Source organism: Halictus rubicundus, unplaced genomic scaffold (genome assembly GCF_050948215.1).
Source record: "Halictus rubicundus isolate RS-2024b unplaced genomic scaffold, iyHalRubi1_principal scaffold0044, whole genome shotgun sequence".
In the NCBI taxonomy this organism is placed as follows: Eukaryota; Metazoa; Arthropoda; class Insecta; order Hymenoptera; family Halictidae; genus Halictus; species Halictus rubicundus.
In genome coordinates, this window is record NW_027488585.1 from 1,156,462 (window position 1) to 1,300,640 (window position 144,179).

Sequence of the window (144,179 nt, forward strand, 5' to 3'; positions counted from 1 at the left end):
GGATAGGACAGAGGATAGCATAGGATAGAGGATAGGATAGGATAGAGGATAGGATGGGATAGAGGATAGAATAGGATAGAGGATAGGATAGGATAGAAGATAGGATAGGATAGAGGGTAGGATAGGATAGAGGATAGGATGGGATAGAGGATAGAATAGGATAGAGGATAGGATAGGATAGAAGATAGGATAGGGGGTTTGATAGGATAGAGGATAGGATAGGATAGAAGATAGGATAGGATAGAGGATAGGATAGGACAGAGGATAGGATAGGATAGAGGATAGGATAGGGGATTTGATAGGAAAGGATAGAGGATAGGATAGGATAGAGGATAGGATAGGATAGAAGATAGGATAGGGGGTTTGATAGGATAGAGGATAGGATAGGATAGAAGATAGGATCGGATAGAGGATAGGATAGGGGATTTGATAGGACAGAGGATAGGATAGGATAGAAGATAGGATAGGATAGAGGATAGGATAGGATAGAGGATGGGGGACCGAGGGGATATGGGCTTAGTAGTGGTGACTCGGATCCACTACTAGGTATGCCACAGTGGTGGCGGTCATATCCCTAAAATCCTCTACGCTCCACCTCCTCGTGGTGGTCCCTGGGAACACACATAGTTGTGTGTTGCTAACGGAGCGAGGGGTATTCCTCGGGAAGTAGTCCTAATGATGCGTGAGGCGATGCCGGCGGGATCTTCGGATCCTGGCAGGGCGTCCCTTGCCGGTAAGGCTCACACGGAGGGATGAAAAACCGCGGAATGGGTCCTGCGATAACGACCGGGGAGGTCGCCGCAGGGCCCTTGCCGTAAACCGGTGGTCATGTTTTACCGGAACGGTGGTCTTGCCTTAATCGGCCGGGCCGCGAGGATGATAACCTCTATAAAAATCCCTAATGCCCTAAGCTTAGGTGCGCGGTGAGAGGGTACGCCCTGGCTACAGGGCGCGGCTGGTGGGGTACATCAGCCACTAGCGCACCATCTCTGGATACCTGGCGAACTCCAGTTGAAATTAGCCTTACCCGGGCAAGGAGGCTCTGCCCGGGCGGACGTGTTTTTTCCTGCCAATCTCGTGGGACCAGATATGGAATCGTATAATAAAAACCTTGATGTTGTGGGGGAGGCTGCCGATACGGCAGCAGCTGCGGCGGGGGAAGAGACGGCAGCGGTCACTGACGGGGAGGGGATGGCAACGATTACTGCCGGGGAGGACGCGGTCGTGGTCATCGCGGACGAGGACTCGGATGGGGATGAAACAATCATCTCCATCTCGAGCTCCGTCGGCTCGATCGTGACGCGCGGGGGCGCGGAGAAGCGGGGCGCGACATCTGGGGTCTCTGACCCCAAGCGTGCCCGGTTAGAGGGGGGGCAGCACACCCGCGGCGGGTCGGTGTCGCGGACGGACCCCGGGGAGGGCTCGTCGGGGACGCCCACCATGGATCTGGCCCTCGGCGGCCGCGCCGAGAGGAGTCAGACGAGGAGGGTGGATGACCTCATCGAGCTGGGTGGGAGGATGCCGACAGCGCAGCTAGTAGGGGAGGTGGAGGAGGCGATGTTGAGGGTGGAGAGAGTCTCCACCGTCTCAAAGGGCCTCAAGGGGGACCTGGCTAAAGACTTGCGGGATTGTTCTGCAGTCGCCAGGGCCCACTGCACCACCTTGATGCAGCGGTGCTTTACCGGGATGGCGTGGCAGGGGAGCCAGGAGGTGGCCCGCCTCCGCGAGCAGAACGCGGCCCTCGCGAAGGAGGCGGGTGACCTCCGGGCGAGGCTCCGGTCAATGGAGGCCGGGCGGCGGGCGAACACCGACAGCGGTCGCCGGGCGGGACATGCGCCAATAGGGGAAGCGCCCCCCGCTTCCTCGACAGCGGGGGTCCGTACGCGGGGGATGGAGGCGATGGGATCGTCGGGGGAGGGAGCGGGAGTTTTGGACTCCGAAGCCCTGCTTCTCCGGGTTGGCGCGCTGATAACGGCCAGGAACCGGGAGCTAGAGGCCCGGATGGAGGAGCGGTTCCGGACGATTCTGGCCGGGTTGGCCCCGGCCCTCCGGGCGGAGGGTAAGTCGGCGCGCGAGGCGACGCCGGTGGCTTCTCTGCCGGCGACGTCTGTCACCAAGGGGACTGGACCGGTGGTCGTGTCCAACGTGAGGGTGGTGCCCCCCGTTATCATTCCGCCACCGGTCGTCCCGGCCTCGTGGATGGAGGTGACGAGCAAGGCGGCGAAGAGGGCCAAGAAGAAGATGGCCGCGGAGGAGGCTGCGGCGAGAGCAGCCGCGGCCGAGGCAGCTGCCGCCGCTTCACGGCTGCAGGCTGCGAGGGAGCCGAGGGCGGCGGGCGGCGCACGAGTGCAGGGCGGCGCGAGCGCGGCGAAGCCCGCCGCCGGGAGGGACGGTGGCCTGGGACGCACCCCCAGAACAGGAGCAGTGGCCATCACCATCCCCGAGAGCTGCAAGCTCACTTATTCGGAGGTGATGGCCAGGGCAAAAGAGAGGGTGGACCTCAAGGCTATCGGGATCGAGTCGGGGGTGCTTCCCAGGCGGTCGAAAACCGGCGGGATCCTCCTGGAGGTCAGGGGCACGGGGTGCCAGGAGAAGGCACGGGCCCTCTCCGGGAGGATCGCCGAGGCGCTTGGGGGGACCGGGGTTAAGGTCTCCCAGGCGGTCAAGCGCGGCGAGGTGCGCGTGGCGGGCCTGGACGACTCGGTGTCGCCCGGGGACGTAGCGGCGGCGCTGGCGGCGGCGGGGGGGTGTTCCGCGGCGGAGTTCCGGGTCGGCGAGATCCGCAGACCCGCCTCGGAGCAGGCGCTGGGCTCCTGTTGGGCCCAGGGCCCCCTCGCGGCCGTCAAGAAAGTGTTAGCGGGAGGCCGGCTGCTGGTCGGCTGGTCCTCGGCCCGCGTCGAGGCGCTGAGGGAGCGGCCCCTCCAATGCTTCCGTTGTTTGGAGACGGGGCACACGCGGGCGACATGCAAGAGCGCGGTCGACAGAGGCGCGATGTGCTACCGCTGCGGGGAGGCGGAGCATCGGGCTTCGGCCTGTAAGGCCGCCCCCAGGTGTCCGCTCTGCGCGGACCTGGGGAGACCATCGGGCCATAGATTCGGGGCCAAAGCGTGTGCCCCGGCTCCCAAGAGGGGCCGCGCGGCGACGAAAGAGAAGGGCGCGTCTGGGGCTGCATCCGCGCAGCGGCCGCAGACGGCGCCGGGGGCCCGGACCTCCCAGGGAGGGGACTCTGCAGAGCCCATGTTAGAGTAGGTACTTTTAATCCTACTCCGGTTCTGCAGGCGAACCTCAACCACTCGCGCGCGGCACAGGACCTGTTTGTCCAAGCCGTGCGCGAGTGGGGGGCTGGGCTGGCAGTTGCGGCGGAGCCGTACGCAATCCCCGAACACCCCTTCTGGGTGGGGGACGAGATCGGCTCCGTAGTAATAGTGGCGGGAAGCCGCCCCGGGTCCCCGTCGGTCTCCCTTCTGGAGCGGGGCGAGGGATTCGTGGCGGTGCAATGGGGGGACATCGCGGTTGTCGGGATCTACATCTCGCCGAGCTGTGGCCTCGATCAATTTCGGGGGTTCCTGGGCGGGCTGAACAGCTGCATCGCGCGGTGCAGCGCCCGCCCGGTTCTCGTTTTGGGAGACTTCAATGCCCACGCGGTATCGTGGGGGAGTCCCAGGACGACCACTAGGGGTAGCGAGGTGTTAACCTGGGCGGCCGGCCTGGATCTTCGGTTGATTAACCGGGGATCCACGCCGACGTGCGTGCGTCCGCAGGGGGTCTCGATTGTCGACCTGACATGGGGGACTCCCTCGGCCGTGCGCCGGGTGTCGGGATGGAGGGTGGCCGAGGAGATAGAGATTGCGTCAGACCATACGCCCATCGTCATGGACGTGTGGCCCACCCTCCACGCGCGGGATTCCCGGCCGGGCCGGGGCGACCGACGGCCGCGATGGGCCTTGAAGCGGCTGGACGCGGACGCGTTCGGGGCCGCGGTAGCCGCGGCGACATGGACGGGGCCGGCCCTGTCCGAGCTGGCGCCTGCGCAAGGGGCGAGGCGGCTGCGGGAGGTAATGACGGCGGTGTGCGACACCGCCATGCCCCGCAGCCGGTTCGCCCCCAGGAGGGCGGCGTACTGGTGGTCCGCCGGCATTGCGGAGCTCCGGCGTGCCTGCAATGCCGCGCGGCGTCGGTACGGCCGAGCGCGTAGGAGGCGCGACGACGAGGAGGCGACGGCGAGGCTCGGCGGGGAGTACCGAGCCGCGCTCGGGGTTCTCCGCAGGGCTATCGCGCGGGCCAAGGCCGACGCGTGGTCGGAGCTCGTCGGCACGGTGGACTCCGATCCATGGGGGCGCCCGTACAAGCTTGTCATGAACAAGCTGCGCGCGTGGGCGCCTCCGGTGACGGAGTCGATGGACCCCCACCTGCTCGAGGGAGTGGTGGCGTCCCTCTTCCCGCGAGAGGGGTGACAACTGCGCCGCTCCCATTGGGAACAGGAGCCTCTCTCCTGGTCCGCAGAGTGGGAGGTGTCGGCCGGCGAGCTGGGTGAGGCGATGGCCAGGGCGCGGCGGGTGGGCCGCAAGGCCCCGGGCCCGGACGGGGTGCCGGGCCGCGCGTTGGTCTTGGCCCTGGAGGGGGGACTCGCCGCCGAACTCCGGCAGCTGTATAACGGCTGTCTGAGGGAGGGGGTGTTCCCCACGGAGTGGAAGTCGGGCAGGTTGGTCCTCCTTCCGAAGGGGGGCAAGTCCCGGGACTCGCCCTCAGGGTACCGGCCAATTTGTCTGCTGGACGAGGCGGGGAAGTTGTTCGAGCGCGTACTCGTTGGACGCCTCGTCCGGCACCTGTCGGCGGGAGGGGTCCCCGATCTGAGCGGGGTTCAATTCGGCTTCCGGGAGGGTCTCTCCACCGTCGACGCTATTCGGCGGGTGAGGGCTCTCTCGGAGGCCTGTACGAGGGGGGGCGGTGTTGCGTTGGCGATATCCTTGGATATCGCTAACGCGTTCAACACCGTCCCCTGGGATCGGATAATGGAGGCCCTGGTCTTCCACCGGGTGCCTCTGTATCTCAGAAGGGTGATCGGGAGCTATCTCTCCGACAGGGGTATAGAGTATCCCGGCCGGTACGGGATGGTGCGCAGGGGCGTCGTGCGCGGGGTTCCGCAGGGCTCGGTGTTGGGCCCGTTGCTGTGGAATCTTGCGTACGATCGCGTCCTGCGGGAGGAGATGCCTCCCGGGGTCAGCCTGACGTGTTACGCCGACGACACGCTGGTATTGGCCACCGGGAGGTATGCGAAGGAGGCCATCTGCCTGGCGGAGCGCGGCGCGTGGCGCGCGGTGCGCGCGATCCGGTCGCTGGGCCTAGAGGTGTCCGTCGAGAAAACCAGGGCCATGTGGTTTCTCCGCTCGGCCCGGTTGGCGGCGCCTCCCCAGTGCTGGATCTGCGTGGGGGAGGGGATGGTCAAGGTCGGGTCCCAGATGCGGTACCTGGGACTCGAGCTTGACGGCCGGTGGCGTTTTGACCGCCACATTGAGTCGCTGGCGCCCCGGGCCGAGAGGGCGACCGCTGCGCTCGGTCGCCTTCTCCCGAATCTCGGGGGACCCTGTGGACGGGTGCGTCGTCTGTTCGCGGTGGTGGTGCGAGTTTTGGTCCTGTACGGAGCCCCTGTATGGGCGCACGATGTCTTGGCTAGGGGGCGCAGTGGCGGCACACGGTCGCTGCTGCGTCGCATCGAGCGCAGGCTGGCCATATGCATCGTGCGGGGGTACCGCACCATTTCATACGCGACGGCGATGGTGATGTCGGGGCTGATCCCCCTCGAGCTGGAGGCCCGCGTGTTGGCGGATGTGCATACGCACTCCAGGGAACTCCGGCTCCGGGGGGTGGCCCCGGATCAGGCGCGGCTCATGGTGGATGAGCTCAGGCGACATGCTCGGCGGCACGCAGCCCGGGAGTGGCGCGATAGCCTTCCCGGGACGAGGGAGGGCGAGAGGCGGGCCGTTCGGGCCATCCTCCCGGTGTTCGATCAATGGAACAGGGGATGGATGGGGCATAGGGTCTCCTACCGTGTGACGCAGGTGATGACCGGGCACGGGTGCTTCGGCGACTACCTGTGTCGCATCGGGAGGGAGACCGAGGAGGCGTGTCACCACTGCGGCGAGCCGCGGGACACGGCGCAACACACTCTGGAGGAGTGTCCGGCATGGGGGGGAGAGCGCCGTGCCCTGCGGCGCGCGGTGGGCCACGACCTCTCGCTCCCGGCTGTCGTCGCTGCGGCAGCCGGTGGCGAGGAGGCGTGGAGGGGGTTCGCTTCCTTCTGCGAGCGGGTTATGCTGCGGAAGGAGGCTGCGGAACGGGATCGGGAGCGTAGTCACGATCCCGGCCGAAGGGGGGGGAGGCGGCGCAGGGTACGCCCCGGGGGCGTACCCCCGTTGCGACGCCTCTGACGCGAGCGGGGACGCCCTTGATGATCTCGAGGCGGGGGATCGGATATCCCCTTACACTCGGTCACCAACGGCGTCCCCGGAGGCCGCCGGGCACCTCGGGCGGGGGCCCGGATGCTCATCGGGCGGCCTAACAGGGGGGGAAGGCGCCACGTCGTCCGTTGCGTGGTGCCTTCGGATAGAGTAGGTACGGGAGGGGGCCGCGTCCCCCCCCCCCTGGGTGGTATGCTAAGGCGGGGGCACACCGGATTGACATGCGCGCGCAGAGCACGGGTGCCCCCAGGAGTCTAGGGACGGACGGGGAGGAGTTAGTGGGTATACTCGGCGTTGCACCAACCAGCCGAGGAGTCCCACATAACCCGGACCACCCCCCCCCGGGGGGGATTCGGGTATCCGTAACGAGATTACCTCCTCGGAAAAAAAAAAAAAAAAAAAAAATAGGATAGGATAGAGGATAGGATAGGATAGAGGATAGGATAGGATACAGGATAGGATAGGATAGAGCATAGGGTAGGATAGAGGATAGGATGGGATAGAGGATAGAATAGGATAGAGGATAGGATAGGATAGAAGATAGGATAGGGGGTTTGATAGGATAGAGGATAGGATAGGATAGAAGATAGGATGGGGACCGAGGGGATATGGGCTTAGTAGTGGTGACTCGGATCCACTACTAGGTATGCCACAGTGGTGGCGGTCATATCCCTAAAATCCTCTACGCTCCACCTCCTCGTGGTGGTCCCTGGGAACACACATAGTTGTGTGTTGCTAACGGAGCGAGGGGTATTCCGCGGAAAGTAGTCCCAATGATGTATGAGGCGATGCCGGCGGGATCTTCGGATCCTGGCAGGGCCTCCCTTGCCGGTAAGGCTCACACGGAGGGATAAAAAACCGCGGAATGGGTCCTGCGATAACGACCGGGGAGGTCGCCGCAGGGCCCTTGCCGTAAACCGGTGGTCATGTTTTACCGGAACGGTGGTCTTGCCTTAATCGGCCGGGCCGCGAGGATGATAACCTCTATAAAAATCCCTAATGCCCTAAGCTTAGGTGCGCGGTGAGAGGGTACGCCCTGGCTACAGGGCGCGGCTGGTGGGGTACATCAGCCACTAGCGCACCATCTCTGGATACCTGGCGAACTCCAGTTGAAATTAGCCTTACCCGGGCAAGGAGGCTCTGCCCGGGCGGACGTGTTTTTTCCTGCCAATCTCGTGGGACCAGATATGGAATCGTATAATAAAAACCTTGATGTTGTGGGGGAGGCTGCCGATACGGCAGCAGCTGCGGCGGGGGAAGAGACGGCAGCGGTCACTGACGGGGAGGGGATGGCAACGATTACTGCCGGGGAGGACGCGGTCGTGGTCATCGCGGACGAGGACTCGGATGGGGATGAAACAATCATCTCCATCTCGAGCTCCGTCGGCTCGATCGTGACGCGCGGGGGCGCGGAGAAGCGGGGCGCGACATCTGGGGTCTCTGACCCCAAGCGTGCCCGGTTAGAGGGGGGGCAGCACACCCGCGGCGGGTCGGTGTCGCGGACGGACCCCGGGGAGGGCTCGTCGGGGACGCCCACCATGGATCTGGCCCTCGGCGGCCGCGCCGAGAGGAGTCAGACGAGGAGGGTGGATGACCTCATCGAGCTGGGTGGGAGGATGCCGACAGCGCAGCTAGTAGGGGAGGTGGAGGAGGCGATGTTGAGGGTGGAGAGAGTCTCCACCGTCTCAAAGGGCCTCAAGGGGGACCTGGCTAAAGACTTGCGGGATTGTTCTGCAGTCGCCAGGGCCCACTGCACCACCTTGATGCAGCGGTGCTTTACCGGGATGGCGTGGCAGGGTAGCCAGGAGGTGGCCCGCCTCCGCGAGCAGAACGCGGCCCTCGCGAAGGAGGCGGGTGACCTCCGGGCGAGGCTCCGGTCAATGGAGGCCGGGCGGCGGGCGAACACCGACAGCGGTCGCCGGGCGGGACATGCGCCAATAGGGGAAGCGCCCCCCGCCTCCTCGACAGCGGGGGTCCGTACGCGGGGGATGGAGGCGATGGGACCGTCGGGGGAGGGAGCGGGAGTTTTGGACTCCGAAGCCCTGCTTCTCCGGGTCGGCGCGCTGATAACGGCCAGGAACCGGGAGCTAGAGGCCCGGATGGAGGAGCGGTTCCGGACGATTCTGGCCGGGTTGGCCCCGGCCCTCCGGGCGGAGGGTAAATCGGCGCGCGAGGCGACGCCGGTGGCTTCTCTGCCGGCGACGTCTGTCACCAAGGGGACTGGACCGGTGGTCGTGTCCAACGTGAGGGTGGTGCCCCCCGTTATCATTCCGCCACCGGTCGTCCCGGCCTCGTGGATGGAGGTGACGAGCAAGGCGGCGAAGAGGGCCAAGAAGAAGATGGCCGCGGAGGAGGCTGCGGCGAGAGCAGCCGCGGCCGAGGCAGCTGCCGCCGCTTCACGGCTGCAGGCTGCGAGGGAGCCGAGGGCGGCGGGCGGCGCACGAGTGCAGGGCGGCGCGAGCGCGGCGAAGCCCGCCGCCGGGAGGGACGGTGGCCTGGGACGCACCCCCAGAACGGCAGCAGTGGCCATCACCATCCCCGAGAGCTGCAAGCTCACTTATTCGGAGGTGATGGCCAGGGCAAAAGAGAGGGTGGACCTCAAGGCTATCGGGATCGAGTCGGGGGTGCTTCCCAGGCGGTCGAAAACCGGCGGGATCCTCCTGGAGGTCAGGGGCACGGGGTGCCAGGAGAAGGCACGGGCCCTCTCCGGGAGGATCGCCGAGGCGCTTGGGGGGACCGGGGTTAAGGTCTCCCAGGCGGTCAAGCGCGGCGAGGTGCGCGTGGCGGGCCTGGACGACTCGGTGTCGCCCGGGGACGTAGCGGCGGCGCTGGCGGCGGCGGGGGAGTGTTCCGCGGCGGAGTTCCGGGTCGGCGAGATCCGCAGACCCGCCTCGGAGCAGGCGCTGGGCTCCTGTTGGGCCCAGGGCCCCCTCGCGGCCGTCAAGAAAGTGTTGGCGGGAGGCCGGCTGCTGGTCGGCTGGTCCTCGGCCCGCGTCGAGGCGCTGAGGGAGCGGCCCCTCCAATGCTTCCGTTGTTTGGAGACGGGGCACACGCGGGCGACATGCGAGAGCGCGGTCGACAGAGGCGCGATGTGCTACCGCTGCGGGGCGGCGGAGCACCGGGCTTCGGCCTGTAGGGCCGCCCCCAGGTGTCCGCTCTGCGCGGACCTGGGGAGACCATCGGGCCATAGATTCGGGGCCAAAGCGTGTGCCCCGGCTCCCAAGAGGGGCCGCGCGGCGACGAAAGAGAAGGGCGCGTCTGGGGCTGCATCCGCGCAGCGGCCGCAGACGGCGCCGGGGGCCCGGACCTCCCAGGGAGGGGACTCTGCAGAGCCCATGTTAGAGTAGGTACTTTTAATCCTACTCCGGTTCTGCAGGCGAACCTCAACCACTCGCGCGCGGCACAGGACCTCTTTGTCCAAGCCGTGCGCGAGTGGGGGGCTGGGCTGGCAGTTGCGGCGGAGCCGTACGCAATCCCCGAACACCCCTTCTGGGTGGGGGACGAGATCGGCTCCGTAGTAATAGTGGCGGGAAGCCGCCCCGGGTCCCCGTCGGTCTCCCTTCTGGAGCGGGGCGAGGGATTCGTGGCGGTGCAATGGGGGGACATCGCGGTTGTCGGGATCTACATCTCGCCGAGCTGTGGCCTCGATCAATTTCGGGGGTTCCTGGGCGGGCTGAACAGCTGCATCGCGCGGTGCAGCGCCCGCCCGGTTCTCGTTTTGGGAGACTTCAATGCCCACGCGGTATCGTGGGGGAGTCCCAGGACGACCACTAGGGGTAGCGAGGTGTTAACCTGGGCGGCCGGCCTGGATCTCCGGTTGATTAACCGGGGATCCACGCCGACGTGCGTGCGTCCGCAGGGGGTCTCGATTGTCGACCTGACATGGGGGACTCCCTCGGCCGTGCGCCGGGTGTCGGGATGGGGGGTGGCCGAGGAGATAGAGATTGCGTCAGACCATACGCCCATCGTCATGGACGTGTGGCCCACCCTCCACGCGCGGGATTCCCGGCCGGGCCGGGGGGACCGACGGCCGCGATGGGCCTTGAAGCGGCTGGACGCGGACGCGTTCAGGGCCGCGGTAGCCGCGGCGACATGGACGGGGCCGGCCCTGTCCGAGCTGGCGCCTGCGCAAGGGGCGAGGCGGCTGCGGGAGGTAATGACGGCGGTGTGCGACACCGCCATGCCCCGCAGCCGGTTCGCCCCCAGGAGGGCGGCGTACTGGTGGTCCGCCGGCATTGCGGAGCTCCGGCGTGCCTGCAATGCCGCGCGGCGTCGGTACGGCCGAGCGCGTAGGAGGCGCGACGACGAGGAGGCGACGGCGAGGCTCGGCGGGGAGTACCGAGCCGCGCTCGGGGTTCTCCGCAGGGCTATCGCGCGGGCCAAGGCCGACGCGTGGTCGGAGCTCGTCGGCACGGTGGACTCCGATCCATGGGGGCGCCCGTACAAGCTTGTCATGAACAAGCTGCGCGCGTGGGCGCCTCCGGTGACGGAGTCGATGGACCCCCACCTGCTCGAGGGAGTGGTGGCGTCCCTCTTCCCGCGAGAGGGGGGACAACTGCGCCGCTCCCATTGGGAACAGGAGCCTCTCTCCTGGTCCGCAGAGTGGGAGGTGTCGGCCGGCGAGCTGGGTGAGGCGATGGCCAGGGCGCGGCGGGTGGGCCGCAAGGCCCCGGGCCCGGACGGGGTGCCGGGCCGCGCGTTGGTCTTGGCCCTGGAGGGGGGACTCGCCACCGAACTCCGGCAGCTGTATAACGGCTGTCTGAGGGAGGGGGTGTTCCCCACGGAGTGGAAGTCGGGCAGGTTGGTCCTCCTTCCGAAGGGGGGCAAGTCCCGGGACTCGCCCTCAGGGTACCGGCCAATTTGTCTGCTGGACGAGGCGGGGAAGTTGTTCGAGCGCGTACTCGTTGGACGCCTCGTCCGGCACCTGTCGGCGGGAGGGGTCCCCGATCTGAGCGGGGTTCAATTCGGCTTCCGGGAGGGTCTCTCCACCGTCGACGCTATTCGGCGGGTGAGGGCTCTCTCGGAGGCCTGTACGAGGGGGGGCGGTGTTGCGTTGGCGATATCCTTGGATATCGCTAACGCGTTCAACACCGTCCCCTGGGATCGGATAATGGAGGCCCTGGTCTTCCACCGGGTGCCTCTGTATCTCAGAAGGGTGATTGGGAGCTATCTCTCCGACAGGGGTATAGAGTATCCCGGCCGGTACGGGATGGTGCGCAGGGGCGTCGTGCGCGGGGTTCCGCAGGGCTCGGTGTTGGGCCCGTTGCTGTGGAATCTTGCGTACGATCGCGTCCTGCGGGAGGAGATGCCTCCCGGGGTCAGCCTGACGTGTTACGCCGACGACACGCTGGTATTGGCCACCGGGAGGTATGCGAAGGAGGCCATCTGCCTGGCGGAGCGCGGCGCGTGGCGCGCGGTGCGCGCGATCCGGTCGCTGGGCCTAGAGGTGTCCGTCGAGAAAACCAGGGCCATGTGGTTTCTCCGCTCGGCCCGGTTGGCGGCGCCTCCCCAGTGCTGGATCTGCGTGGGGGAGGGGATGGTCAGGGTCGGGTCCCAGATGCGGTACCTGGGACTCGAGCTTGACGGCCGGTGGCGTTTTGACCGCCACCTTGAGTCGCTGGCGCCCCGGGCGGAGAGGGCGACCGCTGCGCTCGGTCGCCTTCTCCCGAATCTCGGGCGACCCTGTGGACGGGTGCGTCGTCTGTTCGCGGTGGTGGTGCGAGTTTTGGTCCTTTACGGAGCCCCTGTGTGGGCGCGCGATGTCTTGGCTAGGGGGCGCAGTGGCGGCACACGGTCGCTGCTGCGTCGCATCGAGCGCAGGCTGGCCATAGGCATCGTGCGGGGGTACCGCACCATTTCATACGCGACGGCGATGGTGATGTCGGGGCTGATCCCCCTCGAGCTGGAGGCCCGCGTGTTGGCGGATGTGCATACGCACTCCAGGGAACTCCGGCTCCGGGGGGTGGCCCCCGATCAGGCGCGGCTCATGGTGGATGAGCTCAGGCGACATGCTCGGCGGCACGCAGCCCGGGAGTGGCGCGATAGCCTTCCCGGGACGAGGGAGGGCGAGAGGCGGGCCGTTCGGGCCATCCTCCCGGTGTTCGATCAATGGAACAGGGGATGGATGGGGCATAGGGTCTCCTACCGTGTGACGCAGGTGATGAGCGGGCACGGGTGCTTCGGCGACTACCTGTGTCGCATCGGGAGGGAGACCGAGGAGGCGTGTCACCACTGCGGCGAGCCGCGGGACACGGCGCAACACACTCTGGAGGAGTGTCCGGCATGGGGGGGACAGCGCCGTGCCCTGCGGCGCGCGGTGGGCCACGACCTCTCGCTCCCGGCTGTCGTCGCTGCGGCAGCCGGTGGCGAGGAGGCGTGGAGGGGGTTCGCTTCCTTCTGCGAGCGGGTTATGCTGCGGAAGGAGGCTGCGGAACGGGATCGGGAGCGTAATCACGATCCCGGCCGAAGGGGGGGGAGGCGGCGCAGGGTACGCCCCGGGGGCGTACCCCCGTTGCGACGCCTCTGACGCGAGCGGGGACGCCCTTGATGATCTCGAGGCGGGGGATCGGATATCCCCTTACACTCGGTCACCAACGGCGTCCCCGGAGGCCGCCGGGCATCTCGGGCGGGGGCTCGGATGCTCATCGGGCGGCCTAACAGGGGGGGAAGGCGCCACATCGTCCGTTGCGTGGTGCCTTCGGATAGAGTAGGTACGGGAGGGGGCCGCGTCCCCCCCCTGGGTGGTATGCTAAGGCGGGGGCACACCGGATTGACATGCGCGCGCAGAGCACGGGTGCCCCCAGGAGTCTAGGGACGGACGGGGAGGAGTTAGTGGGTATACTCGGCGTTGCACCAACCAGCCGAGGAGTCCCACATAACCCGGACCACCCCCCCCCCCCCCGGGGGGGTTCGGGTATCCGTAACGAGATTACCTCCTCGAAAAAAAAAAAAAAAAAAGGATAGGATAGAGCATATTATAGGATAAAGGACAGGATAGGATAGAGGATAGGATAGGATAGAGGATAGGATAGGATAGAGGATAGGATAGGATAGAGGATAGGATAGGATAGAGGATAGGATAGGATAGAGGATAGGATAGGATAGAAGATAGGATCGGATAGAGGATAGGATAGGGGATTTGATAGGACAGAGGATAGGATAGGATAGAAGATAGGATAGGATAGAGGATAGGATAGGATAGAGGATAGGATAGACGATAGGATAGGATAGAGGATAGGATAGACGATAGGATAGGATAGGACAGAGGATAGGTTAGGATAGGATAGAGGATAGGATAGGATAGAGGATAGGATAGGATAGAGGATAGGATAGGATAGAGGGTAGGATAGGATAGAGGATAGCGTAGGATAGAGGATAGGATAGGATAGAGGATAGGATAGGATAGAGCATATTATAGGATAGAGGATAGGATAGGATAGAGGATAGGATAGGATAGAGGATAGGATAGGATAGAGGATAGGATAGGATAGAGGATAGGATAGGATAGAGGATAGGATAGGATAGAGGATAGGATAGGATAGAGGATAGGATAGGATAGAGGACTGGATAGAGGATAGAATGGGATAGAAGATAGGATAGGATAGAGGATAGGATAGGATAGAGGATAGGATAGGATAGAGGATTGGATAGGATACAGGATAGGATAGAATAGAGAATAGGATATGGGATTTGATAGGATAGAGGATAGGATAGGATAGAAGATAGGATAGGATAGAGGATAGGATAGGATAGAGGATAGGATAGGATAGGGGATTGGATAGGATAGAGGATTGCATAGGATAGAGGATAGGATAGGACAGAGGATAGGATAGGACAGAGGATAGGATAGGATAGAGGATTGGATAGAGGATAGAATAGAGGATAGGATAGGATAGAAGATAGGATACGATAGAGGATAGGATAGGATAGAGGATAGGATAGGATAGAAGATAGGATAGGATAGAGGATAGGATGGGATAGAGGATAGGATAGGATAGAGGATAGGATAGGATAGAGGATAGGATAGGATAGAGGATAGGATAGGATAGAGGATAGGATAGGATAGAGGATAGGATAGGATAGAGGATAGGACAGGATAGAGGATAGGATAGGATAGAGGATAGGATAGGATAGGGGATTGGATAGGATAGAGGATTGCATAGGATAGAGGATAGGATAGGACAGAGGATAGGATAGGACAGAGGATAGCATAGGATAGAGGATAGGATAGGATAGAGGATAGGATAGGATAGAAGATAGGATACGATAGAGGATAGGATAGGATAGAGGATAGGATAGGATAGAAGATAGGATCGGATAGAGGATAGGATAGGGGATTTGATAGGACAGAGGATAGGATAGGATAGAAGATAGGATAGGATAGAGGATAGGATAGGATAGAGGATAGGATAGACGATAGGATAGGATAGAAGATAGGATCGGATAGAGGATAGGATAGGGGATTTGATAGGACAGAGGATAGGATAGGATAGAAGATAGGATAGGATAGAGGATAGGATAGGATAGAGGATAGGATAGACGATAGGATAGGATAGAGGATAGGATAGACGATAGGATAGGATAGGACAGAGGATAGGATAGGATAGGATAGAGGATAGGATAAGATAGAGGATTTGATAGGATAGAGGGTAGGATAGGATAGAGGATAGCGTAGGATAGAGGATAGGATAGGATAGAGGATAGGATAGGATAGAGCATTGGGGGGGAGAGCGCCGTGCCCTGCGGCGCGCGGTGGGCCACGACCTCTCGCTCCCGGCTGTCGTCGCTGCGGCAGCCGGTGGCGAGGAGGCGTGGAGGGGGTTCGCTTCCTTCTGCGAGCGGGTTATGCTGCGGAAGGAGGCTGCGGAACGGGATCGGGAGCGTAATCACGATCCCGGCCGAAGGGGGGGGGGGGGAGGCGGCGCAGGGTACGCCCCGGGGCGTACCCCCGTTGCGACGCCTCTGACGCGAGCGGGGACGCCCTTGATGATCTCGAGGCGGGGGATCGGATATCCCCTTACACTCGGTCACCAACGGCGTCCCCGGAGGCCGCCGGGCATCTCGGGCGGGGGCTCTTATGCTCATCGGGCGGCCTAACAGGGGGGGAAGGCGCCACGTCGTCCGTTGCGTGGTGCCTTCGGATAGAGTAGGTACGGGAGGGGGCCGCGTCCCCCCCTGGGTGGTATGCTAAGGCGGGGGCACACCGGATTGACATGCGCGCGCAGAGCACGGGTGCCCCCAGGAGTCTAGGGACGGACGGGGAGGAGTTAGTGGGTATACTCGGCGTTGCACCAACCAGCCGAGGAGTCCCACATAACCCGGACCACCCCCCCCCCCGGGGGGTTCGGGTATCCGTAACGAGATTACCTCCTCGAAAAAAAAAAAAAAAAAATAGGATAGGATAGAGCATATTATAGGATAAAGGACAGGATAGGATAGAGGATAGGATAGGATAGAGGATAGGATAGGATAGAGGATAGGATAGGATAGAGGATAGGATAGGATAGAGGACAGGATAGGATAGAGGATAGGATAGGATAGAAGATAGGATCGGATAGAGGATAGGATAGGGGATTTGATAGGACAGAGGATAGGATAGGATAGAAGATAGGATAGGATAGAGGATAGGATAGGATAGAGGATAGGATAGACGATAGGATAGGATAGAGGATAGGATAGACGATAGGATAGGATAGGACAGAGGATAGGTTAGGATAGGATAGAGGATAGGATAGGATAGAGGATAGGATAGGATAGAGGATAGGATAGGATAGAGGGTAGGATAGGATAGAGGATAGCGTAGGATAGAGGATAGGATAGGATAGAGGATAGGATAGGATAGAGCATATTATAGGATAGAGGATAGGATAGGATAGAGGATAGGATAGGATAGAGGATAGGATAGGATAGAGGATAGGATAGGATAGAGGATAGGATAGGATAGAGGATAGGATAGGATAGAGGATAGGATAGGATAGAGGATAGGATAGGATAGAGGACTGGATAGAGGATAGAATGGGATAGAAGATAGGATAGGATAGAGGATAGGATAGGATAGAGGATAGGATAGGATAGAGGATTGGATAGGATACAGGATAGGATAGAATAGAGAATAGGATATGGGATTTGATAGGATAGAGGATAGGATAGGATAGAAGATAGGATAGGATAGAGGATAGGATAGGATAGAGGATAGGATAGGATAGGGGATTGGATAGGATAGAGGATTGCATAGGATAGAGGATAGGATAGGACAGAGGATAGGATAGGACAGAGGATAGGATAGGATAGAGGATTGGATAGAGGATAGAATAGAGGATAGGATAGGATAGAAGATAGGATACGATAGAGGATAGGATAGGATAGAGGATAGGATAGGATAGAAGATAGGATAGGATAGAGGATAGGATGGGATAGAGGATAGAATAGGATAGAGGATAGGATAGGATAGAAGATAGGATAGGATAGAGGGTACGATAGGATAGAGGATAGCGTAGGATAGAGGATAGGATAGGATAGAGGATAGGATAGGATAGAGCATATTATAGGATAGAGGATAGGATAGGATAGCGGATAGGATAGGATAGAGGATAGGATAGGATAGAGGACTGGATAGAGGATAGAATAGGATAGGAAGATAGGATAGGATAGAGGATAGGATAGGATAGAGGATAGGATAGGATAGAGGATAGGATAGGATAGGATAGAGGATAGGATAGGATAGAGGATAGGATAGGATAGAGAATAGGATAGGATAGTGGATAGGATAGGATAGAGGATAGGATAGAGGATAGGATAGGATAGAGGATAGGATAGGATAGAGAATAGGATAGGATAGTGGATAGGATAGGATAGAGGATAGGATAGAGGATAGGATAGGATAGAGGATAGGATAGGACAGAGGATAGGATAGGATAGAGGATAGGATAGACGATAGGATAGGATAGAGGATAGAGGATAGGATAGACGATAGGATAGAGGATAGGATAGAGGATAGGATAGGATAGAGGATAGGATAGGATAGAGGATAGGATAGGATAGAGGATAGGATAGGATAGAGGATAGGATAGGATAGAGGATAGGATAGGATAGAGGATAGGATAGGATAGAGGATAGGATAGGATAGAGGATAGGATAGGATAGGGGATAGGATAGACGATAGGATAGGATAGAAGATAGGATAGGATAGAGGATAGGATAGGATAGAGGATAGCGTAGGATAGAGGATAGGATAGGATAGAGGATAGGATAGGATAGAGGACTGGATAGAGGATAGAATAGGATAGAAGATAGGATAGGATAGAGGATAGGATAGGATAGAGGATTGGATAGGATAGAGGATAGGATAGGATAGAGGATTGGATAGAGGATAGGATAGAGGATAGGATAGGATAGAAGATTGGATAGGATAGAGGATAGGATATGATAGAGGATATAATAGGATAGAAGATAGGATAGGATAGAGGATAGGATAGGATAGAGGATTGGATAGGATAGAGGATAGGATAGGATAGAGGATAGGATAGGATAGAGGACTGGATAGAGGATAGAATAGGATAGAAGATAGGATAGGATAGAGGATAGGATAGGATAGAGGATTGGATAGGATAGAGGATAGGATAGGATAGATTATTGGATAGAGGATAGGATAGAGGATAGGATAGGATAGAAGATAGGATAGGATAGAGGATAGGATAGGACAGATGATAGGATAGGACAGAGGATAGGATAGGGGATTTGATAGGATAGAGGATAGGATAGGATAGAAGATAGGATAGGATAGAGGATAGGATAGGATAGAGGATAGGACAGGATAGAGGATAGGATAGGATAGAGGATTGGATAGGATAGAGGATAGGATAGGATAGAGGATTGGATGGAGGATAGGATAGAGGATAGGATAGTATAGAAGATAGGATAGGATAGAGGATACGATAGGATAGAGGATAGGATAGACGATAGGATAGGATAGAGGATAGGATAGGATACAGGATTGGATAGGATAGAGGATTGCATAGGATAGAGGATAGGATAGGACAGAGGATTTGATAGGACAGAGGATAGGATAGGATAGAAGATAGGATAGGATAGAGGATAGGATAGGATAGAGGATAGGATAGACGATAGGATAGGATAGAGGATAGGATAGACGATAGGATAGGATAGGACTGAGGATAGGCTAGGATAGAGGATAGGATAGGGGATTTGATAGGAAAGGATAGAGGATAGGATAGGATAGAGGATAGAATAGGATAGAGGATAGGATAGGACAGAGGATAGGATAGGACAGAGGATAGGATAGGGAATTTGATAGGGTACAGGATAGGATAGGATAGAAGATAGGATAGGATAGAGGATAGGATAGGATAGAGGATAGGACAGGATAGAGGATAGGATAGGATAGAGGATAGGATAGGATAGGGGATTGGATAGGATAGAGGATTGCATAGGATAGAGGATAGGATAGGACAGAGGATAGGATAGGACAGAGGATAGCATAGGATAGAGGATAGGATAGGATAGAGGATAGGATAGGATAGAAGATAGGATACGATAGAGGATAGGATAGGATAGAGGATAGGATAGGATAGAAGATAGGATCGGATAGAGGATAGGATAGGGGATTTGATAGGACAGAGGATAGGATAGGATAGAAGATAGGATAGGATAGAGGATAGGATAGGATAGAGGATAGGATAGACGATAGGATAGGATAGAAGATAGGATCGGATAGAGGATAGGATAGGGGATTTGATAGGACAGAGGATAGGATAGGATAGAAGATAGGATAGGATAGAGGATAGGATAGGATAGAGGATAGGATAGACGATAGGATAGGATAGAGGATAGGATAGACGATAGGATAGGATAGGACAGAGGATAGGATAGGATAGGATAGAGGATAGGATAGGATAGAGGATTTGATAGGATAGAGGGTAGGATAGGATAGAGGATAGCGTAGGATAGAGGATAGGATAGGATAGAGGATAGGATAGGATAGAGCATATTATAGGATAGAGGACAGGATAGGATAGAGGATAGGATAGGATAGAGGATAGGATAGCATAGAGGATAGGATAGGATAGAAGATAGGATCGGATAGAGGATAGGATAGGGGATTTGATAGGACAGAGGATAGGATAGGATAGAGGATAGAATAGGATAGAGGATAGGATAGGACAGAGGATAGGATAGGACAGAGGATAGGATAGGGGATTTGATAGGATAGAGGATAGGATAGGATAGAAGATAGGATAGGATAGAGGATAGGATAGGATAGAGGATAGGACAGGATAGAGGATAGGATAGGATAGAGGATAGCATAGGATAGAGGAGAGGATAGGATAGAGGATAGGATAGGATAGAAGATAGGATACGATAGAGGATAGGATAGGATAGAGGATAGGATAGGATAGAAGATAGGATCGGATAGAGGATAGGATAGGGGATTTGATAGGACAGAGGATAGGATAGGATAGAAGATAGGATAGGATAGAGGATAGGATAGGATAGAGGATAGGATAGACGATAGGATAGGATAGAAGATAGGATCGGATAGAGGATAGGATAGGGGATTTGATAGGACAGAGGATAGGATAGGATAGAAGATAGGATAGGATAGAGGATAGGATAGGATAGAGGATAGGATAGACGATAGGATAGGTTAGAGGATAGGATAGACGATAGGATAGGATAGGACAGAGGATAGGATAGGATAGGATAGAGGATAGGATAGGATAGAGGATTTGATAGGATAGAGGGTAGGATAGGATAGAGGATAGCGTAGGATAGAGGATAGGATAGGATAGAGGATAGGATAGGATAGAGCATATTATAGGATAGAGGACAGGATAGGATAGAGGATAGGATAGGATAGAGGATAGGATAGGATAGAGGATAGGATAGGATAGAGGATAGGATAGGATAGAGGATAGGATAGGATAGAGGATAGGATAGGATAGAAGATAGGATCGGATAGAGGATAGGATAGGGGATTTGATAGGACAGAGGATAGGATAGGATAGAAGATAGGATAGGATAGAGGATAGGATAGGATAGAGGATAGGATAGACGATCGGATAGGATAGAGGATAGGATAGACGATAGGATAGGATAGGACAGAGGATAGGTTAGGATAGGATAGAGGATAGGATAGGATAGAGGATAGGATAGGATAGAGGGTAGGATAGGATAGAGGATAGCGGAGGATAGAGGATAGGATAGGATAGAGGATAGGATAGGATAGAGCATATTATAGGATAGAGGATAGAATAGGATAGAAGATAGGATAGGATAGAGGATAGGATAGGATAGAGGATAGGATAGGATAGAGGATTGGATAGGATACAGGATAGGATAGAATAGAGAATAGGATATGGGATTTGATAGGATAGAGGATAGGATAGGATAGAAGATAGGATAGGATAGAGGATATGATAGGATAGAGGATAGGATAGGATAGGGGATTGGATAGGATAGAGGATTGCATAGGATAGAGGATAGGATAGGACAGAGGATAGGATAGGACAGAGGATAGGATAGGATAGAGGATTGGATAGAGGATAGAATAGAGGATAGGATAGGATAGAAGATAGGATACGATAGAGGATAGGATAGGATAGAGGATAGGATAGGATAGAAGATAGGATAGGATAGAGGGTACGATAGGATAGAGGATAGCGTAGGATAGAGGATAGGATAGGATAGAGGATAGGATAGGATAGAGCATATTATAGGATAGAGGATAGGATAGGATAGAGGATAGGATAGGATAGAGGATAGGATAGGATAGAGGATAGGATAGGATAGAGAATAGGATAGGATAGAGGATAGGATAGGATAGAGGATAGGATAGAGGATAGGATAGGATAGAGGATAGGATAGGACAGAGGATAGGATAGGATAGAGGATATTATAGGATAGAGGATATGATAGGATAGAGGATATTATAGGATAGAGGATATGATAGGATAGAGGATAGGATAGGATAGAGGATTGGATAGGATACAGGCAAGGATAGGATTGAGGAAAGATTATAGGATAGGATAGAGGATTGGATAGGATAGAGGATAGGATAGGATAGAGGATAGGATAGGGGATTTGATAGGATAGAGGATAGGATGGGATAGAAGATGGGATAGGATAGAGGATAGGATAGGATAGAGGATAGGATAGGATAGAGGATAGGATAGGATAGAGGATAGGATAGACGATAGGATAGAGGATAGGATAGAGGATAGGATAGAGGATAGGATAGGATAGAGGATAGGATAGGATAGGATAGAAGATAGGATAGGATAGAGGATATGATAGGATAGAGGATATGATAGGATAGAGGATAGGATAGGATAGAGGATATTATAGGATAGAGGATATGATAGGATAGAGGATATTATAGGATAGAGGATATGATAGGATAGAGGATAGGATAGGATAGAGGATAGGATAGGATAGAGGATAGGATATAATGGTGGATTGGATAGAGGACAGGATAGGATAGAGGATTGGATGGACGATAGGATAGGATAGAGGATAGGATAGGATAGAGGATAGGATAGGATAGAGGACAGGATAGGATAGAGGATTGGATAGACGATAGGATAGGATAGAGGATAGTATAGGATAGAGGATAGCGTAGGATAGAGGATAGGATAGGATAGAGGATAGGATAGGATATAGCATATTATAGGATAGAGGGCCGGGTAGGATAGAGGATAGGATAGGACAGAGGATAGCATAGGATAGAGGATAGGATAGGATAGAGGATAGGATAGGACAGAGGATAGGATAGGATAGAGGATAGGATAGGGGATTTTACAGGAAAGGGTAGAGGATAGGATAGGATAGAGGATAGGATAGGATAGAGGATAGGATAGGACAGAGGATAGGATAGGATAGAGGATAGGATAGGATAGAGGATAGGATAGGATAGAAGATAGGATAGGATAGAGGATAGGATAGGATAGAAGATAGGATAGGATAGAGGATAGGATAGGATAGAGGATAGGATACGATAGAGGATAGGATAGGATAGAGCATTAGATAGGACAGAGGATAGGATAGGATAGAGGATAGGATAGGGGATTTGATAGGATAGAGGATAGGAAAGGATAGAGGATAGGATAGGATAGAGGATAGGATAGGATAGAGGATAGGATAGGATAGAGGATAGGATAGGGGATTTGATAGGAAAGGATAGAGGATAGGATAGGATAGAGGATAGGATAGGATAGAGGATAGGATAGGATAGAGGATAGGATAGGATAGAGGATAGGATACGATAGAGGATAGGACAGGATAGAGGATTGGATAGAGGATAGGACAGAGGACAGGATAGGATAGAAGATAGGATAGGATAGAGGATAGGATAGGATAGAGGATAGGATAGGATAGAGGATAGGATAGGATAGAGGATAGGATAGGATAGAGGATAGGATAGACGATAGGATAGAGGATAGGATAGAGGATAGGATAGGATAGAGGATTGGATCGGATAGGATAGAGGATAGGATAGGATAGAGGATAGGATAGGATAGAGGATAGGATTGGATAGAGGATAGGATAGGATAGAGGATAGGATATGACAGAGGATAGAATAGGGGATTTGATAGGATAGAGGATAGGATAGGATAGAAGATAGGATAGGATAGAGGATATGATAGGATAAAGGATAGGATATAATGGTGGATTGGATAGAGGATAGGATAGAGGATATTATAGGATAGAGGATATGATAGGATAGAGGATATTATAGGATAGAGGATATGATAGGATAGAGGATAGGATAGGATAGAAGATAGGATAGGATAGAGGATAGGATAGGATAGAGGATTGGATAGAGGATAGGATAGAGGATAGGATAGGATAGAAGATAGGATAGAGCATATTATAGGATATAGGATAGGACAGGATAGAGGATAGGATAGGACAGAGGATAGCATAGGATAGAGGATAGGATAGGGTAGAGGATAGGATAGGATAGAGGATAGGATAGGACAGAGGATAGGATAGGATAGAGGATAGGATAGACGATAGGATAGGATAGAGGATAGGATAGGACAGAGGATATTATAGGATAGAGGATAGGATAGGGGATTTGATAGGAAAGGATAGAGGATAGGATAGGATAGAGGATAGGATAGGATAGAGGATAGGATAGGATAGAGGATAGGATAGGATAGAGGATAGGATAGGATAGAGGATAGGATAGGATAGAGGATAGGATAGGATAGAGGATAGGATAGGACAGAGGATAGCATAGGATAGAGGATAGGATAGGATAGAGGATAGGATGGGATAGAGGATAGAATAGGATAGAGGATAGGATAGGATAGAAGATAGGATAGGGTAGAGGGTAGGATAGGATAGAGGATAGCGTAGGATAGAGGATAGGATAGGATAGAGGATAGGATAGGATAGAGCATATTATAGGATAGTGGATAGGATAGGATAGAGGATAGGATAGGATAGAGGATAGGATAGGATAGAGGACTGGATAGAGGATAGTATAGGATAGAAGATAGGATAGGATAGAGGATAGTATAGGATAGAGGATTGGATAGGGTAGAGGATAGGATAGGATAGAGGATTGGATAGAGGATAGGATAGAGGATAGGATAGGATAGAAGATAGGATAGCATAGAGGATAGGATAGGATAGAGGATAGGATAGGATAGAAGATAGGATAGGATAGAGGATAGGATATGATAGAGGATAGCGTAGGATAGAGGATAGGATAGGATAGAGGATAGGATAGGATAGAGGATAGGATAGGATAGAGCATATTATAGGATAGAGGATAGGATAGGATAGAGGATAGGATAGGACAGAGGATAGCATAGGATAGAGGATAGGATAGGATAGAGGATAGGATAGGATAGAGGATAGGATAGGATAGAGGATAGGATAGGATAGAGGATTGGATAGGATACAAGCAAGGATAGGATTGAGGAAAGATTATAGGATAGGATAGAGGATTGGATAGGATAGAGGATAGGATAGGATAGAGGATTGGATAGGATACAAGCAAGGATAGGATTGAGGAAAGATTATAGGATAGGATAGAGGATTGGATAGGATAGAGGATAGGATAGGATAGAGGATAGGATAGGGGATTTGATAGGATAGAGGATATGATGGGATAGAAGATGGGATAGGATAGAGGATAGGATAGGATAGAGGATAGGATAGGATAGAGGATAGGATAGGATAGAGGATAGGATAGACGGTAGGATAGAGGATAGGATAGAGGATAGGATAGAGGATAGGATAGGATAGAGGATAGGATAGGATAGGATAGAGGATAGGATAGGATAGAGGATAGGATAGGGTAGAGGATAGGATTGGATAGAGGATAGGATAGGATAGAGGATAGGATATGACAGAGGATAGAATAGGGGATTTGATAGGATAGAGGATAGGATAGGATAGAAGATAGGATAGGATAGAGGATATGATAGGATAGAGGATAGGATATAATGGTGGATTGGATAGAGGATAGGATAGGATAGAGGATATTATAGGATAGAGGATATGATAGGATAGAGGATAGGATAGGATAGAGGATAGGATAGGGGATTTGATAGGATAGAGGATAGGATGGGATAGAAGATAGGATAGGATAGAGGATAGGATAGGATAGAGGATAGGATAGGGGATTTGATAGGATAGAGGATAGGATAGGATAGAAGATAGGATAGGATAGAGGATAGGATAGGTTAGAGGATTGGATAGACGATAGGATAGGATAGAGGATAGTATAGGATAGAGGATAGCGTAGGATAGAGGATAGGATAGGATAGAGGATAGGATAGGATATAGCATATTATAGGATAGAGGGCCGGGTAGGATAGAGGATAGGATAGGACAGAGGATAGCATAGGATAGAGGATAGGATAGGATAGAGGATAGGATAGGACAGAGGATAGGATAGGATAGAGGATAGGATAGGGGATTTTACAGGAAAGGGTAGAGGATAGGATCGGATAGAGGATAGGATAGGATAGAGGATAGGATAGGATAGAGGATAGGATAGGATAGAGGATAGGATAGGATAGAGGATAGGATAGGATACAGGATAGGATAGGATAGAGGATAGGATAGGATAGAGGATTGGATAGAGAATAGGATAGAGGATAGGATAGGATAGAGGATAGGATAGGATAGAAGATAGGATAGGATAGAGGATAGGATAGGATAGAAGATAGGATAGGATAGAGGATAGGATAGGATAGAGGATAGGATACGATAGAGGATAGGATAGGATAGAGGATAGGATACGATAGAGGATAGGATGGGATAGAGGATTAGATAGGACAGAGGATAGGATAGGATAGAGGATAGGATAGGGGATTTGATAGGATAGAGGATAGGAAAGGATAGAGGATAGGATAGGATAGAGGATAGGATAGGATAGAGGATAGGATAGGATAGAGGATAGGATAGGGGATTTGATAGGAAAGGATAGAGGATAGGATAGGATAGAGGATAGGATAGGATAGAGGATAGGATAGGATAGAGGATATTATAGGATAGAGGATATGATAGGATAGAGGATAGGATAGGATAGAGGATAGGATAGGATAGAGGATAGGATATAATGGTGGATTGGATAGAGGACAGGATAGGATAGAGGATTGGATGGACGATAGGATAGGATAGAGGATAGGATAGGATAGAGGATAGGATAGGATAGAGGACAGGATAGGATAGAGGATTGGATAGGATACAGGAAAGTATAGGATTGAGGAAAGATTATAGGATAGGATAGAGGATTGGATAGTATAGAGGATAGGATAGGATAGAGGATAGGATAGGGGATTTGATAGGATAGAGGATAGGATGGGATAGAAGATAGGATAGGATAGAGGATAGGATAGGATAGAGGATAGGATAGGGGATTTGATAGGATAGAGGATAGGATCTGATAGAAGATAGGATAGGATAGAGGATAGGATAGGTTAGAGGATTGGATAGACGATAGGATAGGATAGAGGATAGGATAGGATAGAGGATAGGATAGGATAGAGGACAGGATAGGATAGAGGATTGGATAGGATACAGGAAAGGATAGGATTGAGAATAGATGATAGGATAGGATAGAGGATTGGAGAGGATACAGGATAGGATAGGATAGAGGTTAGGATAGGGGATTTGATAGGATAGAGGATAGGATAGGATAGAAGATAGGATAGGACAGAGGATAGGATAGGATAGAGGATAGGATAGGATAGAGGATAGGATAGAGGATAGGATAGAGGATAGGATAGGATAGAGGATAGGATAGGGTAGAGGATAGGATAGGATAGAGGATATGATAGGATAGAGGATAGGATATGACAGAGGATAGGATAGCGGATTTGATAGGATAGAGGATAGGATAGGATAGAAGATAGGATAGGATAGAGGATAGGATAGGATGGAGGATTCGATAGAGGATAGGATAGGATAGAGGATATTATAGGATAGAGGATATGATAGGATAGAGGATAGGATAGGATAAAGGATTGGATAGGATAGAGGATAGATGATAGGATAGGATAGAGGATAGGATAGGGGATTTGATAGGATAGAGGATAGGATAGGATAGAAGATAGGATAGGATCGAGGATAGGATTGGATAGAGGATAGGATAGGATAGAGGATAGGATATGACAGAGGATAGAATAGGGGATTTGATAGGATAGAGGATAGGATAGGATAGAAGATAGGATAGGATAGAGGATATGATAGGATAGAGGATAGGATATAATGGTGGATTGGATAGAGGATAGGATAGGATAGAGGATATTATAGGATAGAGGATATGATAGGATAGAGGATATTATAGGATAGAGGATATGATAGGATAGAGGATAGGATAGGATAGAGGATATTATAGGATACAGGATATGATAGGATAGAGGATATTATAGGATAGAGGATATGATAGGATAGAGGATAGGATAGCATAGAGGATAGGATAGGATAGAGGATAGGATATAATGGTGGATTGGATAGAGGACAGGATAGGATAGAGGATTGGATGGACGATAGGATAGGATAGAGGATAGGATAGGATAGAGGATAGGATAGGATAGAGGACAAGGTAGGATAGAGGATTGGATAGGATACAGGAAAGGATAGGATTGAGGAAAGATTATAGGATAGGATAGAGGATTGGATAGGATAGAGGATAGGATAGGATAGAGGATAGGATAGGGGATTTGATAGGATAGAGGATAGGATGGGATAGAAGATAGGATAGGATAGAGGATAGGATAGGACAGAGGATAGGATAGGATAGAGGATAGGATAGGGGATTTTACAGGAAAGGGTAGAGGATAGGATCGGATAGAGGATAGGATAGGATAGAGGATAGGATAGGATAGAGGATAGGATAGGATAGAGGATAGGATAGGATAGAGGATAGGATAGGATACAGGATAGGATAGGATAGAGGATAGGATAGGATAGAGGATTGGATAGAGAATAGGATAGAGGATAGGATAGGATAGAGGATAGGATAGGATAGAAGATAGGATAGGATAGAGGATAGGATAGGATAGAAGATAGGATAGGATAGAGGATAGGATAGGATAGAGGATAGGATACGATAGAGGATAGGATAGGATAGAGGATAGGATACGATAGAGGATAGGATGGGATAGAGGATTAGATAGGACAGAGGATAGGATAGGATAGAGGATAGGATAGGGGATTTGATAGGATAGAGGATAGGAAAGGATAGAGGATAGGATAGGATAGAGGATAGGATAGGATAGAGGATAGGATAGGATAGAGGATAGGATAGGGGATTTGATAGGAAAGGATAGAGGATAGGATAGGATAGAGGATAGGATAGGATAGAGGATAGGATAGGATAGAGGATATTATAGGATAGAGGATATGATAGGATAGAGGATAGGATAGGATAGAGGATAGGATAGGATAGAGGATAGGATATAATGGTGGATTGGATAGAGGACAGGATAGGATAGAGGATTGGATGGACGATAGGATAGGATAGAGGATAGGATAGGATAGAGGATAGGATAGGATAGAGGACAGGATAGGATAGAGGATTGGATAGGATACAGGAAAGTATAGGATTGAGGAAAGATTATAGGATAGGATAGAGGATTGGATAGTATAGAGGATAGGATAGGATAGAGGATAGGATAGGGGATTTGATAGGATAGAGGATAGGATGGGATAGAAGATAGGATAGGATAGAGGATAGGATAGGATAGAGGATAGGATAGGGGATTTGATAGGATAGAGGATAGGATCTGATAGAAGATAGGATAGGATAGAGGATAGGATAGGTTAGAGGATTGGATAGACGATAGGATAGGATAGAGGATAGGATAGGATAGAGGATAGGATAGGATAGAGGACAGGATAGGATAGAGGATTGGATAGGATACAGGAAAGGATAGGATTGAGAATAGATGATAGGATAGGATAGAGGATTGGAGAGGATACAGGATAGGATAGGATAGAGGTTAGGATAGGGGATTTGATAGGATAGAGGATAGGATAGGATAGAAGATAGGATAGGACAGAGGATAGGATAGGATAGAGGATAGGATAGGATAGAGGATAGGATAGAGGATAGGATAGAGGATAGGATAGGATAGAGGATAGGATAGGGTAGAGGATAGGATAGGATAGAGGATATGATAGGATAGAGGATAGGATATGACAGAGGATAGGATAGCGGATTTGATAGGATAGAGGATAGGATAGGATAGAAGATAGGATAGGATAGAGGATAGGATAGGATGGAGGATTCGATAGAGGATAGGATAGGATAGAGGATATTATAGGATAGAGGATATGATAGGATAGAGGATAGGATAGGATAAAGGATTGGATAGGATAGAGGATAGATGATAGGATAGGATAGAGGATAGGATAGGGGATTTGATAGGATAGAGGATAGGATAGGATAGAAGATAGGATAGGATCGAGGATAGGATTGGATAGAGGATAGGATAGGATAGAGGATAGGATATGACAGAGGATAGAATAGGGGATTTGATAGGATAGAGGATAGGATAGGATAGAAGATAGGATAGGATAGAGGATATGATAGGATAGAGGATAGGATATAATGGTGGATTGGATAGAGGATAGGATAGGATAGAGGATATTATAGGATAGAGGATATGATAGGATAGAGGATATTATAGGATAGAGGATATGATAGGATAGAGGATAGGATAGGATAGAGGATATTATAGGATACAGGATATGATAGGATAGAGGATATTATAGGATAGAGGATATGATAGGATAGAGGATAGGATAGCATAGAGGATAGGATAGGATAGAGGATAGGATATAATGGTGGATTGGATAGAGGACAGGATAGGATAGAGGATTGGATGGACGATAGGATAGGATAGAGGATAGGATAGGATAGAGGATAGGATAGGATAGAGGACAAGGTAGGATAGAGGATTGGATAGGATACAGGAAAGGATAGGATTGAGGAAAGATTATAGGATAGGATAGAGGATTGGATAGGATAGAGGATAGGATAGGATAGAGGATAGGATAGGGGATTTGATAGGATAGAGGATAGGATGGGATAGAAGATAGGATAGGATAGAGGATAGGATAGGACAGAGGATAGGATAGGATAGAGGATAGGATAGGATAGAGGATAGGATATGGGATTTGATAGGAAAGGATAGAGGATAGGATAGGATAGAGGATAGGATAGAATAGAGGATAGGATAGGATAGAGGATAGGATACGATAGAGGATAGGATAGGATAGAGGATAGGATAGGGGATATGATAGGATAGAGGATAGGATAGGATAGAAGACAGGATAGGATAGAGGATAGGATAGGATAGAGGATAGGATAGGATAGAAGATAGGATAGAGCATATTATAGGATATAGGATAGGATAGGATAGAGGATAGGATAGGACAGAGGATAGCATAGGATAGAGGATATTATAGGATAGAGGATATGATAGGATAGAGGATATTATAGGATAGAGGATATGATAGGATAGAGGATAGGATAGGATAGAGGATATTATAGGATACAGGATATGATAGGATAGAGGATATTATAGGATAGAGGATATGATAGGATAGAGGATAGGATAGGATAGAGGATAGGATAGGATAGAGGATAGGATATAATGGTGGATTGGATAGAGGACAGGATAGGATAGAGGATTGGATGGACGATAGGATAGGATAGAGGATAGGATAGGATAGAGGACAAGGTAGGATAGAGGATTGGATAGGATACAGGAAAGGATAGGATTGAGGAAAGATTATAGGATAGGATAGAGGATTGGATAGGATAGAGGATAGGATAGGATAGAGGATAGGATAGGGGATTTGATAGGATAGAGGATAGGATGGGATAGAAGATAGGATAGGATAGAGGATAGGATAGGACAGAGGATAGGATAGGATAGAGGATAGGATAGGATAGAGGATAGGATATGGGATTTGATAGGAAAGGATAGAGGATAGGATAGGATAGAGGATAGGATAGGATAGAGGATAGGATAGGATAGAGGATAGGATACGATAGAGGATAGGATAGGATAGAGGATAGGATAGGGGATATGATAGGATAGAGGATAGGATAGGATAGAAGATAGGATAGGATAGAGGATAGGATAGGATAGAGGATAGGATAGGATAGAAGATAGGATAGGATAGAGGATATGATAGGATAGAGGATAGGATATAATGGTGGATTGGATAGAGGATAGGATAGGATAGAGGATATTATAGGATAGAGGATATGATAGGATAGAGGATAGGATAGGATAGAGGATAGGATAGGATAGAGGATAGGATATAATGGTGGATTGGATAGAGGACAGGATAGGATAGAGGATTGGATGGACGATAGGATAGGATAGAGGATAGGATAGGATAGAGGATAGGATAGGATAGAGGACAGGATAGGATAGAGGATTGGATAGGATACAGGAAAGGATAGGATTGAGGAAAGATTATAGGATAGGATAGAGGATTGGATAGGATAGAGGATAGGATAGGATAGAGGATAGGATAGGGGATTTGATAGGATAGAGGATAGGATGGGATAGAAGATAGGATAGGATAGAGGATAGGATAGGATAGAGGATAGGATAGGGGATTTGATAGGATAGAGGATAGGATAGGATAGAAGATAGGATAGGATAGAGGATAGGATAGGTTAGAGGATTGGATAGACGATAGGATAGGATAGAGGATAGTATAGGATAGAGGATAGCGTAGGATAGAGGATAGGATAGGATAGAGGATAGGATAGGATATAGCATATTATAGGATAGAGGGCCGGGTAGGATAGAGGATAGGATAGGACAGAGGATAGCATAGGATAGAGGATAGGATAGGATAGAGGATAGGATAGGACAGAGGATAGGATAGGATAGAGGATAGGATAGGGGATTTTACAGGAAAGGGTAGAGGATAGGATAGGATAGAGGATAGGATAGGATAGAGGATAGGATAGGATAGAGGATAGGATAGGATAGAGGATAGGATAGGATACAGGATAGGATAGGATAGAAGATAGGATAGAGCATATTATAGGATATAGGATAGGATAGGATAGAGGATAGGATAGGACAGAGGATAGCATAGGATAGAGGATAGGATAGGGTAGAGGATAGGATAGGATAGAGGATAGGATAGGACAGAGGATAGGATAGGATAGAGGATAGGATAGACGATAGGATAGGATAGAGGATAGGATAGGACAGAGGATATTATAGGATAGAGGATAGGATAGGGGATTTGATAGGAAAGGATAGAGGATAGGATAGGATAGAGGATAGGATAGGATAGAGGATAGGATAGGATAGAGGATAGGATAGGATAGAGGATAGGATAGAGGATAGGATAGGATAGAGGATAGGATAGGATAGAGGATAGGATAGGATAGAGGATAGGATAGGACAGAGGATAGCATAGGATAGAGGACTGGATAGAGGATAGAATAGGATAGAAGATAGGATAGGATAGAGGATAGGATAGGATAGAGGATTGGATAGGGTAGAGGATAGGATAGGATAGAGGATTGGATAGAGGATAGGATAGAGGATAGGATAGGATAGAAGATAGGATAGCATAGAGGATAGGATAGGATAGAGGATAGGATAGGATAGAAGATAGGATAGGATAGAGGATAGGATATGATAGAGGATAGGATAGAGGATAGGATAGAGGATAGGATAGGATAGAGGATAGGACAGGATAGAGGATAGCGTAGGATAGAGGATAGGATAGGATAGAGGATAGGATAGGATAGAGCATATTATAGGATAGAGGATAGGATAGGATAGAGGATAGGATAGGATAGAGGATAGGATAGGACAGAGGATAGCATAGGATAGAGGATAGGATAGGATAGAGGATAGGATAGGATAGAAGATAGGATACGATAGAGGATAGGATAGGATAGAGGATAGGATAGGATAGAGGATAGGATAGGATAGAGGATTGGATAGGATACAGGCAAGGATAGGATTGAGGAAAGATTATAGGATAGGATAGAGGATTGGATAGGATAGAGGATAGGATAGGATAGAGGATAGGATAGGGGATTTGATAGGATAGAGGATAGGATGGGATAGAAGATGGGATAGGATAGAGGATAGGATAGGATAGAGGATAGGATAGGATAGAGGATAGGATAGGATAGAGGATAGGATAGACGATAGGATAGAGGATAGGATAGAGGATAGGATAGAGGATAGGATAGGATAGAGGATAGGATAGGATAGGATAGAGGATAGGATAGGATAGAGGATAGGATAGGATAGAGGATAGGATTGGATAGAGGATAGGAAACGATAGAGGATAGGATATAACAGAGGATAGAATAGGGGATTTGATAGGATAGAGGATAGGATAGGATAGAAGATAGGATAGGATAGAGGATATGATAGGATAGAGGATAGGATATAATGGTGGATTGGATAGAGGATAGGATAGGATAGAGGATATTATAGGATAGAGGATATGATAGGATAGAGGATATTATAGGATAGAGGATATGATAGGATAGAGGATAGGATAGGATAGAGGATATTATAGGATAGAGGATATGATAGGATAGAGGATATTATAGGATAGAGGATATGATAGGATAGAGGATAGGATAGGATAGAGGATAGGATAGGATAGAGGATAGGATATAATGGTGGATTGGATAGAGGACAGGATAGGATAGAGGATTGGATGGACGATAGGATAGGATAGGGGATTTGATAGGATAGAGGATAGGATGGGATAGAAGATAGGATAGGATAGAGGATAGGATAGGATAGAGGATAGGATAGGGGATTTGATAGGATAGAGGATAGGATAGGATAGAAGATAGGATAGGATAGAGGATAGGATAGGTTAGAGGATTGGATAGACGATAGGATAGGGTAGAGGATAGTATAGGATAGAGGATAGCGTAGGATAGAGGATAGGATAGGATAGAGGATAGGATAGGATATAGCATATTATAGGATAGAGGGCCGGGTAGGATAGAGGATAGGATAGGACAGAGGATAGCATAGGATAGAGGATAGGATAGGATAGAGGATAGGATAGGACAGAGGATAGGATAGGATAGAAGATAGGATAGGATAGAGGATAGGATAGGATAGAAGATAGGATAGGATAGAGGATAGGATAGGATAGAGGATAGGATACGATAGAGGATAGGATAGGATAGAGGATAGGATACGATAGAGGATAGGATGGGATAGAGGATTAGATAGGACAGAGGATAGGATAGGATAGAGGATAGGATAGGGGATTTGATAGGATAGAGGATAGGAAAGGATAGAGGATAGGATAGGATAGAGGATAGGATAGGATAGAGGATAGGATAGGATAGAGGATAGGATAGGGGATTTGATAGGAAAGGATAGAGGATAGGATAGGATAGAGGATAGGATAGGATAGAGGATAGGATAGGGGATTTGATAGGAAAGGATAGAGGATAGGATAGGATAGAGGATAGGATAGGATAGAGGATAGGATAGGATAGAGGATATTATAGGATAGAGGATATGATAGGATAGAGGATAGGATAGGATAGAGGATAGGATAGGATAGAGGATAGGATATAATGGTGGATTGGATAGAGGACAGGATAGGATAGAGGATTGGATGGACGATAGAATAGGATAGAGGATAGGATAGGATAGAGGATAGGATAGGATAGAGGACAGGATAGGATAGAGGATTGGATAGGATACAGGAAAGTATAGGATTGAGGAAAGATTATAGGATAGGATAGAGGATTGGATAGTATAGAGGATAGGATAGGATAGAGGATAGGATAGGGGATTTGATAGGATAGAGGATAGGATGGGATAGAAGATAGGATAGGATAGAGGATAGGATAGGATAGAGGATAGGATAGGGGATTTGATAGGATAGAGGATAGGATCTGATAGAAGATAGGATAGGATAGAGGATAGGATAGGTTAGAGGATTGGATAGACGATAGGATAGGATAGAGGATAGGATAGGATAGAGGATAGGATAGGATAGAGGACAGGATAGGATAGAGGATTGGATAGGATACAGGAAAGGATAGGATTGAGAATAGATGATAGGATAGGATAGAGGATTGGAGAGGATACAGGATAGGATAGGATAGAGGTTAGGATAGGGGATTTGATAGGATAGAGGATAGGATAGGATAGAAGATAGGATAGGACAGAGGATAGGATAGGATAGAGGATAGGATAGGATAGAGGATAGGATAGAGGATAGGATAGAGGATAGGATAGGATAGAGGATAGGATAGGGTAGAGGATAGGATAGGATAGAGGATATGATAGGATAGAGGATAGGATATGACAGAGGATAGGATAGCGGATTTGATAGGATAGAGGATAGGATAGGATAGAAGATAGGATAGGATAGAGGATAGGATAGGATGGAGGATTCGATAGAGGATAGGATAGGATAGAGGATATTATAGGATAGAGGATATGATAGGATAGAGGATAGGATAGGATAAAGGATTGGATAGGATAGAGGATAGATGATAGGATAGGATAGAGGATAGGATAGGGGATTTGATAGGATAGAGGATAGGATAGGATAGAAGATAGGATAGGATCGAGGATAGGATTGGATAGAGGATAGGATAGGATAGAGGATAGGATATGACAGAGGATAGAATAGGGGATTTGATAGGATAGAGGATAGGATAGGATAGAAGATAGGATAGGATAGAGGATATGATAGGATAGAGGATAGGATAGGATAGAGGATATTATAGGATAGAGGATATGATAGGATAGAAGATGGGATAGGATAGAGGATAGGATAGGATAGAGGATAGGATAGGATAGAGGATAGGATAGGATAGAGGATAGGATAGACGGTAGGATAGAGGATAGGATAGAGGATAGGATAGGATAGAGGATAGGATAGGATAGGATAGAGGATAGGATAGGATAGAGGATAGGATAGGATAGAGGATAGGATTGGATAGAGGATAGGATAGGATAGAGGATAGAATATGACAGAGGATAGAATAGGGGATTTGATAGGATAGAGGATAGGATAGGATAGAAGATAGGATAGGATAGAGGATATGATAGGATAGAGGATAGGATATAATGGTGGATTGGATAGAGGATAGGATAGGATAGAGGATATTATAGGATAGAGGATATGATAGGATAGAGGATAGGATAGGATAGAGGATAGGATAGGATAGAGGATAGGATATAATGGTGGATTGGATAGAGGACAGGATAGGATAGAGGATTGGATGGACGATAGGATAGGATAGAGGATAGGATAGGATAGAGGATAGGATAGGATAGAGGACAGGATAGGATAGAGGATTGGATAGGATACAGGAAAGGATAGGATTGAGGAAAGATTATAGGATAGGATAGAGGATTGGATAGGATAGAGGATAGGATAGGATAGAGGATAGGATAGGGGATTTGATAGGATAGAGGATAGGATGGGATAGAAGATAGGATAGGATAGAGGATAGGATAGGATAGAGGATAGGATAGGGGATTTGATAGGATAGAGGATAGGATAGGATAGAAGATAGGATAGGATAGAGGATAGGATAGGTTAGAGGATTGGATAGACGATAGGATAGGATAGAGGATAGTATAGGATAGAGGATAGCGTAGGATAGAGGATAGGATAGGATAGAGGATAGGATAGGATATAGCATATTATAGGATAGAGGGCCGGGTAGGATAGAGGATAGGATAGGACAGAGGATAGCATAGGATAGAGGATTGGATAGAGAATAGGATAGAGGATAGGATAGGATAGAGGATAGGATAGGATAGAAGATAGGATAGGATAGAGGATAGGATAGGATAGAAGATAGGATAGGATAGAGGATAGGATAGGATAGAGGATAGGATACGATAGAGGATAGGATAGGATAGAGGATAGGATACGATAGAGGATAGGATAGGATAGAGGATTAGATAGGACAGAGGATAGGATAGGATAGAGGATAGGATAGGGGATTTGATAGGATAGAGGATAGGAAAGGATAGAGGATAGGATAGGATAGAGGATAGGATAGGATAGAGGATAGGATAGGATAGAGGATAGGATAGGGGATATGATAGGATAGAGGATAGGATAGGATAGAGGATAGGATAGGATAGAGGATAGGATATAATGGTGGATTGGATAGGGGACAGGATAGGATAGAGGATTGGATGGACGATAGGATAGGATAGAGGATAAGATAGGATAGAGGATAGGATAGGATAGAGGACAGGATAGGATAGAGGATTGGATAGGATACAGGAAAGGATAGGATTGAGGAAAGATTATAGGATAGGATAGAGGATTGGATAGGATAGAGGATAGGATAGGATAGAGGATAGGATAGGGGATTTGATAGGATAGAGGATAGGATGGGATAGAAGATAGGATAGGATAGAGGATAGGATAGGATAGAGGATAGGATAGGGGATTTGATAGGATAGAGGATAGGATAGGATAGAAGATAGGATAGGATAGAGGATAGGATAGGTTAGAGGATTGGATAGACGATAGGATAGGATAGAGGATAGTATAGGATAGAGGATAGCGTAGGATAGAGGATAGGATAGGATAGAGGATAGGATAGGATATAGCATATTATAGGATAGAGGGCCGGGTAGGATAGAGGATAGGATAGGACAGAGGATAGCATAGGATAGAGGATAGGATAGGATAGAGGATAGGATAGGACAGAGGATAGGATAGGATAGAGGATAGGATAGGATAGAGGATAGGATAGGATAGAGGATAGGATAGGATAGAGGATAGGATAGGATACAGGATAGGATAGGATAGAGGATAGGATAGGATAGAGGATTGGATAGAGAATAGGATAGAGGATAGGATAGGATAGGGGATAGGATAGGATAGAAGATAGGATAGGATAGAGGATAGGATAGGATAGAGGATAGGATACGATAGAGGATAGGATAGGATAGAGGATAGGATACGATAGAGGATAGGATGGGATAGAGGATTAGATAGGACAGAGGATAGGATAGGATAGAGGATAGGATAGGGGATTTGATAGGATAGAGGATAGGAAAGGATAGAGGATAGGATAGGATAGAGGATAGGATAGGATAGAGGATAGGATAGGATAGAGGATAGGATAGGGGATTTGATAGGAAAGGATAGAGGATAGGATAGGATAGAGGATAGGATAGGATAGAGGATAGGATAGGGGATTTGATAGGAAAGGATAGAGGATAGGATAGGATAGAGGATAGGATAGGATAGAGGATAGGATAGGATAGAGGATATTATAGGATAGAGGATATGATAGGATAGAGGATAGGATAGGATAGAGGATAGGATAGGATAGAGGATAGGATATAATGGTGGATTGGATAGAGGACAGGATAGGATAGAGGATTGGATGGACGATAGAATAGGATAGAGGATAGGATAGGATAGAGGATAGGATAGGATAGAGGACAGGATAGGATAGAGGATTGGATAGGATACAGGAAAGTATAGGATTGAGGAAAGATTATAGGATAGGATAGAGGATTGGATAGTATAGAGGATAGGATAGGATAGAGGATAGGATAGGGGATTTGATAGGATAGAGGATAGGATGGGATAGAAGATAGGATAGGATAGAGGATAGGATAGGATAGAGGATAGGATAGGGGATTTGATAGGATAGAGGATAGGATCTGATAGAAGATAGGATAGGATAGAGGATAGGATAGGTTAGAGGATTGGATAGACGATAGGATAGGATAGAGGATAGGATAGGATAGAGGATAGGATAGGATAGAGGACAGGATAGGATAGAGGATTGGATAGGATACAGGAAAGGATAGGATTGAGAATAGATGATAGGATAGGATAGAGGATTGGAGAGGATACAGGATAGGATAGGATAGAGGTTAGGATAGGGGATTTGATAGGATAGAGGATAGGATAGGATAGAAGATAGGATAGGACAGAGGATAGGATAGGATAGAGGATAGGATAGGATAGAGGATAGGATAGAGGATAGGATAGAGGATAGGATAGGATAGAGGATAGGATAGGGTAGAGGATAGGATAGGATAGAGGATATGATAGGATAGAGGATAGGATATGACAGAGGATAGGATAGCGGATTTGATAGGATAGAGGATAGGATAGGATAGAAGATAGGATAGGATAGAGGATAGGATAGGATGGAGGATTCGATAGAGGATAGGATAGGATAGAGGATATTATAGGATAGAGGATATGATAGGATAGAGGATAGGATAGGATAAAGGATTGGATAGGATAGAGGATAGATGATAGGATAGGATAGAGGATAGGATAGGGGATTTGATAGGATAGAGGATAGGATAGGATAGAAGATAGGATAGGATCGAGGATAGGATTGGATAGAGGATAGGATAGGATAGAGGATAGGATATGACAGAGGATAGAATAGGGGATTTGATAGGATAGAGGATAGGATAGGATAGAAGATAGGATAGGATAGAGGATATGATAGGATAGAGGATAGGATAGGATAGAGGATATTATAGGATAGAGGATATGATAGGATAGAAGATGGGATAGGATAGAGGATAGGATAGGATAGAGGATAGGATAGGATAGAGGATAGGATAGGATAGAGGATAGGATAGACGGTAGGATAGAGGATAGGATAGAGGATAGGATAGGATAGAGGATAGGATAGGATAGGATAGAGGATAGGATAGGATAGAGGATAGGATAGGATAGAGGATAGGATTGGATAGAGGATAGGATAGGATAGAGGATAGAATATGACAGAGGATAGAATAGGGGATTTGATAGGATAGAGGATAGGATAGGATAGAAGATAGGATAGGATAGAGGATATGATAGGATAGAGGATAGGATATAATGGTGGATTGGATAGAGGATAGGATAGGATAGAGGATATTATAGGATAGAGGATATGATAGGATAGAGGATAGGATAGGATAGAGGATAGGATAGGATAGAGGATAGGATATAATGGTGGATTGGATAGAGGACAGGATAGGATAGAGGATTGGATGGACGATAGGATAGGATAGAGGATAGGATAGGATAGAGGATAGGATAGGATAGAGGACAGGATAGGATAGAGGATTGGATAGGATACAGGAAAGGATAGGATTGAGGAAAGATTATAGGATAGGATAGAGGATTGGATAGGATAGAGGATAGGATAGGATAGAGGATAGGATAGGGGATTTGATAGGATAGAGGATAGGATGGGATAGAAGATAGGATAGGATAGAGGATAGGATAGGATAGAGGATAGGATAGGGGATTTGATAGGATAGAGGATAGGATAGGATAGAAGATAGGATAGGATAGAGGATAGGATAGGTTAGAGGATTGGATAGACGATAGGATAGGATAGAGGATAGTATAGGATAGAGGATAGCGTAGGATAGAGGATAGGATAGGATAGAGGATAGGATAGGATATAGCATATTATAGGATAGAGGGCCGGGTAGGATAGAGGATAGGATAGGACAGAGGATAGCATAGGATAGAGGATAGGATAGGATAGAGGATAGGATAGGACAGAGGATAGGATAGGATAGAGGATAGGATAGGATAGAGGATAGGATAGGATAGAGGATAGGATAGGATAGAGGATAGGATAGGATACAGGATAGGATAGGATAGAGGATAGGATAGGATAGAGGATTGGATAGAGAATAGGATAGAGGATAGGATAGGATAGAGGATAGGATAGGATAGAAGATAGGATAGGATAGAGGATAGGATAGGATAGAAGATAGGATAGGATAGAGGATAGGATAGGATAGAGGATAGGATACGATAGAGGATAGGATAGGATAGAGGATAGGATACGATAGAGGATAGGATAGGATAGAGGATTAGATAGGACAGAGGATAGGATAGGATAGAGGATAGGATAGGGGATTTGATAGGATAGAGGATAGGAAAGGATAGAGGATAGGATAGGATAGAGGATAGGATAGGATAGAGGATAGGATAGGATAGAGGATAGGATAGGGGATATGATAGGATAGAGGATAGGATAGGATAGAGGATAGGATAGGATAGAGGATAGGATATAATGGTGGATTGGATAGGGGACAGGATAGGATAGAGGATTGGATGGACGATAGGATAGGATAGAGGATAAGATAGGATAGAGGATAGGATAGGATAGAGGACAGGATAGGATAGAGGATTGGATAGGATACAGGAAAGGATAGGATTGAGGAAAGATTATAGGATAGGATAGAGGATTGGATAGGATAGAGGATAGGATAGGATAGAGGATAGGATAGGGGATTTGATAGGATAGAGGATAGGATGGGATAGAAGATAGGATAGGATAGAGGATAGGATAGGATAGAGGATAGGATAGGGGATTTGATAGGATAGAGGATAGGATAGGATAGAAGATAGGATAGGATAGAGGATAGGATAGGTTAGAGGATTGGATAGACGATAGGATAGGATAGAGGATAGTATAGGATAGAGGATAGCGTAGGATAGAGGATAGGATAGGATAGAGGATAGGATAGGATATAGCATATTATAGGATAGAGGGCCGGGTAGGATAGAGGATAGGATAGGACAGAGGATAGCATAGGATAGAGGATAGGATAGGATAGAGGATAGGATAGGACAGAGGATAGGATAGGATAGAGGATAGGATAGGATAGAGGATAGGATAGGATAGAGGATAGGATAGGATAGAGGATAGGATAGGATACAGGATAGGATAGGATAGAGGATAGGATAGGATAGAGGATTGGATAGAGAATAGGATAGAGGATAGGATAGGATAGAGGATAGGATAGGATAGAAGATAGGATAGGATAGAGGATAGGATAGGATAGAAGATAGGATAGGATAGAGGATAGGATAGGATAGAGGATAGGATACGATAGAGGATAGGATAGGATAGAGGATAGGATACGATAGAGGATAGGATGGGATAGAGGATTAGATAGGACAGAGGATAGGATAGGATAGAGGATAGGATAGGGGATTTGATAGGATAGAGGATAGGAAAGGATAGAGGATAGGATAGGATAGAGGATAGGATAGGATAGAGGATAGGATAGGATAGAGGATAGGATAGGGGATTTGATAGGAAAGGATAGAGGATAGGATAGGATAGAGGATAGGATAGGATAGAGGATAGGATAGGATAGAGGATATTATAGGATAGAGGATATGATAGGATAGAGGATAGGATAGGATAGAGGATAGGATAGGATAGAGGATAGGATATAATGGTGGATTGGATAGAGGACAGGATAGGATAGAGGATTGGATGGACGATAGGATAGGATAGAGGATAGGATAGGATAGAGGATAGGATAGGATAGAGGACAGGATAGGATAGAGGATTGGATAGGATACAGGAAAGTATAGGATTGAGGAAAGATTATAGGATAGGATAGAGGATTGGATAGTATAGAGGATAGGATAGGATAGAGGATAGGATAGGGGATTTGATAGGATAGAGGATAGGATGGGATAGAAGATAGGATAGGATAGAGGATAGGATAGGATAGAGGATAGGATAGGGGATTTGATAGGATAGAGGATAGGATCTGATAGAAGATAGGATAGGATAGAGGATAGGATAGGTTAGAGGATTGGATAGACGATAGGATAGGATAGAGGATTGGATAGGATACAGGAAAGGATAGGATTGAGAATAGATGATAGGATAGGATAGAGGATTGGAGAGGATACAGGATAGGATAGGATAGAGGTTAGGATAGGGGATTTGATAGGATAGAGGATAGGATAGGATAGAAGATAGGATAGGACAGAGGATAGGATAGGATAGAGGATAGGATAGGATAGAGGATAGGATAGAGGATAGGATAGAGGATAGGATAGGATAGAGGATAGGATAGGGTAGAGGATAGGATAGGATAGAGGATATGATAGGATAGAGGATAGGATATGACAGAGGATAGGATAGCGGATTTGATAGGATAGAGGATAGGATAGGATAGAAGATAGGATAGGATAGAGGATAGGATAGGATGGAGGATTCGATAGAGGATAGGATAGGATAGAGGATATTATAGGATAGAGGATATGATAGGATAGAGGATAGGATAGGATAAAGGATTGGATAGGATAGAGGATAGATGATAGGATAGGAAAGAGGATAGGATAGGGGATTTGATAGGATAGAGGATAGGATAGGATAGAAGATAGGATAGGATCGAGGATAGGATTGGATAGAGGATAGGATAGGATAGAGGATAGGATATGACAGAGGATAGAATAGGGGATTTGATAGGATAGAGGATAGGATATGATAGAAGATAGGATAGGATAGAGGATATGATAGGATAGAGGATAGGATAGGATAGAGGATAGGATAGGGGATTTGATAGGATAGAGGATAGGATCTGATAGAAGATAGGATAGGATAGAGGATAGGATAGGTTAGAGGATTGGATAGACGATAGGATAGGATAGAGGATAGGATAGGATAGAGGATAGGATAGGATAGAGGACAGGATAGGATAGAGGATTGGATAGGATACAGGAAAGGATAGGATTGAGAATAGATGATAGGATAGGATAGAGGATTGGAGAGGATACAGGATAGGATAGGATAGAGGTTAGGATAGGGGATTTGATAGGATAGAGGATAGGATAGGATAGAAGATAGGATAGGACAGAGGATAGGATAGGATAGAGGATAGGATAGGATAGAGGATAGGATAGAGGATAGGATAGAGGATAGGATAGGATAGAGGATAGGATAGGGTAGAGGATAGGATAGGATAGAGGATATGATAGGATAGAGGATAGGATATGACAGAGGATAGGATAGCGGATTTGATAGGATAGAGGATAGGATAGGATAGAAGATAGGATAGGATAGAGGATAGGATAGGATGGAGGATTCGATAGAGGATAGGATAGGATAGAGGATATTATAGGATAGAGGATATGATAGGATAGAGGATAGGATAGGATAAAGGATTGGATAGGATAGAGGATAGATGATAGGATAGGATAGAGGATAGGATAGGGGATTTGATAGGATAGAGGATAGGATAGGATAGAAGATAGGATAGGATCGAGGATAGGATTGGATAGAGGATAGGATAGGATAGAGGATAGGATATGACAGAGGATAGAATAGGGGATTTGATAGGATAGAGGATAGGATATGATAGAAGATAGGATAGGATAGAGGATATGATAGGATAGAGGATAGGATAGGATAGAGGATAGGATAGGGGATTTGATAGGATAGAGGATAGGATCTGATAGAAGATAGGATAGGATAGAGGATAGGATAGGTTAGAGGATTGGATAGACGATAGGATAGGATAGAGGATAGGATAGGATAGAGGATAGGATAGGATAGAGGACAGGATAGGATAGAGGATTGGATAGGATACAGGAAAGGATAGGATTGAGAATAGATGATAGGATAGGATAGAGGATTGGAGAGGATACAGGATAGGATAGGATAGAGGTTAGGATAGGGGATTTGATAGGATAGAGGATAGGATAGGATAGAAGATAGGATAGGACAGAGGATAGGATAGGATAGAGGATAGGATAGGATAGAGGATAGGATAGAGGATAGGATAGAGGATAGGATAGGATAGAGGATAGGATAGGGTAGAGGATAGGATAGGATAGAGGATATGATAGGATAGAGGATAGGATATGACAGAGGATAGGATAGCGGATTTGATAGGATAGAGGATAGGATAGGATAGAAGATAGGATAGGATAGAGGATAGGATAGGATGGAGGATTCGATAGAGGATAGGATAGGATAGAGGATATTATAGGATAGAGGATATGATAGGATAGAGGATAGGATAGGATAAAGGATTGGATAGGATAGAGGATAGATGATAGGATAGGATAGAGGATAGGATAGGGGATTTGATAGGATAGAGGATAGGATAGGATAGAAGATAGGATAGGATCGAGGATAGGATTGGATAGAGGATAGGATAGGATAGGGGATAGGATATGACAGAGGATAGAATAGGGGATTTGATAGGATAGAGGATAGGATAGGATAGAAGATAGGATAGGATAGAGGATATGATAGGATAGAGGATAGGATAGGATAGAGGATATTATAGGATAGAGGATATGATAGGATAGAAGATGGGATAGGATAGAGGATAGGATAGGATAGAGGATAGGATAGGATAGAGGATAGGATAGGATAGAGGATAGGATAGACGGTAGGATAGAGGATAGGATAGAGGATAGGATAGGATAGAGGATAGGATAGGATAGGATAGAGGATAGGATAGGATAGAGGATATTATAGGATAGAGGATATGATAGGATAGAAGATGGGATAGGATAGAGGATAGGATAGGATAGAGGATAGGATAGGATAGAGGATAGGATAGGATAGAGGATAGGATAGACGGTAGGATAGAGGATAGGATAGAGGATAGGATAGGATAGAGGATAGGATAGGATAGGATAGAGGATAGGATAGGATAGAGGATAGGATAGGATAGAGGATAGGATTGGATAGAGGATAGGATAGGATAGAGGATAGAATATGACAGAGGATAGAATAGGGGATTTGATAGGATAGAGGATAGGATAGGATAGAAGATAGGATAGGATAGAGGATATGATAGGATAGAGGATAGGATATAATGGTGGATTGGATAGAGGATAGGATAGGATAGAGGATATTATAGTATAGAGGATATGATAGGATAGAGGATAGGATAGGATAGAGGATAGGATAGGATAGAGGATAGGATATAATGGTGGATTGGATAGAGGACAGGATAGGATAGAGGATTGGATGGACGATAGGATAGGATAGAGGATAGGATAGGATAGAGGATAGGATAGGATAGAGGACAGGATAGGATAGAGGATAGGATAGGATAGAGGATAGGATAGGACAGAGGATAGGATAGGATAGAGGATAGGATAGGATAGAGGATAGGATAGGATAGAGGATAGGATAGGATAGAGGATAGGATAGGATACAGGATAGGATAGGATAGAGGATAGGATAGGATAGAGGATTGGATAGAGAATAGGATAGAGGATAGGATAGGATAGAGGATAGGATAGGATAGAAGATAGGATAGGATAGAGGATAGGATAGGATAGAAGATAGGATAGGATAGAGGATAGGATAGGATAGAGGATAGGATACGATAGAGGATAGGATAGGATAGAGGATAGGATACGATAGAGGATAGGATGGGATAGAGGATTAGATAGGACAGAGGATAGGATAGGATAGAGGATAGGATAGGGGATTTGATAGGATAGAGGATAGGAAAGGATAGAGGATAGGATAGGATAGAGGATAGGATAGGATAGAGGATAGGATAGGATAGAGGATAGGATAGGGGATTTGATAGGAAAGGATAGAGGATAGGATAGGATAGAGGATAGGATAGGATAGAGGATAGGATAGGATAGAGGATATTATAGGATAGAGGATATGATAGGATAGAGGATAGGATAGGATAGAGGATAGGATATAATGGTGGATTGGATAGAGGACAGGATAGGATAGAGGATTGGATGGACGATAGGATAGGATAGAGGATAGGATAGGATAGAGGATAGGATAGGATAGAGGACAGGATAGGATAGAGGATTGGATAGGATACAGGAAAGTATAGGATTGAGGAAAGATTATAGGATAGGATAGAGGATTGGATAGTATAGAGGATAGGATAGGATAGAGGATAGGATAGGGGATTTGATAGGATAGAGGATAGGATGGGATAGAAGATAGGATAGGATAGAGGATAGGATAGGATAGAGGATAGGATAGGGGATTTGATAGGATAGAGGATAGGATCTGATAGAAGATAGGATAGGATAGAGGATAGGATAGGTTAGAGGATTGGATAGACGATAGGATAGGATAGAGGATAGGATAGGATAGAGGATAGGATAGGATAGAGGACAGGATAGGATAGAGGATTGGATAGGATACAGGAAAGGATAGGATTGAGAATAGATGATAGGATAGGATAGAGGATTGGAGAGGATACAGGATAGGATAGGATAGAGGTTAGGATAGGGGATTTGATAGGATAGAGGATAGGATAGGATAGAAGATAGGATAGGACAGAGGATAGGATAGGATAGAGGATAGGATAGGATAGAGGATAGGATAGAGGATAGGATAGAGGATAGGATAGGATAGAGGATAGGATAGGGTAGAGGATAGGATAGGATAGAGGATATGATAGGATAGAGGATAGGATATGACAGAGGATAGGATAGCGGATTTGATAGGATAGAGGATAGGATAGGATAGAAGATAGGATAGGATAGAGGATAGGATAGGATGGAGGATTCGATAGAGGATAGGATAGGATAGAGGATATTATAGGATAGAGGATATGATAGGATAGAGGATAGGATAGGATAAAGGATTGGATAGGATAGAGGATAGATGATAGGATAGGATAGAGGATAGGATAGGGGATTTGATAGGATAGAGGATAGGATAGGATAGAAGATAGGATAGGATCGAGGATAGGATTGGATAGAGGATAGGATAGGATAGAGGATAGGATATGACAGAGGATAGAATAGGGGATTTGATAGGATAGAGGATAGGATAGGATAGAAGATAGGATAGGATAGAGGATATGATAGGATAGAGGATAGGATAGGATAGAGGATAGGATAGGGGATTTGATAGGATAGAGGATAGGATCTGATAGAAGATAGGATAGGATAGAGGATAGGATAGGTTAGAGGATTGGATAGACGATAGGATAGGATAGAGGATAGGATAGGATAGAGGATAGGATAGGATAGAGGACAGGATAGGATAGAGGATTGGATAGGATACAGGAAAGGATAGGATTGAGAATAGATGATAGGATAGGATAGAGGATTGGAGAGGATACAGGATAGGATAGGATAGAGGTTAGGATAGGGGATTTGATAGGATAGAGGATAGGATAGGATAGAAGATAGGATAGGACAGAGGATAGGATAGGATAGAGGATAGGATAGGATAGAGGATAGGATAGAGGATAGGATAGAGGATAGGATAGGATAGAGGATAGGATAGGGTAGAGGATAGGATAGGATAGAGGATATGATAGGATAGAGGATAGGATATGACAGAGGATAGGATAGCGGATTTGATAGGATAGAGGATAGGATAGGATAGAAGATAGGATAGGATAGAGGATAGGATAGGATGGAGGATTCGATAGAGGATAGGATAGGATAGAGGATATTATAGGATAGAGGATATGATAGGATAGAGGATAGGATAGGATAAAGGATTGGATAGGATAGAGGATAGATGATAGGATAGGATAGAGGATAGGATAGGGGATTTGATAGGATAGAGGATAGGATAGGATAGAAGATAGGATAGGATCGAGGATAGGATTGGATAGAGGATAGGATAGGATAGGGGATAGGATATGACAGAGGATAGAATAGGGGATTTGATAGGATAGAGGATAGGATAGGATAGAAGATAGGATAGGATAGAGGATATGATAGGATAGAGGATAGGATAGGATAGAGGATATTATAGGATAGAGGATATGATAGGATAGAAGATGGGATAGGATAGAGGATAGGATAGGATAGAGGATAGGATAGGATAGAGGATAGGATAGGATAGAGGATAGGATAGACGGTAGGATAGAGGATAGGATAGAGGATAGGATAGGATAGGATAGAGGATAGGATAGGATAGAGGATAGGATAGGATAGAGGATAGGATTGGATAGAGGATAGGATAGGATAGAGGATAGAATATGACAGAGGATAGAATAGGGGATTTGATAGGATAGAGGATAGGATAGGATAGAAGATAGGATAGGATAGAGGATATGATAGGATAGAGGATAGGATATAATGGTGGATTGGATAGAGGATAGGATAGGATAGAGGATATTATAGGATAGAGGATATGATAGGATAGAGGATAGGATAGGATAGAGGATAGGATAGGATAGAGGATAGGATATAATGGTGGATTGGATAGAGGACAGGATAGGATAGAGGATTGGATGGACGATAGGATAGGATAGAGGATAGGATAGGATAGAGGATAGGATAGGATAGAGGACAGGATAGGATAGAGGATTGGATAGGATACAGGAAAGGATAGGATTGAGGAAAGATTATAGGATAGGATAGAGGATTGGATAGGATAGAGGATAGGATAGGATAGAGGATAGGATAGGGGATTTGATAGGATAGAGGATAGGATGGGATAGAAGATAGGATAGGATAGAGGATAGGATAGGATAGAGGATAGGATAGGGGATTTGATAGGATAGAGGATAGGATAGGATAGAAGATAGGATAGGATAGAGGATAGGATAGGTTAGAGGATTGGATAGACGATAGGATAGGATAGAGGATAGTATAGGATAGAGGATAGCGTAGGATAGAGGATAGGATAGGATAGAGGATAGGATAGGATATAGCATATTATAGGATAGAGGGCCGGGTAGGATAGAGGATAGGATAGGACAGAGGATAGCATAGGATAGAGGATAGGATAGGATAGAGGATAGGATAGGACAGAGGATAGGATAGGATAGGCTATTTTACAGGAAAGGGTAGAGGATAGGATAGGATAGAGGATAGGATAGGATAGAGGATAGGATAGGATAGAGGATAGGATAGGATAGAGGATAGGATAGGATACAGGATAGGATAGGATAGAGGATAGGATAGGATAGAGGATTGGATAGAGAATAGGATAGAGGATAGGATAGGATAGAGGATAGGATAGGATAGAAGATAGGATAGGATAGAGGATAGGATAGGATAGAAGATAGGATAGGATAGAGGATAGGATAGGATAGAGGATAGGATACGATAGAGGATAGGATAGGATAGAGGATAGGATACGATAGAGGATAGGATAGGATAGAGGATTAGATAGGACAGAGGATAGGATAGGATAGAGGATAGGATAGGGGATTTGATAGGATAGAGGATAGGAAAGGATAGAGGATAGGATAGGATAGAGGATAGGATAGGATAGAGGATAGGATAGGATAGAGGATAGGATAGGGGATATGATAGGATAGAGGATAGGATAGGATAGAGGATAGGATAGGATAGAGGATAGGATATAATGGTGGATTGGATAGGGGACAGGATAGGATAGAGGATTGGATGGACGATAGGATAGGATAGAGGATAAGATAGGATAGAGGATAGGATAGGATAGAGGACAGGATAGGATAGAGGATTGGATAGGATACAGGAAAGGATAGGATTGAGGAAAGATTATAGGATAGGATAGAGGATTGGATAGGATAGAGGATAGGATAGGATAGAGGATAGGATAGGGGATTTGATAGGATAGAGGATAGGATGGGATAGAAGATAGGATAGGATAGAGGATAGGATAGGATAGAGGATAGGATAGGGGATTTGATAGGATAGAGGATAGGATAGGATAGAAGATAGGATAGGATAGAGGATAGGATAGGTTAGAGGATTGGATAGACGATAGGATAGGATAGAGGATAGTATAGGATAGAGGATAGCGTAGGATAGAGGATAGGATAGGATAGAGGATAGGATAGGATATAGCATATTATAGGATAGAGGGCCGGGTAGGATAGAGGATAGGATAGGACAGAGGATAGCATAGGATAGAGGATAGGATAGGATAGAGGATAGGATAGGACAGAGGATAGGATAGGATAGAGGATAGGATAGGATAGAGGATAGGATAGGATAGAGGATAGGATAGGATAGAGGATAGGATAGGATACAGGATAGGATAGGATAGAGGATAGGATAGGATAGAGGATTGGATAGAGAATAGGATAGAGGATAGGATAGGATAGAGGATAGGATAGGATAGAAGATAGGATAGGATAGAGGATAGGATAGGATAGAAGATAGGATAGGATAGAGGATAGGATAGGATAGAGGATAGGATACGATAGAGGATAGGATAGGATAGAGGATAGGATACGATAGAGGATAGGATGGGATAGAGGATTAGATAGGACAGAGGATAGGATAGGATAGAGGATAGGATAGGGGATTTGATAGGATAGAGGATAGGAAAGGATAGAGGATAGGATAGGATAGAGGATAGGATAGGATAGAGGATAGGATAGGATAGAGGATAGGATACGATAGAGGATAGGATGGGATAGAGGATTAGATAGGACAGAGGATAGGATAGGATAGAGGATAGGATAGGGGATTTGATAGGATAGAGGATAGGAAAGGATAGAGGATAGGATAGGATAGAGGATAGGATAGGATAGAGGATAGGATAGGATAGAGGATAGGATAGGGGATTTGATAGGAAAGGATAGAGGATAGGATAGGATAGAGGATAGGATAGGATAGAGGATAGGATAGGATAGAGGATATTATAGGATAGAGGATATGATAGGATAGAGGATAGGATAGGATAGAGGATAGGATAGGATAGAGGATAGGATATAATGGTGGATTGGATAGAGGACAGGATAGGATAGAGGATTGGATGGACGATAGGATAGGATAGAGGATAGGATAGGATAGAGGATAGGATAGGATAGAGGACAGGATAGGATAGAGGATTGGATAGGATACAGGAAAGTATAGGATTGAGGAAAGATTATAGGATAGGATAGAGGATTGGATAGTATAGAGGATAGGATAGGATAGAGGATAGGATAGGGGATTTGATAGGATAGAGGATAGGATGGGATAGAAGATAGGATAGGATAGAGGATAGGATAGGATAGAGGATAGGATAGGGGATTTGATAGGATAGAGGATAGGATCTGATAGAAGATAGGATAGGATAGAGGATAGGATAGGTTAGAGGATTGGATAGACGATAGGATAGGATAGAGGATAGGATGCGTGGGGGAGGGGATGGTCAGGGTCGGGTCCCAGATGCGGTACCTGGGACTCGAGCTTGACGGCCGGTGGCGTTTTGACCGCCACCTTGAGTCGCTGGCGCCCCGGGCGGAGAGGGCGACCGCTGCGCTCGGTCGCCTTCTCCCGAATCTCGGGGGACCCTGTGGACGGGTGCGTCGTCTGTTCGCGGTGGTGGTGCGAGTTTTGGTCCTGTACGGAGCCCCTGTATGGGCGCGCGATGTCTTGGCTAGGGGGCGCAGTGGCGGCACACGGTCGCTGCTGCGTCGCATCGAGCGCAGGCTGGCCATAGGCATCGTGCGGGGGTACCGCACCATTTCATACGCGACGGCGATGGTGATGTCGGGGCTGATCCCCCTCGAGCTGGAGGCCCGCGTGTTGGCGGATGTGCATACGCACTCCAGGGAACTCCGGCTCCGGGGGGTGGCCCCGGATCAGGCGCGGCTCATGGTGGATGAGCTCAGGCGACATGCTCGGCGGCACGCAGCCCGGGAGTGGCGCGATAGCCTTCCCGGGACGAGGGAGGGCGAGAGGCGGGCCGTTCGGGCCATCCTCCCGGTGTTCGATCAATGGAACAGGGGATGGATGGGGCATAGGGTCTCCTACCGTGTGACGCAGGTGATGAGCGGGCACGGGTGCTTCGGCGACTACCTGTGTCGCATCGGGAGGGAGACCGAGGAGGCGTGTCACCACTGCGGCGAGCCGCGGGACACGGCGCAACACACTCTGGAGGAGTGTCCGGCATGGGGGGGAGAGCGCCGTGCCCTGCGGCGCGCGGTGGGCCACGACCTCTCGCTCCCGGCTGTCGTCGCTGCGGCAGCCGGTGGCGAGGAGGCGTGGAGGGGGTTCGCTTCCTTCTGCGAGCGGGTTATGCTGCGGAAGGAGGCTGCGGAACGGGATCGGGAGCGTAATCACGATCCCGGCCGAAGGGGGGGGAGGCGGCGCAGGGTACGCCCCGGGGGCGTACCCCCGTTGCGACGCCTCTGACGCGAGCGGGGACGCCCTTGATGATCTCGAGGCGGGGGATCGGATATCCCCTTACACTCGGTCACCAACGGCGTCCCCGGAGGCCGCCGGGCATCTCGAGCGGGGGCTCGGATGCTCATCGGGCGGCCTAACAGGGGGGAAGGCGCCACGTCGTCCGTTGCGTGGTGCCTTCGGATAGAGTAGGTACGGGAGGGGGCCGCGTCCCCCCCTGGGTGGTATGCTAAGGCGGGGGCACACCGGATTGACATGCGCGCGCAGAGCACGGGTGCCCCCAGGAGTCTAGGGACGGACGGGGAGGAGTTAGTGGGTATACTCGGCGTTGCACCAACCAGCCGAGGAGTCCCACATAACCCGGACCCCACCCCCCCCCGGGGGGGTTCGGGTATCCGTAACGAGATTACCTCCTCGGAAAAAAAAAAAAAAAAAAAATAGGATAGAGGATAGGATAGGATAGAGGATAGGATAGGATAGAGGACAGTATAGGATAGAGGATTGGATAGGATACAGGAAAGGATAGGATTGAGAATAGATGATAGGATAGGATAGAGGATTGGAGAGGATACAGGATAGGATAGGATAGAGGTTAGGATAGGGGATTTGATAGGATAGAGGATAGGATAGGATAGAAGATAGGATAGGACAGAGGATAGGATAGGATAGAGGATAGGATAGGATAGAGGATAGGATAGAGGATAGGATAGAGGATAGGATAGGATAGAGGATAGGATAGGGTAGAGGATAGGATAGGATAGAGGATATGATAGGATAGAGGATAGGATATGACAGAGGATAGGATAGCGGATTTGATAGGATAGAGGATAGGATAGGATAGAAGATAGGATAGGATAGAGGATAGGATAGGATGGAGGATTCGATAGAGGATAGGATAGGATAGAGGATATTATAGGATAGAGGATATGATAGGATAGAGGATAGGATAGGATAAAGGATTGGATAGGATAGAGGATAGATGATAGGATAGGATAGAGGATAGGATAGGGGATTTGATAGGATAGAGGATAGGATAGGATAGAAGATAGGATAGGATCGAGGATAGGATTGGATAGAGGATAGGATAGGATAGAGGATAGGATATGACAGAGGATAGAATAGGGGATTTGATAGGATAGAGGATAGGATAGGATAGAAGATAGGATAGGATAGAGGATATGATAGGATAGAGGATAGGATATAATGGTGGATTGGATAGAGGATAGGATAGGATAGAGGATATTATAGGATAGAGGATATGATAGGATAGAGGATATTATAGGATAGAGGATATGATAGGATAGAGGATAGGATAGGATAGAGGATAGGATATGACAGAGGATAGAATAGGGGATTTGATAGGATAGAGGATAGGATAGGATAGAAGATAGGATAGGATAGAGGATATGATAGGATAGAGGATAGGATATAATGGTGGATTGGATAGAGGATAGGATAGGATAGAGGATATTATAGGATAGAGGATATGATAGGATAGAGGATATTATAGGATAGAGGATATGATAGGATAGAGGATAGGATAGGATAGAGGATATTATAGGATACAGGATATGATAGGATAGAGGATATTATAGGATAGAGGATATGATAGGATAGAGGATAGGATAGGATAGAGGATAGGATAGGATAGAGGATAGGATATAATGGTGGATTGGATAGAGGACAGGATAGGATAGAGGATTGGATGGACGATAGGATAGGATAGAGGATAGGATAGGATAGAGGATAGGATAGGATAGAGGACAAGGTAGGATAGAGGATTGGATAGGATACAGGAAAGGATAGGATTGAGGAAAGATTATAGGATAGGATAGAGGATTGGATAGGATAGAGGATAGGATAGGATAGAGGATAGGATAGGGGATTTGATAGGATAGAGGATAGGATGGGATAGAAGATAGGATAGGATAGAGGATAGGATAGGACAGAGGATAGGATAGGATAGAGGATAGGATAGGATAGAGGATAGGATATGGGATTTGATAGGAAAGGATAGAGGATAGGATAGGATAGAGGATAGGATAGGATAGAGGATAGGATAGGATAGAGGATAGGATACGATAGAGGATAGGATAGGATAGAGGATAGGATAGGGGATATGATAGGATAGAGGATAGGATAGGATAGAAGACAGGATAGGATAGAGGATAGGATAGGATAGAGGATAGGATAGGATAGAAGATAGGATAGGATAGAGGATAGGATAGGGGATTTGATAGGATAGAGGATAGGATAGGATAGAAGATAGGAGAGGTTAGGGGATAGGATAGGATAGAGGATAGGATAGGATAGAAGATAGGATAGGATAGAGGATAGGATAGGATAGAGGATTGGATAGAGGATAGGATAGAGGATAGGATAGGATAGAAGATAGGATAGAGCATATTATAGGATATAGGATAGGATAGGATAGAGGATAGGATAGGACAGAGGATAGCATAGGATAGAGGATATTATAGGATAGAGGATATGATAGGATAGAAGATATTATAGGATAGAGGATATGATAGGATAGAGGATAGGATAGGATAGAGGATATTATAGGATACAGGATATGATAGGATAGAGGATATTATAGGATAGAGGATATGATAGGATAGAGGATAGGATAGGATAGAGGATAGGATAGGATAGAGGATAGGATATAATGGTGGATTGGATAGAGGACAGGACAGGATAGAGGATTGGATGGACGATAGGATAGGATAGAGGATAGGATAGGACAGAGGATAGGATAGGATAGAGGATAGGATAGGATAGAGGATAGGATAGAGGATAGGATAGAGGATAGGATAGGATAGAGGATAGGATAGGGTAGAGGATAGGATAGGATAGAGGATATGATAGGATAGAGGATAGGATATGACAGAGGATAGGATAGCGGATTTGATAGGATAGAGGATAGGATAGGATAGAAGATAGGATAGGATAGAGGATAGGATAGGATGGAGGATTCGATAGAGGATAGGATAGGATAGAGGATATTATAGGATAGAGGATATGATAGGATAGAGGATAGGATAGGATAAAGGATTGGATAGGATAGAGGATAGATGATAGGATAGGATAGAGGATAGGATAGGGGATTTGATAGGATAGAGGATAGGATAGGATAGAAGATAGGATAGGATCGAGGATAGGATTGGATAGAGGATAGGATAGGATAGAGGATAGGATATGACAGAGGATAGAATAGGGGATTTGATAGGATAGAGGATAGGATAGGATAGAAGATAGGATAGGATAGAGGATATGATAGGATAGAGGATAGGATATAATGGTGGATTGGATAGAGGATAGGATAGGATAGAGGATATTATAGGATAGAGGATATGATAGGATAGAGGATATTATAGGATAGAGGATATGATAGGATAGAGGATAGGATAGGATAGAGGATATTATAGGATACAGGATATGATAGGATAGAGGATATTATAGGATAGAGGATATGATAGGATAGAGGATAGGATAGGATAGAGGATAGGATAGGATAGAGGATAGGATATAATGGTGGATTGGATAGAGGACAGGATAGGATAGAGGATTGGATGGACGATAGGATAGGATAGAGGATAGGATAGGATAGAGGATAGGATAGGATAGAGGACAAGGTAGGATAGAGGATTGGATAGGATACAGGAAAGGATAGGATTGAGGAAAGATTATAGGATAGGATAGAGGATTGGATAGGATAGAGGATAGGATAGGATAGAGGATAGGATAGGGGATTTGATAGGATAGAGGATAGGATGGGATAGAAGATAGGATAGGATAGAGGATAGGATAGGACAGAGGATAGGATAGGATAGAGGATAGGATAGGATAGAGGATAGGATATGGGATTTGATAGGAAAGGATAGAGGATAGGATAGGATAGAGGATAGGATAGGATAGAGGATAGGATAGGATAGAGGATAGGATACGATAGAGGATAGGATAGGATAGAGGATAGGATAGGGGATATGATAGGATAGAGGATAGGATAGGATAGAAGACAGGAGAGGTTAGGGGATAGGATAGGATAGAGGATAGGATAGGATAGAAGATAGGATAGGATAGAGGATAGGATAGGATAGAGGATTGGATAGAGGATAGGATAGAGGATAGGATAGGATAGAAGATAGGATAGAGCATATTATAGGATATAGGATAGGATAGGATAGAGGATAGGATAGGACAGAGGATAGCATAGGATAGAGGATATTATAGGATAGAGGATATGATAGGATAGAAGATATTATAGGATAGAGGATATGATAGGATAGAGGATAGGATAGGATAGAGGATATTATAGGATACAGGATATGATAGGATAGAGGATATTATAGGATAGAGGATATGATAGGATAGAGGATAGGATAGGATAGAGGATAGGATAGGATAGAGGATAGGATATAATGGTGGATTGGATAGAGGACAGGACAGGATAGAGGATTGGATGGACGATAGGATAGGATAGAGGATAGGATGGGGACCGAGGGGATATGGGCTTAGTAGTGGTGACTCGGATCCACTACTAGGTATGCCACAGTGGTGGCGGTCATATCCCTAAAATCCTCTACGCTCCACCTCCTCGTGGTGGTCCCTGGGAACACACATAGTTGTGTGTTGCTAACGGAGCGAGGGGTATTCCGCGGAAAGTAGTCCCAATGATGTATGAGGCGATGCCGGCGGGATCTTCGGATCCTGGCACGGCCTCCCTTGCCGGTAAGGCTCACACGGAGGGATAAAAAACCGCGGAATGGGTCCTGCGATAACGACCGGGGAGGTCGCCGCAGGGCCCTTGCCGTAAACCGGTGGTCATGTTTTACCGGAACGGTGGTCTTGCCTTAATCGGCCGGGCCGCGAGGATGATAACCTCTATAAAAATCCCTAATGCCCTAAGCTTAGGTGCGCGGTGAGAGGGTACGCCCTGGCTACAGGGCGCGGCTGGTGGGGTACATCAGCCACTAGCGCACCATCTCTGGATACCTGGCGAACTCCAGTTGAAATTAGCCTTACCCGGGCAAGGAGGCTCTGCCCGGGCGGACGTGTTTTTTCCTGCCAATCTCGTGGGACCAGATATGGAATCGTATAATAAAAACCTTGATGTTGTGGGGGAGGCTGCCGATACGGCAGCAGCTGCGGCGGGGGAAGAGACGGCAGCGGTCACTGACGGGGAGGGGATGGCAACGATTACTGCCGGGGAGGACGCGGTCGTGGTCATCGCGGACGAGGACTCGGATGGGGATGAAACAATCATCTCCATCTCGAGCTCCGTCGGCTCGATCGTGACGCGCGGGGGCGCGGAGAAGCGGGGCGCGACATCTGGGGTCTCTGACCCCAAGCGTGCCCGGTTAGAGGGGGGGCAGCACACCCGCGGCGTGTCGGTGTCGCGGACGGACCCCGGGGAGGGCTCGTCGGGGACGCCCACCATGGATCTGGCCCTCGGCGGCCGCGCCGAGAGGAGTCAGACGAGGAGGGTGGATGACCTCATCGAGCTGGGTGGGAGGATGCCGACAGCGCAGCTAGTAGGGGAGGTGGAGGAGGCGATGTTGAGGGTGGAGAGAGTCTCCACCGTCTCAAAGGGCCTCAAGGGGGACCTGGCTAAAGACTTGCGGGATTGTTCTGCAGTCGCCAGGGCCCACTGCACCACCTTGATGCAGCGGTGCTTTACCGGGATGGCGTGGCAGGGGAGCCAGGAGGTGGCCCGCCTCCGCGAGCAGAACGCGGCCCTCGCGAAGGAGGCGGGTGACCTCCGGGCGAGGCTCCGGTCAATGGAGGCCGGGCGGCGGGCGAACACCGACAGCGGTCGCCGGGCGGGACATGCGCCAATAGGGGAAGCGCCCCCCGCCTCCTCGACAGCGGGGGTCCGTACGCGGGGGATGGAGGCGATGGGATCGTCGGGGGAGGGAGCGGGAGTTTTGGACTCCGAAGCCCTGCTTCTCCGGGTTGGCGCGCTGATAACGGCCAGGAACCGGGAGCTAGAGGCCCGGATGGAGGAGCGGTTCCGGACGATTCTGGCCGGGTTGGCCCCGGCCCTCCGGGCGGAGGGTAAGTCGGCGCGCGAGGCGACGCCGGTGGCTTCTCTGCCGGCGACGTCTGTCACCAAGGGGACTGGACCGGTGGTCGTGTCCAACGTGAGGGTGGTGCCCCCCGTTATCATTCCGCCACCGGTCGTCCCGGCCTCGTGGATGGAGGTGACGAGCAAGGCGGCGAAGAGGGCCAAGAAGAAGATGGCCGCGGAGGAGGCTGCGGCGAGAGCAGCCGCGGCCGAGGCAGCTGCCGCCGCTTCACGGCTGCAGGCTGCGAGGGAGCCGAGGGCGGCGGGCGGCGCACGAGTGCAGGGCGGCGCGAGCGCGGCGAAGCCCGCCGCCGGGAGGGACGGTGGCCTGGGACGCACCCCCAGAACGGGAGCAGTGGCCATCACCATCCCCGAGAGCTGCAAGCTCACTTATTCGGAGGTGATGGCCAGGGCAAAAGAGAGGGTGGACCTCAAGGCTATCGGGATCGAGTCGGGGGTGCTTCCCAGGCGGTCGAAAACCGGCGGGATCCTCCTGGAGGTCAGGGGCACGGGGTGCCAGGAGAAGGCACGGGCCCTCTCCGGGAGGATCGCCGAGGCGCTTGGGGGGACCGGGGTTAAGGTCTCCCAGGCGGTCAAGCGCGGCGAGGTGCGCGTGGCGGGCCTGGACGACTCGGTGTCGCCCGGGGACGTAGCGGCGGCGCTGGCGGCGGCGGGGGGGTGTTCCGCGGCGGAGTTCCGGGTCGGCGAGATCCGCAGACCCGCCTCGGAGCAGGCGCTGGGCTCCTGTTGGGCCCAGGGCCCCCTCGCGGCCGTCAAGAAAGTGTTGGCGGGAGGCCGGCTGCTGGTCGGCTGGTCCTCGGCCCGCGTCGAGGCGCTGAGGGAGCGGCCCCTCCAATGCTTCCGTTGTTTGGAGACGGGGCACACGCGGGCGACATGCAAGAGCGCGGTCGACAGAGGCGCGATGTGCTACCGCTGCGGGGCGGCGGAGCACCGGGCTTCGGCCTGTAAGGCCGCCCCCAGGTGTCCGCTCTGCGCGGACCTGGGGAGACCATCGGGCCATAGATTCGGGGCCAAAGCGTGTGCCCCGGCTCCCAAGAGGGGCCGCGCGGCGACGAAAGAGAAGGGCGCGTCTGGGGCTGCATCCGCGCAGCGGCCGCAGACGGCGCCGGGGGCCCGGACCTCCCAGGGAGGGGACTCTGCAGAGCCCATGTTAGAGTAGGTACTTTTAATCCTACTCCGGTTCTGCAGGCGAACCTCAACCACTCGCGCGCGGCACAGGACCTGTTTGTCCAAGCCGTGCGCGAGTGGGGGGCTGGGCTGGCAGTTGCGGCGGAGCCGTACGCAATCCCCGAACACCCCTTCTGGGTGGGGGACGAGATCGGCTCCGTAGTAATAGTGGCGGGAAGCCGCCCCGGGTCCCCGTCGGTCTCCCTTCTGGAGCGGGGCGAGGGATTCGTGGCGGTGCAATGGGGGGACATCGCGGTTGTCGGGATCTACATCTCGCCGAGCTGTGGCCTCGATCAATTTCGGGGGTTCCTGGGCGGGCTGAACAGCTGCATCGCGCGGTGCAGCGCCCGCCCGGTTCTCGTTTTGGGAGACTTCAATGCCCACGCGGTATCGTGGGGGAGTCCCAGGACGACCACTAGGGGTAGCGAGGTGTTAACCTGGGCGGCCGGCCTGGATCTCCGGTTGATTAACCGGGGATCCACGCCGACGTGCGTGCGTCCGCAGGGGGTCTCGATTGTCGACCTGACATGGGGGACTCCCTCGGCCGTGCGCCGGGTGTCGGGATGGAGGGTGGCCGAGGAGATAGAGATTGCGTCAGACCATACGCCCATCGTCATGGACGTGTGGCCCACCCTCCACGCGCGGGATTCCCGGCCGGGCCGGGGGGACCGACGGCCGCGATGGGCCTTGAAGCGGCTGGACGCGGACGCGTTCGGGGCCGCGGTAGCCGCTGCGACATGGACGGGGCCGGCACTGTCCGAGCTGGCGCCTGCGCAAGGGGCGAGGCGGCTGCGGGAGGTAATGACGGCGGTGTGCGACACCGCCATGCCCCGCAGCCGGTTCGCCCCCAGGAGGGCGGCGTACTGGTGGTCCGCCGGCATTGCGGAGCTCCGGCGTGCCTGCAATGCCGCGCGGCGTCGGTACGGCCGAGCGCGTAGGAGGCGCGACGACGAGGAGGCGACGGCGAGGCTCGGCGGGGAGTACCGAGCCGCGCTCGGGGTTCTCCGCAGGGCTATCGCGCGGGCCAAGGCCGACGCGTGGTCGGAGCTCGTCGGCACGGTGGACTCCGATCCATGGGGGCGCCCGTACAAGCTTGTCATGAACAAGCTGCGCGCGTGGGCGCCTCCGGTGACGGAGTCGATGGACCCCCACCTGCTCGAGGGAGTGGTGGCGTCCCTCTTCCCGCGAGAGGGGGGACAACTGCGCCGCTCCCATTGGGAACAGGAGCCTCTCTCCTGGTCCGCAGAGTGGGAGGTGTCGGCCGGCGAGCTGGGTGAGGCGATGGCCAGGGCGCGGCGGGTGGGCCGCAAGGCCCCGGGCCCGGACGGGGTGCCGGGCCGCGCGTTGGTCTTGGCCCTGGAGGGGGGACTCGCCGCCGAACTCCGGCAGCTGTATAACGGCTGTCTGAGGGAGGGGGTGTTCCCCACGGAGTGGAAGTCGGGCAGGTTGGTCCTCCTTCCGAAGGGGGGCAAGTCCCGGGACTCGCCCTCAGGGTACCGGCCAATTTGTCTGCTGGACGAGGCGGGGAAGTTGTTCGAGCGCGTACTCGTTGGACGCCTCGTCCGGCACCTGTCGGCGGGAGGGGTCCCCGATCTGAGCGGGGTTCAATTCGGCTTCCGGGAGGGTCTCTCCACCGTCGACGCTATTCGGCGGGTGAGGGCTCTCTCGGAGGCCTGTACGAGGGGGGGCGGTGTTGCGTTGGCGATATCCTTGGATATCGCTAACGCGTTCAACACCGTCCCCTGGGATCGGATAATGGAGGCCCTGGTCTTCCACCGGGTGCCTCTGTATCTCAGAAGGGTGATTGGGAGCTATCTCTCCGACAGGGGTATAGAGTATCCCGGCCGGTACGGGATGGTGCGCAGGGGCGTCGTGCGCGGGGTTCCGCAGGGCTCGGTGTTGGGCCCGTTGCTGTGGAATCTTGCGTACGATCGCGTCCTGCGGGAGGAGATGCCTCCCGGGGTCAGCCTGACGTGTTACGCCGACGACACGCTGGTATTGGCCACCGGGAGGTATGCGAAGGAGGCCATCTGCCTGGCGGAGCGCGGCGCGTGGCGCGCGGTGCGCGCGATCCGGTCGCTGGGCCTAGAGGTGTCCGTCGAGAAAACCAGGGCCATGTGGTTTCTCCGCTCGGCCCGGTTGGCGGCGCCTCCCCAGTGCTGGATCTGCGTGGGGGAGGGGATGGTCAAGGTCGGGTCCCAGATGCGGTACCTGGGACTCGAGCTTGACGGCCGGTGGCGTTTTGACCGCCACCTTGAGTCGCTGGCGCCCCGGGCGGAGAGGGCGACCGCTGCGCTCGGTCGCCTTCTCCCGAATCTCGGGGGACCCTGTGGACGGGTGCGTCGTCTGTTCGCGGTGGTGGTGCGAGTTTTGGTCCTGTACGGAGCCCCTGTGTGGGCGCGCGATGTCTTGGCTAGGGGGCGCAGTGGCGGCACACGGTCGCTGCTGCGTCGCATCGAGCGCAGGCTGGCGATAGGCATCGTGCGGGGGTACCGCACCATTTCATACGCGACGGCGATGGTGATGTCGGGGCTGATCCCCCTCGAGCTGGAGGCCCGCGTGTTGGCGGATGTGCATACGCACTCCAGGGAACTCCGGCTCCGGGGGGTGGCCCCGGATCAGGCGCGGCTCATGGTGGATGAGCTCAGGCGACATGCTCGGCGGCACGCAGCCCGGGAGTGGCGCGATAGCCTTCCCGGGACGAGGGAGGGCGAGAGGCGGGCCGTTCGGGCCATCCTCCCGGTGTTCGATCAATGGAACAGGGGATGGATGGGGCATAGGGTCTCCTACCGTGTGACGCAGGTGATGAGCGGGCACGGGTGCTTCGGCGACTACCTGTGTCGCATCGGGAGGGAGACCGAGGAGGCGTGTCACCACTGCGGCGAGCCGCGGGACACGGCGCAACACACTCTGGAGGAGTGTCCGGCATGGGGGGGAGAGCGCCGTGCCCTGCGGCGCGCGGTGGGCCACGACCTCTCGCTCCCGGCTGTCGTCGCTGCGGCAGCCGGTGGCGAGGAGGCGTGGAGGGGGTTCGCTTCCTTCTGCGAGCGGGTTATGCTGCGGAAGGAGGCTGCGGAACGGGATCGGGAGCGTAATCACGATCCCGGCCGAAGGGGGGGGAGGCGGCGCAGGGTACGCCCCGGGGGCGTACCCCCGTTGCGACGCCTCTGACGCGAGCGGGGACGCCCTTGATGATCTCGAGGCGGGGGATCGGATATCCCCTTACACTCGGTCACCAACGGCGTCCCCGGAGGCCGCCGGGCATCTCGAGCGGGGGCTCGGATGCTCATCGGGCGGCCTAACAGGGGGGAAGGCGCCACGTCGTCCGTTGCGTGGTGCCTTCGGATAGAGTAGGTACGGGAGGGGGCCGCGTCCCCCCCTGGGTGGTATGCTAAGGCGGGGGCACACCGGATTGACATGCGCGCGCAGAGCACGGGTGCCCCCAGGAGTCTAGGGACGGACGGGGAGGAGTTAGTGGGTATACTCGGCGTTGCACCAACCAGCCGAGGAGTCCCACATAACCCGGACCACCCCCCCCCCCTGGGGGGGTTCGGGTATCCGTAACGAGATTACCTCCTCGGAAAAAAAAAAAAAAAAAAAAATAGGATAGAGGATAGGATAGGATAGAGGATAGGATAGGATAGAGGACAAGGTAGGATAGAGGATTGGATAGGATACAGGAAAGGATAGGATTGAGGAAAGATTATAGGATAGGATAGAGGATTGGATAGGATGGAGGATAGGATAGGATAGAGGATAGGATAGGGGATTTGATAGGATAGAGGATAGGATGGGATAGAAGATAGGATAGGATAGAGGATAGGATAGGACAGAGGATAGGATAGGATAGAGGATAGGATAGGATAGAGGATAGGATATGGGATTTGATAGGAAAGGATAGAGGATAGGATAGGATAGAGGATAGGATAGGATAGAGGATAGGATAGGATAGAGGATAGGATACGATAGAGGATAGGATAGGATAGAGGATAGGATAGGGGATATGATAGGATAGAGGATAGGATAGGATAGAAGATAGGATAGGATAGAGGATAGGATAGGATAGAGGATAGGATAGGATAGAAGATAGGATAGGATAGAGGATAGGATAGGGGATTTGATAGGATAGAGGATAGGATAGGATAGAAGATAGGAGAGGTTAGGGGATAGGATAGGATAGAGGATAGGATAGGATAGAAGATAGGATAGGATAGAGGATAGGATAGGATAGAGGATTGGATAGAGGATAGGATAGAGGATAGGATAGGATAGAAGATAGGATAGAGCATATTATAGGATATAGGATAGGATAGGTTAGAGGATAGGATAGGACAGAGGATAGCATAGGATAGAGGATAGGATAGGGTAGAGGATAGGATAGGATAGAGGATAGGATAGGGGATTTGATAGGAAAGGATAGAGGATAGGATAGGATAGAGGATAGGATAGGATAGAGGATAGGATAGGATAGAAGATAGGATAGGGTAGAGGGTAGGATAGGATAGAGGATAGCGTAGGATAGAGGATAGGATAGGATAGAGGATAGGATAGGATAGAGCATATTATAGGATAGTGGATAGGATAGGATAGAGGATAGGATAGGATAGAGGATAGGATAGGATAGAGGACTGGATAGAGGATAGAATAGGATAGAAGATAGGATAGGATAGAGGATAGGATAGGATAGAGGATTGGATAGGGTAGAGGATAGGATAGGATAGAGGATTGGATAGAGGATAGGATAGAGGATAGGATAGGATAGAAGATAGGATAGCATAGAGGATAGGATAGGATAGAGGATAGGATAGGATAGAAGATAGGATAGGATAGAGGATAGGATATGATAGAGGATTGGATAGAGGATAGGATAGAGGATAGGATAGGATAGAAGATAGGATAGGATAGAGGATAGGATAGGATAGAGGATAGGATAGGATAGAAGATAGGATAGGATAGAGGATAGGATAGGATAGAGGATAGGATAGGGGATTTGATAGGATAGAGGATAGGATAGGATAGAAGATAGGATGGGATAGAGGATAGAATAGGATAGAGGATAGGATAGGATAGAAGATAGGATAGGATAGAGGATAGGACAAGATAGAGGATAGCGTAGGATAGAGGATAGGATAGGATAGAGGATAGGATAGGATAGAGGATAGGATAGGATAGAGGATTGGATAGGATACAGGCAAGGATAGGATTGAGGAAAGATTATAGGATAGGATAGAGGATTGGATAGGATAGAGGATAGGATAGGATAGAGGATAGGATAGGGGATTTGATAGGATAGAGGATAGGATGGGATAGAAGATGGGATAGGATAGAGGATAGGATAGGATAGAGGATAGGATAGGATAGAGGATAGGATAGGATAGAGGATAGGATAGACGGTAGGATAGAGGATAGGATAGAGGATAGGATAGGATAGGATAGAGGATAGGATAGGATAGAGGATAGGATAGGATAGAGGATAGGATTGGATAGAGGATAGGATAGGATAGAGGATAGAATATGACAGAGGATAGAATAGGGGATTTGATAGGATAGAGGATAGGATAGGATAGAAGATAGGATAGGATAGAGGATATGATAGGATAGAGGATAGGATATAATGGTGGATTGGATAGAGGATAGGATAGGATAGAGGATATTATAGGATAGAGGATATGATAGGATAGAGGATAGGATAGGATAGAGGATAGGATAGGATAGAGGATAGGATATAATGGTGGATTGGATAGAGGACAGGATAGGATAGAGGATTGGATGGACGATAGGATAGGATAGAGGATAGGATAGGATAGAGGATAGGATAGGATAGAGGACAGGATAGGATAGAGGATTGGATAGGATACAGGAAAGGATAGGATTGAGGAAAGATTATAGGATAGGATAGAGGATTGGATAGGATAGAGGATAGGATAGGATAGAGGATAGGATAGGGGATTTGATAGGATAGAGGATAGGATGGGATAGAAGATAGGATAGGATAGAGGATAGGATAGGATAGAGGATAGGATAGGGGATTTGATAGGATAGAGGATAGGATAGGATAGAAGATAGGATAGGATAGAGGATAGGATAGGTTAGAGGATTGGATAGACGATAGGATAGGATAGAGGATAGTATAGGATAGAGGATAGCGTAGGATAGAGGATAGGATAGGATAGAGGATAGGATAGGATATAGCATATTATAGGATAGAGGGCCGGGTAGGATAGAGGATAGGATAGGACAGAGGATAGCATAGGATAGAGGATAGGATAGGATAGAGGATAGGATAGGACAGAGGATAGGATAGGATAGAGGATAGGATAGGGGATTTTACAGGAAAGGGTAGAGGATAGGATAGGATAGAGGATAGGATAGGATAGAGGATAGGATAGGATAGAGGATAGGATAGGATAGAGGATAGGATAGGATACAGGATAGGATAGGATAGAGGATAGGATAGGATAGAGGATTGGATAGAGAATAGGATAGAGGATAGGATAGGATAGAGGATAGGATAGGATAGAAGATAGGATAGGATAGAGGATAGGATAGGATAGAAGATAGGATAGGATAGAGGATAGGATAGGATAGAGGATAGGATACGATAGAGGATAGGATAGGATAGAGGATAGGATACGATAGAGGATAGGATAGGATAGAGGATTAGATAGGACAGAGGATAGGATAGGATAGAGGATAGGATAGGGGATTTGATAGGATAGAGGATAGGAAAGGATAGAGGATAGGATAGGATAGAGGATAGGATAGGATAGAGGATAGGATAGGATAGAGGATAGGATAGGGGATATGATAGGATAGAGGATAGGATAGGATAGAAGATAGGATAGGATAGAGGATAGGATAGGATAGAGGATAGGATAGGATAGAAGATGGGATAGGATAGAGGATAGGATAGGGGATTTGATAGGATAGAGGATAGGATAGGATAGAAGATAGGAGAGGTTAGGGGATAGGATAGGATAGAGGATAGGATAGGATAGAAGATAGGATAGGATAGAGGATAGGATAGGATAGAGGATTGGATAGAGGATAGGATAGAGGATAGGATAGGATAGAAGATAGGATAGAGCATATTATAGGATATAGGATAGGATAGGATAGAGGATAGGATAGGACAGAGGATAGCATAGGATAGAGGATAGGATAGGGTAGAGGATAGGATAGGATAGAGGATAGGATAGGACAGAGGATAGGATAGGATAGAGGATAGGATAGGATAGAGGATAGGATAGGGGATTTGATAGGATAGAGGATAGGATAGGATAGAAGATAGGAGAGGTTAGGGGATAGGATAGGATAGAGGATAGGATAGGATAGAGGATAGGATAGGATAGAGGATAGGATAGGATAGAGGATAGGATAGGATAGAGGATAGGATAGGATAGAGGATAGGATAGGATAGAGGATAGGATAGGATAGAGGATAGGATAGGACAGAGGATAGCATAGGATAGAGGACTGGATAGAGGATAGAATAGGATAGAAGATAGGATAGGATAGAGGATAGGATAGGATAGAGGATTGGATAGGGTAGAGGATAGGATAGGATAGAGGATTGGATAGAGGATAGGATAGAGGATAGGATAGGATAGAAGATAGGATAGCATAGAGGATAGGATAGGATAGAGGATAGGATAGGATAGAAGATAGGATAGGATAGAGGATAGGATATGATAGAGGATTGGATAGAGGATAGGATAGAGGATAGGATAGGATAGAAAATAGGATAGGATAGAGGATAGGATAGGATAGAGGATAGGATAGGATAGAAGATAGGATAGGATAGAGGATAGGATAGGATAGAGGATAGGATAGGGGATTTGATAGGATAGAGGATAGGATAGGATAGAAGATAGGATGGGATAGAGGATAGAATAGGATAGAGGATAGGATAGGATAGAAGATAGGATAGGATAGAGGATAGGACAGGATAGAGGATAGCGTAGGATAGAGGATAGGATAGGATAGAGGATAGGATAGGATAGAGCATATTATAGGATAGAGGATAGGATAGGATAGAGGATAGGATAGGATAGAGGATAGGATAGGACAGAGGATAGCATAGGATAGAGGATAGGATAGGATAGAGGATAGGATAGGATAGAAGATAGGATACGATAGAGGATAGGATAGGATAGAGGATAGGATAGGATAGAGGATAGGATAGGATAGAGGATTGGATAGGATACAGGCAAGGATAGGATTGAGGAAAGATTATAGGATAGGATAGAGGATTGGATAGGATAGAGGATAGGATAGGATAGAGGATAGGATAGGGGATTTGATAGGATAGAGGATAGGATGGGATAGAAGATGGGATAGGATAGAGGATAGGATAGGATAGAGGATAGGATAGGATAGAGGATAGGATAGGATAGAGGATAGGATAGACGATAGGATAGAGGATAGGATAGAGGATAGGATAGAGGATAGGATAGGATAGAGGATAGGATATAATGGTGGATTGGATAGAGGACAGGATAGGATAGAGGATTGGATGGACGATAGGATAGGATAGAGGATAGGATAGGATAGAGGATAGGATAGGATAGAGGACAAGGTAGGATAGAGGATTGGATAGGATACAGGAAAGGATAGGATTGAGGAAAGATTATAGGATAGGATAGAGGATTGGATAGGATAGAGGATAGGATAGGATAGAGGATAGGATAGGGGATTTGATAGGATAGAGGATAGGATGGGATAGAAGATAGGATAGGATAGAGGATAGGATAGGACAGAGGATAGGATAGGATAGAGGATAGGATAGGATAGAGGATAGGATATGGGATTTGATAGGAAAGGATAGAGGATAGGATAGGATAGAGGATAGGATAGGATAGAGGATAGGATAGGATAGAGGATAGGATACGATAGAGGATAGGATAGGATAGAGGATAGGATAGGGGATATGATAGGATAGAGGATAGGATAGGATAGAAGACAGGATAGGATAGAGGATAGGATAGGATAGAGGATAGGATAGGATAGAAGATAGGATAGGATAGAGGATAGTATAGGGGATTTGATAGGATAGAGGATAGGATAGGATAGAAGATAGGAGAGGTTAGGGGATAGGATAGGATAGAGGATAGGATAGGATAGAAGATAGGATAGGATAGAGGATAGGATAGGATAGAGGATTGGATAGAGGAAAGGATAGAGGATAGGATAGGATAGAAGATAGGATAGAGCATATTATAGGATATAGGATAGGATAGGATAGAGGATAGGATAGGACAGAGGATAGCATAGGATAGAGGATATTATAGGATAGAGGATATGATAGGATAGAGGATATTATAGGATAGAGGATATGATAGGATAGAGGATAGGATAGGATAGAGGATATTATAGGATACAGGATATGATAGGATAGAGGATATTATAGGATAGAGGATATGATAGGATAGAGGATAGGATAGGATAGAGGATAGGATAGGATAGAGGATAGGATATAATGGTGGATTGGATAGAGGACAGGATAGGATAGAGGATTGGATGGACGATAGGATAGGATAGAGGATAGGATAGGATAGAGGATAGGATAGGATAGAGGACAAGGTAGGATAGAGGATTGGATAGGATACAGGAAAGGATAGGATTGAGGAAAGATTATAGGATAGGATAGAGGATTGGATAGGATAGAGGATAGGATAGGATAGAGGATAGGATAGGGGATTTGATAGGATAGAGGATAGGATGGGATAGAAGATAGGATAGGATAGAGGATAGGATAGGACAGAGGATAGGATAGGATAGAGGATAGGATAGGATAGAGGATAGGATATGGGATTTGATAGGAAAGGATAGAGGATAGGATAGGATAGAGGATAGGATAGGATAGAGGATAGGATAGGATAGAGGATAGGATACGATAGAGGATAGGATAGGATAGAGGATAGGATAGGGGATATGATAGGATAGAGGATAGGATAGGATAGAAGATAGGATAGGATAGAGGATAGGATAGGATAGAGGATAGGATAGGATAGAAGATAGGATAGGATAGAGGATAGGATAGGGGATTTGATAGGATAGAGGATAGGATAGGATAGAAGATAGGAGAGGTTAGGGGATAGGATAGGATAGAGGATAGGATAGGATAGAAGATAGGATAGGATAGAGGATAGGATAGGATAGAGGATTGGATAGAGGATAGGATAGAGGATAGGATAGGATAGAAGATAGGATAGAGCATATTATAGGATATAGGATAGGATAGGATAGAGGATAGGATAGGACAGAGGATAGCATAGGATAGAGGATAGGATAGGGTAGAGGATAGGATAGGATAGAGGATAGGATAGGACAGAGGATAGGATAGGATAGAGGATAGGATAGACGATAGGATAGGATAGAGGATAGGATAGGACAGAGGATATTATAGGATAGAGGATAGGATAGGGGATTTGATAGGAAAGGATAGAGGATAGGATAGGATAGAGGATAGGATAGGATAGAGGATAGGATAGGATAGAGGATAGGATAGGATAGAGGATAGGATAGGATAGAGGATAGGATAGGATAGAGGATAGGATAGGATAGAGGATAGGATAGGATAGAGGATAGGATAGGACAGAGGATAGCATAGGATAGAGGATAGGATAGGATAGAGGATAGGATGGGATAGAGGATAGAATAGGATAGAGGATAGGATAGGATAGAAGATAGGATAGGGTAGAGGGTAGGATAGGATAGAGGATAGCGTAGGATAGAGGATAGGATAGGATAGAGGATAGGATAGGATAGAGCATATTATAGGATAGTGGATAGGATAGGATAGAGGATAGGATAGGATAGAGGATAGGATAGGATAGAGGACTGGATAGAGGATAGAATAGGATAGAAGATAGGATAGGATAGAGGATAGGATAGGATAGAGGATTGGATAGGGTAGAGGATAGGATAGGATAGAGGATTGGATAGAGGATAGGATAGAGGATAGGATAGGATAGAAGATAGGATAGCATAGAGGATAGGATAGGATAGAGGATAGGATAGGATAGAAGATAGGATAGGATAGAGGATAGGATATGATAGAGGATTGGATAGAGGATAGGATAGAGGATAGGATAGGATAGAAGATAGGATAGGATAGAGGATAGGATAGGATAGAGGATAGGATAGGATAGAAGATAGGATAGGATAGAGGATAGGATAGGATAGAGGATAGGATAGGGGATTTGATAGGATAGAGGATAGGATAGGATAGAAGATAGGATGGGATAGAGGATAGAATAGGATAGAGGATAGGATAGGATAGAAGATAGGATAGGATAGAGGATAGGACAGGAGAGAGGATAGCGTAGGATAGAGGATAGGATAGGATAGAGGATAGGATAGGATAGAGGATAGGATAGGATAGAGCATATTATAGGATAGAGGATAGGATAGGATAGAGGATAGGATAGGACAGAGGATAGCATAGGATAGAGGATAGGATAGGATAGAGGATAGGATAGGATAGAAGATAGGATACGATAGAGGATAGGATAGGATAGAGGATAGGATAGGATAGAGGATAGGATAGGATAGAGGATAGGATAGGATAGAGGATTGGATAGGATACAGGCAAGGATAGGATTGAGGAAAGATTATAGGATAGGATAGAGGATTGGATAGGATAGAGGATAGGATAGGGGATTTGATAGGATAGAGGATAGGATGGGATAGAAGATGGGATAGGATAGAGGATAGGATAGGATAGAGGATAGGATAGGATAGAGGATAGGATAGGATAGAGGATAGGATAGACGGTAGGATAGAGGATAGGATAGAGGATAGGATAGGATAGAGGTTAGGATAGGATAGGATAGAGGATAGGATAGGATAGAGGATAGGATAGGATAGAGGATAGGATTGGATAGAGGATAGGATAGGATAGAGGATAGAATATGACAGAGGATAGAATAGGGGATTTGATAGGATAGAGGATAGGATAGGATAGAAGATAGGATAGGATAGAGGATATGATAGGATAGAGGATAGGATATAATGGTGGATTGGATAGAGGATAGGATAGGATAGAGGATATTATAGGATAGAGGATATGATAGGATAGAGGATAGGATAGGATAGAGGATAGGATAGGATAGAGGATAGGATATAATGGTGGATTGGATAGAGGACAGGATAGGATAGAGGATTGGATGGACGATAGGATAGGATAGAGGATAGGATAGGATAGAGGATAGGATAGGATAGAGGACAGGATAGGATAGAGGATTGGATAGGATACAGGAAAGGATAGGATTGAGGAAAGATTATAGGATAGGATAGAGGATTGGATAGGATAGAGGATAGGATAGGATAGAGGATAGGATAGGGGATTTGATAGGATAGAGGATAGGATGGGATAGAAGATAGGATAGGATAGAGGATAGGATAGGATAGAGGATAGGATAGGGGATTTGATAGGATAGAGGATAGGATAGGATAGAGGATAGGATAGGATATAGCATATTATAGGATAGAGGGCCGGGTAGGATAGAGGATAGGATAGGACAGAGGATAGCATAGGATAGAAGATAGGATAGGATAGAGGATAGGATAGGACAGAGGATAGGATAGGATAGAGGATAGGATAGGGGATTTTACAGGAATGGGTAGAGGATAGGATAGGATAGAGGATAGGATAGGATAGAGGATAGGATAGGATAGAGGATAGGATAGGATAGAGGATAGGATAGGATACAGGATAGGATAGGATAGAGGATAGGATAGGATAGAGGATTGGATAGAGAATAGGATAGAGGATAGGATAGGATAGAGGATAGGATAGGATAGAAGATAGGATAGGATAGAGGATAGGATAGGATAGAAGATAGGATAGGATAGAGGATAGGATAGGATAGAGGATAGGATACGATAGAGGATAGGATAGGATAGAGGATAGGATACGATAGAGGATAGGATAGGATAGAGGATTAGATAGGACAGAGGATAGGATAGGATAGAGGATAGGATAGGGGATTTGATAGGATAGAGGATAGGAAAGGATAGAGGATAGGATAGGATAGAGGATAGGATAGGATAGAGGATAGGATAGGATAGAGGATAGGATAGGGGATATGATAGGATAGAGGATAGGATAGGATAGAAGATAGGATAGGATAGAGGATAGGATAGGATAGAGGATAGGATAGGATAGAAGATAGGATAGGATAGAGGATAGGATAGGGGATTTGATAGGATAGAGGATAGGATAGGATAGAAGATAGGAGAGGTTAGGGGATAGGATAGGATAGAGGATAGGATAGGATAGAAGATAGGATAGGATAGAGGATAGGATAGGATAGAGGATTGGATAGAGGATAGGATAGAGGATAGGATAGGATAGAAGATAGGATAGAGCATATTATAGGATATAGGATAGGATAGGATAGAGGATAGGATAGGACAGAGGATAGCATAGGATAGAGGATAGGATAGGGTAGAGGATAGGATAGGATAGAGGATAGGATAGGACAGAGGATAGGATAGGATAGAGGATAGGATAGGATAGAGGATAGGATAGGGGATTTGATAGGATAGAGGATAGGATAGGATAGAAGATAGGAGAGGTTAGGGGATAGGATAGGATAGAGGATAGGATAGGATAGAGGATAGGATAGGATAGAGGATAGGATAGGATAGAGGATAGGATAGGATAGAGGATAGGATAGGATAGAGGATAGGATAGGATAGAGGATAGGATAGGATAGAGGATAGGATAGGACAGAGGATAGCATAGGATAGAGGACTGGATAGAGGATAGAATAGGATAGAAGATAGGATAGGATAGAGGATAGGATAGGATAGAGGATTGGATAGGGTAGAGGATAGGATAGGATAGAGGATTGGATAGAGGATAGGATAGAGGATAGGATAGGATAGAAGATAGGATAGCATAGAGGATAGGATAGGATAGAGGATAGGATAGGATAGAAGATAGGATAGGATAGAGGATAGGATATGATAGAGGATTGGATAGAGGATAGGATAGAGGATAGGATAGGATAGAAGATAGGATAGGATAGAGGATAGGATAGGATAGAGGATAGGATAGGATAGAAGATAGGATAGGATAGAGGATAGGATAGGATAGAGGATAGGATAGGGGATTTGATAGGATAGAGGATAGGATAGGATAGAAGATAGGATGGGATAGAGGATAGAATAGGATAGAGGATAGGATAGGATAGAAGATAGGATAGGATAGAGGATAGGACAGGATAGAGGATAGCGTAGGATAGAGGATAGGATAGGATAGAGGATAGGATAGGATAGAGCATATTATAGGATAGAGGATAGGATAGGATAGAGGATAGGATAGGATAGAGGATAGGATAGGACAGAGGATAGCATAGGATAGAGGATAGGATAGGATAGAGGATAGGATAGGATAGAAGATAGGATACGATAGAGGATAGGATAGGATAGAGGATAGGATAGGATAGAGGATAGGATAGGATAGAGGATTGGATAGGATACAGGCAAGGATAGGATTGAGGAAAGATTATAGGATAGGATAGAGGATTGGATAGGATAGAGGATAGGATAGGATAGAGGATAGGATAGGGGATTTGATAGGATAGAGGATAGGATGGGATAGAAGATGGGATAGGATAGAGGATAGGATAGGATAGAGGATAGGATAGGATAGAGGATAGGATAGGATAGAGGATAGGATAGACGATAGGATAGAGGATAGGATAGAGGATAGGATAGAGGATAGGATAGGATAGAGGATAGGATAGGATAGGATAGAGGATAGGATAGGATAGAGGATAGGATAGGATAGAGGATAGGATTGGATAGAGGATAGGAAACGATAGAGGATAGGATATAACAGAGGATAGAATAGGGGATTTGATAGGATAGAGGATAGGATAGGATAGAAGATAGGATAGGATAGAGGATATGATAGGATAGAGGATAGGATATAATGGTGGATTGGATAGAGGATAGGATAGGATAGAGGATATTATAGGATAGAGGATATGATAGGATAGAGGATATTATAGGATAGAGGATATGATAGGATAGAGGATAGGATAGGATAGAGGATATTATAGGATAGAGGATATGATAGGATAGAGGATATTATAGGATAGAGGATATGATAGGATAGAGGATAGGATAGGATAGAGGATAGGATAGGATAGAGGATAGGATATAATGGTAGATTGGATAGAGGACAGGATAGGATAGAGGATTGGATGGACGATAGGATAGGATAGAGGATAAGATAGGATAGAGGATAGGATAGGATAGAGGACAGGATAGGATAGAGGATTGGATAGGATACAGGAAAGGATAGGATTGAGGAAAGATTATAGGATAGGATAGAGGATTGGATAGGATAGAGGATAGGATAGGATAGAGGATAGGGTAGAGGATAGGATAGGATAGAGGATATGATAGGATAGAGGATAGGATATGACAGAGGATAGGATAGGGGATTTGATAGGATAGAGGATAGGATAGGATAGAAGATAGGATAGGATAGAGGATAGGATAGGATGGCGGATTCGATAGAGGATAGGATAGGATAGAGGATATTATAGGATAGAGGATATGATAGGATAGAGGATAGGATAGGATAAAGGATTGGATAGGATAGAGGATAGATGATAGGATAGGATAGAGGATAGGATAGGGGATTTGATAGGATAGAGGATAGGATAGGATAGAAGATAGGATAGGATCGAGGATACGATAGGATAGAGGATAGGATAGGATAGAGGATAGGATTGGATAGAGGATAGGATAGGATAGAGGATAGGATATGACAGAGGATAGAATAGGGGATTTGATAGGATAGAGGATAGGATAGGATAGAAGATAGGATAGGATAGAGGATATGATAGGATAGAGTATAGGATATAATGGTGGATTGGATAGAGGATAGGATAGGATAGAGGATATTATAGGATAGAGGATATGATAGGATAGAGGATATTATAGGATAGAGGATATGATAGGATAGAGGATAGGATAGGATAGAGGATATTATAGGATACAGGATATGATAGGATAGAGGATATTATAGGATAGAGGATATGATAGGATAGAGGATAGGATAGGATAGAGGATAGGATAGGATAGAGGATAGGATATAATGGTGGATTGGATAGAGGACAGGATAGGATAGAGGATTGGATGGACGATAGGATAGGATAGAGGATAGGATAGGATAGAGGATAGGATAGGATAGAGGACAGGATAGGATAGAGGATTGGATAGGATACAGGAAAGGATAGGATTGAGGAAAGATTATAGGATAGGATAGAGGATTGGATAGGATAGAGGATAGGATAGGATAGAGGATAGGATAGGGGATTTGATAGGATAGAGGATAGGATGGGATAGAAGATAGGATAGGATAGAGGATAGGATAGGATAGAGGATAGGATAGGGGATTTGATAGGATAGAGGATAGGATAGGATAGAAGATAGGATAGGATAGAGGATAGGATAGGTTAGAGGATTGGATAGACGATAGGATAGGATAGAGGATAGGATAGGATAGAGGATAGGATAGGATAGAGGACAGGATAGGATAGAGGATTGGATAGGATACAGGAAAGGATAGGATTGAGGATAGATGATAGGATAGGATAGAAGATAGGATAGGACAGAGGATAGGATAGGATAGAGGATAGGATAGGATAGAGGATAGGATAGAGGATAGGATAGAGGATAGGATAGAGGATAGGATAGAGGATAGGATAGGATAGAGGATAGGATAGGGTAGAGGATAGGATAGGATAGAGGATATGATAGGATAGAGGATAGGATATGACAGAGGATAGGATAGGGGATTTGATAGGATAGAGGATAGGATAGGATAGAAGATAGGATAGGATAGAGGATAGGATAGGATGGAGGATTCGATAGAGGATAGGATAGGATAGAGGATATTATAGGATAGAGGATATGATAGGATAGAGGATAGGATAGGATAAAGGATTGGATAGGATAGAGGATAGATGATAGGATAGAAGATAGGATAGGATCGAGGATACGATAGGATAGAGGATAGGATAGGATAGAATGGAGGATTGGATAGAGGATAGAGGATAGGATAGGACAGAGGATAGGATAGGATAGAGGATAGGATAGGATAGAGGATAGGATAGGATAGAGGATAGGATAGGATAGAGGATGGGATAGAGGATAGTATAGAGGATAGCATAGGATAGAGGACAGGATAGGATAGAGGATAGGATAGGATAGAGGATTGGATAGGATACAGGATAGGATAGGATAGAGGTTAGGATAGGATAGAGGATAGGATGGGATAGAGGATAGAATAGGATAGAGGACAGGATAGGATAGAGGATTGGATAGGATAGAGGAAAGGATAGGATTGAGGAAAGATTATAGGATAGGATAGAGGATTGGATAGGATAGAGGATAGGATAGGATAGAGGATAGGATAGGGGATTTGATAGGATAGAGGATAGGATGGGATAGAAGATAGGATAGGATAGAGGATAGGATAGGATAGAGGATAGGATAGGATAGAGGATAGGATAGGATAGAGGATGGGATAGAGGATAGTATAGAGGATAGCATAGGATAGAGGACAGGATAGGATAGAGGATAGGATAGGATAGAGGATTGGATAGGATACAGGATAGGATAGGATAGAGGACAGGATAGGATAGAGGATAGGATAGGATAGAGGATTGGATAGGATACAGGATAGGATAGGATAGAGGATAGGATAGGATAGAGGATAGGATGGGATAGAGGATAGAATAGGATAGAGGACAGGATAGGATAGAGGATTGGATAGGATACAGGAAAGGATAGGATTGAGGAAAGATTATAGGATAGGATAGAGGATTGGATAGGATAGAGGATAGGATAGGATAGAGGATAGGATAGGGGATTTGATAGGATAGAGGATAGGATGGGATAGAAGATAGGATAGGATAGAGGATAGGATAGGATAGAGGATAGGATAGGATAGAGGATAGGATAGGATAGAGGATGGGATAGAGGATAGTATAGAGGATAGCATAGGATAGAGGACAGGATAGGATAGAGGATAGGATAGGATAGAGGATTGGATAGGATACAGGATAGGATAGGATAGAGGATAGGATAGGATAGAGGATGGGATAGAGGATAGTATAGAGGATAGCATAGGATAGAGGACAGGATAGGATAGAGGATAGGATAGGATAGAGGATAGGATAGGATAGAGGATAGGATAGGATAGAGGACAGGATAGGATAGAGGATTGGATAGGATACAGGAAAGGATAGGATTGAGGAAAGATTATAGGATAGGATAGAGGATTGGATAGGATAGAGGATAGGATAGGATAGAGGATAGGATAGGATGGAGGATTCGATAGAGGATAGGATAGGATAGAGGATATTATAGGATAGAGGATATGATAGGATAGAGGATAGGATAGGATAAAGGATTGGATAGGATAGAGGATAGATGATAGGATAGGATAGAGGATAGGATAGGGGATTTGATAGGATAGAGGATAGGATAGGATAGAAGATAGGATAGGATCGAGGATACGATAGGATAGAGGATAGGATATAATGGTGGATTGGATAGAGGATAGGATAGGATAGAGGATATTATAGGATAGAGGATATGATAGGATAGAGGATATTATAGGATAGAGGATATGATAGGATAGAGGATAGTATAGGATAGAGGATAGGATAGGATAGAGGATAGGATAGGGGTATGATAGGATAGAGGATAGGATAGGATAGAAGATAGGATAGGATAGAGGATAGGATAGGATAGAGGATAGGATAGGATAGAAGATAGGATAGGATAGAGGATAGGATAGGGGATTTGATAGGATAGAGGATAGGATAGGATAGAAGATAGGAGAGGATAGAGGATAGGATAGGATAGAGGATAGGATAGGATAGAAGATAGGATAGGATAGAGGATAGGATAGGATAGAGGACAGGATAGGATAGAGGATTGGATAGGATACAGGAAAGGATAGGATTGAGGATAGATGATAGGATAGGATAGAGGATAGGATAGGACAGAGGATAATATAGGATAGAGGATAGGATAGGGGATTTTATAGGAAAGGATAGAGGATAGGATAGGATAGAGGATAGGATAGGATAGAGGATAGGATAGGATAGAAGATAGGATAGGATAGAGGATAGGATAGGATAGAGGATAGGATAGGATAGAAGATAGGATAGGATAGAGGATAGGATAGGATAGAAGATAGGATAGGATAGAGGATAGGATAGGATAGAGGATAGGATACGATAGAGGATAGGATAGGATAGAGGATTAGATAGGACAGAGGATAGGATAGGATAGAGGATAGGATAGGGGATTTGATAGGATAGAGGATAGGAAAGGATAGAGGATAGGATAGGATAGAGGATAGGATAGGATAGAGGGTAGGATAGGATAGAGGATAGGATAGGGGATTTGATAGGAAAGGATAGAGGATAGGATAGGATAGAGGATAGGATAGGATAGAGGATAGGATACGATAGAGGATAGGACAGGATAGAGGATTGGATAGAGGATAGGACAGAGGACAGGATAGGATAGAGGATAGGATAGGATAGGATAGAGGATAGGATAGGATAGAGGATAGGATAGGATAGAATATAGGATTGGATAGAGGATAGGATCGGATAGAGGATAGGATATGACAGAGGATAGAATAGGGGATTTGATAGGATAGAGGATAGGATAGGATAGAAGATAGGATAGGATAGAGGATAGGATAGAGGATATTATAGGATAGAGGATATGATAGGATAGAGGATATTATAGGATAGAGGATATGGTAGGATAGAGGATAGGATAGGATAGAGGATATTATAGGATAGAGGATATGATAGGATAGAGGATATTATAGGATAGAGGATATGATAGGATAGAGGATAGGATAGGATAGAGGATAGGATAGGATAGAGGATAGGATATAATGGTGGATTGGATAGAGGACAGGATAGGATAGAGGATTGGATGGACGATAGGATAGGATAGAGGATAGGATAGGATAGAGGATAGGATAGGATAGAGGACAGGATAGGATAGAGGATTGGATAGGATACAGGAAAGGATAGGATTGAGGAAAGATTATAGGATAGGATAGAGGATTGGATAGTATAGAGGATAGGATAGGATAGAGGATAGGATAGGGGATTTGATAGGATAGAGGATAGGATGGGATAGAAGATAGGATAGGATAGAGGATAGGATAGGATGGAGGATAGGATAGGGGATTTGATAGGATAGAGGATAGGATAGGATAGAAGATAGGATAGGATAGAGGATAGGATAGGTTAGAGGATTGGATAGACGATAGGATAGGATAGAGGATAGGATAGGATAGAGGATAGGATAGGATAGAGGACAGGAGAGGATAGAGGATTGGATAGGATACAGGAAAGGATAGGATTGAGGATAGATGATAGGATAGGATAGAGGATTGGAGAGGATACAGGATAGGATAGGGGATTTGATAGGATAGAGGATAGGATAGGATAGAAGATAGGATAGGATAGAGGATAGGATAGGATGGAGGATTCGATAGAGGATAGGATAGGATAGAGGATATTATAGGATAGAGGATATGATAGGATAGAGGATAGGATAGGATAAAGGATTGGATAGGATAGAGGATAGATGATAGGATAGGATAGAGGATAGGATAGGGGATTTGATAGGATAGAGGATAGGATAGGATAGAAGATAGGATAGGATCGAGGATACGATAGGATAGAGGATAGGATATAATGGTGGATTGGATAGAGGATAGGATAGGATAGAGGATATTATAGGATAGAGGATATGATAGGATAGAGGATATTATAGGATAGAGGATATGATAGGATAGAGGATAGTATAGGATAGAGGATAGGATAGGATAGAGGATAGGATAGGGGTATGATAGGATAGAGGATAGGATAGGATAGAAGATAGGATAGGATAGAGGATAGGATAGGATAGAGGATAGGATAGGATAGAAGATAGGATAGGATAGAGGATAGGATAGGGGATTTGATAGGATAGAGGATAGGATAGGATAGAAGATAGGAGAGGATAGAGGATAGGATAGGATAGAGGATAGGATAGGATAGAAGATAGGATAGGATAGAGGATAGGATAGGATAGAGGACAGGATAGGATAGAGGATTGGATAGGATACAGGAAAGGATAGGATTGAGGATAGATGATAGGATAGGATAGAGGATAGGATAGGACAGAGGATAATATAGGATAGAGGATAGGATAGGGGATTTTATAGGAAAGGATAGAGGATAGGATAGGATAGAGGATAGGATAGGATAGAGGATAGGATAGGATAGAAGATAGGATAGGATAGAGGATAGGATAGGATAGAGGATAGGATAGGATAGAAGATAGGATAGGATAGGGGATAGGATAGGGGATTTGATAGGATAGAGGATAGGATAGGATAGAAGATAGGAGAGGATAGAGGATAGGATAGGATAGAGGATAGGATAGGATAGAGGACAGGATAGGATAGAGGATTGGATAGGATACAGGAAAGGATAGGATTGAGGATAGATGATAGGATAGGATAGAGGATTGGATAGGATACAGGATAGGATAGGATAGAGGATAGGATATGACAGAGGATAGGATAGGGGATTTGATAGGATAGAGGATAGGATAGGATGGAGGATTGGATAGAGGATAGGATACGATAGAGGATATTATAGGATAGAGGATATGATAGGATAGAGGATAGGATAGGATAAAGGATTGGATAGGATAGAGGATAGATGATAGGATAGGATAGAGGATAGGATAGGGGATTTGATAGGATAGAGGGTAGGATAGGATAGAAGATAGGATAGGATCGAGGATACGATAGGATAGAGGATAGGATAGGATAGAATGGAGGATTGGATAGAGGATAGAGGATAGGATAGGACAGAGGACAGGATAGGATAGAGGATAGGATAGGATAGAGGATTGGATAGGATACAGGATAGGATAGGATAGAGGAGAGGATAGGATAGAGGATAGGATAGGATAGAGGATAGGATGCGATAGAGGATAGAATATGATAGAGGATAGGATAGGATAGAAGATAGGATAGGATAGAGGATAGTATAGGATAGAGGATAGCGTAGGATAGAGGATAGGATAGGATATAGCATATTATAGGATAGAGGGCCGGGTAGGATAGAGGATAGGATAGGACAGAGGATAGCATAGGATAGAGGATAGGATAGGATAGAGGATAGGATAGGGGATTTTATAGGAAAGGATAGAGGATAGGATAGGATAGGATAGAGGATAGGATAGGATAGAAGATAGGATAGGATAGAGGATAGGATAGGGGATTTGATAGGATAGAGGATAGGATAGGATAGAAGATAGGATAGGATAGAGGATAGGATAGGATAGAGGACAGGATAGGATAGAGGATTGGATAGGATACAGGAAAGGATAGGATTGAGGATAGATGATAGGATAGGATAGAGGATTGGATAGGATACAGGATAGGATAGGATACAGGATAGGATATGACAGAGGATAGGATAGGGGATTTGATAGGATAGAGGATAGGATAGGATAGAAGATAGGATAGGATAGAGGATAGGATAGGATGGAGGATTGGATAGAGGATAGGATACGATAGAGGATATTATAGGATAGAGGATATGATAGGATAGAGGATAGGATAGGATAAAGGATTGGATAGGATAGAGGATAGATGATAGGATAGGATAGAGGATAGGATAGGGGATTTGATAGGATAGAGGATAGGGTAGGATAGAAGATAGGATAGGATCGAGGATACGATAGGATAGAGGATAGGATAGGATAGAATGGAGGATTGGATAGAGGATAGAGGATAGGATAGGACAGAGGATAGGATAGGATAGAGGATAGGATAGGATAGAGGATAGGATAGGATAGAGGATAGGATAGGATAGAGGATGGGATAGAGGATAGTATAGAGGATAGCATAGGATAGAGGACAGGATAGGATAGAGGATAGGATAGGATAGAGGATTGGATAGGATACAGGATAGGATAGGATAGAGGATAGGATAGGATAGAGGATAGGATAGGATAGAGGATATGATAGGATAGAGGATAGGATATGACAGAGGATAGGATAGGGGATTTGATAGGATAGAGGATAGGATAGGATAGAAGATAGGATAGGATAGAGGATAGGATAGGATGGAGGATTGGATAGAGGATAGGATAGGATAGAGGATATTATAGGATAGAGGATATGATAGGATAGAGGATAGGATAGGATAAAGGATTGGATAGGATAGAGGATAGATGATAGGATAGGATAGAGGATAGGATAGGGGATTTGATAGGATAGAGGATAGGATAGGATAGAAGATAGGATAGGATCGAGGATACGATAGGATAGAGGATAGGATATAATGGTGGATTGGATAGAGGATAGGATAGGATAGAGGATATTATAGGATAGAGGATATGATAGGATAGAGGATATTATAGGATAGAGGATATGATAGGATAGAGGATAGTATAGGATAGAGGATAGGATAGGATAGAGGATAGGATAGGGGTATGATAGGATAGAGGATAGGATAGGATAGAAGATAGGATAGGATAGAGGATAGGATAGGATAGAGGATAGGATAGGATAGAAGATAGGATAGGATAGAGGATAGGATAGGGGATTTGATAGGATAGAGGATAGGATAGGATAGAAGATAGGAGAGGATAGAGGATAGGATAGGATAGAGGATAGGATAGGATAGAAGATAGGATAGGATAGAGGATAGGATAGGATAGAGGACAGGATAGGATAGAGGATTGGATAGGATACAGGAAAGGATAGGATTGAGGATAGATGATAGGATAGGATAGAGGATAGGATAGGACAGAGGATAATATAGGATAGAGGATAGGATAGGGGATTTTATAGGAAAGGATAGAGGATAGGATAGGATAGAGGATAGGATAGGATAGAGGATAGGATAGGATAGGATAGAGGATAGGATAGGATAGAAGATAGGATAGGATAGAGGATAGGATAGGGGATTTGATAGGATAGAGGATAGGATAGGATAGAAGATAGGATAGGATAGAGGATAGGATAGGATAGAGGACAGGATAGGATAGAGGATTGGATAGGATACAGGAAAGGATAGGATTGAGGATAGATGATAGGATAGGATAGAGGATTGGATAGGATACAGGATAGGATAGGATAGAGGATAGGATATGACAGAGGATAGGATAGGGGATTTGATAGGATAGAGGATAGGATAGGATAGAAGATAGGATAGGATAGAGGATAGGATAGGATGGAGGATTGGATAGAGGATAGGATACGATAGAGGATATTATAGGATAGAGGATATGATAGGATAGAGGATAGGATAGGATAAAGGATTGGATAGGATAGAGGATAGATGATAGGATAGGATAGAGGATAGGATAGGGGATTTGATAGGATAGAGGATAGGATAGGATAGAAGATAGGATAGGATCGAGGATACGATAGGATAGAGGATAGGATAGGATAGAATGGAGGATTGGATAGAGGATAGAGGATAGGATAGGACAGAGGATAGGATAGGATAGAGGATAGGATAGGATAGAGGATAGGATAGGATAGAGGATAGGATAGGATAGAGGATGGGATAGAGGATAGTATAGAGGATAGCATAGGATAGAGGACAGGATAGGATAGAGGATAGGATAGGATAGAGGATTGGATAGGATACAGGATAGGATAGGATAGAGGATAGGATAGGATAGAGGATAGGATAGGATAGAGGATATGATAGGATAGAGGATAGGATATGACAGAGGATAGGATAGGGGATTTGATAGGATAGAGGATAGGATAGGATAGAAGATAGGATAGGATAGAGGATAGGATAGGATGGAGGATTGGATAGAGGATAGGATAGGATAGAGGATATTATAGGATAGAGGATATGATAGGATAGAGGATAGGATAGGATAAAGGATTGGATAGGATAGAGGATAGATGATAGGATAGGATAGAGGATAGGATAGGGGATTTGATAGGATAGAGGATAGGATAGGATAGAAGATAGGATAGGATCGAGGATACGATAGGATAGAGGATAGGATATAATGGTGGATTGGATAGAGGATAGGATAGGATAGAGGATATTATAGGATAGAGGATATGATAGGATAGAGGATATTATAGGATAGAGGATATGATAGGATAGAGGATAGTATAGGATAGAGGATAGGATAGGATAGAGGATAGGATAGGGGTATGATAGGATAGAGGATAGGATAGGATAGAAGATAGGATAGGATAGAGGATAGGATAGGATAGAGGATAGGATAGGATAGAAGATAGGATAGGATAGAGGATAGGATAGGGGATTTGATAGGATAGAGGATAGGATAGGATAGAAGATAGGAGAGGATAGAGGATAGGATAGGATAGAGGATAGGATAGGATAGAAGATAGGATAGGATAGAGGATAGGATAGGATAGAGGACAGGATAGGATAGAGGATTGGATAGGATACAGGAAAGGATAGGATTGAGGATAGATGATAGGATAGGATAGAGGATAGGATAGGACAGAGGATAATATAGGATAGAGGATAGGATAGGGGATTTTATAGGAAAGGATAGAGGATAGGATAGGATAGAGGATAGGATAGGATAGAGGATAGGATAGGATAGAAGATAGGATAGGATAGAGGATAGGATAGGATAGAGGATAGGATAGGATAGAAGATAGGATAGGATAGAGGATAGGATAGGGGATTTGATAGGATAGAGGATAGGATAGGATAGAAGATAGGAGAGGATAGAGGATAGGATAGGATAGAGGATAGGATAGGATAGAGGATAGGATAGGATAGAGGACAGGATAGGATAGAGGATTGGATAGGATACAGGAAAGGATAGGATTGAGGATAGATGATAGGATAGGATAGAGGATTGGATAGGATACAGGATAGGATAGGATAGAGGATAGGATATGACAGAGGATAGGATAGGGGATTTGATAGGATAGAGGATAGGATAGGATAGAAGATAGGATAGGATAGAGGATAGGATAGGATGGAGGATTGGATAGAGGATAGGATACGATAGAGGATATTATAGGATAGAGGATATGATAGGATAGAGGATAGGATACTATAGAGGATAGGATAGGATAGAGGATAGGATAGGATAGAGGATAGGATAGGATAGAGGATAGGATAGGATACATGATAGGATAGGATAGAGGATAGGATAGGATAGAGGATTGGATAGAGGATAGGATAGAGGATAGGATAGGATAGAGGATAGGATAGGATAGAAGATAGGATAGGATAGAGGATTGGATAGAGGATAGGATAGGATAGAAGATAGGATAGGATAGAGGATAGGATAGGATAGAGGATAGGATACGATAGAGGATAGGATAGGATAGAGGATTAGATAGGACAGAGGATAGGATAGGATAGAGGATAGGATGGGGGATTTGATAGGAAAGGATAGAGGATAGGATAGGATAGAGGATAGGATAGGATAGAGGATAGGATAGGATAGAGGATAGGATACGATAGAGGATAGGACAGGATAGAGGATTGGATAGAGGATAGGACAGAGGACAGGATAGGATAGAAGATAGGATAGGATAGAGGATAGGATAGGATAGAGGATAGGATAGGATAGAGGATAGGATAGGGGATATGATAGGATAGAGGATAGGATAGGATAAAAGATAGGATAGGATAGAGGATAGGATAGGATAGAGGATAGGATAGGATAGAAGATAGGATAGGATGGAGGATAGGATAGGGGATATGATAGGATAGAGGATAGGATAGGATAGAAGATAGGAGAGGATAGAGGATAGGATAGGATAGAGGATAGGATAGGATCGAGGATACGATAGGATAGAGGATAGGATAGGATAGAATGGAGGATTGGATAGAGGATAGAGGATAGGATAGGGCAGAGGATAGGATAGGATAGAGGATAGGATAGGATAGAGGATAGGATAGGATAGAGGATAGGATAGGATAGAGGATGGGATAGAGGATAGTATAGAGGATAGCATAGGATAGAGGACAGGATAGGATAGAGGATAGAATAGGATAGAGGATTGGATAGGATACAGGATAGGATAGGATAGAGGATAGGATTGGATAGAGGATAGGATAGGATAGAGGATATGATAGGATAGAGGATAGGATATGACAGAGGATAGGATAGGGGATTTGATAGGATAGAGGATAGGATAGGATAGAAGATAGGATAGGATAGAGGATAGGATAGAAGATAGGATTGGATAGAGGATAGGATAGGATAGAGGATATTATAGGATAGAGGATATGATAGGATAGAGGATAGGATAGGATAAAGGATTGGATAGGATAGAGGATAGGATAGGATAGAGGATAGGATAGGATAGAGGATAGGATAGGATAGAGGATGGGATAGAGGATAGTATAGAGGATAGCATAGGATGGAGGACAGGATAGGATAGAGGATAGGATAGGATAGAGGATTGGATAGGATACAGGATAGGATAGGATAGAGGATAGGATAGGATAGAGGATAGGATGGGATAGAGGATAGAATAGGATAGAGGATAGGATAGGATAGAGGATAGGATAGGATAGATGATATGATAGGATAGAGGATAGGATATGAGAGAGGATAGGATAGGGGATTTGATAGGATAGAGGATAGGATAGGATAGAAGATAGGATAGGATAGAGGATAGGATAGGATGGAGGATTGGATAGAGGATAGGATAGGATAGAGGATGTTATAGGATAGAGGATATGATAGGATAGAGGATAGGATAGGATAAAGGATTGGATAGGATAGAGGATAGATGATAGGATAGGATAGAGGATAGGATAGGGGATTTGATAGGATAGAGGATAGGATAGGATAGAAGATAGGATAGGATCGAGGATACGATAGGATAGAGGATAGGATTCGATAGAATGGAGGATTGGATAGAGGATAGAGGATAGGATAGGACAGAGGATAGGATAGGATAGAGGATAGGATAGGATAGAGGATAGGATAGGATAGAGGATAGGATAGGATAGAGGATGGGATAGAGGATAGTATAGAGGATAGCATAGGATAGAGGACAGGATAGGATAGAGGATAGGATAGGATAGAGGATTGGATAGGATACAGGATAGGATAGGATAGAGGATAGGATAGGATAGAGGATAGGATGGGATAGAGGATAGAATAGGATAGAGGATGGTATAGGATAGAAGATAGGATAGGATAGAGGATAGTATAGGATAGAGGATAGCGTAGGATAGAGGATAGGATAGGATAGAGGATAGGATAGGATATAGCATATTATAGGATAGAGGGCCGGGTAGGATAGAGGATAGGATAGGACAGAGGATAGCATAGGATAGAGGATAGGATAGGATAGAGGATAGGATAGGACAGAGGATAGGATAGGATAGAGGATAGGATAGGGGATTTTATAGGAAAGGGTAGACGATAGGATAGGATAGAGGATAAGATATGATAGAGGATAGGATAGGATAGAGGATAGGATAGGATACAGGATAGGATAGGATAGAGGATAGGATAGGATAGAGGATTGGATAGAGGATAGGATAGAGGATAGGATAGGATAGAGGATAGGATAGGATAGAAGATAGGATAGGATAGAGGATAGGATAGGATAGAAGATAGGATAGGATAGAGGATAGGATAGGATAGAGGATAGGATACGATAGAGGATAGGATAGGATAGAGGATTAGATAGGACAGAGGATAGGATACGATAGAGGATAGGATAGGGGATTTGATAGGATAGAGGATAGGAAAGGATAGAGGATAGGATAGGATAGAGGATAGGATAGGATAGAGGATAGGATAGGATAGAGGATAGGATAGGGGATTTGATAGGAAAGGATAGAGGATAGGATAGGATAGAGGATAGGATAGGATAGAGGATAGGATAGGATAGAGGATAGGATACGATAGAGGATAGGACAGGATAGATGATTGGATAGAGGATAGGACAGAGGACAGGATAGGATAGAAGATAGGATAGGATAGAGGATAGGATAGGATAGAGGATAGGATAGGATAGTGGATAGGATAGGGGATATGATAGGATAGAGGATAGGATAGGATAGAAGATAGGATAGGATAGAGGATAGGATAGGATAGAGGATAGGATAGGATAGAAGATAGGATAGGATAGAGGATAGGATAGAGGATAGGATAGGATAGAAGATAGGATAGGATAGAGGATAGGATAGGATAGAGGATAGGATACGATAGAGGATAGGATAGGATAGAGGATTAGATAGGACAGAGGATAGGATAGGATAGAGGATAGGATAGGGGATTTGATAGGATAGAGGATAGGAAAGGATAGAGGATAGGATAGGATAGAGGATAGGATAGGATAGAGGATAGGATAGGACAGGGGATAGGATAGGATAGAGGATAGGATAGGATAGAGGATAGGATAGGATAGAGGATAGGATAGGATAGAGGATAGGATAGGATAGAGGATAGGATAGGATAGAGGATAGGATAGGATAGAGGATTGGATACGATAGAGGATAGATTATAGGACAGGATACAGGAAAGGATAGGATTGAGAATAGGATTAGATAGAGGATAGAACAGGATAGATGATAGGTTAGGATAGAGGATAGGATAGAGGATAGGATAGGATAGAGAATAGGATAAGATAGAGGATAGGATATGATAGAGGATAGGATAGGATAGAGGATAGGATAGGACAGAACATAGGAAAGGGGATTTGATAGGATAGTGGATAGGATAGGATAGAAGATAGGATAGGATAGAGGATAGGATAGGATAGAGGACAGGATATGATAGAGGATTGGATAGGATAAAGGAAAGGATAGGATTGAGGATAGGTGATAGGATAGGATAGAGGAATGGATAGGATACAGGATAGGATAGGATAGAGGATACGATAGGGGATTTGATAGGATTGAGGATAGGATAGGATATAAGATAGGATAGGATAGGGGATTTGATAGGATAGAGGATAGGATAGGATAGAAGATAGGATAGGATAGAGGATAGGATAGGATAGAGGATTGGATGGACGATAGGATAGGATAGAGGATAGGATAGGATAGAGGATAGGATAGGATAGAGGATAGGATAGGATAGAGGATAGGATAGGATAGAGGATAGGATAGGATAGAGGATAGGATAGGATAGAGGATAGGATATGACAGAGGATAGAATAGGGGATTTGATAGGATAGAGGATAGGATAGGATAGAAGATAGGATAGGATAGAGGATAGGATAGGATAGAGGATAGGATATAATGGTGGATTGGATAGAGGATAGGATAGGATAGAGGATATTATAGGATAGAGGATATGATAGGATAGAGGATATTATAGGATAGAGGATATGATAGGATAGAGGATAGGATAGGATAGAGGATAGGATAGGACAGAGGATAGGTTAGGGGATTTGATAGGATAGAGGATAGGATACGATAGAAGGTAGGATAGGATAGAGGACAGGATAGGATAGAGGATTGGATAGGGGATTTGATAGGATTGAGGATAGGAAAGGATAGAAGATAGGATAGGATAGGGGATTTGATAGGATAGAGGATAGGATAGGATAGAAGATAGGATAGGATAGAGGATAGGATAGGATAGAGGATTGGATGGACGATAGGATAGGATAGAGGATAGGATAGGATAGAGGATAGGATAGGATAGAGGATAGGATAGGATAGAGGACAGGATAGGATAGGATAGAGGATAGGATAGGGGATTTGATAGGATAGAGGATAGGATAGGATAGAAGATAGGATAGGATAGGATAGAGGATAGGATAGCATAGAGGATAGGATAGGATAGAGGATAGGATAGGATAGAGGATAGGATAGGATAGAGGATAGGATAGACGATAGGATAGAGGATAGGATAGAGGATAGGATAGGATAGAGGATAGGATAGGATAGAGGATAGGATAGGATAGAGGATAGGATAGGATAGAGGATAGGATAGGATAGAGGATAGGATAGGATAGAGGATAGGATAGGATACAGGATAGGATAGGATAGAGGATCGGATATGACAGAGGATAGAATAGGGGATTTGATAGGATAGAGGATAGGATAGGATAGAAGATAGGATAGGATAGAGGATAGGATAGGATAGAGGATAGGATATAATGGTGGATTGGATAGAGGATAGGATAGGATAGAGGATATTATAGGATAGAGGATATGATAGGATAGAGGATATTATAGGATAGAGGATATGATAGGATAGAGGATAGGATAGGATAGAGGATAGGATAGGACGGAGGATAGGATAGGGGATTTGATAGGATAGAGGATAGGATACGATAGAAGGTAGGATAGGATAGAGGATAGGATAGGATAGAAGATAGGATAGGATAGGGGATTTGATAGGATAGAGGATAGGACAGGATAGAGGATAGGATAGGATAGAGGATAGGATAGGATAGAGGATAGGATAGGATAGAGGACAGGATAGGATAGGTTAGAGGATAGGATAGGGGATTTGATAGGATAGAGGATAGGATAGGATAGAGGATAGGATAGGATAGAGGACAGGATAGAATAGGTTAGAGTATAGGATAGGGGATTTGATAGGATAGAGGATAGGATAGGATAGAAGATAGGATAGGATAGGATAGAGGATAGGATAGCATAGAGGATAGGATAGGATAGAGGATAGGATAGGATAGAGGATAGGATAGGATAGAGGATAGGATAGACGATAGGATAGAGGATAGGATAGAGGATAGGATAGGATAGAGGATAGGATAGGATAGGATAGAGGATAGGATAGGATAGAGGATAGGATAGGATAGAGGATAGGATAGGATAGAGGATAGGATAGGATAGAGGATAGGATATGACAGAGGATAGAACAGGGGATTTGATAGGATAGAGGATAGGATAGGATAGAAGATAGGATAGGATAGAGGATAGGATAGGATAGAGGATAGGATATAATGGTGGATTGGATAGAGGATAGGATAGGATAGAGGATATTATAGGATAGAGGATATGATAGGATAGAGGATATTATAGGATAGAGGATATGATAGGATAGAGGATAGGATAGGATAGAGGATAGGATAGGACAGAGGATAGGATAGGGGATTTGATAGGATAGAGGATAGGATACGATAGAAGGTAGGATAGGATAGAGGACAGGATAGGATAGAGGATTGGATAGGGGATTTGATAGGATTGAGGATAGGATAGGATAGAAGATAGGATAGGATAGGGGATTTGATAGGATAGAGGATAGGATAGGATAGAAGATAGGATAGGATAGAGGATAGGATAGGATAGAGGATTGGATGGACGATAGGATAGGATAGAGGATAGGATAGGATAGAGGATAGGATAGGATAGAGGATTGGATGGACGATAGGATAGGATAGAGGATAGGATAGGATAGAGGATAGGATAGGATAGAGGATAGGATAGGATAGAGGACAGGATAGGATAGGATAGAGGATAGGATAGGGGATTTGATAGGATAGAGGATAGGATAGGATAGAAGATAGGATAGGATAGGATAGAGGATAGGATAGCATAGAGGATAGGATAGGATAGAGGATAGGATAGGACACAGGATATTATAGGATAGAGGATAGGATAGGGGATTTGATAGGAAAGGATAGAGGATAGGATAGGATAGAGGATAGGATAGGATAGAGGATAGGATAGGATAGAGGCTAGGATAGAGGATAGGATAGGATAGAGGATAGGATAGGATAGAGGATAGGATAGGATAGAGGATAGGATAGGATAGAGGATAGGATAGGACAGAGGATAGCATAGGATAGAGGATAGGATAGGATAGAGGATAGGATGGGTTAGAGGATAGAATAGGATAGAGGATAGGATAGGATAGAAGATAGGATAGGATAGAGGGTAGGATAGGATAGAGGATAGCGTAGGATAGAGGATAGGATAGGATAGAGGATAGGATAGGATAGAGCATATTATAGGATAGAGGATAGGATAGGATAGAGGATAGGATAGGATAGAGGATAGGATAGGATAGAGGACTGGATAGAGGATAGAATAGGATAGAAGATAGGATAGGATAGAGGATAGGATAGGATAGAGGATTGGATAGGATAGAGGATAGGATAGGATAGAGGATTGGATAGAGGATAGGATAGAGGATAGGATAGGATAGAATGGAGGATTGGATAGAGGATAGAGGATAGGATAGGGCAGAGGATAGGATAGGATAGAGGATAGGATAGGATAGAGGATAGGATAGGATAGAGGATAGGATAGGATAGAGGATGGGATAGAGGATAGTATAGAGGATAGCATAGGATAGAGGACAGGATAGGATAGAGGATAGAATAGGATAGAGGATTGGATAGGATACAGGATAGGATAGGATAGAGGATAGGATTGGATAGAGGATAGGATAGGATAGAGGATATGATAGGATAGAGGATAGGATATGACAGAGGATAGGATAGGGGATTTGATAGGATAGAGGATAGGATAGGATAGAAGATAGGATAGGATAGAGGATAGGATAGAAGATAGGATTGGATAGAGGATAGGATAGGATAGAGGATATTATAGGATAGAGGATATGATAGGATAGAGGATAGGATAGGATAAAGGATTGGATAGGATAGAGGATAGATGATAGGATAGGATAGAGGATAGGATAGGGGATTTGATAGGATAGAGGATAGGATAGGATAGAAGATAGGATAGGATGGAGGATACGATAGGATAGAGGATAGGATAGGATAGAATGGAGGATTGGATAGAGGATAGAGGATAGGATAGCACAGAGGATAGGATAGGATAGAGGATAGGATAGGATAGAGGATAGGATAGGATAGAGGATAGGATAGGATAGAGGATGGGATAGAGGATAGTATAGAGGATAGCATAGGATGGAGGACAGGATAGGATAGAGGATAGGATAGGATAGAGGATTGGATAGGATACAGGATAGGATAGGATAGAGGATAGGATAGGATAGAGGATAGGATGGGATAGAGGATAGAATAGGACAGAGGATAGGATAGGATAGAGGATAGGATAGGATAGAGGATAGGATAGGATAGAGGATAGGATAGGATAGAGGATGGGATAGAGGATAGTATAGAGGATAGCATAGGATAGAGGACAGGATAGGATAGAGGATAGGATAGGATAGAGGATTGGATAGGATACAGGATAGGATAGGATAGAGGATAGGATAGGATAGAGGATAGGATGGGATAGAGGATAGAATAGGATAGAGGATGGTATAGGATAGAAGATAGGATAGGATAGAGGATAGTATAGGATAGAGGATAGCGTAGGATAGAGGATAGGATAGGATAGAGGATAGGATAGGATATAGCATATTATAGGATAGAGGGCCGGGTAGGATAGAGGATAGGATAGGACAGAGGATAGCATAGGATAGAGGATAGGATAGGATAGAGGATAGGATAGGACAGAGGATAGGATAGGATAGAGGATAGGATAGGGGATTTTATAGGAAAGGGTAGACGATAGGATAGGATAGAGGATAAGATATGATAGAGGATAGGATAGGATAGAGGATAGGATAGGATACAGGATAGGATAGGATAGAGGATAGGATAGGATAGAGGATTGGATAGAGGATAGGATAGAGGATAGGATAGGATAGAGGATAGGATAGGATAGAAGATAGGATAGGATAGAGGATAGGATAGGATAGAAGATAGGATAGGATAGAGGATAGGATAGGATAGAGGATAGGATACGATAGAGGATAGGATAGGATAGAGGATTAGATAGGACAGAGGATAGGATACGATAGAGGATAGGATAGGGGATTTGATAGGATAGAGGATAGGAAAGGATAGAGGATAGGATAGGATAGAGGATAGGATAGGATAGAGGATAGGATAGGATAGAGGATAGGATAGGGGATTTGATAGGAAAGGATAGAGGATAGGATAGGATAGAGGATAGGATAGGATAGAGGATAGGATACGATAGAGGATAGGACAGGATAGATGATTGGATAGAGGATAGGACAGAGGACAGGATAGGATAGAAGATAGGATAGGATAGAGGATAGGATAGGATAGAGGATAGGATAGGATAGAAGATAGGATAGGATAGAGGATAGGATAGAGGATAGGATAGGATAGAAGATAGGATAGGATAGAGGATAGGATAGGATAGAGGATAGGATACGATAGAGGATAGGATAGGATAGAGGATTAGATAGGACAGAGGATAGGATAGGATAGAGGATAGGATAGGGGATTTGATAGGATAGAGGATAGGAAAGGATAGAGGATAGGATAGGATAGAGGATAGGATAGGATAGAGGATAGGATAGGACAGGGGATAGGATAGGATAGAGGATAGGATAGGATAGAGGATAGGATAGGATAGAGGATAGGATAGGATAGAGGATAGGATAGGATAGAGGATAGGATAGGATAGAGGATAGGATAGGATAGAGGATTGGATACGATAGAGGATAGATTATAGGACAGGATACAGGAAAGGATAGGATTGAGAATAGGATTAGATAGAGGATAGAACAGGATAGATGATAGGTTAGGATAGAGGATAGGATAGAGGATAGGATAGGATAGAGAATAGGATAAGATAGAGGATAGGATATGATAGAGGATAGGATAGGATAGAGGATAGGATAGGACAGAACATAGGAAAGGGGATTTGATAGGATAGTGGATAGGATAGGATAGAAGATAGGATAGGATAGAGGATAGGATAGGATAGAGGACAGGATATGATAGAGGATTGGATAGGATAAAGGAAAGGATAGGATTGAGGATAGGTGATAGGATAGGATAGAGGATTGGATAGGATACAGGAAAGGATAGGATTGAGGATAGATGATAGGATAGGATAGAGGATAGGATAGGACAGAGGATAATATAGGATAGAGGATAGGATAGGGGATTTTATAGGAAAGGATAGAGGATAGGATAGGATAGAGGATAGGATAGGATAGAGGATAGGATAGGATAGAAGATAGGATAGGATAGAGGATAGGATAGGATAGAGGATAGGATAGGATAGAAGATAGGATAGGATAGAGGATAGGATAGGGGATTTGATAGGATAGAGGATAGGATAGGATAGAAGATAGGAGAGGATAGAGGATAGGATAGGATAGAGGATAGGATAGGATAGAGGATAGGATAGGATAGAGGACAGGATAGGATAGAGGATTGGATAGGATACAGGAAAGGATAGGATTGAGGATAGATGATAGGATAGGATAGAGGATTGGATAGGATACAGGATAGGATAGGATAGAGGATAGGATATGACAGAGGATAGGATAGGGGATTTGATAGGATAGAGGATAGGATAGGATAGAAGATAGGATAGGATAGAGGATAGGATAGAAGATAGGATTGGATAGAGGATAGGATAGGATAGAGGATATTATAGGATAGAGGATATGATAGGATAGAGGATAGGATAGGATAAAGGATTGGATAGGATAGAGGATAGATGATAGGATAGGATAGAGGATAGGATAGGGGATTTGATAGGATAGAGGATAGGATAGGATAGAAGATAGGATAGGATGGAGGATACGATAGGATAGAGGATAGGATAGGATAGAATGGAGGATTGGATAGAGGATAGAGGATAGGATAGCACAGAGGATAGGATAGGATAGAGGATAGGATAGGATAGAGGATAGGATAGGATAGAGGATAGGATAGGATAGAGGATGGGATAGAGGATAGTATAGAGGATAGCATAGGATGGAGGACAGGATAGGATAGAGGATAGGATAGGATAGAGGATTGGATAGGATACAGGATAGGATAGGATAGAGGATAGGATAGGATAGAGGATAGGATGGGATAGAGGATAGAATAGGATAGAGGATAGGATAGGATAGAGGATAGGATAGGATAGATGATATGATAGGATAGAGGATAGGATATGAGAGAGGATAGGATAGGGGATTTGATAGGATAGAGGATAGGATAGGATAGAAGATAGGATAGGATAGAGGATAGGATAGGATGGAGGATTGGATAGAGGATAGGATAGGATAGAGGATATTATAGGATAGAGGATATGATAGGATAGAGGATAGGATAGGATAAAGGATTGGATAGGATAGAGGATAGATGATAGGATAGGATAGAGGATAGGATAGGGGATTTGATAGGATAGAGGATAGGATAGGATAGAAGATAGGATAGGATCGAGGATACGATAGGATAGAGGATAGGATTCGATAGAATGGAGGATTGGATAGAGGATAGAGGATAGGATAGGACAGAGGATAGGATAGGATAGAGGATAGGATAGGATAGAGGATAGGATAGGATAGAGGATAGGATAGGATAGAGGATGGGATAGAGGATAGTATAGAGGATAGCATAGGATAGAGGACAGGATAGGATAGAGGATAGGATAGGATAGAGGATTGGATAGGATACAGGATAGGATAGGATAGAGGATAGGATAGGATAGAGGATAGGATGGGATAGAGGATAGAATAGGATAGAGGATGGTATAGGATAGAAGATAGGATAGGATAGAGGATAGTATAGGATAGAGGATAGCGTAGGATAGAGGATAGGATAGGATAGAGGATAGGATAGGATATAGCATATTATAGGATAGAGGGCCGGGTAGGATAGAGGATAGGATAGGACAGAGGATAGCATAGGATAGAGGATAGGATAGGATAGAGGATAGGATAGGACAGAGGATAGGATAGGATAGAGGATAGGATAGGGGATTTTATAGGAAAGGGTAGACGATAGGATAGGATAGAGGATAAGATATGATAGAGGATAGGATAGGATAGAGGATAGGATAGGATACAGGATAGGATAGGATAGAGGATAGGATAGGATAGAGGATTGGATAGAGGATAGGATAGAGGATAGGATAGGATAGAGGATAGGATAGGATAGAAGATAGGATAGGATAGAGGATAGGATAGGATAGAAGATAGGATAGGATAGAGGATAGGATAGGATAGAGGATAGGATACGATAGAGGATAGGATAGGATAGAGGATTAGATAGGACAGAGGATAGGATACGATAGAGGATAGGATAGGGGATTTGATAGGATAGAGGATAGGAAAGGATAGAGGATAGGATAGGATAGAGGATAGGATAGGATAGAGGATAGGATAGGATAGAGGATAGGATAGGGGATTTGATAGGAAAGGATAGAGGATAGGATAGGATAGAGGATAGGATAGGATAGAGGATAGGATACGATAGAGGATAGGACAGGATAGATGATTGGATAGAGGATAGGACAGAGGACAGGATAGGATAGAAGATAGGATAGGATAGAGGATAGGATAGGATAGAGGATAGGATAGGATAGAAGATAGGATAGGATAGAGGATAGGATAGAGGATAGGATAGGATAGAAGATAGGATAGGATAGAGGATAGGATAGGATAGAGGATAGGATACGATAGAGGATAGGATAGGATAGAGGATTAGATAGGACAGAGGATAGGATAGGATAGAGGATAGGATAGGGGATTTGATAGGATAGAGGATAGGAAAGGATAGAGGATAGGATAGGATAGAGGATAGGATAGGATAGAGGATAGGATAGGACAGGGGATAGGATAGGATAGAGGATAGGATAGGATAGAGGATAGGATAGGATAGAGGATAGGATAGGATAGAGGATAGGATAGGATAGAGGATAGGATAGGATAGAGGATAGGATAGGATAGAGGATTGGATACGATAGAGGATAGATTATAGGACAGGATACAGGAAAGGATAGGATTGAGAATAGGATTAGATAGAGGATAGAACAGGATAGATGATAGGTTAGGATAGAGGATAGGATAGAGGATAGGATAGGATAGAGAATAGGATAAGATAGAGGATAGGATATGATAGAGGATAGGATAGGATAGAGGATAGGATAGGACAGAACATAGGAAAGGGGATTTGATAGGATAGTGGATAGGATAGGATAGAAGATAGGATAGGATAGAGGATAGGATAGGATAGAGGACAGGATATGATAGAGGATTGGATAGGATAAAGGAAAGGATAGGATTGAGGATAGGTGATAGGATAGGATAGAGGATTGGATAGGATACAGGAAAGGATAGGATTGAGGATAGATGATAGGATAGGATAGAGGATAGGATAGGACAGAGGATAATATAGGATAGAGGATAGGATAGGGGATTTTATAGGAAAGGATAGAGGATAGGATAGGATAGAGGATAGGATAGGATAGAGGATAGGATAGGATAGAAGATAGGATAGGATAGAGGATAGGATAGGATAGAGGATAGGATAGGATAGAAGATAGGATAGGATAGAGGATAGGATAGGGGATTTGATAGGATAGAGGATAGGATAGGATAGAAGATAGGAGAGGATAGAGGATAGGATAGGATAGAGGATAGGATAGGATAGAGGATAGGATAGGATAGAGGACAGGATAGGATAGAGGATTGGATAGGATACAGGAAAGGATAGGATTGAGGATAGATGATAGGATAGGATAGAGGATTGGATAGGATACAGGATAGGATAGGATAGAGGATAGGATATGACAGAGGATAGGATAGGGGATTTGATAGGATAGAGGATAGGATAGGATAGAAGATAGGATAGGATAGAGGATAGGATAGGATGGAGGATTGGATAGAGGATAGGATACGATAGAGGATATTATAGGATAGAGGATATGATAGGATAGAGGATAGGATACTATAGAGGATAGGATAGGATAGAGGATAGGATAGGATAGAGGATAGGATAGGATAGAGGATAGGATAGGATACATGATAGGATAGGATAGAGGATAGGATAGGATAGAGGATTGGATAGAGGATAGGATAGAGGATAGGATAGGATAGAGGATAGGATAGGATAGAAGATAGGATAGGATAGAGGATTGGATAGAGGATAGGATAGGATAGAAGATAGGATAGGATAGAGGATAGGATAGGATAGAGGATAGGATACGATAGAGGATAGGATAGGATAGAGGATTAGATAGGACAGAGGATAGGATAGGATAGAGGATAGGATGGGGGATTTGATAGGAAAGGATAGAGGATAGGATAGGATAGAGGATAGGATAGGATAGAGGATAGGATAGGATAGAGGATAGGATACGATAGAGGATAGGACAGGATAGAGGATTGGATAGAGGATAGGACAGAGGACAGGATAGGATAGAAGATAGGATAGGATAGAGGATAGGATAGGATAGAGGATAGGATAGGATAGAGGATAGGATAGGGGATATGATAGGATAGAGGATAGGATAGGATAAAAGATAGGATAGGATAGAGGATAGGATAGGATAGAGGATAGGATAGGATAGAAGATAGGATAGGATGGAGGATAGGATAGGGGATATGATAGGATAGAGGATAGGATAGGATAGAAGATAGGAGAGGATAGAGGATAGGATAGGATAGAGGATAGGATAGGATCGAGGATACGATAGGATAGAGGATAGGATAGGATAGAATGGAGGATTGGATAGAGGATAGAGGATATTATAGGGCAGAGGATAGGATAGGATAGAGGATAGGATAGGATAGAGGATAGGATAGGATAGAGGATAGGATAGGATAGAGGATGGGATAGAGGATAGTATAGAGGATAGCATAGGATAGAGGACAGGATAGGATAGAGGATAGAATAGGATAGAGGATTGGATAGGATACAGGATAGGATAGGATAGAGGATAGGATTGGATAGAGGATAGGATAGGATAGAGGATATGATAGGATAGAGGATAGGATATGACAGAGGATAGGATAGGGGATTTGATAGGATAGAGGATAGGATAGGATAGAAGATAGGATAGGATAGAGGATAGGATAGAAGATAGGATTGGATAGAGGATAGGATAGGATAGAGGATATTATAGGATAGAGGATATGATAGGATAGAGGATAGGATAGGATAAAGGATTGGATAGGATAGAGGATAGGATAGGATAGAGGATAGGATAGGATAGAGGATGGGATAGAGGATAGTATAGAGGATAGCATAGGATGGAGGACAGGATAGGATAGAGGATAGGATAGGATAGAGGATTGGATAGGATACAGGATAGGATAGGATAGAGGATAGGATAGGATAGAGGATAGGATGGGATAGAGGATAGAATAGGATAGAGGATAGGATAGGATAGAGGATAGGATAGGATAGATGATATGATAGGATAGAGGATAGGATATGAGAGAGGATAGGATAGGGGATTTGATAGGATAGAGGATAGGATAGGATAGAAGATAGGATAGGATAGAGGATAGGATAGGATGGAGGATTGGATAGAGGATAGGATAGGATAGAGGATATTATAGGATAGAGGATATGATAGGATAGAGGATAGGATAGGATAAAGGATTGGATAGGATAGAGGATAGATGATAGGATAGGATAGAGGATAGGATAGGGGATTTGATAGGATAGAGGATAGGATAGGATAGAAGATAGGATAGGATCGAGGATACGATAGGATAGAGGATAGGATTCGATAGAATGGAGGATTGGATAGAGGATAGAGGATAGGATAGGACAGAGGATAGGATAGGATAGAGGATAGGATAGGATAGAGGATAGGATAGGATAGAGGATAGGATAGGATAGAGGATGGGATAGAGGATAGTATAGAGGATAGCATAGGATAGAGGACAGGATAGGATAGAGGATAGGATAGGATAGAGGATTGGATAGGATACAGGATAGGATAGGATAGAGGATAGGATAGGATAGAGGATAGGATGGGATAGAGGATAGAATAGGATAGAGGATGGTATAGGATAGAAGATAGGATAGGATAGAGGATAGTATAGGATAGAGGATAGCGTAGGATAGAGGATAGGATAGGATAGAGGATAGGATAGGATATAGCATATTATAGGATAGAGGGCCGGGTAGGATAGAGGATAGGATAGGACAGAGGATAGCATAGGATAGAGGATAGGATAGGATAGAGGATAGGATAGGACAGAGGATAGGATAGGATAGAGGATAGGATAGGGGATTTTATAGGAAAGGGTAGACGATAGGATAGGATAGAGGATAAGATATGATAGAGGATAGGATAGGATAGAGGATAGGATAGGATACAGGATAGGATAGGATAGAGGATAGGATAGGATAGAGGATTGGATAGAGGATAGGATAGAGGATAGGATAGGATAGAGGATAGGATAGGATAGAAGATAGGATAGGATAGAGGATAGGATAGGATAGAAGATAGGATAGGATAGAGGATAGGATAGGATAGAGGATAGGATACGATAGAGGATAGGATAGGATAGAGGATTAGATAGGACAGAGGATAGGATACGATAGAGGATAGGATAGGGGATTTGATAGGATAGAGGATAGGAAAGGATAGAGGATAGGATAGGATAGAGGATAGGATAGGATAGAGGATAGGATAGGATAGAGGATAGGATAGGGGATTTGATAGGAAAGGATAGAGGATAGGATAGGATAGAGGATAGGATAGGATAGAGGATAGGATAGGATAGAGGATAGGATACGATAGAGGATAGGACAGGATAGATGATTGGATAGAGGATAGGACAGAGGACAGGATAGGATAGAAGATAGGATAGGATAGAGGATAGGATAGGATAGAGGATAGGATAGGATAGTGGATAGGATAGGGGATATGATAGGATAGAGGATAGGATAGGATAGAAGATAGGATAGGATAGAGGATAGGATAGGACAGAGGATAGGATAGGGGATTTGATAGGATAGAGGATAGGATACGATAGAAGGTAGGATAGGATAGAGGATAGGATAGGATAGAAGATAGGATAGGATAGGGGATTTGATAGGATAGAGGATAGGACAGGATAGAGGATAGGATAGGATAGAGGATAGGATAGGATAGAGGATAGGATAGGATAGAGGACAGGATAGGATAGGTTAGAGGATAGGATAGGGGATTTGATAGGATAGAGGATAGGATAGGATAGAGGATAGGATAGGATAGAGGACAGGATAGAATAGGTTAGAGTATAGGATAGGGGATTTGATAGGATAGAGGATAGGATAGGATAGAAGATAGGATAGGATACGATAGAGGATAGGATAGCATAGAGGATAGGATAGGATAGAGGATAGGATAGGATAGAGGATAGGATAGGATAGAGGATAGGATAGACGATAGGATAGAGGATAGGATAGAGGATAGGATAGGATAGAGGATAGGATAGGATAGGATAGAGGATAGGATAGGATAGAGGATAGGATAGGATAGAGGATAGGATAGGATAGAGGATAGGATAGGATAGAGGATAGGATATGACAGAGGATAGAATAGGGGATTTGATAGGATAGAGGATAGGATAGGATAGAAGATAGGATAGGATAGAGGATAGGATAGGATAGAGGATAGGATATAATGGTGGATTGGATAGAGGATAGGATAGGATAGAGGATATTATAGGATAGAGGATATGATAGGATAGAGGATATTATAGGATAGAGGATATGATAGGATAGAGGATAGGATAGGATAGAGGATAGGATAGGACAGAGGATAGGATAGGGGATTTGATAGGATAGAGGATAGGATACGATAGAAGGTAGGATAGGATAGAGGACAGGATAGGATAGAGGATTGGATAGGGGATTTGATAGGATTGAGGATAGGATAGGATAGAAGATAGGATAGGATAGGGGATTTGATAGGATAGAGGATAGGATAGGATAGAAGATAGGATAGGATAGAGGATAGGATAGGATAGAGGATTGGATGGACGATAGGATAGGATAGAGGATAGGATAGGATAGAGGATAGGATAGGATAGAGGATTGGATGGACGATAGGATAGGATAGAGGATAGGATAGGATAGAGGATAGGATAGGATAGAGGATAGGATAGGATAGAGGACAGGATAGGATAGGATAGAGGATAGGATAGGGGATTTGATAGGATAGAGGATAGGATAGGATAGAAGATAGGATAGGATAGGATAGAGGATAGGATAGCATAGAGGATAGGATAGGATAGAGGATAGGATAGGACACAGGATATTATAGGATAGAGGATAGGATAGGGGATTTGATAGGAAAGGATAGAGGATAGGATAGGATAGAGGATAGGATAGGATAGAGGATAGGATAGGATAGAGGCTAGGATAGAGGATAGGATAGGATAGAGGATAGGATAGGATAGAGGATAGGATAGGATAGAGGATAGGATAGGATAGAGGATAGGATAGGATAGAGGATAGGATAGGACAGAGGATAGCATAGGATAGAGGATAGGATAGGATAGAGGATAGGATGGGTTAGAGGATAGAATAGGATAGAGGATAGGATAGGATAGAAGATAGGATAGGATAGAGGGTAGGATAGGATAGAGGATAGCGTAGGATAGAGGATAGGATAGGATAGAGGATAGGATAGGATAGAGCATATTATAGGATAGAGGATAGGATAGGATAGAGGATAGGATAGGATAGAGGATAGGATAGGATAGAGGATTGGATAGAGGATAGGATAGAGGATAGGATAGGATAGAATGGAGGATTGGATAGAGGATAGAGGATAGGATAGGGCAGAGGATAGGATAGGATAGAGGATAGGATAGGATAGAGGATAGGATAGGATAGAGGATAGGATAGGATAGAGGATGGGATAGAGGATAGTATAGAGGATAGCATAGGATAGAGGACAGGATAGGATAGAGGATAGAATAGGATAGAGGATTGGATAGGATACAGGATAGGATAGGATAGAGGATAGGATTGGATAGAGGATAGGATAGGATAGAGGATATGATAGGATAGAGGATAGGATATGACAGAGGATAGGATAGGGGATTTGATAGGATAGAGGATAGGATAGGATAGAAGATAGGATAGGATAGAGGATAGGATAGAAGATAGGATTGGATAGAGGATAGGATAGGATAGAGGATATTATAGGATAGAGGATATGATAGGATAGAGGATAGGATAGGATAAAGGATTGGATAGGATAGAGGATAGATGATAGGATAGGATAGAGGATAGGATAGGGGATTTGATAGGATAGAGGATAGGATAGGATAGAAGATAGGATAGGATGGAGGATACGATAGGATAGAGGATAGGATAGGATAGAATGGAGGATTGGATAGAGGATAGAGGATAGGATAGCACAGAGGATAGGATAGGATAGAGGATAGGATAGGATAGAGGATAGGATAGGATAGAGGATAGGATAGGATAGAGGATGGGATAGAGGATAGTATAGAGGATAGCATAGGATGGAGGACAGGATAGGATAGAGGATAGGATAGGATAGAGGATTGGATAGGATACAGGATAGGATAGGATAGAGGATAGGATAGGATAGAGGATAGGATGGGATAGAGGATAGAATAGGATAGAGGATAGGATAGGATAGAGGATAGGATAGGATAGATGATATGATAGGATAGAGGATAGGATATGAGAGAGGATAGGATAGGGGATTTGATAGGATAGAGGATAGGATAGGATAGAAGATAGGATAGGATAGAGGATAGGATAGGATGGAGGATTGGATAGAGGATAGGATAGGATAGAGGATATTATAGGATAGAGGATATGATAGGATAGAGGATAGGATAGGATAAAGGATTGGATAGGATAGAGGATAGATGATAGGATAGGATAGAGGATAGGATAGGGGATTTGATAGGATAGAGGATAGGATAGGATAGAAGATAGGATAGGATCGAGGATACGATAGGATAGAGGATAGGATTCGATAGAATGGAGGATTGGATAGAGGATAGAGGATAGGATAGGACAGAGGATAGGATAGGATAGAGGATAGGATAGGATAGAGGATAGGATAGGATAGAGGATAGGATAGGATAGAGGATGGGATAGAGGATAGTATAGAGGATAGCATAGGATAGAGGACAGGATAGGATAGAGGATAGGATAGGATAGAGGATTGGATAGGATACAGGATAGGATAGGATAGAGGATAGGATAGGATAGAGGATAGGATGGGATAGAGGATAGAATAGGATAGAGGATGGTATAGGATAGAAGATAGGATAGGATAGAGGATAGTATAGGATAGAGGATAGCGTAGGATAGAGGATAGGATAGGATAGAGGATAGGATAGGATATAGCATATTATAGGATAGAGGGCCGGGTAGGATAGAGGATAGGATAGGACAGAGGATAGCATAGGATAGAGGATAGGATAGGATAGAGGATAGGATAGGACAGAGGATAGGATAGGATAGAGGATAGGATAGGGGATTTTATAGGAAAGGGTAGACGATAGGATAGGATAGAGGATAAGATATGATAGAGGATAGGATAGGATAGAGGATAGGATAGGATACAGGATAGGATAGGATAGAGGATAGGATAGGATAGAGGATTGGATAGAGGATAGGATAGAGGATAGGATAGGATAGAGGATAGGATAGGATAGAAGATAGGATAGGATAGAGGATAGGATAGGATAGAAGATAGGATAGGATAGAGGATAGGATAGGATAGAGGATAGGATACGATAGAGGATAGGATAGGATAGAGGATTAGATAGGACAGAGGATAGGATACGATAGAGGATAGGATAGGGGATTTGATAGGATAGAGGATAGGAAAGGATAGAGGATAGGATAGGATAGAGGATAGGATAGGATAGAGGATAGGATAGGATAGAGGATAGGATAGGGGATTTGATAGGAAAGGATAGAGGATAGGATAGGATAGAGGATAGGATAGGATAGAGGATAGGATAGGATAGAGGATAGGATACGATAGAGGATAGGACAGGATAGATGATTGGATAGAGGATAGGACAGAGGACAGGATAGGATAGAAGATAGGATAGGATAGAGGATAGGATAGGATAGAGGATAGGATAGGATAGAAGATAGGATAGGATAGAGGATAGGATAGAGGATAGGATAGGATAGAAGATAGGATAGGATAGAGGATAGGATAGGATAGAGGATAGGATACGATAGAGGATAGGATAGGATAGAGGATTAGATAGGACAGAGGATAGGATAGGATAGAGGATAGGATAGGGGATTTGATAGGATAGAGGATAGGAAAGGATAGAGGATAGGATAGGATAGAGGATAGGATAGGATAGAGGATAGGATAGGACAGGGGAGAGGATAGGATAGAGGATAGGATAGGATAGAGGATAGGATAGGATAGAGGATAGGATAGGATAGAGGATAGGATAGGATAGAGGATAGGATAGGATAGAGGATAGGATAGGATAGAGGATTGGATACGATAGAGGATAGATTATAGGACAGGACACAGGAAAGGATAGGATTGAGAATAGGATTAGATAGAGGATAGAACAGGATAGATGATAGGTTAGGATAGAGGATAGGATAGAGGATAGGATAGGATAGAGAATAGGATAAGATAGAGGATAGGATATGATAGAGGATAGGATAGGATAGAGGATAGGATAGGACAGAACATAGGAAAGGGGATTTGATAGGATAGTGGATAGGATAGGATAGAAGATAGGATAGGATAGAGGATAGGATAGGATAGAGGACAGGATATGATAGAGGATTGGATAGGATAAAGGAAAGGATAGGATTGAGGATAGGTGATAGGATAGGATAGAGGAATGGATAGGATACAGGATAGGATAGGATAGAGGATAGGATAGGGGATTTGATAGGATTGAGGATAGGATAGGATATAAGATAGGATAGGATAGGGGATTTGATAGGATAGAGGATAGGATAGGATAGAAGATAGGATAGGATAGAGGATAGGATAGGATAGAGGATTGGATGGACGATAGGATAGGATAGAGGATAGGATAGGATAGAGGATAGGATAGGATAGAGGATAGGATAGGATAGAGGATAGGATAGGATAGAGGATAGGATAGGATAGAGGATAGGATAGGATAGAGGATAGGATATGACAGAGGATAGAATAGGGGATTTGATAGGATAGAGGATAGGATAGGATAGAAGATAGGATAGGATAGAGGATAGGATAGGATAGAGGATAGGATATAATGGTGGATTGGATAGAGGATAGGATAGGATAGAGGATATTATAGGATAGAGGATATGATAGGATAGAGGATAGGATAGGATAGAGGATAGGATAGGACAGAGGATAGGTTAGGGGATTTGATAGGATAGAGGATAGGATACGATAGAAGGTAGGATAGGATAGAGGACAGGATAGGATAGAGGATTGGATAGGGGATTTGATAGGATTGAGGATAGGAAAGGATAGAAGATAGGATAGGATAGGGGATTTGATAGGATAGAGGATAGGATAGGATAGAAGATAGGATAGGATAGAGGATAGGATAGGATAGAGGATTGGATGGACGATAGGATAGGATAGAGGATAGGATAGGATAGAGGATAGGATAGGATAGAGGATAGGATAGGATAGAGGACAGGATAGGATAGGATAGAGGATAGGATAGGGGATTTGATAGGATAGAGGATAGGATAGGATAGAAGATAGGATAGGATAGGATAGAGGATAGGATAGCATAGAGGATAGGATAGGATAGAGGATAGGATAGGATAGAGGATAGGATAGGATAGAGGATAGGATATAATGGTGGATTGGATAGAGGATAGGATAGGATAGAGGATATTATAGGATAGAGGATATGATAGGATAGAGGATATTATAGGATAGAGGATATGATAGGATAGAGGATAGGATAGGATAGAGGATAGGATAGGACGGAGGATAGGATAGGGGATTTGATAAGATAGAGGATAGGATACGATAGAAGGTAGGATAGGATAGAGGATAGGATAGGATAGAAGATAGGATAGGATAGGGGATTTGATAGGATAGAGGATAGGACAGGATAGAGGATAGGATAGGATAGAGGATAGGATAGGATAGAGGATAGGATAGGATAGAGGACAGGATAGGATAGGTTAGAGGATAGGATAGGGGATTTGATAGGATAGAGGATAGGATAGGATAGAGGATAGGATAGGATAGAGGACAGGAGGGGACCGAGGGGATATGGGCTTAGTAGTGGTGACTCGGATCCACTACTAGGTATGCCACAGTGGTGGCGGTCATATCCCTAAAATCCTCTACGCTCCACCTCCTCGTGGTGGTCCCTGGGAACACACATAGTTGTGTGTTGCTAACGGAGCGAGGGGTATTCCGCGGAAAGTAGTCCCAATGATGTATGAGGCGATGCCGGCGGGATCTTCGGATCCTGGCAGGGCCTCCCTTGCCGGTAAGGCTCACACGGAGGGATAAAAAACCGCGGAATGGGTCCTGCGATAACGACCGGGGAGGTCGCCGCAGGGCCCTTGCCGTAAACCGGTGGTCATGTTTTACCGGAACGGTGGTCTTGCCTTAATCGGCCGGGCCGCGAGGATGATAACCTCTATAAAAATCCCTAATGCCCTAAGCTTAGGAGCGCGGTGAGAGGGTACGCCCTGGCTACAGGGCGCGGCTGGTGGGGTACATCAGCCACTAGCGCACCATCTCTGGATACCTGGCGAACTCCAGTTGAAATTAGCCTTACCCGGGCAAGGAGGCTCTGCCCGGGCGGACGTGTTTTTTCCTGCCAATCTCGTGGGACCAGATATGGAATCGTATAATAAAAATCTTGATGTTGTGGGGGAGGCTGCCGATACGGCAGCAGCTGCGGCGGGGGAAGAGACGGCAGCGGTCACTGCCGGGGAGGGGATGGCAGCGGTTACTGCCGGGGAGGACGCGGTCGTGGTCATCGCGGACGAGGACTCGGATGGGGATGAAACAATCATCTCCATCTCGAGCTCCGTCGGCTCGATCGTGACGCGCGGGGGCGCGGAGAAGCGGGGCGCGACATCTGGGGTCTCTGACCCCAAGCGTGCCCGGTTAGAGGGGGGGCAGCACACCCGCGGCGGGTCGGTGTCGCGGACGGACCCCGGGGAGGGCTCGTCGGGGACGCCCACCATGGATCTGGCCCTCGGCGGCCGCGCCGAGAGGAGTCAGACGAGGAGGGTGGATGACCTCATCGAGCTGGGTGGGAGGATGCCGACAGCGCAGCTAGTAGGGGAGGTGGAGGAGGCGATGTTGAGGGTGGAGAGAGTCTCCACCGTCTCAAAGGGCCTCAAGGGGGACCTGGCTAAAGACTTGCGGGATTGTTCTGCAGTCGCCAGGGCCCACTGCACCACCTTGATGCAGCGGTGCTTTACCGGGATGGCGTGGCAGGGTAGCCAGGAGGTGGCCCGCCTCCGCGAGCAGAACGCGGCCCTCGCGAAGGAGGCGGGTGACCTCCGGGCGAGGCTCCGGTCAATGGAGGCCGGGCGGCGGGCGAACACCGACAGCGGTCGCCGGGCGGGACATGCGCCAATAGGGGAAGCGCCCCCCGCCTCCTCGACAGCGGGGGTCCGTACGCGGGGGATGGAGGCGATGGGATCGTCGGGGGAGGGAGCGGGAGTTTTGGACTCCGAAGCCCTGCTTCTCCGGGTCGGCGCGCTGATAACGGCCAGGAACCGGGAGCTAGAGGCCCGGATGGAGGAGCGGTTCCGGACGATTCTGGCCGGGTTGGCCCCGGCCCTCCGGGCGGAGGGTAAGTCGGCGCGCGAGGCGACGCCGGTGGCTTCTCTGCCGGCGACGTCTGTCACCAAGGGGACTGGACCGGTGGTCGTGTCCAACGTGAGGGTGGTGCCCCCCGTTATCATTCCGCCACCGGTCGTCCCGGCCTCGTGGATGGAGGTGACGAGCAAGGCGGCGAAGAGGGCCAAGAAGAAGATGGCCGCGGAGGAGGCTGCGGCGAGAGCAGCCGCGGCCGAGGCAGCTGCCGCCGCTTCACGGCTGCAGGCTGCGAGGGAGCCGAGGGCGGCGGGCGGCGCACGAGTGCAGGGCGGCGCGAGCGCGGCGAAGCCCGCCGCCGGGAGGGACGGTGGCCTGGGACGCACCCCCAGAACGGGAGCAGTGGCCATCACCATCCCCGAGAGCTGCAAGCCCACTTATTCGGAGGTGATGGCCAGGGCAAAAGAGAGGGTGGACCTCAAGGCTATCGGGATCGAGTCGGGGGTGCTTCCCAGGCGGTCGAAAACCGGCGGGATCCTCCTGGAGGTCAGGGGCACGGGGTGCCAGGAGAAGGCACGGGCCCTCTCCGGGAGGATCGCCGAGGCGCTTGGGGGGACCGGGGTTAAGGTCTCCCAGGCGGTCAAGCGCGGCGAGGTGCGCGTGGCGGGCCTGGACGACTCGGTGTCGCCCGGGGACGTAGCGGCGGCGCTGGCGGCGGCGGGGGGGTGTTCCGCGGCGGAGTTCCGGGTCGGCGAGATCCGCAGACCCGCCTCGGAGCAGGCGCTGGGCTCCTGTTGGGCCCAGGGCCCCCTCGCGGCCGTCAAGAAAGTGTTGGCGGGAGGCCGGCTGCTGGTCGGCTGGTCCTCGGCCCGCGTCGAGGCGCTGAGGGAGCGGCCCCTCCAATGCTTCCGTTGTTTGGAGACGGGGCACACGCGGGCGACATGCAAGAGCGCGGTCGACAGAGGCGCTATGTGCTACCGCTGCGGGGCGGCGGAGCACCGGGCTTCGGCCTGTAAGGCCGCCCCCAGGTGTCCGCTCTGCGCGGACCTGGGGAGACCATCGGGCCATAGATTCGGGGCCAAAGCGTGTGCCCCGGCTCCCAAGAGGGGCCGCGCGGCGACGAAAGAGAAGGGCGCGTCTGGGGCTGCATCCGCGCAGCGGCCGCAGACGGCGCCGGGGGCCCGGACCTCCCAGGGAGGGGACTCTGCAGAGCCCATGTTAGAGTAGGTACTTTTAATCCTACTCCGGTTCTGCAGGCGAACCTCAACCACTCGCGCGCGGCACAGGACCTGTTTGTCCAAGCCGTGCGCGAGTGGGGGGCTGGGCTGGCAGTTGCGGCGGAGCCGTACGCAATCCCCGAACACCCCTTCTGGGTGGGGGACGAGATCGGCTCCGTAGTAATAGTGGCGGGAAGCCGCCCCGGGTCCCCGTCGGTCTCCCTTCTGGAGCGGGGCGAGGGATTCGTGGCGGTGCAATGGGGGGACATCGCGGTTGTCGGGATCTACATCTCGCCGAGCTGTGGCCTCGATCAATTTCGGGGGTTCCTGGGTGGGCTGAACAGCTGCATCGCGCGGTGCAGCGCCCGCCCGGTTCTCGTTTTGGGAGACTTCAATGCCCACGCGGTATCGTGGGGGAGTCCCAGGACGACCACTAGGGGTAGCGAGGTGTTAACCTGGGCGGCCGGCCTGGATCTCCGGTTGATTAACCGGGGATCCACGCCGACGTGCGTGCGTCCGCAGGGGGTCTCGATTGTCGACCTGACATGGGGGACTCCCTCGGCCGTGCGCCGGGTGTCGGGATGGAGGGTGGCCGAGGAGATAGAGATTGCGTCAGACCATACGCCCATCGTCATGGACGTGTGGCCCACCCTCCACGCGCGGGATTCCCGGCCGGGCCGGGGGGACCGACGGCCGCGATGGGCCTTGAAGCGGCTGGACGCGGACGCGTTCGGGGCCGCGGTGGCCGCGGCGACATGGACGGGGCCGGCCCTGTCCGAGCTGGCGCCTGCGCAAGGGGCGAGGCGGCTGCGGGAGGTAATGACGGCGGTGTGCGACACCGCCATGCCCCGCAGCCGGTTCGCCCCCAGGAGGGCGGCGTACTGGTGGTCCGCCGGCATTGCGGAGCTCCGGCGTGCCTGCAATGCCGCGCGGCGTCGGTACGGCCGAGCGCGTAGGAGGCGCGACGACGAGGAGGCGACGGCGAGGCTCGGCGGGGAGTACCGAGCCGCGCTCGGGGTTCTCCGCAGGGCTATCGCGCGGGCCAAGGCCGACGCGTGGTCGGAGCTCGTCGGCACGGTGGACTCCGATCCATGGGGGCGCCCGTACAAGCTTGTCATGAACAAGCTGCGCGCGTGGGCGCCTCCGGTGACGGAGTCGATGGACCCCCACCTGCTCGAGGGAGTGGTGGCGTCCCTCTTCCCGCGAGAGGGGGGACAACTGCGCCGCTCCCATTGGGAACAGGAGCCTCTCTCCTGGTCCGCAGAGTGGGAGGTGTCGGCCGGCGAGCTGGGTGAGGCGATGGCCAGGGCGCGGCGGGTGGGCCGCAAGGCCCCGGGCCCGGACGGGGTGCCGGGCCGCGCGTTGGTCTTGGCCCTGGAGGGGGGACTCGCCGCCGAACTCCGGCAGCTGTATAACGGCTGTCTGAGGGAGGGGGTGTTCCCCACGGAGTGGAAGTCGGGCAGGTTGGTCCTCCTTCCGAAGGGGGGCAAGTCCCGGGACTCGCCCTCAGGGTACCGGCCAATTTGTCTGCTGGACGAGGCGGGGAAGTTGTTCGAGCGCGTACTCGTTGGACGCCTCGTCCGGCACCTGTCGGCGGGAGGGGTCCCCGATCTGAGCGGGGTTCAATTCGGCTTCCGGGAGGGTCTCTCCACCGTCGACGCTATTCGGCGGGTGAGGGCTCTCTCGGAGGCCTGTACGAGGGGGGGCGGTGTTGCGTTGGCGATATCCTTGGATATCGCTAACGCGTTCAACACCGTCCCCTGGGATCGGATAATGGAGGCCCTGGTCTTCCACCGGGTGCCTCTGTATCTCAGAAGGGTGATTGGGAACTATCTCTCCGACAGGGGTATAGAGTATCCCGGCCGGTACGGGATGGTGCGCAGGGGCGTCGTGCGCGGGGTTCCGCAGGGCTCGGTGTTGGGCCCGTTGCTGTGGAATCTTGCGTACGATCGCGTCCTGCGGGAGGAGATGCCTCCCGGGGTCAGCCTGACGTGTTACGCCGACGACACGCTGGTATTGGCCACCGGGAGGTATGCGAAGGAGGCCATCTGCCTGGCGGAGCGCGGCGCGTGGCGCGCGGTGCGCGCGATCCGGTCGCTGGGCCTAGAGGTGTCCGTCGAGAAAACCAGGGCCATGTGGTTTCTCCGCTCGGCCCGGTTGGCGGCGCCTCCCCAGTGCTGGATCTGCGTGGGGGAGGGGATGGTCAAGGTCGGGTCCCAGATGCGGTACCTGGGACTCGAGCTTGACGGCCGGTGGCGTTTTGACCGCCACCTTGAGTCGCTGGCGCCCCGGGCGGAGAGGGCGACCGCTGCGCTCGGTCGCCTTCTCCCGAATCTCGGGGGACCCTGTGGACGGGTGCGTCGTCTGTTCGCGGTGGTGGTGCGAGTTTTGGTCCTGTACGGAGCCCCTGTGTGGGCGCGCGATGTCTTGGCTAGGGGGCGCAGTGGCGGCACACGGTCGCTGCTGCGTCGCATCGAGCGCAGGCTGGCCATAGGCATCGTGCGGGGGTACCGCACCATTTCATACGCGACGGCGATGGTGATGTCGGGGCTGATCCCCCTCGAGCTGGAGGCCCGCGTGTTGGCGGATGTGCATACGCACTCCAGGGAACTCCGGCTCCGGGGGGTGGCCCCCGATCAGGCGCGGCTCATGGTGGATGAGCTCAGGCGACATGCTCGGCGGCACGCAGCCCGGGAGTGGCGCGATAGCCTTCCCGGGACGAGGGAGGGCGAGAGGCGGGCCGTTCGGGCCATCCTCCCGGTGTTCGATCAATGGAACAGGGGATGGATGGGGCATAGGGTCTCCTACCGTGTGACGCAGGTGATGAGCGGGCACGGGTGCTTCGGCGACTACCTGTGTCGCATCGGGAGGGAGAACGAGGAGGCGTGTCACCACTGCGGCGAGCCGCGGGACACGGCGCAACACACTCTGGAGGAGTGTCCGGCATGGGGGGGAGAGCGCCGTGCCCTGCGGCGCGCGGTGGGCCACGACCTCTCGCTCCCGGCTGTCGTCGCTGCGGCAGCCGGTGGCGAGGAGGCGTGGAGGGGGTTCGCTTCCTTCTGCGAGCGGGTTATGCTGCGGAAGGAGGCTGCGGAACGGGATCGGGAGCGTAATCACGATCCCGGCCGAAGGGGGGGGAGGCGGCGCAGGGTACGCCCCGGGGGCGTACCCCCGTTGCGACGCCTCTGACGCGAGCGGGGACGCCCTTGATGATCTCGAGGCGGGGGATCGGAGATCCCCTTACACTCGGTCACCAACGGCGTCCCCGGAGGCCGCCGGGCATCTCGAGCGGGGGCTCGGATGCTCATCGGGCGGCCTAACAGGGGGGAAGGCGCCACGTCGTCCGTTGCGTGGTGCCTTCGGATAGAGTAGGTACGGGAGGGGGCCGCGTCCCCCCCTGGGTGGTATGCTAAGGCGGGAGCACACCGGATTGACATGCGCGCGCAGAGCACGGGTGCCCCCACGAGTCTAGGGACGGACGGGGAGGAGTTAGTGGGTATACTCGGCGTTGCACCAACCAGCCGAGGAGTCCCACATAACCCGGACCACCCCCCCCCCCCGGGGGGGTTCGGGTATCCGTAACGAGATTACCTCCTCGGAAAAAAAAAAAAAAAAAAAAAATAGGATAGAGGACAGGATAGGATAGGTTAGAGTATAGGATAGGGGATTTGATAGGATAGAGGATAGGATAGGATAGAAGATAGGATAGGATAGGATAGAGGATAGGATAGCATAGAGGATAGGATAGGATAGAGGATAGGATAGGATAGAGGATAGGATAGGATAGAGGATAGGATAGACGATAGGATAGAGGATAGGATAGAGGATAGGATAGGATAGAGGATAGGATAGGATAGGATAGAGGATAGGATAGGATAGAGGATAGGATAGGATAGAGGATAGGATAGGATAGAGGATAGGATAGGATAGAGGATAGGATAGGATAGAGGATAGGATATGACAGAGGATAGAATAGGGGATTTGATAGGATAGAGGATAGGATAGGATAGAAGATAGGATAGGATAGAGGATAGGATAGGATAGAGGATAGGATATAATGGTGGATTGGATAGAGGATAGGATAGGATAGAGGATATTATAGGATAGAGGATATGATAGGATAGAGGATATTATAGGATAGAGGATATGATAGGATAGAGGATAGGATAGGATAGAGGATAGGATAGGACAGAGGATAGGATAGGGGATTTGATAGGATAGAGGATAGGATACGATAGAAGGTAGGATAGGATAGAGGACAGGATAGGATAGAGGATTGGATAGGGGATTTGATAGGATTGAGGATAGGATAGGATAGAAGATAGGATAGGATAGGGGATTTGATAGGATAGAGGATAGGATAGGATAGAAGATAGGATAGGATAGAGGATAGGATAGGATAGAGGATTGGATGGACGATAGGATAGGATAGAGGATAGGATAGGATAGAGGATAGGATAGGATAGAGGATTGGATGGACGATAGGATAGGATAGAGGATAGGATAGGATAGAGGATAGGATAGGATAGAGGATAGGATAGGATAGAGGACAGGATAGGATAGGATAGAGGATAGGATAGGGGATTTGATAGGATAGAGGATAGGATAGGATAGAAGATAGGATAGGATAGGATAGAGGATAGGATAGCATAGAGGATAGGATAGGATAGAGGATAGGATAGGACAGAGGATATTATAGGATAGAGGATAGGATAGGGGATTTGATAGGAAAGGATAGAGGATAGGATAGGATAGAGGATAGGATAGGATAGAGGATAGGATAGGATAGAGGCTAGGATAGAGGATAGGATAGGATAGAGGATAGGATAGGATAGAGGATAGGATAGGATAGAGGATAGGATAGGATAGAGGATAGGATAGGACAGAGGATAGCATAGGATAGAGGATAGGATAGGATAGAGGATAGGATGGGTTAGAGGATAGAATAGGATAGAGGATAGGATAGGATAGAAGATAGGATAGGATAGAGGGTAGGATAGGATAGAGGATAGCGTAGGATAGAGGATAGGATAGGATAGAGGATAGGATAGGATAGAGCATATTATAGGATAGAGGATAGGATAGGATAGAGGATAGGATAGGATAGAGGATAGGATAGGATAGAGGACTGGATAGAGGATAGAATAGGATAGAAGATAGGATAGGATAGAGGATAGGATAGGATAGAGGATTGGATAGGATAGAGGATAGGATAGGATAGAGGATTGGATAGAGGATAGGATAGAGGATAGGATAGGATAGAAGATAGGATAGGATAGAGGATAGGATAGGATAGAGGATAGGATAGGATAGAATGGAGGATTGGATAGAGGATAGAGGATAGGATAGGACAGAGGATAGGATAGGATAGAGGATAGGATAGGATAGAGGATAGGAAAGGGGATTTGAAAGGATAGTGGATAGGATAGGATAGAAGATAGGATAGGATAGAGGATAGGATAGGATAGAGGATAGGATATAATGGTGGATTGGATAGAGGATAGGATAGGATAGAGGATAGGATAGGATAGAGGATTGGATAGACGATAGGATAGGATAGACGATAGGATAGGATAGAGGATAGGATAGGATAGAGGACAGGATAGGATAGAGGATTGGATAGGATACAGGAAAGGATAGGATTGAGGATAGATGATAGGATAGGATAGAGGATTGGATAGGATACAGGATAGGATAGGATAGAGGATAGGATAGGGGATTTGATAGGATAGAGGATAGGATATAATGGTGGATTGGATAGAGGATAGGATAGGATAGAGGATTGGATAGACGATAGGATAGGATAGACGATAGGATAGGATAGAGGATAGGATAGGATAGAGGACAGGATAGGATAGAGGATTGGATAGGATACAGGAAAGGATAGGATTGAGGATAGATGATAGGATAGGATAGAGGATTGGATAGGATACAGGATAGGATAGGATAGAGGATAGGATAGGGGATTTGATAGGATAGAGGATAGGATAGGATAGAAGATAGGATAGGATAGAGGATAGGATAGGATAGAAGATAGGATAGGATAGAGGGTAGGATAGGATAGAGGATAGGATAGGATAGAGGATAGGATAGACGATAGGATAGGATAGAGGATAGGATAGGGGATTTGATAGGAAAGGATAGAGGATAGGATAGGATAGAGGATAGGATAGGATAGAGGATAGGATAGGATAGAGGATAGGATGGGATAGAGGATAGAATAGGATAGAGGATAGGATAGGATAGAAGATAGGATAGGATAGAGGATAGGATAGGATAGAGGATAGCGTAGGATAGAGGATAGGATAGGATAGAGGATAGGATAGGATAGAGCATATTATAGGATAGAGGATAGGATAGGATAGAGGATAGGATAGGACAGAGGATAGCATAGGATAGAGGATAGGATAGGATAGATGATATGATAGGATAGAAGATAGGATACGATAGAGGATAGGATAGGATAGAGGATAGGATAGGATAGAAGATAGGATCGGATAGAGGATAGGATAGGGGATTTGATAGGACAGAGGATAGGATAGGATAGAAGATAGGATAGGATAGAGGATAGGATAGGATAGAGGATAGGACAGGATAGAAGATAGGATAGGATAGAGGATAGAATAGGATAGAGGATAGGATAGGACAGAGGATAGGATAGGACAGAGGATAGGATAGGGGATTTGATAGGATAGAGGATAGGATAAGATAGAAGATAGGATAGGATAGAGGATAGGATAGGATAGAGGATAGGAGAGGATAGAGGATAGGATAGGATAGAGGATAGGATAGGATAGGGGATTGGATAGGATAGGATAGAGGATAGGCTAGGATAGAGGATAGGATAGGATAGAGGATAGGATAGAGGATAGGATAGAAGATAGGATAGGATAGAGGATTGGATAGGATAGAGGATAGAATAGGATAGAGGATAGGATAGGATAGACGATAGGATAGGATAGAGGATAGGATAGGATAGAGCATATTATAGGATATAGGATAGGGTAGGATAGAGGATAGGATAGGACAGAGGATAGGATAGGGGATTTGATAGGATAGAGGATAGGATAGGATAGAAGATAGAATAGGATAGAGGATAGGATAGGATAGAAGATAGGATAGGATAGAGGATAGGATAGGATAGAGGATAGCGTAGGATAGAGGATAGGGTAGGATAGAGGTGTAACCGTATCGATTACATGTCGATAGGTATCGATCGGGCGACGTGTCGCGTGAGCAACGCGGACCCCCACCACGACGTCCCTGGTCATCCCGTCATCCTTCTCTTAAGGAAGGATCGCAGGATCCCCCACTAATTAGCGTGCGCGCGCATCGATCCCCGCGCAATACGGATCGAACGAGGTCGATGCGCGAGAGAATTAGGCCACTCTACGTCTGGGCGCGAGCTTGATCGGTTCGGGAATTTCGGGCTGTTCGGTACGCAGCGAGCGAGTCAAACCGACTCAGGGGCGATACAGTCAAACCGACTGCGTTCCTTCGTCTCGTGATATCCTCAAAACTGAGGAAGTGTCGTGCAAACCGCACGACACGAGCCTATAAAGTTCTACGAGCGGCAATCAGCGGCCGTAGCGATTAATCGAAGGATAACTCCAGCGAGACGAGGGAAACTGCATCGGTCTCGAGTCGGATTCTCCACGAAGGAAGTTGATTCTCACGTTCGTTCGGGAAAGTTACGATACGGTATACAGAGTAAGTACGGTTGACGTCTTTCCACCGATACCGGATAGTCTCCGAACCCACTGACTAGTGACGACGGAGACGATCCTCAGGGTCGGGTGTCTGACCGACGCCTTGTACGTGTCGTCATTCGGGCACTTCCTGCGTCAGCAACGAGTGCTCGTATGCTACGACGACTCACGTTCGTTCGGGAAATTCGCGATACGGTATCAGAGTAAGTACGGTTGACGTCTTTCCACCGATACCGGATAGTCTCCGAACCCACTGACTAGTGACGACGGAGACGATCCTCAGGGTCGGGTGTCTGACCGACGCCTTGTACGTGTCGTCATTCGGGCACTTCCTGCGTCAGCAACGAGTGCTCGTGTGCTACGACGACTCACGCTCGTTCGGGAAATTCGCGATACGGTATCAGAGTAAGTACGGTTAACGTCTTTCCACCGATACCGGATAGTCTCCGAACCCACTGACTAGTGACGACGGAGACGATCCTCAGGGTCGGGTGTCTGACCGACGCCTTGTACGTGTCGTCATTCGGGCACTTCCTGCGTCAGCAACGAGTGCTCGTGTGCTACGACGGCTCACGTTCGTTCGGGAGATTCGCGATACGGTCATCAGAGTAAGTACGGTTGACGTCTTTCCACCGATACCGGATAGTCTCCGAACCCACTGACTAGTGACGACGGAGACGATCCTCAGGGTCGGGTGTCTGACCGACGCCTTGTACGTGTCGTCATTCGGGCACTTCCTGCGTCAGCAACGAGTGCTCGTATGCTACGACGGCTCACGTTCGGTCGGGAAATTCGCGATACGGTAACGAGATCCATGTATCAGAAAGGGGCCCAGACGTGGAGCCAGGTTAGGGCTCGAGCAACTGCCCATGCGAGGGCACGATCCCACGTAGTCGCGATCGACTAGGCGCGAAAGGCGAATAATATTAATCCCGCAACCATAGTACTGAGGGTACTGTAACTATAGTGATTCCAATTATTGTAAACATCAAGTACAACAGAATATATCTTACTTTTACCTCCAATATCGTCTCCGAATGATTCAAGTTAGTATGAACCTCTCCGTCTTCCAGTGCCTGGAGGCACGAACCTTATCTTACTAGGGTTGTAACCGTCCCTATCTATCTATCAGAAGCTTAACGTTAATACGATTTCTCTCACGTGCCTTCATAGTGTGGAGGCGACAGCGTGCGCGTGGTAAGAAACGGCGGGAACGTAAAGAAGGCGGTAAAAACGGTTACATATTTGGCGCCCAACGTGGGGCGGAGAGGTTCTGACATATTGAGGGTTGGGAGCCGATAAACATGGCAAACGAGAACCGCATTAAAACACGAAAGAACCAGGGTCAACCGGTCACGAGCGAAATCACGGTTTCCTCAGGGGTGACCCCACCCCGCCCTCTGAATACTCCACCACGGGATCCAGAGGACGGGATGAACATAGACCAATTGCGTGACGTTATTCGCGACCTACGCCTAAAAATCTCGCGGCAGGATGAAAGGATTCTCCAGCTCGAGGTTAAACTGGCGGCGGGGATGGGTATACATGTCGAGCACGTTGAAGCCCGTGAGCACATCGCCGAGTGGCAGCGCGAAATCGAGGCGCGTTTAGATCGCGAAAGTCAGGCGAACAAGCGTCGCGAAATCGAGCTAGAAGCAAGGTTGGCCGAGATTAAGGAAGCGCAGATTAGCTCCGACGAGTTATATGAAAGGCTTAGTGCGCACAAGCGCGAGATGCGGGATTGGAGGCGCGAAATAGACTCACGTTTCGATCGCGAATCGCAGCTGGCCGCGGAGACCGAGGATCGTATACGGAAGGAGATGCACGACGGTTTCGACGAAGTACTCGCGATGGCGGAGGCACCGCGCCGCCCCGCAACTCACGAAAACGCGAGGGCAGAACAATATCCACGCGAACAACGTAACGAGCTACCTGGCCCCAGGGGAATGAATAACGCACGTCACTCCATGCCACGAGATTCACTCGCCCATCGGTGGCAGACCCACGAATCCACGGGGTTGGAGCCATCATACCTGGCTGCTTCGAGACCATTTGCCGTAAAGCCCAAGCTCCCAGTGTTCGAAGGCAAAACTACGGAGAAACCTCCGAGATTCCTGCGTGAGATGCGACAGTTCATCGAAGCGGCACGCGTGCCGGAAGATGAGTTAAAGTTCATCATCACGCAGGCTCTTAAGGGGATCGCCAGCGAATGGTGGGACATAGTCACGGAGCAAGTGACCACGTGGAGCCAGTTCTCCCGAGTGTTCCTGGAACGATTCTGGAGCACGGCCATCCAAAGGAAAATACGGGATAATCTCGACTCTGGTGTGTACCGCCCTGAACCCGGGTTAACACGCGTGGCGTACGCAATGCGACTGATTGGGAGTGCACGCGACCTCGTGCCACGACCCGCCGACGAAGAAATCGTACTAGCGCTCGCTCGCCACTTCACCCAAGCAGTCGACGACTGCGTGTTAGGACAGAACATCGCCACAATCGATTCGTTCTTAGCGCTATTAGAACGATTTGACAATGGGGGAACGGTCAACCGGCAGCGAAATCACGAGCGTCAGGCCGGTGACAGAGACTGGCCACTGCGCCCGAATAATATGCAAGGGCAAAGAAGCCAGACTTATGGACCGAGCGGGCCACGCATACCATCGAGCGAGTTCACTCAGGCTCGAACTCCCCGAGAACCATCAAATCAGGCGGGTGACCTCACACGCAGATCCCAGGATGCTCCAAGGCTCTCCAGGGAGAACTACCGATCACAAGAACGACGTCCAGAGGGTGGAACCCAAAGTGACAAACGGTGGAGTGCCCGTCCAAGTCACATTCGGGCAACGCACTTGGAGGAGAACAATGACGCCCAAGAAATCGTCGATGCACATGAGGAGGAAGCCACCTCGGAAAACGAATAAGGAGGGACTCGGAAGGACGCCTGAGTGACTTCCCAGCTCAGACAGGAGCCACCTCCAAGGAACGATATAGGGAAGAATATATAGGAAAACTGGTACCGAAAACACCAAGGTCGGTTAGACAAGTGCCCCATGTTACCCGTCACCGGTGCGTTCGTGATAGGAGCCACGGGCAGCAAATCAGCCCGATTAAAAAAACAAGTTTGGGTGACGATCACACACCCAAACGTCAAGCTTGAAGCTCCGGTGGTAATAGTTCCCGGCCTAATTTGTGATTTCATCATTGGCGTCGATACGTTACGACGATCTAAGGCAATGATCGACTTTGCCCACGACACCCTGGTCATATCGACCCACCAGACAGGTGCATTCATCAAAATGAGCCGAGAAAACATCGAGGAACAAGAACCCAACGAGGAGTGTCCGATAAGAAGGGCAGAGGCGCGTCCAGAGGATCCGGAACTGAGACAAACGGTCCCAGCGCTACTCGAAACCGTCCAGGCAACTCCAGAGCAGAAGCGTGAACTGCATCGAGTGATCGCGGCCTTCCCAGGCGTTTGGAGGGACGAGATAGGTCGTCTTACGTGCTATGAACATCACTTGCATGTAAAGGCGAACACTCCATACTTCTGCAGAACCTACCCGACACCGCTAAAGTACATCGAAGCGGCCGATGCGGAAATTAAAAGAATGCTGGAAAACAACATCATACAACCCAGCAAGAGTCCATACATAAATCCAGTAGTTCCTGTATTAAAAAAAAACGGAACACTTCGGCTCTGCTTAGATGCAAGGATGTTAAATCAAGCCCTGGTGGACGATCATGAGATGTCAGAGACCCCCGAGGCAATCTTTCAACGCTTCAAGAAGGTCGACTTTCTCACCAGCCTTGACCTGACCAGCAGTTTTTGGCAAATTCCACTGACCAAAACCTCGCGAAAATACACCGCGTTCATGTATCGAGGAAAGTGTTACGAATACGTTGTAACACCGTTCGGTCTGAAGACAAGCAGTGCGAGCCTGGTCAGAGCATTACGACAAGTGCTGGAAGGGATGGACGACTTCGTTGTGAACTTCATAGACGACATCTTGTGCTTTTCGAAAACGTTCGAAGAACACATCCAGCATCTCACCACCTTGCTGAAGCGATTGGACGAGCACAACCTGACCGTCAACCTTGAGAAGTGTCGTTTTATGAGACGAGAGATCAAATTTCTCGGCCACGTCTTATCGGCCGAGGGATTGAAACAGGACCCGGAAAAACTCATAGCAATCAGAGAATTCCCGGTGCCCCGAAATCTGAAACAGCTACGAGGATTCCTCGGACTCATAAATTACTACAGCAAGTTCACGGACAAGCATGCCGAGGTAACGACACCATTGTTGACCCTATTAAAAAAGGGAAGACGCTGGTCATGGGACAAGACACAACAAACAGCATTCGAAAATGCGAAGCAAGTGTTTTGCAAGGAGATCGCTCTGCAGTACGCGGACGCCAGTAGAGAGTTTTACCTGGCTACCGACGCGAGCTCCGTCGCAGTCGGAGCCGTAATCGAACAACGAAACGCGCACGGTGAATTGCGGCCAGTGGCTTTCGCGAGTCGAACGTTGAAGGGGCCGGAACTAACATACTTTACTACGGAAAAAGAACTATTAGCAATCGTCTGGGCATTAGGGAAGTTCCGAACCTATTTATACGGGGCCAGAATTATACTATTAACAGACCATAAGGCAATCACATTTCTAATGAGCAATAGACTGTTAAACCAACGGCTCACGCGATGGATTTTGTCTATTCAAGACTACCGCGTCGTAATTCAATACCGTCCGGGAAAGGAAAACATTCCGGCAGACGTAATGAGCCGAGCATACGACGAGTCGGACAGAGACAGCATAGGCCGCGAAACCCAGGTACCCATCCTCGCCGCTGTAACGCGCAAAATGTCCACAAAATTAACAAACGCACTTAAAAGTTTATCCCGCTGGCAACAGGGGGACGACAGAATTAAAAAAATCGTCGAGAAATACCATCGACAAGATAAAGTTACCGTCGGGAGGTACCGAATCCGCGAGAACACCTTGTACCACAAGGACCGGACCGGTAAAATAAGGGCCGTGATTCCCGCTCAGCTGCGCGACGATCTAATAATCGAAGTGCATGAGTTGTACGCGCATCTCGGCAGCGAGAAAACAATCTCACTCGTGGCGGAAAACTTTTATATTCCAAAGCTCCACCGGCACGTGCGTAAGTTAATAGCTACGTGCGACACATGTCAACGGGTTAAAATTCAAACCCACGCCCTGCACTTCGATTTGCAAACAATTCTGCCAGAGGAGCCCCTGGAAATTCTATCAATCGATTACTACGGTCCGTTGCCAATCTCAAGGGGGGGTGTAAGATATATTCTGGTAATCGAAGAACTATTTACGAAATTCGTCAAACTGTATCCGGTAAAAAGGGCGACGACGGCAATAACGCTCACGCGGATTTTTAAACATTACATTCCCCAATACGGCAAACCAAGAAAAATACTGACGGACCACGGGACCCAATTCACCGCAAAGGATTGGATACAGAAACTACAGGAAGAAGGAATACAACATGTACTGTCATCCGTGAGGCACCCCCAGAGTAACCCGGTGGAGAGGGTAAACCGCGAAATTGGGCGAATTTTTCGCACGCTAGCCGCGAGGGCACACACGTCATGGGCCGTATGGATAAACGTCGTTGAAACGTGCTGCAATGAGGTCGTACACGATAGCACGGGCTTCACGCCGACGGAGCTATTCTTAGGAAAGCTTCCCACACGGCCCTGGTCAAAATGGTTCATTCAAGAGACGTGCAAGGAAGAACAAAGCGATGGAGCAACCGCCAAAAAGTTGCAACTCGCCTTCCGTAACGCATCACGAAAGGCGCATAAACGGTGCGAACGGGCAAATAAAGGGAAAACGCATGTACAATATGAAATTGGCGAACGCGTTCTACTGAGAACTAATCCCATTTCAAACGCCGTCGACCGAGAGGTCGCAAAGTTTTTCCACCTGTACGAAGGCCCGTATGAAGTAGCAACAAAAAAGGGCCCGGCGACGTACGTCCTGCGACGGCCGGGATCCAAAGACATTAGAGGCACGTTCCACGCATCGAGCCTACGACAATATCAACAGTCAAACAAAGAAACACCTAGCAAGTAAACAAAACTCCATCGAGTCAAGGCACATGAGGGGTAAACAAGGCTCCAGATACCAGAACAACAGTATCATCACGGGACGATCCCAGAAAAACCCCAAGACAACATCATATAAGACGTGGACCACCGAAGCAGGACGACAGTCAAGCATGGAAAACCAAGCGCGAAAAGTAGAAAGGCACGACGTGGCTACCCAGGCCTACGCTTCGTGGGCAATGGTGTCCAGGCCCACGCAGACTGGAATGGACATACGTTTCCACGAACCAGACGAGATAACCCTGCATACGAGAACACCGAGGATCTGGAGTCTCGGTCGCGGCCTGCGCTACCGCGGCGGTGTGGCCACACAAGCCACCCTAAGAAGAAGACACGCCCGAACGCAAACACCGAAAGGAGGCCCACCCACGGCAATAACCAAGGGCACACGCACCACGGATTTCCTAGCGACGACCCATACGACTCCACCGGTGGGCGACCTGGACATGTCCTGGGAAGTCATTCCCCAAGACGGCACCCAATGTCCAAATTCGGATGAATCCCAACCAGAGACTACACCCATGCCGACGGAAGGGGACCTGTCATGGGATCAGGTGGAGGACTATCGGGTGGAGGTGCCAATCCTTAACCAACGAGACCCGTTGGGTCTTCTCTCCCTCACGGAAGACCTTATAAATGAGCTCCTGGAATCCCCGAAGGACCAACCAGGCAGCAAGTAAAACAGGAGACAAGAATAAGTGTAGTTTTTTTTTCTTTTTGTTCCCTATTGTTACAACTGCAGTGCTCCGTGATTAGTTTATTTTACAAATACAATTAAAGTTTATTTTTTTTTGTTCTTTACAAACGATTATAATCAATTTCTATACAATTCAATTGTTAAGTAACATTATTGTTTAAGTTTAATCATACAATGTGCGCCGGTATAGCTTAGTTAATAAAACCATTGTTTATATGCGCGGATCTGGTTCGTGTTGCGTATACAATTAGAGTATATTTTTTTTTTCTCTTTCTTCTGTCGAAACGATTATCATATTCGATCTTTGCTTAACATTATTGTTTAGTTTAAATCGTATAATGTGCGCCGTTATAGCTTAGTTGTTGAGTTAACATTATTGTTTAGTTTAAATCATATAATGTGCGCCGGTATAGCTTAGTTAATGAAACCATTGTTTATAGGCGCGGATCTGGTTCGTTTTGCGTATTGCTTAACATTATTATTTAGTTTAAATCGTATAATGTGCGCCGTTATAGCCGAGTTGTTGAGTTGACATTATTGTTTAGTTTAAATCATATAATGTGCGCCGGTATAGCTTAGTTAATAAAACCATTGTTTATATGCGCGGATCTGGTTTGTTTTGCGTATACAATTAGAGTTTATTTTTTTTTCTCTTCCTCTTTTCTTCTGTCCAAACGATTATCATAGTCGATCATTGCTTGTGAATTAAACCCGATCGCAGTGCATCTTGACTGCGTCCCTGCAACTGCAATCGCGAAATTGGTGGGGGGGTATATGTAACCGTATCGATTACATGTCGATAGGTATCGATCGGGCGACGTGTCGCGTGAGCAACGCGGACCCCCACCACGACGTCCCTGGTCATCCCGTCATCCTTCTCTTAAGGAAGGATCGCAGGATCCCCCACTAATTAGCGTGCGCGCGCATCGATCCCCGCGCAATACGGATCGAACGAGGTCGATGCGCGAGAGAATTAGGCCACTCTACGTCTGGGCGCGAGCTTGATCGGTTCGGGAATTTCGGGCTGTTCGGTACGCAGCGAGCGAGTCAAACCGACTCAGGGGCGATACAGTCAAACCGACTGCGTTCCTTCGTCTCGTGATATCCTCAAAACTGAGGAAGTGTCGTGCAAACCGCACGACACGAGCCTATAAAGTTCTACGAGCGGCAATCAGCGGCCGTAGCGATTAATCGAAGGATAACTCCAGCGAGACGAGGGAAACTGCATCGGTCTCGAGTCGGATTCTCCACGAAGGAAGTTGATTCTCACGTTCGTTCGGGAAAGTTACGATACGGTATACAGAGTAAGTACGGTTGACGTCTTTCCACCGATACCGGATAGTCTCCGAACCCACTGACTAGTGACGACGGAGACGATCCTCAGGGTCGGGTGTCTGACCGACGCCTTGTACGTGTCGTCATTCGGGCACTTCCTGCGTCAGCAACGAGTGCTCGTATGCTACGACGACTCACGTTCGTTCGGGAAATTCGCGATACGGTATCAGAGTAAGTACGGTTGACGTCTTTCCACCGATACCGGATAGTCTCCGAACCCACTGACTAGTGACGACGGAGACGATCCTCAGGGTCGGGTGTCTGACCGACGCCTTGTACGTGTCGTCATTCGGGCACTTCCTGCGTCAGCAACGAGTGCTCGTATGCTACGACGGCTCACGTTCGGTCGGGAAATTCGCGATACGGTAACGAGATCCATGTATCAGAAAGGGGCCCAGACGTGGAGCCAGGTTAGGGCTCGAGCAACTGCCCATGCGAGGGCACGATCCCACGTAGTCGCGATCGACTAGGCGCGAAAGGCGAATAATATTAATCCCGCAACCATAGTACTGAGGGTACTGTAACTATAGTGATTCCAATTATTGTAAACATCAAGTACAACAGAATATATCTTACTTTTACCTCCAATATCGTCTCCGAATGATTCAAGTTAGTATGAACCTCTCCGTCTTCCAGTGCCTGGAGGCACGAACCTTATCTTACTAGGGTTGTAACCGTCCCTATCTATCTATCAGAAGCTTAACGTTAATACGATTTCTCTCACGTGCCTTCATAGTGTGGAGGCGACAGCGTGCGCGTGGTAAGAAACGGCGGGAACGTAAAGAAGGCGGTAAAAACGGTTACAGAGGATAGGAGAGGATAGAGGATAGGATAGGATAGAGGATTGGATAGAGGATAGAATAGAGGATAGGATAGGATAGAAGATAGGATAGGATAGAGGATAGATTAGGATAGAGGATAGGATAGGACAGAGGATAGGATAGGACAGAGGATAGGATAGGGGATTTGATAGGATAGAGGATAGGATAGGATAGAAGATAGGATAGGATAGAGGATAGGATAGGATAGAGGATAGGAGAGGATAGAGGATAGGATAGGATAGAGGATAGGATAGGATAGGGGATTGGATAGGATAGGATAGAGGATAGGCTAGGATAGAGGATAGGATAGGATAGAGGATAGGATAGAAGATAGGATAGGATAGAGGATAGAATAGGATAGAGGATAGGATAGGATAGACGATAGGATAGGATAGAGGATAGGATAGGATAGAGCACATTATAGGATATAGGATAGGGTAGGATAGAGGATAGGATAGGACAGAGGATAGGATAGGGGATTTGATAGGATAGAGGATAGGATAGGATAGAAGATAGAATAGGATAGAGGATAGGATAGGATAGAAGATAGGATAGGATAGAGGGTAGGCTAGGATAGAGGATAGCATAGGATAGAGGATAGGTTAGGATAGAGGATAGGATAGGATAGAGGATAGGATAGGACAGTGGATAGGATAGGATAGAGGATAGGATAGACGATAGGATAGGATAGAGGATACGACAGGACAGAGGATAGGATAGGATAGAGGATAGGATAGGATAGAGGACAGCATAGGATAGAGGATAGGATAGGATAGATGATAGGATAGGATAGAGGATAGGATAGGATAGAGGATAGGATAGGCTAGAGGATAATATAGGATACAGGATTGGATAGGATAGAGGATTGCATAGGATAGAGGATAGGATAGGGCAGAGGATAGGATAGGACAGAGGATAGGATAGGGGATTTGATAGGATAGAGGATAGGATAGGATAGAAGATAGGATAGGATAGAGGATAGGATAGGATAGAGGATATGATAGGATAGGATAGAGGATAGAGGATAGGATAGGATAGAGGATAGGATAGGATAGTGGATAGGATACACGATACGATAGGATAGAGGATAGGATACGACAGTGGATTTGATAGGATAGAGGATAGGATAGGATACAGGAAAGGATAGGATTGAGGATAGGATTGGATACAGGATAGGATAGAATAGAGGATAGGATACGGGATTGTATAGGATAGGATAGAGGATAGGTTAGGATAGAGGACAGGATAGGATAGAGGATTGGATATGATACAGGAAAGGATAGGATTGAGAATAGATGATAGGATAGGATAGAGGATTGGATAGGATACAGGATAGGATAGAGGATTGGATAGGATACAGGATAGGATAGGATAGAGGATAGGATAGGATAGAGGATTGGATAGGATACAGGATAGGATAGAGGATTGGATAGGATACATTATAGGATAGGATAGAGGATAGGATAGGGGATTTGATAGGATAGAGGATAGGATAGGATAGAAGATAGGATAGGATAGAGGATAGGATAGGATAGGATAGAGGATAGGATAGGATAGAGGATCCCCCAGGGCTCAGTCCTGGGCCCCTTTTTATGGAATATGGTATATGATGGACTACTTAGTGCAAATAACCTACCGATGTGTAAAAAAATTGCCTTTGCAGATGATCTAGCGATAATCGTACAAGCAGCAACAGTCAGAAGACTAAAAATAAGAGCCGAACAGATGGCAGAAGAAGCTAGACTGTGGATGACCACTGCGGGTCTAGAATTAGCAGAAAGTAAAACAGAAATTATTATGCTAAACCGTAAGAGGGTGGAGGGTGAACTTACCTTCAGGATCGGAGAAGCTGAAATAAAGCCAACTACGGAACTAAGGTACTTGGGAGTTATCTTCGACTCCAATAAAAATTTCAAACAACAAATCGAAAGATCAACTAACAAGGCCATTAGGACGATGTCTGCCCTGAGCAGAATCATGACGAATTCAATGAGAACGAAACAATCAGGACGAAAGCTCTATTATATGACTATGGAATCGATTGTTCTTTATGGAGCACCGATATGGGCAGAAGCAGCAGACAAACCGACCAACAGGAAATTATTGAAGAGAACACAGAAAATTGGGCTAACAAGGGTAGTATCGGCGTATAGGTCAGTTCCACTAGAAACGCTATCGGTATTATCCGGAGTTGTACCCTGGAACCTGAAAATAAGAGAAAGGAGAGAAACCTTCGAGAAAGAAAATGAAGTGGCAGAATTAATAAGCTACGAAAGAAGAAACAGAGGAAACCGGGGACAGAAGGAATACATACACGCACACACACACCCACACATACACACACACTCAAACACACACACACACACACACGCATACACTAACAGAGACCCCGGTAGATACAGAAGAAAACGCAGAGGAGACAATGGAAGTAATGAGAAACAGCATGAAAAAGGTTATAAGGAAGCAAGCAAGAGAAAACACCTTACAGAAGTGGCAAGAGGAATGGGATGATGCGACGGTGGGAAGATGGACTCACCGACTCATCCCAGATATAGAGAAATGGATCAACAGAAAACATGGTCAACTAAATTTTTATATTACCCAAGCCCTTACGGGGCACGGTGTTTTTAATAATTTCAGGAAAAGAATAGGTAAAACAGCCTCCGACGAGTGTTGGTACCATCACGGAGTCCCCGATACACCGGATCACACACTCGTTGCATGCCTCAGATGGGAGGAAGAACGAAAACCACTGGTGGAGGCATTAAAAACCAGACCAGAAAACCTCACTATAGAAATCATCATTGAGGGGATCCTGGCGGAGGAAAAGACATGGATAATCTTTGCAAACTTCTGTAAGGACATCTTGAGAAAGAAGGAGGAAGAAGAGAGAAAAAGAGAAAAGGATCTCAGGGACAACCTGATCATGAGGGACACCGAGGAAGACCTGGAATCAGCTGACGCCGAGAGGATGATAGAATTATAATTAAGTTAAGCGGACTCTCCCTTTGTATTGCATAAGACAGTTAAGAATTTTTTAAACTAAATGAGAGCATATAGGCGCTAAGATGTTTGTTTTCCCTGTGTTGCAGCTCACTCTGGTGCGGGCGGAGGAGGGGGAGGAGGACGAGGACGAGGACGAGGAAGACGGGACGGGACGTGTGACCACGCGGGAGAAAACAAGGAGATCTCTGAGTCAACTGACGCCTGTGAATAAGCGGACTTCGCGGGGCCGGGCTAGGCCGACATACGGGATACTTACCTTGGATGACCTCCAGCAGACTCACGGGTACTCGCTTCAGTGGACTACACCCGACGTCCGTCTCTCCCCTCTCCCCCCGGGCCGCCTGATGAAGGGTTGCAGCATGGGAGCAGCATCGAAACACGCCTGAAACAGAAAGAGAAATGTAAGGACCAGCGGCATAGTGCTTGCTGCAAGCGTTGCAGCGGCACAGGCGAAATTACCCGCATAGGGCAGGGTTCTGCAGTAACTGAGAGATAGTTGAACTAGGATAAGGTAGATCACTGTAAAAACATTGCAGTTGCCTGTAAAAGATCGATAAGGTAGGACGCGTATAAGGTAGTTCACTACCCAAGTGCCGATAACCAGCAGATACGGTATAGGCTTAACAGGGGCTGGTTAACCAGCGGCGTATTGCTTTCGCATATATAACAAAATGGTCGAAAAAGCCAAGCACACGTGGCGACTTATACTTTTATTAATTTTGATATGATAGAACGATCATTTGGAAGCCAAAATGTGAACATGACGCTTTTTTGAGACGACCAATCATTGGAGACCAGAAATAACCTATAAAAGGAACTAAATAAAAAGATATTTTTAGGATGTAAAAAACCGGAGAAGAATATAAAAAATAGAAAATTAGCATTATTTAACGGACTAAAGACCTCTTAGTACTTTTGCAATAATAGCCTTATTACATTAGAAAAAACGCTTTTAAAGTTCAAATCAAGAGTAAAAAACAGGTTCAAGTATAATTAAGACCTGTAATTAACATAAGAAACGAAAACCTAAAAACTAGGTAGGTATAAATGTACCCTTCGTATTTGTTCTTAAAAGCAATAACTGTAAAGTTATAGACGATTGAAAGTTCAAGAAAGAATTAGGAAAAATGTTTTAAAAGTGACAAAAACGAAAAATAAAGGACTGATCGGAAAAATAGTGTCATTTCTTTAATAAAAGTACTCTTGACATTTTTTGATCAAACAAATGGCTTGGAAGATATTTCAAAATGTAACAAAATGAGATTTGCTCGAACGAGCTCAGATCGAGGTAGTAGTATAATACCTCGCCGCCGTTGTCTCAAGAAAGTGGGCATGTGGGCAACAAATGCAGAATTTATATAGTAGATGTAGTATGGTTAATAACATAGAACCAACGCAACGTTAGGTAAAAGACCGTAAATAATTGTATAACGGGTGTCCAAGATGTGAAGGGAAGTGAAACAAAACTCTTAAGTGATAAAGACCAGATTTAGGGATATTTTTCAAAATAGATAATTTAGAACAATTAACATAAAAAATGAAATCTAGCAATTTTAAATTGAATTAACATCTTTTGAAGTTTTTCGGATAGGCTCCCTATAATAATATAAGGGGTCCCAAAAGTCTAGAGCAGGAGTAAATAACTGGTTTTAATATAACAAACGGGTATATTTTATCTGCAAATCAAAAACAAAGTAACGAAGGGATAATAAATATACTGATGCAGTTGTCCCATAAGAGCAATAGTTTAAGAGTCATGGGCTAATCAAAGTCCACACAGTTTGTAGAAAAAGTTAAAAATTTTTCGCTAAAAACGATCAATGAAGGATCTAGAGTAAAAACAAGGATAATTCTTGACGAAAAGCACTCTTGAAAATTTTCGATCAGACAAACGGTTCTTTAAATATAACAAATTGTACTAAAATGCGGACAACTCGAACGATATGCGATCAAGATAGCACTTAATAGCCTCGGTAGCCTGCGCTCATAGTAGAAGGGCATACGAGGAATAAATAGAGGAATAATTTATTAAAAACGGCTAAGTAGCAAAGACAGATAGTATTATAATAACGATCGCCAAAATAATTTCAGGGAAGGCTTCCAGAGAATAATACAAGGTAGACTAAAGTATAGTTTAGACAAAAAAAAAAAAAAATTAAAATTAAATAATAATAATATACTTAAGATAACTAAGGGATATAGTAACATAATATTCATAATAGAAAAGACAATAGAGTAGCAAAAATATTTAAATAGCTTACTAATAGAAAGAAGAATAGGTTACAAGTTAGGACAGATGAGAAGCTAACACAAAAAAACCTAAATGCAGAGAAAGACAATTAAAACCGGGCAAATTAGTGAGCTAGAATCAATTAAAGACTGGAAACACGCTGTGTGATTTTTTAAAAGGAATATCCGATAAACATTCGACAAGATCAAAAAATTTTTTATATTAAAAGAACGCGGCTCGATCGAGCTGAAATAGCGACTATAGGTGAAAATCTCGACGTTAGGCTTCACAAGAAAACGGGCGATTAGAAATAGAACTATATTGTAATAACCGAACAGTTCAAACTCTGCCGTTAAGCATACCGGTTAATTTGATTTTCATAAAAGAAATAAGACATGGTATACTTTGGCAAGAATATTGCTAGCAAGGGTAGAAGAAGAAAAACTAGGGCATGAAAACGGTCTCGTACACGAACAACCAGTACAGTCGAAAAACCAAAATCTTTGAAAACAACATAGGAGGCACTCAAGGCCGTTTCAAAATAGAACAACAAGTATATATAGAAAAAACACGCGGAGTGTCAAGCGGGAGGGGATAGCTACAGGTCACGCGAGCCCCAACGGATAAAATCCAAATCAGAGCAAAGTGAACCGCCACGGTAATCGGAGCTTAACAGCAGATTTTTGAGTCTATAGCCGCGAAAGAAACAAAGAAGTTAAACTCGAAGTGAGTTTCAAGCATTAATTAAAAGAAGAATTACAAATAAGATAATTAATTCGCGCGATTTCGAGGAAAATAAGAGCAAATCTCCCCCGGGGGACTAGTTCCGAATCTCCGGGTTCAAATCACGTGAATTCGGTTATTAAACTGAACAAAGTGGATCGAGACACAGTGTAAAGTAAATTAAAATTAATTAATTAATTAATTAAGGTACTTACTTGTTATCGGGAATTCGTACGGTACGGTTTTTTCCTCGTGGAAAACCCACTCGGTCGCACGAATCGATGAAATACCACGGTCCGGAACATCTAGAAAAAAAAAGAGAGAAAATAATAAATTAGTTACTAATTAATAAAACAAGACGGGCTTGTGCGTGCGGAGATTATTGTGCGTGCGGAGATTACTCGACACGAAAACCCCTTCCTTCCAGTAAATCAAGGAACGGAGAGTGCCGGTGAAAAACCTGTAAAAAGAAAAAATTATTAGTATAATTAAAATTAATGGTCGGAGTGAGGGACACATTGAGAACAGAAGTGCATTAACTGAAAGTGAGAAAAAAGGACTTAAAGTGAGGAATTTAGGGAAAAAATTTCGAAATAGAGAAGTACCACCAGATAAACCGATACACACGGACCAGGAAGAGGGACCACACCGCGAGGGGTCGGTCGTATCTCATAAAAATAAGGTAGGAGAAAGGGTTTAGTGCCTAAAAATAGGAAAGAGTAGAGAAAAGTAGGAAAAGAGATCATTTGACCTTGAACACAAGAGAGAACTAGCGGTTTTTATATAACTAACCCACATCTATTAGTGCAGCTACGGATAGGGATAGACATAAGAAGCAATCGCCCTATAGGAAGTTTTCTCGTAAAACCTATCCCTGTAGGTGTTAGGGTCGTTATCTCGAGAACGGGGGGCCGGAGGCGAAAATCGTGTACCTCCGAAACTTCTTCGGAGACCAGTCGCCAACCCCGAGATACCCCCCCCCCCCCCAAGAGGATAGCCTACCCAGAAAATTTTTTCAGTCGAAAATTTATGGGACACCCGGTATATAAGAAAAACTTAGACTTTATCCGATCTAGGCGTGCGACGGCTCGTTGTAAAGCTCTAGCCGAGCCCTAACCGACTACCGGGTCAGCTTTTTGAAAATCTCAAAATTCGAGGTAATTTTTCCCACAGCTCGGAAAGGAGGGGGCAAAATCGAAAAAGTTTTTCAGGGGGGAGAATACTTCTCCAATCCGACCCCGAAAGACTCGCCACCCTCCGAAATAGGCGTATACCGAATTTCGGCCCGATAGGTCAATTTTCGTACGGAACCATAATCGCGAAAACACCTAAGAAAACGCCGGGTACGATAAAACCGTGTGGGGGCTCTTTGGAAAGCCAGAGAGCAGGGCTGGCATTTCGCCAAAGCAGATTTTGTATATCGTGTAAAATAAAAGAAGTAACATACAGTTAAGAATAAAAAATTAGAGTAAGAGAAGGTATCGACACCTTGACACGTTTAGACCACGCGCAGGCGTTTTAATGATAGGTTAAATTAGGCTAAGAGCGAAAAAACCAAAAAAAATCAATTAAAAATAAGGTAGCGTTTAAGACTAGAAAATAAGAACATTTATAGAAATATATATATACATAGAGGCTAGAAAATTATTTACAGTAGCGAATAAAATAAGATAAGATACGTTAAAAGTTAAATAAGAAGTTAGTTTATTTTAGTGTTTTTGAATCTGAATTTGAATTTATTGCATTTCGTATACTATACTATACTATATTATACTAAGCACTATTATACTGTATTAGATTTACAAACAATTTTGAATAAGCGAAATAGTTTTAACTACGACAGACATTCTAATTTTTAGGTGATTCTGTAATTTTAGAAAATGAAATAGAGACAAATACCCGTTTAAAAAAAAAAAAAAAAAAAAAAAAAAAGGATAGGATAGAGGATAGAATAGGATAGAGGATAGGATAGACGGTAGGATAGGATAGATGATAGGATAGGATAGAGGATAGGATAGGACAGAGGATAGGATAGGGGATTTGATAGGATCGAGGATAGGATAGGATAGACGATAGGATAGGATAGGGGATTTGATAGGATAGAGGATAGGATAGGATAGGATAGAGGATAGGATAGACGATAGGATAGGATAGAGGATAGGATAGGACAGAGGATAGGATAAGATAGAGGATAGGATAGGGGTTTGATAGGAAAGGATAGAGGATAGGATAGGATAGAGGATAGGATAGGATAGAGGATAGGATAGGATAGAGGATAGGATAGGATACAGGATAGGATAGGATAGAGGATAGGATAGGATAGAGGATAGGATAGGATAGAGGATAGGATGGGATAGAGGATAGAATAGGATAAAGGATAGGATAGGATAGAGGATTGGATAGGATAGAGGATTGGATAGGATAGAGGATAGGATAGGGGATTTGATAGGATAGAGGATAGGATAGGATAGAGGATAGGATAGGATAGAGAATAGGATAGGGTAGAGGATAGGATAGGATAGTGGATAGGATACACGATTCGATAGGATAGAGGATAGGATAGGACAGAGTATTTGATAGGATAGAGGATAGGATAGGATACAGGATAGGATAGGATTGAGGATAGGATTGGATACAGGATAGGATAGAATAGAGGATAGGATACGGGATTGGATAGGATAGGATAGAGGATAGGATAGGATAGAGGATACGATAGCATAGAGGATAGGATAGGATAGAGGATAGGATAGGATAGGATAAAGGATAGGATAGGATAGAGGATAGGATAGGATAGAGGATAGCGTAGGATAGAGGATAGGATAGGATAGAGGATACGATAGGATAGAGGATAGGATAGAGGATAGAATAGGATAGAGGATAGGATAGGATAGAGGATAGGATAGGATAGAGGATAGGATAGGATAGAAGATAGGATAGCATAGAGAATAGGATAGAGGATAGGATAGGATAGAGGATAGGATAGGATAGAGGATAGGATAGGATAGTGGATAGGATTCACAATACGACAGGATAGAGGATAGGATAGGACAGTGGATTTGATAGGATAGAGGATAGGATAGGATACAGGAAAGGATAGGATTGAGGATAGGATTGGATACAGGATAGGATAGAATAGAGGATAGGATACGGGATTGTATAGGATAGGATAGAGGATAGGATAGGATAGAGGACAGGATAGGATAGAGGATTGGATATGATACAGGAAAGGATAGGATTGAGGATAGATGATAGGATAGGATAGAGGATTGGATAGGATACAGGATAGGATAGAGGATTGGATAGGATACAGGATAGGATAGGATAGAGGATAGGATAGGATAGAGGATAGGATAGGATAGAGGATAGGATAGGATAGAGCATATTATAGGATAGAGGATAGGATAGGATAGAGGATAGGATAGGATAGGGGATTGGATAGGATGGGATAGAGGATAGGATAGGATAGAGGATTGGATAGGATAGAGGATAGAATAGGATAGAGGATAGGATAGGATAGAGGATAGGATAGGATAGGATAGAGGATATGATAGGATAGGGGAATTGATAGGATAGAGGATAGGATAGGATAGAAGATAGGATAGGATACAGGATAGGATAGGATAAAGGATAGGATAGGATAGAGGATAGGATAGGATAGAGGATAGGATAGGATAGAGCATATTATAGGATAGAGGATAGCGTAGGATAGAGGATAGGATAGGATAGAGGATAGGATAGGATAGAAGATAGGATAGGATACAGGATAGGATAGGATAAAGGATAGGATAGGAAGAGGATAGGATAGGATAGAAGATAGGATAGGATACAGGATAGGATAGGATAAAGGATAGGATAGGATAGAGGATAGGATAGGATAGAGGATAGCGTAGGATAGAGGATAGGATAGGATAGAGGATACGATAGGATAGAGGATAGGATAGAGGATAGAATAGGATAGAGGATAGGATAGGATAGAGGATAGGATAGGATAGAGGATAGGATAGGATAGAGGATAGGATAGGATAGAGGATAGGATAGGATAGAGGATAGGATAGGATAGAGGATAGGATATAATGGTGGATTGGATAGAGGATAGGATAGGATAGAGGATATTATAGGATAGAGGATATGATAGGATAGAGGATCTTATAGGATAGAGGATATGATAGGATAGAGGATAGGATAGGATAGAGGATAGGATAGGACAGAGGATAGGATAGGGGATTTGATAGGATAGAGGATAGGATACGATAGAAGGTAGGATAGGATAGAGGACAGGATAGGATAGAGGATTGGATAGGGGATTTGATAGGATTGAGGATAGGATAGGATAGAAGATAGGATAGGATAGGGGATTTGATAGGATAGAGGATAGGATAGGATAGAAGATAGGATAGGATAGAGGATAGGATAGGATAGAGGATTGGATGGACGATAGGATAGGATAGAGGATAGGATAGGATAGAGGATAGGATAGGATAGAGGATAGGATAGGATAGAGGACAGGATAGGATAGGATAGAGGATAGGATAGGGGATTTGATAGGATAGAGGATAGGATAGGATAGAAGATAGGATAGGATAGGATAGAGGATAGGATAGCATAGAGGATAGGATAGGATAGAGGATAGGATAGGATAGAGGATACGATAGGATAGAGGATAGGATAGAGGATAGAATAGGATAGAGGATAGGATAGGATAGAGGATAGGATAGGATAGAGGATAGGATAGGATAGAAGATAGGATAGCATAGAGAATAGGATAGAGGATAGGATAGGATAGAGGATAGGATAGGATAGAGGATAGGATAGGATAGTGGATAGGATTCACAATACGACAGGATAGAGGATAGGATAGGACAGTGGATTTGATAGGATAGAGGATAGGATAGGATACAGGAAAGGATAGGATTGAGGATAGGATTGGATACAGGATAGGATAGAATAGAGGATAGGATACGGGATTGTATAGGATAGGATAGAGGATAGGATAGGATAGAGGACAGGATAGGATAGAGGATTGGATATGATACAGGAAAGGATAGGATTGAGGATAGATGATAGGATAGGATAGAGGATTGGATAGGATACAGGATAGGATAGAGGATTGGATAGGATACAGGATAGGATAGGATAGAGGATAGGATAGGATAGAGGATAGGATAGGATAGAGGATAGGATAGGATAGAGCATATTATAGGATAGAGGATAGGATAGGATAGAGGATAGGATAGGATAGGGGATAGGATGGGATAGAGGATAGAATAGGATAAAGGATAGGATAGGATAGAGGATTGGATAGGATAGAGGATTGGATAGGATAGAGGATAGGATAGGGGATTTGATAGGATAGAGGATAGGATAGGATAGAGGATAGGATAGGATAGAGAATAGGATAGGGTAGAGGATAGGATAGGATAGTGGATAGGATACACGATTCGATAGGATAGAGGATAGGATAGGACAGAGTATTTGATAGGATAGAGGATAGGATAGGATACAGGATAGGATAGGATTGAGGATAGGATTGGATACAGGATAGGATAGAATAGAGGATAGGATACGGGATTGGATAGGATAGGATAGAGGATAGGATAGGATAGAGGATACGATAGCATAGAGGATAGGATAGGATAGAGGATAGGATAGGATAGGATAAAGGATAGGATAGGATAGAGGATAGGATAGGATAGAGGATAGCGTAGGATAGAGGATAGGATAGGATAGAGGATACGATAGGATAGAGGATAGGATAGAGGATAGAATAGGATAGAGGATAGGATAGGATAGAGGATAGGATAGGATAGAGGATAGGATAGGATAGAAGATAGGATAGCATAGAGAATAGGATAGAGGATAGGATAGGATAGAGGATAGGATAGGATAGAGGATAGGATAGGATAGTGGATAGGATTCACAATACGACAGGATAGAGGATAGGATAGGACAGTGGATTTGATAGGATAGAGGATAGGATAGGATACAGGAAAGGATAGGATTGAGGATAGGATTGGATACAGGATAGGATAGAATAGAGGATAGGATACGGGATTGTATAGGATAGGATAGAGGATAGGATAGGATAGAGGACAGGATAGGATAGAGGATTGGATATGATACAGGAAAGGATAGGATTGAGGATAGATGATAGGATAGGATAGAGGATTGGATAGGATACAGGATAGGATAGAGGATTGGATAGGATACAGGATAGGATAGGATAGAGGATAGGATAGGATAGAGGATAGGATAGGATAGAGGATAGGATAGGATAGAGCATATTATAGGATAGAGGATAGGATAGGATAGAGGATAGGATAGGATAGGGGATTGGATAGGATGGGATAGAGGATAGGATAGGATAGAGGATTGGATAGGATAGAGGATAGAATAGGATAGAGGATAGGATAGGATAGAGGATAGGATAGGATAGGATAGAGGATATGATAGGATAGGGGAATTGATAGGATAGAGGATAGGATAGGATAGAAGATAGGATAGGATACAGGATAGGATAGGATAAAGGATAGGATAGGATAGAGGATAGGATAGGATAGAGGATAGGATAGGATAGAGCATATTATAGGATAGAGGATAGCGTAGGATAGAGGATAGGATAGGATAGAGGATAGGATAGGATAGAAGATAGGATAGGATACAGGATAGGATAGGATAAAGGATAGGATAGGAAGAGGATAGGATAGGATAGAAGATAGGATAGGATACAGGATAGGATAGGATAAAGGATAGGATAGGATAGAGGATAGGATAGGATAGAGGATAGCGTAGGATAGAGGATAGGATAGGATAGAGGATACGATAGGATAGAGGATAGGATAGAGGATAGAATAGGATAGAGGATAGGATAGGATAGAGGATAGGATAGGATAGAGGATAGGATAGGATAGAGGATAGGATAGGATAGAGGATAGGATAGGATAGAGGATAGGATAGGATAGAGGATAGGATATAATGGTGGATTGGATAGAGGATAGGATAGGATAGAGGATATTATAGGATAGAGGATATGATAGGATAGAGGATCTTATAGGATAGAGGATATGATAGGATAGAGGATAGGATAGGATAGAGGATAGGATAGGACAGAGGATAGGATAGGGGATTTGATAGGATAGAGGATAGGATACGATAGAAGGTAGGATAGGATAGAGGACAGGATAGGATAGAGGATTGGATAGGGGATTTGATAGGATTGAGGATAGGATAGGATAGAAGATAGGATAGGATAGGGGATTTGATAGGATAGAGGATAGGATAGGATAGAAGATAGGATAGGATAGAGGATAGGATAGGATAGAGGATTGGATGGACGATAGGATAGGATAGAGGATAGGATAGGATAGAGGATAGGATAGGATAGAGGATAGGATAGGATAGAGGACAGGATAGGATAGGATAGAGGATAGGATAGGGGATTTGATAGGATAGAGGATAGGATAGGATAGAAGATAGGATAGGATAGGATAGAGGATAGGATAGCATAGAGGATAGGATAGGATAGAGGATAGGATAGGATAGAGGATACGATAGGATAGAGGATAGGATAGAGGATAGAATAGGATAGAGGATAGGATAGGATAGAGGATAGGATAGGATAGAGGATAGGATAGGATAGAAGATAGGATAGCATAGAGAATAGGATAGAGGATAGGATAGGATAGAGGATAGGATAGGATAGAGGATAGGATAGGATAGTGGATAGGATTCACAATACGACAGGATAGAGGATAGGATAGGACAGTGGATTTGATAGGATAGAGGATAGGATAGGATACAGGAAAGGATAGGATTGAGGATAGGATTGGATACAGGATAGGATAGAATAGAGGATAGGATACGGGATTGTATAGGATAGGATAGAGGATAGGATAGGATAGAGGACAGGATAGGATAGAGGATTGGATATGATACAGGAAAGGATAGGATTGAGGATAGATGATAGGATAGGATAGAGGATTGGATAGGATACAGGATAGGATAGAGGATTGGATAGGATACAGGATAGGATAGGATAGAGGATAGGATAGGATAGAGGATAGGATAGGATAGAGGATAGGATAGGATAGAGCATATTATAGGATAGAGGATAGGATAGGATAGAGGATAGGATAGGATAGGGGATTGGATAGGATGGGATAGAGGATAGGATAGGATAGAGGATTGGATAGGATAGAGGATAGAATAGGATAGAGGATAGGATAGGATAGAGGATAGGATAGGATAGGATAGAGGATATGATAGGATAGGGGAATTGATAGGATAGAGGATAGGATAGGATGGAAGATAGGATAGGATACAGGATAGGATAGGATAAAGGATAGGATAGGATAGAGGATAGGATAGGATAGAGGATAGGATAGGATAGAGCATATTATAGGATAGAGGATAGGATAGGATAGAGGATAGAATAGGATAGAGGATAGGATAGGATAGAGGATAGGATAGGATAGGATAGAGGATATGATAGGATAGGGGAATTGATAGGATAGAGGATAGGATAGGATAGAGGATACGATAGGATAGAGGATAGGATAGAGGATAGAATAGGATAGAGGATAGGATAGGATAGAGGATAGGATAGGATAGAGGATAGGATAGGATAGAAGATAGCATAGGATAGAGAATAGGATAGAGGATAGGATAGGATAGAGGATACGATAGGATAGAGGATAGGATAGAGGATAGAATAGGATAGAGGATAGGATAGGATAGAGGATAGGATAGGATAGAGGATAGGATAGGATAGAAGATAGGATAGGATAGAGAATAGGATAGAGGATAGGATAGGATAGAGGATTGGATAGGATAGAGGATAGAGGATAGAATAGGATAGAGGATAGGATAGGATAGAGGATATGATAGGATAGAGGATTGGATAGAGGATAGGATAGAGGATAGGAAAGGATAGAAGATAGGATGGGATAGAGGATAGGATAGGATAGAGGATAGGATAGCATAGATGATAGGATAGGATAGAGGATAGGATAGGATAGAGGATAGGATAGGATAGAGGACAGCATAGGATAGAGGATAGGATAGGATAGATGATAGGATAGGATAGAGGATAGGATAGGATAGAGGATTGGATAGGATAGAGGATTGGATAGGATAGAGGATAGGATAGGGGATTTGATAGGATAGAGGATAGGATAGGATAGAGGATAGGATAGGATAGAGAATAGGATAGGATAGAGGAAAGGATAGGATAGTGGATAGGATACACGATTCGATAGGATAGAGGATAGGATAGGACAGAGTATTTGATAGGATAGAGGATAGGATAGGATACAGGATAGGATAGGATTGAGGATAGGATTGGATACAGGATAGGATAGAATAGAGGATAGGATACGGGATTGGATAGGATAGGATAGAGGATAGGATAGGATAGAGGATACGATAGGATAGAGGATAGGATAGGATAGAGGATAGGATAGGATAGGGGATAGGATAGGATAGAGGATAGGATAGACGATAGGATAGACGATAGGATAGAGGATAGGATAGACGATAGGATAGACGATAGGATAGAGGATAGGATAGGATAGAGGATAGGATAGACGATAGGATAGACGATAGGATAGAGGATAGGATAGACGATAGGATAGACGATAGGATAGAGGATAGGATAGGATAGAGGATAGGATAGGATAGAGGATAGGATAGGATAGGATAGAGGATAGGATAGGATAGAGGATAGGATAGGATAGAG